Source organism: Pempheris klunzingeri, chromosome 14 (assembly GCF_042242105.1).
Source record: "Pempheris klunzingeri isolate RE-2024b chromosome 14, fPemKlu1.hap1, whole genome shotgun sequence".
NCBI classification, from domain to species: domain Eukaryota; kingdom Metazoa; phylum Chordata; class Actinopteri; order Acropomatiformes; family Pempheridae; genus Pempheris; species Pempheris klunzingeri.
The window spans coordinates 19,305,444-19,449,622 of record NC_092025.1 but is presented as its reverse complement, the minus strand read 5'-3'; the positions used below and the strand labels follow the sequence as shown (position 1 = coordinate 19,449,622).

Below are 144,179 nucleotides of genomic sequence, written 5' to 3'. Positions count from 1 at the left end.
ATATCCAACATGCTTCATTTTAGAGTCACACAATATTTACATCAGGCTCATGTTAGCTCTTTGACATTTAATTACTCAGGTGAAACAAAGAAAAGAGACTGTCTTCTTTTCTGAATGAACAGTAAGTGAGCTATTTGGCACAAATGATGTTGAGACATTTAGAGATGTTGACATTTAGTGTGCACTGCTGTTTTTTGGCAGGCTAACAGCAATTAGCAGCACGGTAAAATGCCTTAAACCCCTAGACAACATATTTTCTTTATAAATGATGTACGAGTTGGACCAAAACTTAAGGCTGTCAAAAACAAAAGACGAACTACGGCTCTCGAGGAATCAACAGGTGCATCTGTGGTTTCTGAGGTTTGCTGATTCGGACTGAACAACTCACATGATGATGAACTCAAGTGGCTTCATATTAATTCTTTAACTTTAAAACACATCCTGCATGTTTGTCTTCAAAGGTTCAAGTCTAGTCAGCAACGTTTTTCCCACAAACCACAAAGATTAAAACTGCAAATCATCCCATTCACACAACAGAAGAAGGAATTGCAAATCATATTGTGCTGTTTATACTGCTGTTAAAGTATTTTGCAGCCTCCCTCTCACTCCTGAAACTCCCCTCTATAGCGGCTGCTTCGATGACGTAAGAAGAAAAATAAGTTGAATTTTACATTTACGTCTTTACGTTTTTTTTCTCTCTGCTTCCCTTCCCTGCATCCTCTCCTTGCTTGCAGAGGAATTGCTTTTTCTTGCATGTGGGAGAAAAAAAAAGTTCTTAAAAGTCTTATGAGTGAAAAGGATGTTACCTCATTAAAGAAGAGGCCATAAATCTGTCTCCCTCCTCAGCAGCACCGCTCCACATCTGGCTGTTCACTCCAGCCACTCATTGTTGCTCATTCTCGCTAACCCCCGGATGGGATTTATGGTTCATTCTGCTCGTGTCACATGTTCAGCCCTGCAATCTCATCAGCAATCTCATGCTGGTACCATCCTGTCTGATGTTTGGGATTTCTGACAAAGTGTTATGCTGTCTGTGTCACTTGTGAAATGTGCTTACAGGGTGTTAACTGCTGCCGTTTTGGATAATTCTTGTTGTTTATCATTAATTTCTTTCTTCTTCTGACAGAAATAGCATTTTGTGCAAACTCACTGGATGCATCAGGTAATAATACCTCTCCATTTATGATATTGTTAATATGTGACTGTGGCTGTCGGTGCTTGTCGGATTGTTTCATTCTGAGGCTTTGTGCAACATTTTGCATTCAATCTCCGACACATACAATCTGACAATCATGCCCACTTCACACGGCGATCGGCCAGGTGTGTGGGGGTGTGAAAGCTGCATTTGAGCTTCTCTCCCAAGCTCTCGTTTTTAATTTCGTCACACCCATGTGGACGACTCTTTGCGTGGACACCCTGGATGCCCTCAAGGAGAGACTGTCCCAAAGTGCGCGCTGGTATTATTATGGTACAATTTAGGCTTTTGTGTAAAGAATACAAAGAGTTCTTGGTTGGAGATCGGGGATTTGAGATTCATAACATCCACATTTTGGATCAATGTGGGCTCTGTCCCCAAAAATCAGTTACCATCTGCCTTCGCTCACAGGAAAATCATCACTTCACTGAATAACTTTGTTTACGTTCAAGTGAAAAAGACCTCGAGCAGTCATAGGAACTCCCTCCCAACAGAGGTGGAAGTGACGTCTACAGAGGGGGGAGGTCAGGAGGCCAATAGTCAACAGTGGCTTCTATTAACCACAATCTTTTGACCACAATCCTTCCCTAACCTTAACCACATGGTTAATACCATAACCATGATGGAGAAGGTCTTCTAAACTTTATATTTTCAACCCAGCCCATCAAGATGTTTTTTGTTGTGTTTGTGCCCAAATCTGACCAAACCTTAACCATCATAAGCCAGATTTACGTTACGTAAAACAGTTTTGGAAAGCAAAGATAAATGATGTCATCCTTGCTGTCCTCGTCATGGACTTCAAATGAGAAAACGCTTCTGAGGGGTGTTCTGGATTTATGCATTGTCTTTTAATTTGTAGGATTTGAAGGAATGTGCAATATTTCATAAACACGATGAATGAAAATGGCATTTATTTTATTCAATCAGCTCAAATGTCTTTCTCTGTGATCCATTATCATGTATCATTGGCAAATATATTCAAACCATCAGACACGTACGTTTAAGTAAATACTCATTCCATCAAATGCTCGGTATTGTATTCCCAAAGATTCCCCTAATAAACCTTTACGAACTTTTCCCTCATACAAATATTATAATATTATAAACTTTATAATACCTGAAATGACACGAACTACAATGGCAGTGTTCCCCTTGATTTCATTTGGCTTCTGAAATATTTCTTTATCTTTTTTTTCTCCACCCTGTCTTACTACTTCATAACCAAATGTGGATGAGCCTTCTGGTCAGACCGGCTTCCACTCCCTTCTCCCACGGTCTCTCACAGCCAATAGATCAGTGTAAAAGCAAACCTGCGACGTCGGGTCATGATATACTGTGACTTGACTTTAAGTGTGTGTACAGGTCGGAATCTCTCTGTACGTGTAGACAGAAGCACTGAGGTTGTAGGCTGACACACAACGCCAGACGCTTCCAATTACATCTGTGTGTCTGTCAGGGGGCCTCAGAGCTTTGCCCTTTATGAAAACAACAAGCGGCACAAGAGCACGCGAGGCTGCTGCGGTCTGGACGGCACCGATCCGACCAGGGCAGCTTTTAACATTCGTCTTGGAGCTGATCTCAGATTCTTCTGACTTAAATTACACTGAGAGTTATTATGAAGCAGAATCTTTGAACTTTTAGTTTGTGATTTGTATTTGACCGGGGGGAAGAGACAGGCCTTGATTGTCTGTTCAATATGATGCAAGCTTTTCGTACAGTTCTCTCTAGTTTGTGTGTTATCGGTATCCCCATTCACGCAAAGTGGTGCTCACACAATGACTGCACGACCCCACACACAGATGCTGAATTAAAAAGGTTTGTATAAATGGTCAGAGACAACAGTGAGGACACCGTGTCTCTGCGTATTTGGGAGTTATAACTACCGGAGGAGGAATTTCTCTTTGTGTTGACTCGTTTAGGCCAAAATGGAAGTTAAAATAAAGTGATTTTGTACTTCACCATATTCTTACCATCATTATAGACAAAGCTTTAAAACTGCCTTTAGGACACTGAACAGGTACATAAAACTTACAAAACAGAATATGCAATCTAACAGTTAAATGTGAAAATAAAATCAATATAAAGGGGTTTTACTTTGCCAATTTTCAACCGGTTTTCTATAATTACAGTGTGGGGTGCAACAGAAAATTAACAATGTTTAACTTTCCCCTGTGTAGCCTGCGTCGTGAGCTCCCGTAGCTCACTGCTCTTGGTGTCCGAACAGGCTTGAGGGCTGTTGTTCGATCGAATGACTCACTTAAAAGTAAAATAACAGTAATGATTTTATTGGTAAATCAGTTATTTAATCAAGTGACAGCCACAGAGCCAGCAAATGTCTACCGGGTGATGTGAAAGGCAGAGTGGGGAGCTCTGAGTGCAGGCAACACAGGAATGTTAAGCATCACTCATTTGAATATACTACTGACATTGCGATGATACAAAGCTGGTTGAAAGCTGGCAAAGTATCAATTTAAGGAGGTTTTACAGACTTTTGTTTGGTGGATGGTCACATGTTCCTCGGGGACGGGTGGTGCTGGGGGAATCTGGACTTCGGTACTGTTAAAATCCTAAAAGTACATTTACTCAAATATTGTACTGAAGCACGAATTTGGGATACTTTACTTTACTCAAGTTTTTTTCTTTTCATGCTATGTAGCTATGTAGTTTTACTCTACTACGTCTCAGAGGGAATTATTGTACTTTTTACTCCACTAAACTGACAGTTTTAGTTTTTAGCAACTATTCTGATGAATAGTGTTGAGAGTGTTGGCTGGACACAAGAAACATTGTGAAGGAGTCACTTTGGCCTCTGGGTCATTGTGACGGCCTGTCTCACACTACACTTACACACTAAACAATCAGTGTCTTACATGATATCACACAACTTTGATTGCTGACATTTGTGCTGTAGTTTCCCATCTCTCATTGCAGCATCTTCTCATGATCACTGCCTCTGATTCTTACACATAGTGTTTTGGATTATATCATTATCATAAGTCATTAAAAGTGACATAAGCAGGACACTCCAGAAGTCCTTCTCCCAAGCTTTGCTTTCCAACTTCTCCTGATTCTGAGGCGTTCCCAGGCCAGATTAGATATATATATATATATAATCTCTCGAGCAACTTCTGGCTCTGCCCAGGGGTCTCCTCCCAGTTGGAGGCACCTGGGTGGCATCCTGACTAAATGTCCAAACCACCTCAACTGGCTCCTTTCAACACAAAGGAGCAGCGGCACTACTCCTCACCCTACCTCTAAGTCTGAGCCCAGACATCCTGCATCACCGAGAGTTTTGGTGTTAAATCTAACCAAAAACAACCATTTCACAATATTAACCACATGTTACTATTGTTACCTTGACAATAAGGGTCTGGTACACCTGTCGCTGGTGCTCTTGGTGGTACAGCGGTCATACATAACAGTTTCCATGGTGCCAGCATTTAATTTCAACACATAATGTGCCACCACGTAAAGCCATGATGAATAACTTTATTACCATTTTGCATCTACATTTGCACTACAGTGTTTACATTAACGTCACACTAGCTGCCTAGAATGAAGAAACACACACAGCGAGGTCAAACGTCATGCTGTGCTTGGAGCATGTAAAGCAGTGTTTCTTATCATGTTATTTTTCTCATCATTATTACTCATGCTAGTGGCGTGGCTCTGGTTGTCCAGTCCAGATTTGGTCCCTCGGGTCTCTCTTGGGTCCCTAGAGTTTGATAACAGACAGATCTTCCACCTGTTGAACAGGATACCTCTTAAACCAATCAGTGAAATCTTGTCAGTCAGCTGTGCTTTGTAACCATCCTGTGACCCTGAATGTCCTCAGTTTGAGTCCAGCTAAAGGAACATTGGTTCATCCCTTATCTCTCTCTCTCTCCCATTAGATCCAGCCTCTTTATTTCTCTGCTGTAAAATCTCTAATAAAGGTATACAGTACAACATAAACTCTGTTACTGTTAGAGACGCCTATCCAAACTTTTTATGCAGTATGCAATGATGAGTAGAATAACTGTCACTAGTAATAAATCTGAGAGCGAGCGATAAACTGAATTTAATGGTTTAAGGGTGGAGGCAGAGACGTGTCCATAGATCACATCACCATAATCCAGAACAGACAAGAAAATGGCCTCAATTATCTGTTTCCTACTGAACGCGGGAACATTGTTTCTGTACCCCAGCCGACCCAAGTCGTGTCGACTGTGGGATCCTCTCAATAATTTGTTTATTCAGAGTGGTATTCAGAGTGCAAATTATCGTCCACAATAGTTTGCATGCTACCAATGTATTGGTCCAGTAGTTGAAAGTATCTAATTTCAGGCCATCCAACATGTTTTCCGCTGTGGCTGCTAATGTGACTGTAGACTTGAGCTATTATTAGTAAATCAATAAAAGTGCATGAACTCTGGTGCAGCCCTTTAATCTTCTGCAATACAGCTCCGTTACCTCACTGCGCTAGAGGAACACACTCCTTGCTGGAGGTTTAATCACATCACAGCACCTCCAGTTCAAACAGCCCACACTCATCCTGTCAGCTGCACAGCTCTGCGACATCAGCTGAGCCTCAAGCCGCTGCAACGACTGCAGCTTCAAAGCTGCTGCTCGTCTGGACCACGCCAAAACCAGTTACAGTGGTGGAGAGCAGACCGCCGCCACACAAAGGAAGCTTTGCTTTAATGTTATCAGAGACTGATCCACGTCTGTACAGAGCTGTAATGATGCTGTATTTCCCTGCCTGTCTGACAATGGCCTTATGGCTTTTATAAGCGGGCCCTAATACAACTATACACCATTAGAGAGACGCTTTTATTACGTTTCCAGTTCTGCAGAAGCCCATTCATCTCCAGCGAGATGGATTGCTCTTGTTTTTTGAGATCATCAAGATGAATGAGTTTATGTTTCCCTCCAGCGATGGATGGGAGGGGGTTAGATCTCTGTGCAGAATCAAACAGGGCACAAAACACAAAATATATTTGATCAATTTGTTAAAAAATAGAACCAAAAACCACTTTAGCCCATTTACAAAGGAGTGCTTGATTTTTATCTGCTGTTGTTGGCTGTTTCTGAGGAGCTACATGAGGTGAACATGGCCTCTGGTCGAATGCTGTGTTCCTTACAAAGCTCTCCATATGAATTAATGTAAATCTCAAAACTTGTGACTTACTTCTTCGAACTTATTTGGCACATTGTGACTATTGTATGCAAATTCAATATGTCATATAAAACCCACTGAAGACAACAATGATAACAATAACTACGCCAACAGCAAGTTAATTGTGTAAACAGCAAGTACAAAAAGAATCAGGGGGAGATTGCTTTTGTTACACACAGCTCCAAAAAGAATAAGAATAAACTTCAAACACAAAAGTAAAAATATAAATATATAAAAGTATGTTTTAAAAATTTTGTATTAAGAATTATTATTACAAATTATTACACAGAGGTAAATTATTGCACCAGGTGAGTCCAGAGTCCAGGGTCCTCTCCTCTCTGGTGAAACAGTTCACGTACTGTGTGAAGTTGGGAAGTGCCTTTGTCATGGTGACATGGTTGAAGACAGAGATAGCAGTGAATGCACTCGGGTGTAGAGTCTGGCTATGGCAGAGTGGATGACGTCACACGCCGAAGTTGGGTTGGCAGAAGGAGGAATGTAAACAGTCACCATAACAACATGTGAAAACTCCCGTGGCAGGCAACGTGGACGAAGACCAACAGCAAACAGCTCAATCGTATGAGATATAAAAATTATAGTAATTATAGTAGTATAGTTATAGAAAAATGTTTGCACTCTGGAAACGTCTTTAGCTACAGTAGAATTTGACTTTTCCCACTACACAATTTAATCAATTTAATTGGAGACCATCAAAGATTAGGTCATTGTTAAGGTCCTTCCTTCTGTTCAGGAGACAATTATTAAAGACAAACACATGCTCATCTTCAGTCTGTGCTTTGATAGTGAAAGTGTTTCCAGCCTGTGTAGCGCTCCCTCGGACATCTGAGGACACACTGACAGTTATGGCATGTAGCTCTTTATCCACAGTAGTGAGTAACAGCTCCGTCTGCTCCGACTATAAACTCTTTATCAGTTTACGGTCCTCCTCTCTGTCCCTGTGTTGTTCACTGTGTTTTGTTTATTTGGAGCAGAGCTGTAAAGGATGGACCACTAAACCAGTCCCGGTGCAGGGTCAGACCGCTGACAAGGCTTTGATGAACTGTAACTGCAGAGCATGCCCCCCCCCAAATCCCCCCTCACCTCAGCCCGACCACCCCCCCATTCCCATCCATGCACCCCCCTCAACCGCCCCAAAACCCCAAATCTAAATGGGGGGCTTTGATGTGGCTGGATGGTGCCTGTTGTTATTGTTTGTATCAGGGCTTATCACTGCTGAACCCCCCCCCACCCCAACTTACCCCCATCCTGACCACAACCCCACACACACACACCTTCATAAAGGTCGTAAAAGGTTCGGCCTTGACGTCACATTTTGACTGTTGTTTCGTCCAGTGAAAATACAGTTTTGTTTTACTTCTTAAGCTGCATCTTTTCTTCTTCTTTTCTTTTCTTCTTCTTCTCTTTTCTCCCTCTTCCCCTCTCCTCAGTACAGCCAGGCTCCCCCTGATAAGGATGATGGATGGGGCAGAACTCTGGCTCCAGCCAAGCCCGGCAGCTTCCTGGGAGCTGAGAGATACTGAGGGGGAGGCGGCGAGGTGTGCTGTTGGGTGGGTGGGTGGGTGGGTGGGTGGGGGGGGTTTGTGCTGCCCACATAAACCACCAAATAAAATAATACTACAAAGGCCGTGTCACTCTTTGCTGTAGGTGAGGCCAAAGCCACCTCATTTCTAGTTTACCTTCGGTTTTTCCAGGAGAGGTTTCAGCAGGTTTTTATAAGCCAGTTGGTGGTGTGTAATCTTTTTTACGAAGCTGTTAAAGTAAATCTAATGATTTGAAGGAATACAAATATAACACTATTTAAACAAGATCAACTGGAGCAAAACACAGAAGACATCCTCAATAAATATGGATTAGAGGCTACTCTGTTTTAATAGAAAAAATAAAAATGGAAAAATGCAAAATATTTCTGAGGGTCTCCGGTTTCATTTAATTCCTGACTGCCAACACTTCTTTATACTTTCTGTCCTGCTGATTTTTTTCAGTGGTGAAAAGCAAATTTATCACTTTTAGTTACATTTTCTCATTGACATCTCTAAAACATTTTTCATGGCTGGTTTAACTCTCAGTAGCATAAACGTCCGTCCCTCAGTCACTTCCTCAGACATGCTGGAAGCACAATTACATGTAAATAATCCATCAGTTTTCATACAAGATGTTTTAATTTACAGCGTGTAAGGTGTTCTTACTTAACATGATGTGAGGTGACTGGTGTCTCCGTTTTTATATAGACTGCTGCCATTTAAGGCCTTTCTTTCTTCTCTGGTCAATCCACACAGGCATCATGAGGAATAGGTTTTGATATGCAGTTTCAAAAGGACACTTTGGTTCCCAAGACCATAAGGCCAGAGGAGATGACTCCTCGTCCCTTGTGCACATCACTGCACCTCATTAAAAACAACATGCTCTTCATGCTCTTCATGCTTTTAATGCTTTCCAGTGTGCAGAGCTGCATTACAATCTGCATAATTTTTTAATCTAATTACAACTTCCCCTCATTAAAGTGTGCAAATAGATTAAAGATTCCCTGACTGAATTTAGTCATTTGTGTTTATGTTTTTATCATTTCTATGTAAAAATGTATGAAGTTTGGTTAACTGTGACCCACAGAAACACCATCAGGTCACATCCCATGCTTGTGGAAACTTTTTTTACCTCCTACAGTAACCTCTCGGCCACACAGCGCCGTCCTGCTGGACAACTGCGATTACGTTAATGATTTGTTTGGGTTTCAGGAAGACAGAGGGAGAAAGCCAAGCAAATATACCGTTAAATAAAAGGCCTAATCCGTGTTTATATCCCAAGCAAACACAGGCATTCGCTTTCATTATGAATCAGACAAGATAGCGCGTTCCCACCAATTTCCTGCAGCTCTATCTGTGCTGCCAGGATTACGGGTGCAAAGTCTGTACGTTGAAAGATATATTGACCTACTGACGTATCTTAGTGCGATCAGAAACATCGACAGGGATGGCAGCCAGGAGGTTGGCAACTGCAACCTTAAACAAAATCTGTTTTGAAGAGTGTGTCCTCATGCCTCTGTCTTTGTCCGGGACTTAAATTCCCTCCATGTACACCTAAGCTCTGTCACGCATCTGATTCACCTAGAGATACAGCCAAGGGACAACTTTTATTTCCCAGAATGCCTCCATTCCCCCATAAGGTGTGCGCTCACAGCTCACGATGATGATTTAGGGCTGTTTATCCCCGCTCGCTTAAACATTTACTTTTCAGCACAAGGTGAAGCTGAGAGAAAAATGTCTCTCTGCGGGGCTTAACCTCTGGAGGATTTAACACTCTCTACACACCGCTGACGTTTACAAGACGAGCAACCCCAGGAATGATGGGATACATATTAGGGCTCGGCCGGCTGTCGCAGCATCCGAAGGCGTACGTGTATATTTCTGTAAGGTCTTTCACGGAAGTACATTGCGTTTCGGTGTGATTGCTACATCGCGCCTGGGAGGCATCTCCATTTTTCATCGCAACACATTGTTTTGATCCAGTTCCTCTTTTTAATGACCCATAATCCTTTACTGTAAAACGGCTGGAAGGAGATCCAAAGACCCCTGCTGGGTGACTTATTATCAGTTTATGCTTTATGATGGAGAATAAATAAATGAACATGTCTCTGCACGCCCTCAACCTTCACCTCTTTATGCTCTTCTTCTCTGGTTCTTCACTCCCTCGTGGCTGTTTTATTGCATCTTTTGTCTTTATTTAAAATTTTCTCGCTTAACTCCCCCACATATGTGCCCCCCCCCCTTCCCCTTTTCTTTCTATTCGCTCTCCTCCACCTCCTGTGTTAAGCCCTTATAATATGCAACACCTTGAGCTTTTTAAGAGGCTACATTTTCAGGGAAATTTAGTCCAGAGACGCTGCTGGATGTTAAGTGCAGAGGTATGTTTCGGGGTGAAGGACACCCAGCTTTCTTCGACTCCAGCGAGGACATGGGGTCGTTGGAGAGAGGATGGGGTCAAAAGTAGGGCCAAATTGTAATTATGTCTCACTGAGAATCCCTTTAAAGCACTTTGTTACCAGATTGTTTGGTTTAATCGAGTAAAAAGGAAAGTTTGATACATTTTCAGTCAAAGAAACCTAAAATAACTTTTTAATCCATGTTATGGGTGTAGGGGGAGGGTGCGTGTGTGTGTATGTGTATGCGTGTGCGCGCGCGTGTGTGTGTGTGTGTGTTTTGGGGGTGGGGGTTCCACTAATGGGGGTTTTCGCTGAGACACATTAAGACAAGTAGAGGAAAAAGGTTGAGCATGATTAGTGACTGCCTTAATGGTATAATTTCACCCCTATTTCAGTGTTCCTGGAGGGAAAGAGCAGGTTTGTCTGTGTCAGTGTGTGTGTGTGGGGGGGGCGTGGGTGTGGGTGTGTGTGTGTGTGTGTGTGTGGGTGTGTGTGTACGCTGAAAGTCTAAATCCATGCAGCTCTGTGAGGCTGTTATGCTCATTGTGAAGACAACACAATTCTAAGATGGATAGAAGTTGTGGTCCAAAGCTGTTTCTTAATTAGTAGCAGTCATGGAGAAGTAAATGCCAAATGCTGGCAGTTGTTTATACTAACACTGTCACAATTACTATCATCTATCACCATCATCTATCATCACTATTGTAATTATTACTATAATAATTTATCATTATCATATGAAGTTATTTATTAAGCCTGAGGGGAACAAGAATACAAGACTATGATAGAATTACAACTATTAACCGTGTGACGAGATATCAGGGTCTTTTCCCTGTCAGATAGTTTCAGAAATTCAAAAAATTACATGTATATACTGATTTTCAAGAGCAAAGATGTTTTTAAAGAAGCCTAGAAGCCACCTGGATTATATTTTTATCAACAAAAGGAAGAAAATATTTTCAATAAATTGATCTGCCTCATTGTAAGATGTTCGCAGTGACCCTATTTGCTAAATGTTCATTGACATCAATGTCAAAAGTCACTTGAGGCACAAGATTTTATCCAAAGTGCTAAAGCATAATCCAAGTGACATTATATTTCCCTGAAAGCGTAGGAGACAGCAGGGTGAGTTCAGTCAGTTTTTACTTCCATAAAGTGAGGGCATGATGACAGGGATGTCTGATATGTAGATATATATTTCAGGATGTGTTTCAGAATATGACATTCCAAAAATATGTGGTCTCTTGGCTTAACTTGCCCCTAATGAGGGGTAAGTTGAGCCTGAGGAAAGGGTATATTGGGCCACATAGGAGGAAATATCCAGTATCTTTTAATTATTTTAACCTCTTAAGACCCGAGCTCTTGTTTGATATGCATTTTTTATTTCTCCTTGCTATTTGGGCTTATTGGACCCTGATAAGTATAAAACCTAAGCATCATCTTTTTACATGGTGTAGTTTTAGAGAAAAAGTATGTCCACATATGTGGACAATCGGTCTTCATTTCCAGAAAACACAATAAAGTCACCTTTGATCAAAACTCTTTATTTCCACCCTGAACATAGCAGTTTTTTTCCTGACTGCTTTTGCATGTATTTATAACACATACAAAACATATTTTGAACATGTTTTGAAAATCACGGTGCAAAAAACAATATGAAATATCAACAATTTTGCCCACACACATGTCCATACGGCCCCAGCTAAGCAGAATTAACTACTATGGTAATATAACCCAAGATGTGATGTCCACGCATGTGTACGCCAGGTCTTTAGAGGTTAAAGTGGTTATCCAGACTTTGTGCTGAGCTGAGCAAACCGACTAATGGTGATGTAAACAGGAAGTGCAATGATGGCATGGAGCCACTAAATTAATGACTCGAGAGAAAAGGGTGGGGCAGGGATTTCTGACTCAACATGCATCAGTTGGATGTGGCTACAATGTAGAATTACAGTAAAATGATATTAAATAATAGTAGGGGCAAGTTGAGCCAGTAGCTCATCTTCCCCCTGGCATTTTAGCTCAAATTACCCCACCTCTCCCTTTTTTTACAAGCTTGTATCATCCAGCAGTTTGGAACTAATGTCATGTGTGGTAACATGACCAATTTTAGAAACACGGGGTGGCTCAGTGTCCTCACAGGTTTGAATCCCCCCCATTCTCCCCTACCTGGCAAAGCAAACTAGTTGTATATAATCATGACTTTTAGCACACATGGCTGCATGTAACCTGACTTTAAAATATCTTGTGAAAGACGTGGAAACATGTTGCTGATCTGAGCTGACTCTGCTTCCCAGTTGGACCAACTGGAGACACACTGAATTTACAGTTTGCAGCTAATGGGGTTTAGAGTGGTTCAGGCAACCTGACCATAGTCCTTGAGTTCTTTCTGAGTGCATCCTGAGGGCACATTCAGTCGTATTGGTAAAATATATCTGATTATACTCCAATCAAAAGATTATTGGGCCCATAGTTGATTAACTGATTTATTACTTCAACCATGCCTCCTGTCAGTGCCTGTGTGTGTGTGTGTGTGTGTGTGTGTGTGTGTGTGTGTGTGTGTGTGTGTGTGTGTGTGTGTGTGTGTGAACAGTGACAGACATGGCGTCCGCTGACAGCCCGACTCGGTCTTATCTGCACTGCAGGGGTGACGTTAGAGGACCAGGAGGGGGGAGGCTGGGGGGGAGAAAGGGACAGATAGTGAGGTGTGTGTGTGTGTGTGTGTGTGTGTGTTCGTGTCTTTTCAACACACACTTGTCACAGTGTTCCTCACTTTTATTTCTCTTCTTCTGATGCCCGGCCACTTTCTGACCGCTGACACAGCTCTTTATCGCTGGTTGAATGAGACGTTGGTGATCTCACGTACAGAACAAAGTCAATTTGATGCCAAGAATGGAGATTAAAAAAAATGCATTCATTCATTATGGTAGCACTGATGCTGCACATTAAATTGTTAAGAGAGGGCCTTCATGGGCTGGACTATAGCAAAGTGGCTGAGCAATAAAATCCTTCCCTGACTGACTCAGTGAGTGAGTGATGAAGTTACACCATTGGTCAGTCAATTGAAATTAACGATTCATACAACAAAATTCCGCCGATTAGCCATTGGACGGCACAAACATAGGAAAAATAACAAGCAAGCAACCTGTTGGTGGACAAACTATACACTGACGCCATCTCCTCATATGTACTTGTATATTTTTACACAATCTAATAGACATTCTCCAATATAGTTATAATACAGTGTATAATGTGCCATACTATAAGTCATGCTGATGCCCTTTACCGCACTGTAAATACTAATATACTAACCAGTTAATAAACCACGTTAGATTCGACCAGAAACAAACATGAAGGCCTTCGTCTCCTGTTCACCTGCTGCCCTCTGGTCAGTTCAACGTCACTCAGTTAAATCCAAAAAACTAAACGTCTTTCTGGTTTATGGGGAAAATAGTTAAAGGGAAGACAGAGCAGAGATGGTTGGAGAGGCTGAATGAGACGAACATTTGAGGAGGTGATTTGAGACGGAGAGATGACAAGAGTGGAGAGAGGAGGAGGAGGAGGAGGAGGAGGAAGAAGAAGAGGGAGCACTGCGAGGAGAGAAGACGTGGTAAGAGAGTCGTGGGAAAGAGATGAGAGTGAGTGATAGAGGGAGAGGAAAAGTGATGAGAGAAGGAGAGAAACTGGATGAATCTGTACACCTGTGACCTTTGTGAGCCTCTACAGGTGACCGGGTGGAATTACAATAACAATGCACATATGATATAAATAAGTTCTGGTTAAGTTAACTGCAAGATGCAAACTCCAGTCTCCTGCATGAAAGTCAGACATGCTACACATCTATCCACCACTCCGACCTCCACATAAATCCAGTATGTAACCAAGAGTATTTACTCAAGTGTTACACTTAAGTATGATTTTAAGGTGGTTTACACTTTACTGAAGTATTTCTATTTTATCCCACTACATTAATGTGACATCATCAGTTACTAGTTGCTGATAGTTGATGTATAAGTTAACCGGCCTAAACATTAAAGACACTTAATCTAATTCTGAAATGAGCCAATTTGCATAATAAGTTCTTTAACTAGTTAGGGCAAGACGTTTTAGATGAATGGGGTAAAAATGTTATCTTTCAATATGCAAATGATGCATCATGTAATTCAAATCTAATTTGAACAGAAAACTGAACACTGGATAAAGCCAGCTTCACAGTCCTTGTTTCATTTAGCTGACATATTAGAGCAAAAGGTTTTCACCGAGGAAATCGTTTCTTAATCACTTCATAAATCAGAAAATACTGTCACCAGATATATAAGCACAGTTTTCCTCATTTTTGTAGGAATAAAACAGTTAATGGTAAAACAATGAATGAACAAACCTGTCTGAGCATGAGAAAAAAAGATTTTTGAGAAAGTAGTTTTTAAAGATATGCATTTATAGAGAAATCTAATGATGCAAATAGACAAAGTGAAGTAAATGAAACTCCTAAATGTGGATTTTGGACATTTTCTTTACCCAAGTTGTAAAGGGGGCGTGTTATGGGAGCAAAATGTCCTAAAATCTCAAAACTGCCTGTAATGTCTTGTCATTGACGTTAGCATGCCGGTGAACATGATGAATACTATACTTGCTAAACATTGGCATGTTAGCATTGTCACCGCGAGCATGTTAGCATACTGATGTTAGCATTTATCAAGCACAGACTCACACAGCTGCCAGCATCTGCAGACTCTTTATCTTGTTCACTGTTTGATTCATTCATGTTCCATTAGCATCACTGAGCTGCTCCCAATTTCCCCACGTTCTGTCATAGTCATGGATTGGATCCACGATGATACCGTGTACTTGTTTGGAGGAAACGATTCGGAAATTTAGGGAGATATCAGAGAGTAAAGAATTGTGAGAGAATAAGAAAAACAGCAAGTCAAGAAAAGCTTCCAGAGCGATAAGTCAGCAGCAAGACAACACTGCTGTCATGGCTTCCAGCCATTTTCCAACAAAGTCGTCGGTGAAATAGGCTGAAAAAAGACAAAACATCTCCACAAGTGGTTTTTTTAATCTTCTTTGGTTGCAGAAATGTGAATTCACTGAAGAGACTGACATGAACATCTGAAAAATTCATTTTACAAGTTGACTACAAACAAAAAAAAATGAAACAAAGCTTAAATTTCCATGAAACACAGACAGCCAAATCAGTCAGAGCTCATATTTTCATGCCACACTGAGCTCATCAGAGCCTGTGGACAGGAGGAAGTCTGTTCATAGAAGGAGTTGAACCTGAGTGCAAACCGCCAAGAGCAGCAGCCGCCACTTGTTTCTGTTTATTTCAGCTTCATGCTGTTTGTCTGATGGGACGGACATCAAAGAGGAGACAGACAGATTGTTTTTGGTTTTTCTTCCATTTTTCGTTTTTCTTCCATTTTTTTTCTTCACTCTCTATCTCCGTAACTCGAGGGGAACATGGAAGCCGTGTGACCCTGGATGATTTATCAGGACATTTCTCTTTTTTTTCTCTCTCTCTCTCTCTCTCTCTCTCTGTCTCTCTCCAGTTAAAGTAAATGACTGGTATGTAGAGAGACTCTGGAGAGTCCACAGCCCCCCTCGCAGGCTATTAGGCCTCCCTCCGCCTCCCCCTGTGGAGAGAGGAAGATAAGGGAAAATTGAAAATGAAGAGGAAAGAGACGGAGGGAGAGAGACATCAGTGCATCCACAGGCAGACCTCTTGTTCTCCTCCACTATCTCTCTCTCTCTCCCTCCTTTGAGCTTGATTAGCCGCCAAGCTTAAGAGGCTTGTTATCAACCTTGGAGACGATGGAAGTTCATCGGCCACAGGACTTGACTGATGGAGATGGGGATGGAGACTTTTTCTAAGCGAGTGTGTGTGTGGAGGAAGTGGCGTATATCTTTTTGACTGATGTGGAGTCACGGTAGAATGCGGTCAGTTCCTTCGTGTCCGGGGCCGCGGGGACTCCAACATGTCTGCTGGCTGGTTCTCATTCAGTCTCTACACAAACCGGCTCTTTGCTCGGGGTCAGCCAGACCTGGAACCTCCTTTATAAAAATAAAAGAAGAGGTCGGTATTGAACAAGTGAGTCAGACGTGGCAAAGAAAGTTCACATCAGACACAAACTTTCTACTAAAACAGTCTACTTATTGAATTCTCCTTGGGGATCAATTAAGTGTTATTTTATCTTATCTCATCCATAGGAGGGTAGGAAAGCCATCCATTCTAAAGTGAATAGCCCAAATAACAAGTACTTACTGGTTAAAGTGGAATTCCACCCAGAAAACATTGTGGCTTTTCAAAAGGTTAATGTGTTGGCAGATCCCCCAGATACTGTGTGGTAGATCTGCCCCCAGTAGCTGAATTTAATGCCAACATTTAACCAGTAACATGTTGAATTTCTCATGTTTATAACAAACCACGTTTCATGAAAATCCGTTCAGAATCAAGCAAATTACAGTCAATTTTGAACGCCCCGATGTGGCAGACCCATAGATGCACCACGAACACAGTGGAATTTAAAAACATGATTTTTTCTAGTTCTGCTGACATTTTTTAATGTCCATCAGTAGACAAAAAATGTGTTGGTCAGACTAAATTCATTTTTAATATTAAAAATATTACAACAGACAGACTCTCATCCTTATGTTGATACTAGTGACACACATGGCTCTTTTACTGAGTAAATGAAGCTCTACACAAGTCTGTAATTCTAAGTTTCTTATTAGATAGTGATGTTTTACACTCCAGACTCCATCCTGATAGCCATTGGAAAGTTAATCCCTCCCAGAGTACATTTTTAGCACCAGGAAACTGGACTAAATTGAACAAAATGTAGACATTGGAAGACAGATTCTTGAGCTCCTGAATTGATTCCTGAGAAACAAGATATTCTAAAACCTCCTGTGTTGCTATTCAGAGATCCTCTGCGGACAAACCTGGATGAGGATGAGACCAGTTCAGGATTGCACACCAGGTGGAAATTAGTCAGAAAGCCTCTGAGCATCTGCCACCACTGCAGCATAAAACAGCAGCCAAAGTTAATAATGTCAGCTTTAGATCTGATTCATGGGCATTATATGGCACTCAGACATCACAAAAGTTACCCACAACAGGATTTTTGGGGACGCTCACGGTGTTCAGTTTGACAAGCAGTGACCAATGATGATTATTATCATCCACTTTAAGTTGATGTCTGGATGAAGGAAAGAGCTGTTAGACATGCACTGGATTGTGCAGACTCATTAATTTTAGATTTTCAGATTTTAAAAACTACTAGCTGGAACCCAGCACGCTGTACTTAAACCATTTAATGTTTTAATTACTTTGAGTTATAATTAGTTGCACATGAAGACTCTAACTGTAAAGTTCAGTGAATGGTGTTTTGTCCTTTGGATGTGTGGCGACAGAAAGCAAGTTACCTGTAACCATCCTGTGCGGCCTTCTTTAGATGAAACTGACTCAGGCAGTGCATCGATAGTTTTCTCTGCACAGTGAGCGAAAAGTCTGGGTTGGTCTGTGAAAATCTTCATGTTAACTACATCTTTTATTCTCTCTTTTTAATATGTGACTGCCTAAAATGGATATAAAACACTTTTTTTTTTACAGTTGGCTTGAAGACGATTAGGAGCACCTCCTCACAGCCTTATCAGACACTGTATCAGCTGCAGTTCATGACTTCATGAACATTGTCTCTTAGTGTTTCTCTCCTCTCTGTCTGAGTCCTCGTCGGCTCTGGTTGAGGCCTCAGAGGGCGACAGGACCGTATAAACATTCCCAGCCCTCAGAATCTGTCTGTCTGCCGGGGGTGATGCATCTCTCCGGCCCGTTTGTTTACTGGCCGAAGAATGTTAAGAATATAGGCTTCAGTCTGTGTGTGAGTGTGATTTCATGTCTATGTGACCGTGCACTTAAAATAGAGTGTGAGGAGGCCGGGTGGGGGGGGGGGCACGTGGGTTGGGCGGGGTCACAAGTTTTGTTTCCTTTTGTATCGTCTTAATGTTTGTAATGATCCAATGGGATGTGGATCTGGTGAATATTGCACGGTGTTTAGTCTACCAATCACCACGGTGACAAAGAGTCTAGGTCTCGGGGTGTGGAGGTGGAGGTGGAGGCAGGGGGTGGGGGTCAGAGTAGTTAGTGGCATTGTGGGTCAAGGAGGACTGCAGAGCAAAAGAAATCCATATATATATAAGAATACTCACAGTAATTTCTCTTCTAACTCTTCTAACCGTTCTGTCTTCTCCGCCCAAAGGAGGTGATAATATCAAATTACTGTTTTCTTGTCCGTGTGCTGCAAGCAGAGAGATCTGCACAGAGAAAGATATCTGAATACTGAAGTTCAGATATTTCTATGTGGGGCCAGCAGCATCTCTAGAGTCTTAATATCTTAACCTTTTAGGTTAAGACAGTAATATGTTTTCATTTTAAACTGACAACAATCTCTTTAGAACCATTTGAGGATTAATCTCCGTCCATGTTAATGCACGTGAAAACACAAATCACACGACCATTCATGTACACTGTGCATGTGCGTGTCAGTGTAGACAGGAAGCAGATTGTCCGCTCTGTGTGTTTGGCTGTTCAGAAAATACTACAAAGGTAGAACAGCAGTGACTGAAACTGTTACTTTCTCTAATCTCTGTTTCTGTGCCCCCCACACTAAAATGCCTCGCCAGAGTTTTTCAAACTAAAACAGGGATCAGAAATCAACTTTGTCAGAAGTCTCCGTTCTAGAGGTTTTGAAAATGCCGGAGTAGTATGGGGACTAGGCATATTAGTGCAGCCTTAGTCCTGCTATTATGATTATTGTATGGCCAATTCTCATAACTCAATTAAAGAAAATTAGGAAATATGTGATGTGATAAGTGATGCATAAGACTTTGTTGTGAACATTTGTATAACAAAAATGTGGTGTCTTGAATGTTTTGCTCAATGTGAGCATCACATAACTCATATCAGAGGTGTGGACTCAAGTCAAAAGAGTTTTTGCCCAGTGTTAACTCTGTAACTCTCTTTATGTGTGGCTCTTGTGCTCACACACCGGTTTCACACTGTTCCACTGATCAACAGGTGGCGGTAACATGAGAAACACGCTAATGCACCAAGAAAGGCAGTGAAGAAGAAAACTGCAAGCGAGTAAACATGGATGAAAATGAAAAAACTCCAGAGGGCAGGAATGAATCTGATCATTTTATGCTTGAATGAAAAGAGACCCACCTTTGACATTAACACCGCTGCCTTATGACTTCTGAACTTAAGCCATTTAACTTCAATAACTTGAACCCTCTCCGCTCCCAAAAGAAGACCAAAGAAACAGAAGAAAACTGAAAAAAATGACAGCAACACGCAAACATGTCGCAGGTAGAAAGAAATTTTACTTTTAAATATCTGACAGTTTAAAAATTTAGAATGGCAATAAATTTAGGAAGGATCCTTTATGGCTGGTTGAGGCATAAAGATCACAACCAAAGTTTGGAACTTGGTGGTCTTGACTTGGCAGCTGCACCTCTGGCTACAAGAGCTTTAACAATAAATAAATTCTGCCTGTAACAGAATTGAAAAATGCTTAAATTACCCTGAAACAAATCCAGAACGTTGAGAAAAGTATTTAAAAACTGGATTAGAATGGAAATAAGTTAAGTAAGAAACATTTGCGTGCTCCATTGTTTTACTGCGTGTGATGAATGTTCATGAAATGTTGTTTTCACACACACACACACACACACACACACACACTGCTGCTCTGGACAGTTTAAACTGCTGCTGACTGTGAAAGGTATTTCCAGTGAGGCTGCACTCTTACCGTAACACACATTAATTCTCAGCTGTCCGAGTTGCTGTGCGATGAAACGTATTTAGAGAATCCCTCGGGATGTTTAAAAGCTCAGGTTTGGTTTGATCGGCTACTTTTGATTTCCATTATGTTCATTTCCATCAAATGTGGCCTATATTTGTGTTACACACAGAGGAGGGACAAAGATGGCATCTTACAGGCAGTGGAGGACACTATAAATCAATCACTGACCATTATAGTTGGTAAATCATGCAAAACCTGAGCATTTCTTTATATCTATTAATTTCTAGTTGTTCCCTCTGACATATTTGCAGATGCTCATCTTTGTCTCAATACAAAATAGGGATTCATCCTGATATATTTCAGGATTATATCATTATACTGTTAGAGTCAGAACATAAGCTCTGCCTAAAGAATCAGATAAGGAGAGTTCAGATTTTTAGAAAAAAATTATAATTGCTTGCTCCGTAAAACATAAAAAACACATAAATTACAGATGTGTATCTCAAAGAGCAAAGGGCTGCTGCTGCTGCTGCTGCTACTGACAGTGTCATGTGCAGCTCATTAGATTTTAGAAAATGTGCTTATCACCTTTTTTAGGATAAATAAATGAAGCAACTTTTTTTTTTTTCTCCCTAAAACTAAACAAGTGTGTAGGGGTCGCTGTCCGACACAACAGAGGGAAAAAAAACGAATTCCACACAAGAGTTATAGATCTTATTCACCCTTTCAATGAACCTTGAGATGCACTTAGAGGTTGTTTCTAGCAGCCGTATATCAAGGCTAACAACGGTGGAGATCCTCTTCAGAAGGGCCTGGCGTGAGCTTCACCTCTGGTACTTCCCCCTAGTGGACAAAGGGTTTGGTACATAGAGAATCAAGTGGCAATAAAACCCCACCTATTAGATGAGAGATTTATAAATGTATTACTGCTTCTGTTAGGACCACCATTGCAACTATAACTACACCTCATAATTCTTATCGTGGCAGATTTTTTTCTGATGCTTTATTTGGCTGTGTTTTTCTATCAATTCATTCATTCTTTAGTCTACAAAATGCCAAAAAAAAAAAAAAACTCTGTCACAAGCTCTCAGAGCCAGAGGTAATCTCTTCCAGCAGTTTAGTTTTGTCACACCAAAACCCAAAGACATTCAATTTACAGCGATGTTAAACAGAGAAAGGCAGCAAATCCTCACATTTGAGTATCTACAGCCATTAAATGTTTGGTGTTTCGCTTGATAAATGACCTACTGATTCTTAACCAACTCATTATTTGATCATTTAATACCGACATATAACCTCTAATGAGACTCAGCATCTACATTCAGCTGCCAAGAAGAAATGCATCTAGTCTTATTGTGTCCAAGTGTTCGAGCCCTCCGCTATCTGAATGACGAGGTTCAGTAATCAAAGAATTTGCTGACCCTCCCTCCCCTTCACTCAGCTCTCCTCTGCTGCTGCGCCTCCCCTCCCTCTTTCCCCATTTGTGCGCCACAGACAAATGCACACACGTCCACGTACATGTGCACGCAGGCCATGTCCACACGGTTTCAAGTGGTAGCTTTCTTCTCTGTCTTTTTGATTGTTCCATCGGCCGCATATTTCTGTGCTTTCAGAAAATGCAGACGTGTAATTGTCAATAATATTAGTTTTTGACAGCTGCAAGGCAACAGAACTCACTTACATTCATCGGCAAGTGTTTACACCAAGTAATACAGTTAGAGGGGAAACTTAAAATAGCCAGCATTAGGGTTTTCTGTAGCCCTGGAATTATGTTTGGATATAACTAAAATGCAACAGCAAATGCATTTTGAGAGAAAAGTAATGCCGACTAGTTTTATTTCTTATGAACATAATGAGGAAATGTTAACTAAGTTACCTGGTCAGCGTGAAAACTGTTAATAGTATCAGAAAAATGTTCATTAACGACAAATTTCGTTTGTTGTTGTTATTTTTTGCTCACGTACGTGTGGATGTCACTAACTTTACTTGTTATGGCAGGTCTCCATCTGAGGACGCTGAAAACTCTCATGCGTGTCGTTTTGGGAGTCACTGCATATCGACTTATTCTACTGTTTTGATGTGAGGATGTGTTGATCAGACAGGTCATGCTGAATGTACTATTTCATAAAAATCTTCACTGCCAATGTTTTTTTTCTCCAATATTATCATCGGACGTGCAGTGATTTGGTGTCTGAAATATCCTCTGACTCATGGATTTGTTACTCAAACTTTCCCTCTGTATTGGCCACATTGTTTTGATGCAGTGCTTTCAGGCTGAACTCTGCCTGTTAAGGTAGCAGGTTTAGATGGATTTTTAGGCGTACAAGATCCCTTAAATACTGAAGACTGCTGAGACTCAAGGTTGGTTTCTTTCCTTCACACGAAGACGACCTCTCTTTGACTTTAACCAAGTAGGTTTAGTTGCCTAAACTTACCTGAAGTATAACCCAATAGGTGGCAGAGCAAAAAAAAAAAGTTTACAATGGGATGCTTGGGAGGGCACTGACTATTTTATGTTGTAGTTTGGTTCCATCATTCTCTTCATAAATCAAACACGCTTCAAAATCATTTGCCATGTTTGAAATAAGTTACATTTTGTGTTGTATGATTGCAAAAGCTCATTATTTCTGTTTATCTGCAAAACAAATATTTTTTCTGATAAACACTTCATTAAAAGATGTGTGCTTGGCAACTGGTGTGGTTAAAGTGGGCGAGTAAAACAAGTCGGTTAAGGTCAGGGAAGGATGGCGGTCATGGCTAAATGATGCCAATAGTTACTACTTGTAAAAGGAGGATTGTAGGAAATGTAGGAAAACATTCACACACTTACTTTTCATTGCACAGTATGTTCATCACAGTGCCGTATGCTGCACTGTTCTGGTGCACTGCACTGAAATAACATAAATTCAGCATAATCAGGACTTCTGGAAAGACGAGTCACTGTTTGTAGTTTTTCAAATGTAATTTTCAATACTTTACTCCAGGTATGGAAATGCTTTTATTTTTATTTGTATTGGTAATTTGAGTAAACTGAACCTTTAAGCACGTTGGAAAAGGGATTGACAGTGCTATTTTGATGCCAGATTGTGAAGATGTAAAGGATGTGGCTGCTAATGTAGATGTCAGCTCCCCCTCAGAGGAATTTTTAGAGCATCTTGGGACAGAAAAACTCTCCACTGAACCAGGAGTTTAAATTATTTTGGGGCTAACAGCTCTTTAAAACTACCCTTCACACACACACACACACACACGCACAACCTTCTGATTTTAATAGACACTGAGACACTAAGATCATTGACTGATCAGATAATTCTTGCCCCTTTGCCCCTGATCTTTGCCTCCCTTACACACACACACACACACACACACACACTGCGCCATCACCAACCTCTCCCTATCCGTCTCTCACTATCAGCTCCTCCCTGCTGCCGTTGTTTTCAGAGGTCAGAGCTGTTTGTTTGCTCGGAGCCCCGTCATCTGATAGCTTGTGTTGGACTACGCCTCATCTTAACCTGAGTCCGTTATCAGCCGACTCCCTGGCAACTCCAACCTTGTCTTTTAAAGGGAACACTTCCCCTGGAAATTATGGAGAGACTTGGGCAGATAGACGCTGTCTCTATCTGTCAAGGTGGAAACCTCAGGACAGACAGGATGACAGTCAGCAGCCTCAGGCAGATTCCTCGTACTCCAGGTTCAAATGCATCTCGTGACCTCTGATTTCCATGTCACCCATTAAGTACAACTGAAGTCCATCCTGTCCAACTTTTACCAATTCTCACTGTCAAATCAAGAGAGTAGACCGATCTAAGCTGATTCTCAGAAGGATTTCCTTTGTTTCCTGCTGCCAGAGGACGCGGTGTAGCTTATAGGAACATGGTTTTCTTGTGGTGAGGACAGATCTCTGCTGTATGAATAGCATGACTTTTTAAGGACATTTTGCGTGACATGTGTATGCGATGTTTTCTTTAGCGCATGTCATTTTACGCCATTTACTTTCCCCAGACTTATACTGTGCAGAGACAGTGTGTCAGTTTAGGCACATGGCATAAAGAAAAACATTTAAATGTAGCAACATAGCGCTCATAGGTCCGTGTAGGATGGACAAATAGGACAAACAGGACTTTCACATGGGAGACTCAGATTCAGTCAAGTTTGTGCAAGGCAAACAAAACAAAATGAAGAGGATGCAAAATGTGTACACATGATACACAAGATGTCCTTAAAAAGCTGTGTTTTTTTTATGCACCATGCAGGAGATCAGTTGGAAAAACCTTCCTCAGTAGAAAGTCAGGAGAAAAAAGGAGAGAGAACACAAATGATTATGCACCTGAATCCCTCTGTTGCTGGTAAACAGAACTACAGCCACGTTAGCCATGTGATGATGTTAGCATAAATTCATTCAACCTGTTTCCAGCAGAAATCCACTTGTTTACATGAACTTTGTAGAAATAACGTGAAATAAAAAAGATTCTCTAATAGCCACCATACAGGGGGTGGACAAAATAACAGAAGCATAGCATCAAAAAGGACAGACATGCGTCTGTGTCTAAATCTGTAGCACTTCATTTTATTGTTTCCATAATTTACAAATAATTACAACCCAAGTAGTAAATAAGACGAGAGAAAAGCTTAATTTGAACCAAACTATGTATTTATCTATTATTCATTCATTAATTAAAACTTTATTCTCTATATATATTGAATTATATGTTAGCCTGAAGACATATCACATTTTTGTGGTAAGAATCTGTTTCCTGCAGAAATCAACTTATTCTACATTTTTTTTAGAAATGAATGTCGATAAAAATGTGCAATGAAATATTAAAGATGGGGGTGCACAAGGCAAGACGAAAGTCAGAAAGATTCAAGAATAAAACCTGACATGAAGGTGGATTTAAAGCAAAATGAAAATAATTGTAACTTATGAAGAGGTAAAATATTTTCAAGTCTGACGGCTAAAACAAAAAAACACAACTTTCTTCAGTTGCATTTTAGTATTGTGCTCATTTATCTAATATTTTTTTCATTCACAAACGTCATCTGGCTCGTCGTGGCTGGAAGTGCAGCCGCCCGGGTGACCACAGGAGAGAGAAAGAAAAAAGAAAAAAGCAGTGATAAAATTACTCCCCCAACACTGGATCAAACCCAGCGGGGAGGGGAGTGCCAACCACCTGATTAAGCAACATGGAGGAAATGAGAGAAGAAAAGGGGTCCATTTTCTTCAGGAGTGGGAAGGAAAAACCCAGAAGAAAAGAATTGGAGGGGATGAGTGGGGGGTTGTAGGTGGGATAAGCTGCGTACATATGTGTGTGGGGACTTGGTGTGGGGGGGGTGTTGGAGGGTGTGCGGGGTTAAAGTCACAGATTTTAAATCAGTTCTTTGGCCTTTTTAACGGGCGCAACAGAAGCCCAGTATGAGAGAGCAGAACAAAGAGGGCAGCAGTGGCCTCGACCAATTAACATTCCTGCAGCCTTTATGAGCCGCCTGGACCCGCCCCTTCACTCACACCTCGTAAAAGTCACAAACATCAATTCTTGCAAACCATAACTGTCATTATAATCCCATTAAAAACAACCCACTGAGCAATTTACAGTGAACACCAGGGCCAAGTGTGCCAGCAGAGGGGAGGGATCGCCGCCGCCGGACCGCGAACTGGACTGAACAAATGGGAAAGTTTATTGGGGGTAATTTGACAAAATATGACATGATAGTGACTCCATACATTTGCAGGAACTTAACAACAGAAAACAAAGTTAAATCTCTTGTTCTCCACCCTTTTTTCAATTTAATGGGTCTCGGCAAACAATCAATCTGATCACACAGCACAGATGTGGTCATTTAAAGCTGCATTTGGTGGTTTTTGGCCACTAGAGGGCAGGAAAACACTCAAACAAGCAGACGCATGTAAAGCTGCCAAATGTAAAGTTGTTAAAACTGATGAAGTCCAACATTCACTCTCTGTTAGCTCTGGTTTTGTCTCCACCAACTCCACACAAAAATATCAGGTGCTTTAGCCGCTACTTTTCACCTAGCCGCTAACTTAGTCTGTCTCCCTACGGAGGCCAGTGGCTGAAACCAATGTGCTAGAAGTAGCTAAAAAGCTCAGAGAGGCTTCAGAGTTGTGAGATAATTATCTATGATTTCGGCACACGTGTAGCTCCTCACATTCGGGTCAAAGAACGGGTGAGTCTAAGTAGCTTTACACTACACAGAGCGACAAAATACAAAGTTATGACAACTCTACGTTTTTTATGTCTGCCAAACTCATGATAAGTAATTATGAAATACTTTAAATGTTTGATTACAATTTCATAACTTTGACTTAACATTATCATTTCTATGTTCAACAGGCATGACACCTACTCTTCTAAACGCCTTACAATATCATTTAATTTAATTGATTTATCTATTTATTAGACTTGATTCCACTCAAGGTGTGGACAAAATAACAGAAACACTGCATCTTAAGGACTTCAGCAGTTCATTTCTTGCAGTTCTATCATCTCCAAATAATTTTCCAAGGAAGTAATAACAAAGAGATTTTACTTAGCTTTTACAGAAAATAGGAATTTCCAAAAGAGAAAAGTTTTTTTTTTTCAATTTTAACAAAACTAAACATTCATTCCTCACGTGTTTTTAGAAATGTTATTCTTGATGAATTGTGTGCTTGCCTGTAGACAAATTTCACATTTTTCTGCACTGAGAAAGTGACTCGAGGTCAAATTTGAAATGTAACAGTTGAATGTATTTTCCTTATTATCATTACAAGGTTCCTTCAAGGACACTGTGTTACCACTAAATCATAAGTATTTGAGGGCCACTCAGCGGTGTGTGTCAGCTTTATTAGAGGTCTGAGTGTCCTCATTTTCATAAGTGAGGTTTCAAAGCAACATCGGGAAACTTGTAGAGGTAGAAAGAGGAGCGGCACATCCAACATGACCCCACATGATCTCAACCATCTGTTAAAGTATCGGCTCATTGTGAAGCGTGTGGCTCCCTCTAGCTCACGTGTTAGTGTCTCACATCAGTAAAGTTTTCACTGGAAGATGCCTTTTGTGTGTGTACATTTGTTAATTGATTTGTTGTTTACCCTCTCTTTACAACCTGCTGTGTGAATAAACAAAGAAATAACAGCATACTGTAAACAATTAAAGTATGTCATCAAATGTATACATTTATTTATAAATCAATAAGCAATGGAAGTCAGTATGTTAGGTTTTACGCTGACAGACATGAAATAAAACATTCTTTAAAAAGTGCATGCCAAAATAAAAAATCAGTAACACCATCATTTTAAATTGCTAAATGTCACTGTGATAAATTGTAACTTATTTCATACACAATATATATATATATTATATACATAGAAATACGACACATAAATGTCAGATATTAATAATAACAGTAATAAAGAATACATCATCATCTATAAAGCAGTTGCCAGATGTGGATGTGATTCCAAAAACAAAATTATTATTATTATTATTATTATTATTATTATTATTATTATTATTATTATTTAGTATTATGATTTGGTGGTATTTTATCTCAGTTTTACTAGGCAGTGATATGATATCCATGTTTTACTGTTTAGGTGTGAAAAGGGCCCTTTACCATATTAGGACAAATAATTAAACACATCAAATGACCCGAAAATCCTCGGTGTGATGACAAGTGAGCAGAGAGGTCATGCGTTCTTGGCGCTGACCAGAACGACCTGAATCTTCCTCTTCTTCATCTCTCTGGACATCTGACACCAGGCGCAGGCTGTGCAGAAGGTCGCGTACAGACAGTCTCTACACATGGTGCCCTGCAGACAAATAACAGAGTGACGTCAGGGGCAAAAGATGAGCGATCTGATCTACAGGCTGCATCTTACACACTTAGTGCACATATTCCCCCCCTCCATTTGTTTACACCTATCCTCTAAGGTAATTTGTAGCCCTAAAAACTTAGAATGACCCCCACATAGTTCCTTTAACCATGATAACAAAGATTCCCTTCACAGTAAGATAAGATAAGATAAGAGCAGCACAAGGGCAGAAATAAGCACAGATAAACAAAGAAAAACAAAAAAGAAATAATTATAAGTGTATGAAAAATGAAAAATTTAAAATGGAGACTACACACCACTTTGATTAGTAGCGAACTTTAGTCGCAAGGTAAATACAACATATAGGAGTTCTTTGATAACTTCTGCTGTAGCACCATACACCAAAATATCCTTATATGCTAATTGTGACTGTTAATTGTGACCATAACAAATGACTTTACTGTAAATAGATAATAAGTAACAGAGTTTTAAAGGACTACAAATGATTTTTGGTGAGTGAATTGTCCCCTCTGGTCTCCATGAAATTATACTTATTGTAAATACTGGTCAGAACATTACAATCTGGGGCTTTAAGGCGACTGACAATAACAACAGAGACTTGTGGCCCTACTTTGATGCCGTAGCGCTGCCTCATGGAGACCCTCATGGACATGGTGATGGGCGGGATGAAGCCGAAGCTGTCCAGCAGGGGGAGACAGAGACACTGGCCGTAGTCCTTGGTGGTTTTACAGGCGAAACAAGGAAAACACCAGAAACCAAAACAGCCTGTGACAGGAAACAAATCCACAGAAAACAGTCGGTTAAACAACTCAGATACAAAACACACAGAGAAGGAAACACTCAAGGTAATTTTTATTTATTATATATTATTACAGATTTTGTAAATCTGTATCATGATTTCGCTCAATATTTTTTAAGTACCTCGGTTTTCTTAATTAAATTACTGTAATTCCTGGATTTTTATGTGTGTTTTGAGCCAAGAGTGGTTTTAAGTTGTTGGAAGACTACAGAGAAACAAGGAACAAAGACTTGCTCTGAAAGCGAGCAAACAGCGTCCCTTTGTCCCAGAGGCATGACAGAAGAGATTGAAATCATCTGTGAGCTGGTCAGAGGTGAGACTTCACTTGACACACATATTAATCAGTTTGTCATCTATAGCACCGGTGTGAATATTGATCAGATTCTCACATCCAGGCAAGTCCTCACAGCAGTCACATATCCCAGATCCCCACTCATCAGACTCTCGGGCATCCATCACAGGCTGAGGCTGCCTGATGACCATCGTGGAAGACATGATGATGGTCTAAATGATGATGATGATGACGGCTTCTAAAGGAGGAACCAGCATGTAGAGTTTAATAATCTGGTTTGTTTGACTATAGTTTATATATAAAGAAACATAAATAATTTGATAATTACATTTTTCTATTATAAGCTTCAATTATATGTTGCTATATTGTGTTATTGTATTTCTCTAAAGACTTTAATTATTTGATCATCTTGTCTAATTCCTTGCCCTTAGAATGACACACACACTTGCACACACACACAAAAACAACATCAACACACACACACACTAACAACTTCAACACACACTTCCAGAGTATTTCACAAACAAACACTGAGCAAGTGTTTCTTGTTTTCTGACATTTCCTGTATTCTATAAATTGTACCCTTTCCTTTTTTTCTTTCTACACTGAGTTGAATATCATTTTAAACTTTGACAATATTGTCTTTGTTATGTTCATGCCAATAAAGCATTTCTTTATTGAAATGAATTAGTTAATGTCACACATGTAAGATTCACAAAGTGCCAAAAATGAATGCCTGGGAGTTGGTGATAGACGCTGAAACAAAAAAATACAAAATATTAACTATGCTTTGCAGTTTAATTGAGAAAACCTATGGAATGTAACACAATTGTACACCATGGGTTTGATGATTAGTCGTTCTTTATAAGGTTGCAGATATATCAATTCATAAGTGCACCTTTCTTGCATTTGGTCAAAGAAGCATATTGATCAAGCAAATAGGGCGTTTTTGGCTCAGGAGGTCGACTAATCACAGGGTTGGTGGATCGATCACCAGCTACACTTGCTGAGCAGGAAACTGAACTGTGAAACTGCAACTGATGGTCAGTTAGGTACCTGGTGGTACCTGGTGGTAGCTCGCTGTCATTGTTCTGTACAGTTAGCATCTAATTTACTATGGAAATGAGGTTTACAAGATTTTCCTCCCAAGAGCATCAGTTGTTTCAGCAAATGGCCAGAAACACCATATGTTTACATTGCAAAGACTTCCAGTGGCCATTGGGATTATGTCTCTTATGCGTAAAGAACACTGACAGTATATAAAGATGGACGACATGCAACTCCCCTAAAGTGAAGCCAAAACATCTGGATCACCCCCAAGCTGCTTATGATTTTAAGATTTCCTGGCAAACTATTCCTCAGATTTACTGCCTGATACAAAAAAGCCAGCGCAAGTTGGCAGCGGCCATATCCAGGGTATTTTGGCATCATTTTTGTACAGAGAGAGGAAGCAAAGACATGTTGTCCATCTTCACATACAGTCAATAGTAGTGATACTGTATGTGAAGTTGTTATGGAGGCATAGAGATCCCAGCAGGAGGTCAGGGTGAATGAATGGTGTTGATGGGATTTTAACTGCTATTCGCTTCTTGTTTCCTGACAACAGTCAACAAAGGTTTCTCTTAAGCATGACCACAATGTTTAGCCAAGTGGTTAATAATGTAACCATGACAAAGTAGTCATTTTAACCCACACCTTGTTTGTTCACTAACTAATCCTTTACTGACATGTTGCCACACCAGAAAACAGACAATGATGTGATCCTGCCAATAAGGCCACCTGATCAGAAAACCCTTATGCGTGTCGCTCTAGAAGGGAATTACAAACAACATTCATCCAATTTGCATACGTCAAGCCAACACTTTCCCGCGTGTCGAAGAATTTGTGTCACCGTGAAATCAGAAATAGCTTGAAGGCCCCTTCGCTGACTTCTTGAACCCTCTCTTCAAACATTCTTTGAATCTTCGATTCTGCAGATTCACTTTCAGGAATGTCTTTTGTGATTTTTATAACATTTTCAGAACATTTATGAAGTGCAACTCCAGTTTTGGGTCCTAAAACAAACCTACATACATTTACTTTCAAAATGAAAATTAAATATTACCGCCTTAATGACAAATACATACGTGAATAAACAGCAAAGTATCAAACCCAGAAATGTCCCCTTTGACATATGATTGAGAAAAGTAACATATGCAGCATTGGTAATACTTGTAGTAATATTTCATGGCACATTTTTTAAAGCAAAGTTTGGAAAAAAGCTTAAAATCCAGTGACACATATCTTAAATCTAGACAGGTAAAGAATAATAACAGCCAATATGTGTTTAGACCAGTATTTACGTATTATTAAAGCTAATGTCTCACCTGTGTCTTTGTGTGTTGAGAGAGCCCTGGGCCAGTCGTCCTGTCACAGCTGATGCCTGCACTCATTTCTCAGTCAGTTCAGAAATACCTGCAGACAACAGGACACCTGAGGGGACGAACCCAACAAACCAGTCCGTCCTGCACTTCTTTAACTAACTCTACCATTATTTATTGTAACCAGCGGGGGATTAAAACAAGGGCAGGGCAGCGGCATGAGAGCCAATGACCATGATGTGAACTTCCTGTTGCTACATTTATGTGAATGCAGGTCAACATGCATCCAGGTGGTTTTACTGGTTCAGTTTTTCATTACAAAATTGTAAAAAAAAAAAAAAAATGAGACGAACAATAGTGAAAATGTGCTCAGTCCAGCTGTAAGAACTCTGCTTCGGTCACTTCAACAGAATTTGTTTTCTGAGGCTCGAGGGCCCCAATTACACCTGCCCCATTCACACCTGCCACCGACATACATCTTGGTGATCCAATCACAAGTGGATAACTCCAGGGTCAGGTGTGAATGCAGCCCTGACACACTGAGGATGCACTGAGGTTCGATCCCTCAGACCAAGGAGTATGTATAAAAATGGACGAGATGACGGCTCCCCAAAAGTGAAGTCAGAACATATGAATCGCCCCGTGGTGGCGGGCTGCAGGATAGACCCGCCCCCTCTGTGTTAGCAGATGGGGCGTTGGCTGAAAAATCAAAGTTCACGTCAAATAAATGTTTCCAAAGATTGTTTCTGTCATTTTAGGAAGCTGATTTATGTTCACGTGTTCAGTTTGGTTTAAGTAAGTTAATGCTATAAAAATGGGATGAAACATCATGATTGACAGCCAACTTTGACCCGTGACTGGGTCGCTCTGGTGGATTTGGGGCCTGGAGTCTTTGCAGTAGGGATTGTGGGTCCAGCCCCTGATCGCTACCAAAGCATAAATTCAAATTCATTCATAAAATCAATTTATCGCTCAGCTCTAAATGAAATATAGTGTAACAGAGCAAAAGAGTTTTTATTGACTTGTGCATCCTTAACTTGCCCTACATTTATATTCAGCCAACAAAGGAAGCTGAATGCCACAGTGATTACCTGTGTCACCCCATCATCTCAAAACCAGTGACACTGTTAATCACATTCCCTGGAACAGTCACAGCTACTGGAAATACCTGAATGCAACCTGATACTGTGGAAGATTGTGTTTCATTTTTCACTAGCAGATTCATTATCAGTGCTTCAGTTGTTCTTCAGCATTAGTGGCCCACTGATATGCCTGCTGATCAGAAACAACTGTGATTCATAGAGGTGCTCAGGTGCACCTCCTCCTCCACCAACGCCTCCTCCTCGTTTATAGCAGCTTTATCATTTGTCACAAGCTGTAGTGTTCATGTCAGAGCTGTCTTTAAGGGGAACATGTCTTCTTACAACATATCAAAATACCTTTTACACTGCAAACACTGTAGTTCAACCATTAATTATTTGTTGCCTACGTTGAGAGAGTCAGGTGGATAATCAGGAACTCATTTTTTTCCATTTCACTCTTCACTTTCTCTTAATAAAAGGTTTTCAGAGCATTCCTCACCACTGGATGACCTTGTTTATCATAAACTGTGTTCAGCTTCTTGCAGCAGGACGTACAACCTTTGAGCATGTGGAGCATGTGAAGATGCTTTTACCCAAAAAATTCAGTGTTCGTCTGTGAAAATCAGCTTAATTGACAATGACGTGGCCATCTCATTAATGTGTTAAAAGAGGTGTTTCAGTACAGAAAGTACAGACATAGATTCAGATTCATTGTTGGCATGATGCTCTGAAAGTTATCAGAGCCAGTAGAAACTCTTTGATGTTTGCCAGCCCTTTGACAGGCTCAAAGTGTTCTAAGTGTAGCGTAGGTAGCAATTATTTGTCTAGCCTGAAGGCAAACTTACACTTGTTTCACCAAATGTCAAATGTTCACGTCACAGGGAGAATGCAGGAAATATTAAAACAACATCGCACAGAATGACAATTGTATTCCAGGTTATATACAAATATGATCTGGAAATAATTTCTGTATTTTTAGTCCATTTGAATGGAGGAAAAATGCCTTTAAGTCTTACTGTAAAAAAAAAAATGTCCATGAATAAAACAAGACCTGCGTGTCTCTCAATACTGTCTGACTTCCCTGAAGGTGAATAACAAATACAGTTTCTCATTTTCAAAGGCTCTGTAATTTCCTAAAACACCTGTCACTGTAATTTTTAGCAAAGGTTGCTTAGACAGGAGTGTATGGTGTATTTGTTGGGGACTATTTTCAGCAGCGGATTAATAAACATTCAGCTGTATGTGGGGTGAACTAAAGAAGGAACGTATCACCCAGTGCAATGGTGTGACTCACTGTGTTTGAAATACATTCTGGACAAGAGTGGAGAGAAATAAAAGATTTGAGCGTGAGAATAAAAGATTATTTTATTCTTCCTCTTCTATTAATTCATGTTAGATTTGTTCTTATTGAGTTATTTGCTGGCAATAAGACGTCAGCTTTACCCTTTAACATGACAGTATAGAGAGGGCTGGACTGTATTGTCCTGTAAAGTGTTTCAGCAGCTTTCCCATTACCTCTGACCCAGATGGATTATACCATGAGCAAGCACATGCTGAGTAAACTGACCCCGTTGTGCTATGATACAGCTAACGCTCCCCCTCTGTGAACTTCAGTCCAGAGAGGATGTAGGCCAGAGTCACTAGTCAGCAAGTTCACACCACCAGCTGTATGATTCAGTCAGAGCAGTAAGGATTGCAATAACCACATGGTCTGTGACAATTCATTACTTTTAATGCACTGTAATTAAGTCATGACTTGCGTGAAGTCAAATCTTTATATTTAGCGTATACAGCCAATGATTTCCTGAACCCTGCACACACACATTAAACCCTGGTTTCCAATCATCCTGCTGAACTCAGGAAGTGATGAGCAAACAGACAGCAGAGCAGCAGCCCTGCAGACTGAGGTCACAGTCCATCCACAGTCAATGGAATCAAGCATTTCTGTACAAATTAACAAAAAGTCTCTTTGTCAGAGGTGGCTGGGTTCAGCAACAAGTCAAATGAGGGCAGTCAAAACTCATTTCTCTGATATGACCAAAATCAAAATAATACATGTAAATTCAATAAATAAATTCGAATACAGCATAATGATAGACTATATATAAAAAGTGGACATTGCCACCTTGACGTCACCCAGTGGTTTGTCGGCTGCCATTCTGAAGCCTCAAGTTTAGCTTTTTAAAAATCCTCATCTTAATTTTGGAGGCTGAAGTGATGCATGAGTTTTACTCTCCCACCTCAGATTGGTTAGGTTTAGGCATGACCTGCCTCTGACTTGTTAGTCACAAGACAGCCCAGCCCTAAAACATACCCTACTGTATCATAGGGTACTGTATTTTACCCTAAATGGGACTGTAATTTAGAAAAGCAACATCATGTTGTATTGAAGAAGACTCTTAATTTGCGACTGAGGCCATAACTTCATTAGCAAAGTGTTTACTCAGGTAAAAAGGGTCAGTGAGAGAGAGAGAGAGAGAAAGAGAGAGAGGAAAGAGAGAAAAGAGACAGGGTGAGAGTTAGTGAGAGAGAGAGGGATAGGGGGTGAGACAGAGGGAGAGAGAGCAGTGGTGCAGCAGTCTGTCCTGGCAGGAGGAAGAGGAGAGAAGAGAGAAACGAGGAGCTCCCACTGAAATCTGGTATGACCTGAATCTACACCTACAATGTACAAAGTCTGTATATTTATATGTACAATATGTATGTGTACTTACACACTAGAGCTGTTCGCACAGTCGCTACATGATTTTGATAAACATTTGCGGGTATGAATCCATCGAGACGACAGAGATGAAGAAACACCTCTGATGCTATTAGGTGGTGTGAGCAAATAAAGCAGCTCGGCTGGATATTTGTGCTGGTGATTATAACCTATATCAAGTCAAATATAATCATTCCCATCATCTTTGGGAGGGGGGGGGTTATTGCCAAGAACGTTTTCACATTACAAGGAGTTTGCCTCGGTATATTGACGCACAATCAAGAAACATAAATATGAAATATAAAGATTGAAAATGAAGCTATTTACAGTACAGAAAATGAGACAAAATACAATAAAAATTCACACTTTGTCTGTTTCATAAATGAAAGAGCTAAATAAGCAGTAAGAGGTGCCTCATTATGCAAAGTTGTGCTGAAAAACTGGTTTGAATTGTGTCGATTTGTAAAGAATTTGTAAGACAGCCAAACTACTGTGCTCTCTTCTTCTTCCTCTTATGATTTATCTTTTCTGTATCTACCACCAAGCACACTCCGCACGCACCCAACAGAACAGCTTCAGCAGTCACAGGCCAGTTTCACTTGGTTGATTTTCAAACACCGAAGAAAAATTCATCTTTCTACCAACTTTTGCTTTCACATTTCCTCTGCTTTGTACTTTAGATCAGATTTTTGTCTCCCCCTAGTGGAGACTTGCACAAAACACAGGGCCTGTCTCAGCCACCTTAAAGCAGGACAAATAGAAGAGAAGAAAGATGGACAAAGTGAAACACTGAGCACTTAAACAGCCTGATATTTTTCTCAGGAGTTGGTGGAGACCAAAGTAAGACTAAAACGAGAGTGAATATTGGACTTACATTCTTTGTGCTGACAGAAATTTGACTCTATGTAAATGCTAAACATCTGCGTTTGACAAATGCACAAAGAAGCAGCTGTTCACAGAAGTGACTATAACAGAGACAATATGGCAACGTTATCTCAGCTTTTTTCAGTTACCATGAATTCCTTCGATACCATACAGGATCTGAGACACATGGCTTCAGTGCTTTTCCCTGCATACTTTCCATTTTAATTTAAAAATGCATTGCGTTTTTTATGGATTCAATGAAGGAATCTGTCTCCTCTCGTCACAGATCACACAGGTTGTCTGTGAGCCTTCAGTGCCCCAATCTCCTGAGAGTGAGATTTGCTTCCCATAATGTTTAGTATTAACATTTGAAGACAGATAATATTTTAAAAAGTATAAAAAATAAATATCTCTTGAAGCAGAAATGTGCCTTCTTCCCTTTTCTGTCCCTACGACCCCCAATGTGTCCCCATGTTGGGAATGATTCATCTAATCCCATCTAATATCATGTCAAATCTAATGCTTTCAAAGTGTGATTTACAGGTGCTTTGGTACCTCAAACCAGGTGTTCCAGTACTACAGAGGCAGAGGTGGAGACAACAGTGGGGATGGAGGGCAGCAGTAAGCCAGAGACTGTGCCTCCTGGCCTGGGAAGGACGTCGGCCATGTCTGCTCCACTGCTCTCAGATCCCCTGGAGAGGCTCCACAGCCAGAGGGACTCTTTCCTCATTGCAGCTCGACTCGTCCGCAGAGGATGGACAGAGGAAGGGAAGAAGAAACAGTGGCACTTTTCCTGTTTCGACCGCTCAGCGCCGTCAGATGGACGCCGGGATCCAAAACATGCTGAAATTGGCCTGAAGGACCCCTGGAGCAGGCAGGTTCCCATCGTGACCAGCAGGAGGACGACTGAGGACAGAGAGACCTGCTCAGACAAAAAGGCAAATGAAGCAAAACAGACAACTGAAGGTGCATTCTCAGCTAACAGACACACAGAGACACAGATGGGTCTCTGCAGCCAGGCAAGGATTGTTTGTGTCTGGGCGCCCACATGCAGACAGTCCAGACGGTTTAAGGCCCCGATACTACCAGTCATTGCTGAGATGTAGGCCAGCTGCCATTTAATTCGGAAAAGACAATGGATTAAAGGCAAGATACATGAAAGAGATGTTTATTAGGGGTGTAATGGTACTCAAAATTCTTGGTTTGGTACGTACCTCGATTTTTTGGGTCACGATTCGGTAACATCATCGGTGTGGCTACAGCTGACACAAAAGAGAAAGTAATATTTTTCTTTTTATTCTTAATTTGAAAAATCCAACAATGGCTCATTGGTTGTAAATACTACTGAAACAGCTTGAGTGGAAAAAGAAAACTACCTTTCTGTTTCTTGCAGCTGCTGACAGCTGTTTAAGCTGATTTATGGTCTAACAATATATATAAAGTAGTTAAACTGTCTCCACTTCCAGCAGCTCCAACAGTAACATGTATATATGCTCTAACACTGACGTCTCAGTATTAATAATCTAATCATGTCTTATATTTTATATGTCACAAAGACCAAACCACTATCTAATCTAGACTTTAATCAAACCTTGTGTTACATGGAAGGCCTGAACACTCTCGCTGTGATTAAACAGACGGGTGTTTGTCTGCTACAGCGTGTTGATGCCGATTTTGTGTATTTGTGTGATTTCATGTAAAAACATAACACCACAGCTGCAGTAGAATCAATACTGAATCAAAATTGTGTTTGTTTTTTATTGTCTTATTTGTGCTGCCATTGCAAACCACACTGATCAAAGGACTGTGTTTAACCTGACGGATAGTCAGGTTAATCTGTATGAATGGTTTGGGTTATTACAGCTGAGGACTGACTGATGTGGTTCAACAGAAACAAAAATACAAAGCAAACACAGATGGAAAGAAATAATAAAAGAATAAAGTCAGTAATTCTACTTTTCAATCATTTAGTGACTGGCTGTTTAGGTCAGAGACAGCCATCTTAAGTGACCTGAACATGTATAGATATAATCTATCCTCTCAGACTTTGACTACTGTGACATACTGTACTGTACTTTATGTTAAAAAAAATCTATCCTATGTATACTGTTATCCTACAGCCTAGTTTCATTACTTAATGTATATACAAAATCTAACATTTTAAGCAGAAAGAAGCAAAAGGGGAGAACGCTAATATTGTGGGGACATGATCAAACATTAAAACACGAAAAGTTTCGCCTCCCCGTCGGGGAATCGAACCCCGGTCTCCCGCGTGACAGGCGGGGATACTCACCACTATACTAACGAGGAACGGCGATGTGAAAATAGGCTGCAATACCGATTTTGACCACAATGAACAGGTCTATGGGGTCGTGGCGCTGTTTTGATTCTTGTGTTCAAAACATTGCTGTCTGTCCGAAAACATGTGGTTTAAAAGGTTTATTCCACCTAAATACTGTCTTTCAATTCATTTACTTCTGCATGTGAAAAAGCCAAAACCGGAACTAAGGATGTTGGTAGTATAGAGTTAGATGGATGTGTCCATGTATGTTATATTGCCAACCTGAGAACTAAGTTGTTAATACAACTATGACGAAGTTAAACACAATCTGTAAATTAAACTTAACTTCTCCCCGTCGGGGAATCGAACCTTCGTCTCCCGCATGACAGGCGGAGCTACTCACCACTATACTAGCGAGAGGTGGCGCGTTGAGAATTGGCTGCAGTACCAGTTTCCACCACAATCAATAGGTCCATGGAGTTATGGCGCTGTTTCCACTCTGATATTTTAAACACTGTTGTCTGTCCAAACGCTTTTATTTATTTTAATTTGAAAGGATTACTCCACCAAAATAGTAATTTCTTGTCTTGTCTGTTTGATTTACTGGTGACCAGTCCAAAATCGTCTGGGATTGGCTCAGTATAAGGTTTACTGATTTCTGTCATGTGTCTTCACTCTCTTGATTATCCACACCTGCTCCTTGTTACTCACCTGTAAAGCTATTCCCCTAGGTAATCATTCTCCACTTATACTAGCCCACCTTCTTTGTTCTTTGTTCTTCCTTGTGTGTTCATCACTTTCCATAATGACACCAAGTGTTTGTTTATTTGTTTTTTTTAACATGACCTAGCTCTCTGTTTTAACAGATTGCTTATTTTAGGTAATTTAAACACACAAAGCTCTCGCTCCTCTTTGACTCTGGGTCAAACTGTTTTGACCTTTAATCATCCATTCTGTTATGGATGTACTTTACACAGATTAAAGTACATGATGATGTATGATATTGATTGGATAGCTCCAGGCTCCCCCCTGCTGGGCACTCAGCCAGAATCATCTCCAGACCACAGTGTGCACATAAACCTTTCTAGATAAATTATTGTGACTCGTTCACGAGATGTGAAGTGTGTCCTAGTTTAGTGATTGTCCTCTGCAGGTAAATATCAAAAACATCCTTCCTGTTCACTGATGTGTTATATACTGTAGAAAGAAACATATGAACAAACACAATGTTATGTAAGGCTATATTTATTATCTGTGAGTTAGAATTACATATTATGTGCAGACTTAACCAAATACGGAAAAGATTTGTGGTCTAAATTACAGGTACAGCATCATAGAGAGAGAGACTACAGGGTTTTTGTATCTTAAATCCATTGATTGTAATCTTTCAAATGTTCCAGTTTAAGTCAGTCAGGCAATGATCCAGTAGTCTGTTTAAGGCAAGGCAAATGTATTTGTATAGCACCTTTCAGACACAAGGCAGTTCAAAGTGCTTTGCAGGGACATGAAATACAATAAAAACAAGACAGAATTAAATTGATTCATTAAATTGCATGTACAAGATAGTAAAGTTTAATGTTTGTTTAATGGTGAAATGTCTGCGGACACACTTGTGCACATGAACTATAGTCAGCAAAAGCAATGATTACAATTTAGCATTAGTTAAACTACTTGCAAAATGAATAGAAATCAGTAGAAGATGTAACAAGCCTACAGCTTAGACCAGGGGTGTCCAAATTACGCAGGAAATTCTAAAAATGTATTGTAACACGGCCCACACATGGAACCTGCGCTGGACTGTATTGTACTTCTTAGTCTCACCGCTAGGTGGAGTAACTGTCTTGAACAAGGCAGCTTCTCTATAAAATGAATAATAGAAGAAGAAAAGTGCTACAGGTGACCCAAAATGGCAGAAAGTTTCAGACACGGTGTGCGATGAGAGCACAGCTAACTAATGACGATCACTTCTGCATTAAGGAGGAGCTGCTTGATGTTAGCAGTCTAAAAGCACCACGACGGGTGAGGATGTTTTTGAAGCTGTGCCAGGTGCAGTTGGCATGATGGGAGTTAAATGGGACGAGCTGTGTGGAGCTACGATGGATGGAGCGCCAGCTGGGACAGGTGAGCGCCAACGAATCTACGGTGTCCGCCGAGGGGCAAGAAAGTAGAGGTAAGGCTGTTAATTCGAGCACCAGAGCTCTAGCACAGACTATTTCAAGCTTCCCTCGCTGATGCTGATGCTGATGCTGATGCTGATGCTGATGCTGGTGCTGGTGCTGGCTAAGTCGTGGTTCTGTGCTGTAGCGGTTTTATTCCCAGAGATCAGAAATGGACCAGTTTTGAAGAGAGAAGGACCTCTTCATGAGCTCAGTGACCCTCTCTGGTTGGCATTTTTAGTGGATCTCACTGATCACCTGAACACACTGAACAAGAGCCTACAAGGCAAAGACCAGCTTGTACCACAACTAATAAATGAAAGTCCACTAATGGAAAGGCTGTTTTTTTCCCTTGAATCATATTCAGTTATCAAGCAGAATTTACCTACATTTGACTGATTTTGCCAACTTTAATCCACTAGAGGTGAGGCGATATACATCACCTCTAGTGGATTAAAGTTAGCATTAAAGCTCACTTCTAGTGAGTGGCCCAGCCCTTGGTATGTTTTTCTGTATGTGTCCCTCAGTGAAAAAAGTCTGGACACCCCTGGCTTAGACCTTCCACATGGAAGAGCAGAGATTTTCTGATTTGCACAATAAAGCACTGAGAAACATTGAGGTCTTGGTTAGGGGATTCAGGGTTTGGCATTGTGTGATGGTGTTGTGGTTTGTCATTGTCAGGAGCTACTAGACAAACGAAGTAAAAGAAATATATTGATGTCCTCGTGGTAACACCAGCATGGCCTCTCCGGTCTTCGTCTCATCCGTCACCAGCTCGAGGACGCACTCTGCTACCTGAGACACACTGAAATAAGAAGACACAGCGACCTCAGTGAATATGCATGCGAAGTCTGCTGCAGAGCAAACACTAGAAAAGATTCAATGGAGCGCAGAACAAAACGTAGATAGCAGCAACTAGAACAAAAGGACACGAGCACAGACTCACGATAACGTCCCAAGCTTTTCTACTAATTGGTTGGTCGCATCAGCCAGGTGAGAGTATGGCCCCAGTTTGGCTGGAATGGTGGAGAAGAGTTCAGTTTGGACGAAACCTGGGCAAACGGCGTTGAACCGTATACCGTAGCCTGATGCGTTAGAGGCAGCCTAGTGAAAGACACGCACGCATTTAGGCATCAGCTGTTCAAAAGGCATAATGTATAAAACAAGTACTGAAAGGAAAAAAAAAAAAACACTGTGTCTCACTGCTTCTATATCTGCTGCAAATTCTTATACACACACATTTTCTTTGTCTTTCTGGACTTTATTGTAAAAGTTTCCTTACCGCCATGGCCCGAGTGAAGCCAATCACTCCGTGCTTAGTGGCTGTGTAGACAGGACAGCTGAAAAGTGGCCCGAGACCTGTAGGGTGTGGGTAACATCAGTCAACAGCAGTTTTCAAAGTACGGACCAGTACGAATTGACAAAATCCCTGTTTGTTTGTTTAAAGAGGATTTTTTGGCATTTTTTCACAGATACAGCTGAGAAATGAGGGATCGAGAGGGAGAAATGCAACAAAGGTTGCTGAGCTGTATTAGTGAAAAGAGTTTTTGTGTTCTTTAAAAAAGGACATAAACTATTAAAATCATGAATGGAGTGACTCCTGTGAGCTACTTCAGGCAGAAAATTTGAGCTGCTCCGCTGCACACATGACACACTTCACTCTACTACATACCGAACACAACCCTTCCAATTTCTATTTACAACGCAAAATTTCCCATCACTCCCTCTGCCTTGTCTTTGCTGCTGCTGCCTTGCACCAGTATTGCTCCCTGCTCTCGGCTCCACCACCCCGGCATCCACCTGTAGGCTTTGGCCGGGGGGGGGTAGTTAATCATCCTGAGGTCAGAGTCTAGACGCCAAACTCTGAATACGTTCTGCTTTTATAATAAACATTTCAACATGAGTTGTCTGACTTAACTAGAACTGCTGGTGCAACCTTCCAGATAGTGTCATCATAGATGTGTTCTCCATTGGAAGCCACAGTAGTTCAGAATCTGTGCAAAGACAAGCTCACGCTGCAGTATACTGTGGGCTTTACCTGCCATGGATGCCGTGTTGACGATAACCCCTCCCCGACCTCCACTCAACTTGCTCATATGCTCCAGAGCCAAGTAGGCCACCCTGATAACACCCACCTACGACACACAATAAGTTATAGTTGATTTTGGTGTTGACTGCAGAAATCTGTCAGAGGGTTACATAGGAACGCCTCAGGATCCCCCAGGAGGACCTGTAGAGCGTTGCCCAGAAGAAGGACCTCTGGAGCGCCCTGATTAACCTGCTGCCAACGCGACCTGGCTCCTGATAAGCAGAGGAAAATGGATGGATGCAGAAATCTTCTTTCCTGTCCATGAATACTTTGGCGGTGGCGGTGGCAGCAGTTGCAGGCCCTCCTTTGTGTTGTGAAATGAAACAGAGTGTGTGGTTGTGTGAAGTTGCCAAATTATTTCTTCACACTCTAACAGCAAACAGTAATTCACAAAACCCTGTATATATGATATGTTGTGGTGTAAGTTCCTAGTCGGAGTGGTGCAACCACTGTGCAAGTAACAGGCATAATCTCAACCACATGCAGTTTGTTGCTTTTTCTATTCCTTACGAGGTTTACGGAGACAGTTTTCTCCCACGTGGTCTCATTCAAGATGCCAGCGTTGTTGAACAGGATGTCTATTCCTCCAAAGGTTTCTGTGGTTTTCTGAAAAGCAGCTTGAGAGACAAGAAAAACAGTTGGTAGTTGGCATTTTATTTCATTACAAAGCTGAGCCCCTTATATGGCCTTAGACATCTACGAAGACAGTTGCACAAGCTTTGTTTTTGTGTGGCAGATTTTTCTTTAGATTAATCACCAGGACATCTGCAACAACTTTGATAATCCACAAATCATTTAAATCAGTTTTAAGAAGATGTTGGGTTTTTTTCCATTCTTCTGACAGTAACCTGAATATCTTTGGGTTTCAGACGGTTCATTAGATAAACTAAACATACAAACTCAAATGGTTTGCAATTTAGTCTGATTAACGCAATATTGTCACAAGTAAGTGATCGACTCAAAACAGTGCTTCCCACGCACATAATCCCACCGTGAACTGTTTTTCTGAAGCCCAGAGAAAAACAACCTCATTGTTAAGTACATTAAGGACTTCTTCCTTTTGTTGACAGGATCATTTAAAATCTCAGCAAATGATTCCTCCTACTTTAACTGTAATTACTGTAACCGCAGACCTCATATTGGTCTGGGCTGCAGTTCTCAACCTGGAAAACAACTAACTAAAGAGAAACTTTTCACCTGGAGTTCCTGGTGTCTGACTACCATCCACTGACAGGAATTGTGAATCACAAAATACTCTGCAGGCTCTTCGCAGGATTAATTAGTTCCATGGCATGTTTATGTCAGTAAATGAGAGTCCAGCTGTTTTGCTCTCTTCAGTACCTCCCCCCCCACTTCCGTACTTAGTTTGGTAAGTATGTGTGTGTTCTTATACTTGCTACATAGTGAGGACATTTTGACCGGTCCTCTAAACTTCAAATGTCTAGTGGAAGGTTAAGACTTGGTATTAAGGTTAAGGTTAGGTTTAGTTTAGGGTTAGGGTAAAGGTCAGGGTTAGGCCGTTACTTGTTATGGTTAGTGTGAGGGGCTCGGGAATGCATCATGCCCATGAGTGTGTGTGTGTGTGTGTGTGTCTGTGTGTGCTCCTATACTTGCTACATCGGGAGGACCAGAACAGTTTTTTAGCCAACAGGGTGAAGACATTTTTGGGGAGAGAGGACCGGTCCTCTAAACCTTTATATGTTTGCAAGGTACAAAAATATGTGTGTGTTTGTGTTTGTGTTACCTTTGATCTGCTCCTCTGATTCCACATTACAGGTGAGGAACAAAATTTTCTCCCGTTCGTACTGTTTCTCGAGGCTTTCCATTAAAGTCTTTCCTGCAGTTTCATTCATGTCCAGGAGGGCGACCTGTACAGGTGTCAGATATCAGGTAGACATCATCACATGAACCCCCAGTTTATTGGGTACACCTACTTACTGTAAAACATGTGGAGTTTAGTGCAGCAGTTCTGCAATAATCCTGCCTTCATGCATGTTATACTGTTCAGTTTTCATTGAAGTTGTTGTCTTGACTCAGCGTTGTGGTCAGTTTACTCTTGAATACTTGCCCTGCTTCACTCTTCAGAAGTGACAGTCCATGAAGATATGGGCTCTATATCTTTATTTTGCAATTCTGCAGTGTTTTCAGCACTTACAAGTATTCTCCTTGACTAATTATAGACCCCTGTATCTTGCTTATGACACTGTAACTGTAAAGCCCCTTTGTCATCTGAGCTTTTATTATAGCTTTATTTCAAAATAAACAGTACCTATGCATGGGGCTGTTTATATGGTTTTTGTCCATTGTATATACTGTCGCAATTATTCATGCAGATTGTGTAGATCAATGTTGTGCAGAGCCCTTTGTTACTGTTATCGCTGCGTGTTTATAGATTTTGAATCTGTAACCTGTACCCTGTAAACCCCGAGCTTGCCTGTCTATTGGACTTTGATTTTTGCGCGCTTGTTACTGTATTACTTGCCCTGTTCTGAACTCTCACTGGTTTTGCCTGCTGTTGTCTCTTTCTTTCTGATTATCATTTTGATTTTCGGAGTAGTTTGTTTGGTTTTCGTGTCCCTGATTATCTTTTGTGGTCTTGTGCAGTCATTGTTTCCTGTTTTATTTTGTAGCGGTCTATCTTATTACTTGCCCTGATCCTTTTGTTCTTTGTCAGTTTGTCGTCAGTGTATAGTTGGTTTTTGTCCAACCATAGCTTAGCTCCTGTGACTTTTGGTACTCATTCTTGGATTTTCACCTGCACCTACCTACTTTATTTTGACTTTGGTTTTTTTGCATTAAAAATGTCTCTTTTCCCTCCATCCCTGGCTACCAACCCACTTTACAGGGACAGCTACACAGTAATGTGATCAAAGTATTCAAACTCAGTCTGCCCTCTCATCTGTATTTGGATCCTCACCCCTGCTGCCTCATACACAAGGATGACAAAATGATTATCTTTATCAGATCTTTCTCATCTTATTGTATATTTACTCTACCCATACAGATATAAATCAGGCAGACACACCATGCCAGGTCCTGGGCAAAGAAGCTAGTTTCATATTCACATAACCAGCCGGCAGGGAGTGAATAATTGAGGCAAGAAATTGCAGCCAAACAAACCTTAATAGAAGGAAAATCCTCCCCCTTGTCGCAGTACCCCTCCTATTTGGCACTACACTTCTAAAGAGTTGGGGGACTCACAAAAGACTGGTTTTGAAATAGGCAGATGTCCAGACTGGTCAAAAAACACTCATGCCGTCTACAAGAAAGGTCAGAGCCGACTGTACTTCCTCAGCCTGTTGCTGACACTAACAGACTCAACCAGCTCATCAGGAGAGCTGGTTCTGTCCTGGGAGTCGAGTTGGAGCCTGTGGTGGAGGTGTCCGAGAGGAGGATGCTGAGGAAGCTGCTCAGCATCATGGGCAACACCTCTCACCCCCCTGCATGCCACACTGATGTCCTGTCAGAGCACCTTCAGCCGTAGACTGAGAACACCGAGGTGCACCACAGGAGGTCTTTACTACCTGTGGCAATCAAACTGTATAATTCCTCCTCCTTCTGCAGGAGGGATACTTAAGGACTCAATCAATCATGTGCAATATCATCACTTAGAGACACTTTATACACACTTAGAGACACTTTATACACACTTAGTTCTTTGTATTTTGTATTTAACTTTTGTATTGTTGTGTCAACTTTGTACTGTACTCTGGCAAAGTAATTTCCTTCGGGATCAATAAAGTTGATCTTCTCTTATCTTAGATATCCTGACTTTTAATCTCTCGGGGGAGGGGTCTAGCTCCCAAAACACTAGATCCTACGATTGCCATTAGGCAACACAATTCATTAGATGTCCCTCTGCTTTGAAACCACACTTGTCCAGTTTGTAATGCAGGCAATTCTTTTTAAAAAAATTTTTTTAAAGGTTTTATAAGTCCTCCTTTTAGAACTAGATTATGGAAATCCTTGAAAAGAGACTTTGCTTTAAGTAAAGTTTTTAATGTATCTATTTAATTTTGTTTTTGAAGTATAAGAAAATATACATTTGTTTTAAAGGACTTCAGATCAAATGACCTTATATAAGATTTAGAAGCTGAGAAATACTTTGCAAAATGTGGAAAAACAACAAACTAAAGCTGTTAAACAAATATAGTTGAGTACAAAGTACATTTCCCTCTAAAAGTGGAATTACAGGTAGAAAGGAGCATAAAATCAGTACCGGTGTACAGTATGTACCTCAAGTGTTAATTTGAGTAAATGTACTTGTGTTATGTTTCACCACTGAATACAGACAGTTATTAACCATCTACTCTAGCTCTTGTATTCTGCAAGGATTAACGATGAGCCTATTCTGTGACACAGTAAAAGAAACATAAGACTTTTCTCCAAACTACCTTGGCACCGTTTTTCAGGAGGATCTCCGTTATCGCTCTTCCAATCCCCATTGCAGCTCCAGTCACCACTGCCACTTTACCATCTAATGCCATTTCAGCTGTTCAGTGAGATGAGACGGGTTACAGTATCCCTGTTTGGAAATATAATGTCTAAAGTTGAACCGACAGACGTCGAAGTGGTTTTGTTCAGTGACGCCGCCCACATACCGATCGTGACAAATCATGCGGGAAGGTTAAATTACCCTCAGGTTAAACTTTTAGACGAATCTGGTTTTAAAATGTTTAGGGTTTGCAAATCTCAGAAATAAAACAAATGCAGTTTGGTTTGTTTTGTAGGAAGTGTTCTTTTTTTTCTCATTTAAAAAAAACCGTACTACATGCCCAGCATGGCATGACACGAATTCCGGTCAAAACCTTGCGATTTAATGGATTTGTCCTCAACATCACATGTAGGTATACGCTGGAAAATGGCCGAGTACATTTTCTTCTTAGCTGACACACTCTTTTCAATTCGGCATACGAACCTTTAGTCAGGTATTTAAAATGAATCACCTTTTGTGGCCTAACATTGTCTACAAAAAGTCTCCCTCTGTGGGCGGTATGTGGGAGTTTGTTGGTGTGTTACATGTGCGCCGAACTTCAGTGTCTCCTTTAAATCTCTGTTCACAACTTGGTCATGACTTTATTTTTTGTGTGTCTTTGCCAGCATGTAAAGTAGCATAAAAGTGGCTACTTCTGTAATGGAGTTTGGAATGACTGAACAGAGAAACACGTTTCCTGAGCACATTGTATATATATATGGCCACTAGGTGGAGGTACAGTGCTGTGTGTCTGGTTATCTCATCCACTCGTTCAGAGATACACTGTCATCAGTAGGTCAAAGGCTGATCAGTAAGGTTTAGCTGTTAGTTACTTTTTCCAACCCACAGCTGATTAACTTTTTGAATAGAAAGTCATTTTGTGTGTGTGTGTGTGGATCCATTCAGTATGTACACTATGCAGTCATCATGTGGTTTCTATTTTCTGTGGCGTTGGGAGTTGAGGTTCACTAACTTGAAATTAGTGGATAGAGATGAATCTGAATACTCCAGTTACAAAAAATATTGAATATGTATTTAAAAGCCTAGTAGACCGTGTACATGATGGTGAGGCCATGGTGATGCAGCAGAGTTTTGACCTGATTATAATTGTGTCAGTTTCCAGGACGGGATAGACAGGATAGTTCTGCTGCAGCAGAAACAAGCTGTAAACTTAACACTGACATCTTATCCCCTTTTTGTTATGAAGGCATTGTTGGTATACTCATCCAGCACCGTTTAGCATTCATTTGGCATTCCGGCCACCGAAGGGAATGTAATTCCAATATTTAGTACCCTTTTAAGCTCCGTTTGTGGTCTCCACCAACTCACATGGGAAATATGTGGCTCTAAGTGCTGTACTGTGTTCACCAGCTAGTCACCAACTATGTCCACCTGCTGTCTGGTGCTGGGCAGGAGGGGTGCCATGGGTTCATCACAGCCTTTTTCCACTTTATGTCCAAAAATTTGCAAGAGGCAAATATATATAAGAGGCAGAACAACAAGAGACTGTTCACTGTCAGTTTGTTATTACGAGTGACCCCTCTCACATACATGTATGCATCCATCTTTATTAGATTAGTCATTACAGTCCCTAAACCGTGATCAATAAGATGAGATGCCCCTCTAATACCTTTGATTTTAGGTATCTGCATATCTTATAATTCACATAAGAAATGCATACATCTGATGAAGAATTTTATTTCTCATTTACACACAATTTGAGGTTTGGCTTTGAAATTGTTTGGTTTGAGACCTAAACCATTTAAAGAGAGGTCGATAACTAACTTTTTTACTTGAATGTAGTTGATTTAGCAGGAACATTTTTTTTCAGTTTTGTCTCTTCTAGTCCATTTTTACACATCAGAAAAAAAATCAGATCATATAGAAAAAAAATGTATGTAAGGGGGAAGACAGTAACAAAATATATTTCATATTTTGCTCCAAAGTAATACATAAGCATGAAAAGTTGTCTGAGCTGTTTGATTTAGAGTTAATCAGGGACAGCAGCAGGATCATCTGTGTTCACTCAGTCCGGCAGCACTTTGACAACACACACAGTAAATTATATACACAGTACATTTACAGTGTATGAGTCACTGTTTTAGGGTCTATAGTATGTATACTTGTGTAAAAGGTTAACAAGTACATCACTCCCCCTTTTACTTTTGAAGAGGCGACCTACATTTTAGATTTTCCACCCATAATGTGTGTATGTTTTCAGAACACCTGTCGCTTAAAGGCTTTTGATAAGCGCACTTGGCAAGACTGTGCACGCTGCTCTGGCAGGAGAGCTCCCTGAAGGAAACCCTGCGTGGGACTCCACAGAGCTGACGCCGTTTTTGTTCAGCCCTGTTCGAGGTCAGATGTCAGCAGGCTGTGATGCAGTTCTGCACATTATAATAGGATTTTTGTTTGATGTAACAAGAGCCGCAACTGCCTTTTATTGCAGCAAACGGGATCGGCCAAAATAAACCAATTACGGTTTTGTGGGAAGGTGAGGCTATCGCATTGACCCTGGAGCTTAAAAACACACAGACTTACTTAAATATAGCCATAGTAGGATGTGACTCTATTATTATCATTATTGTTAGTAGTATTAATATTATCATTATTTTTAGTATTATCCACATGTCAAAATATCCTTGGGGAAAATACTGAGCCCAAAAATTTCTCCTGCAAAAGTGTGTGAATAAATACTGACTGATGGTAGCATGGTATGAGTATGAGTGAATGAGTGAATGTATAGTTCCAGGGCTTTGAGTGGTAAAAGACTAGAAAGGCGCTATTTACCTACTGCAAGCTTAAAGTGATGAAAACATTCATGCATCAATAATTATAATCCAATAACATATGTATGATTCTGAAATGGGCCACTGAGCTTAATGAGTGTTTTTGGTACTCCATTACTAGTATTAGCCGACACTTTGATGCTAATACTTTTGCACTTTTACTTGAGTAAGATCTTGAATGCAGGACTTGTAAGTACGTTTACACTCTTGGAAATTGTTCTTCTACTGTTGCACTCACCAGGAGTCACTCTGAATAAGAATAAGTGACTACAACACTGTGTTTTACTCTGCTGTGGAGGGTCAGACCTGATGTGCCACTAGGTGGAGCGTAGAGCTGCCACATGGTGACTTATTACATCATTACATCATAGTTTCTCAGAGCAAGTTTTAACACATAGACACTGAAACAGAAAGGCATCTCTTTCACTATGTGACTGTGTTATTTCCCGCGTTATTAACAGAAGGACTGATGTGTTTAATGGAGCACTTAATCTTAATCCTTTTTAGAGATTAGTTGGGTTTTTCCTTTTGGAAGGACATGCTTTTGACCACTTATGATTGTGATGCTGTTGCCTCCATGTTGTATTCGATGATGACCAGAGAACATTTGCATTATCTGCGTATGTTTCCTTGAAATTACTCAAGTTTTTAGTGAATAATGATGAAAGGTGTGCATTATCGTGTGTGTTACCTTTTTCACAATGTGTATGAAAACTTTCCTAGTCTTTCATTAATATAGAGTCCAAAAGTCTGAGTCCACACTGAAAATCTCTAATATTTTCACATAAACCTGGAAATAATGCGTTTTAGGTCTCAGAAACATTTAAAAACAAAAAAGATTCTACCGTATTATTAGCAAACAAGTTTAAGCAAATTAGTGGCACTGACCAACTTTACTCCTTTGTACAAAAACACAAGTAAATTAAATCCATCTGAGTGTCGTCTGAACACCTCAATGGAATCTTAAAGAAATCTGGCCTTTTGTACAAAGGAGCAATGCCACAAATGTGCTTACATTTGATAGCTAGGAATATGGAAGAATGTTAAATATTTCTTCTTCATTTCACACTTCATTATGTCTTGTGTTTTTAAATGTGTTTTCCTTTTGAAAACACTGATCCAGATAGATGCAACAAATACAACTAACCCAGCAGCTTTGAACCAATCCCAGTATAAAATCACAACTCAAAATCACATTGTACTTAATTTTGGCAGAATAGTCGGCTCACGTCCAATCATTGTAATCGAAATCTATTTTAAAATCAGTTTTTTTTTTCCTAATAAGATTTTAGATACACTTTGAACCAATTCTGAAACTCTGTGGGGTCTCACAACGTGTGTGTCTGACATTCACTACAAATTTCAAGGTTTTAATCCAGTGAAATCCACCGGTGTTGAAGCTATACTGTGAAAAAGAAGGCCTTTTTGTACAAGTTATGAATCTACCGAATGTATAAATGGTTATGAAAAAAAGTCCTTCCTTCCAACTCTGAACACTCACAAACCAGCTCCACAAAAGGCCCCCCGAGGCCGTCTTGCTTACAGGGCAAATCCACCATTTAACGGCTTTCAACTGTGATTTGCTGACCAGCTGCTGACTTGTGTTTTCATCCCAGTGGCCCATTGCCATTTCACTGGTGATTACACTGCTAAAGAGCTCCAGAGAGCTGGACAATGCCAGAGAGCTTTACATGTCACCAGTGTCATCGCCCTCAAAGAATAGGACGTCGCCATTGAACGAAATATCAGCCTGTTTACAGTGAGGGGCCACGATTGGGGAGACAGGGGGGCAGAGGGCGAGTGTGAGTGTGTGTGTCTGCATGTCAATACCTACAGGAGACAGTGACTGTGAATGCAAAGGCTTTGGTGAGTGTATGTATGGAGATTATGTGGTCTGAGGGTGTGTGACGGGAACTTAGACAGAGGACAGTGTTTGTTGGTTGTCGACAGTGACATTCAGACATGTTTGTGTATCTCTGAGAGAGAGAGAGAGAGAGATGGAGGAAGGAAGGAGTGATGGGAGGAAGGAGGGAAAGAAAGCAAGAAAGAGAGAGAGTTTCATTCAGTTTCCTTCCAAACAAACTGTGGTCTGTTAAAACCACTGTTGTGCTATTCAGGTGCTTCTGCGACACACACACACACACACACACACACACACACAGTACATTCACGTCTGTTTAAGAGCAGGTCTTAACAGGGGTCACTTAGGTCCTGTCCATGGCTGGCTATGTATCACTCAAGAATAACAGATCTGCCATTAAAAATCATTCTCATAAAATGGCTTTAATGCAACCAAATACAAATCATACGTTTGTTTTTTAATTACTTTCTATTATCATCTTTTTATCGGTTCTTTTTTGTTATATTTGTTGTTTGTTGTTTGGCTTCACTGTTTGACTTTCTGTTGTTATGTTACTCCCTGAGTATCCTGTTTTGCTTTTGTCTGTCAAAACACTTTGTAAACTCTGGTTTTAGAGATGCTATATTATCATTATTATTATTACATCTTTTCACGTCGGAGCCTCCCGCAAGGGAGTCTAAAGTAGGTAATCAGATTTAATGAATTCATCAAAATATAGTTTCTCGGCATGTCTTTATGTTTTTGCAACCTGATTTATCATTTTTATGTTTTTCAGTTTTAGACATCAAGCTGAGAAACCTTAGAAATCTGTTCAATGCATTTGCCATTAACCTTTAATGGGAATAGTTCAATAGTTCCATTTTGAGAAACATGCTTATTCGTTTTCTTGCTGAGAGTTACATGAGAAGGTGGACACGACTCTCAAATCACAACAATAAATAAAACCAGCAGCAAGTGAGGGAAGTTTAGTTTAGTTTAGTTTTAGGGACGATTTTTGGCCATTTTATGATTTGATTTGACAGCGACTGTGGAGAGAGAGTGGGGAATTGTGGTAATCATCTGATCTGGCCAGTTGGGAATGGAAGTGGGGACTTGCTGCTCAGGCCATTTGTACCCACCCTGCATGCACTCTAATCACTCACTCAACCACCTCGCTGAGGGATTGCTGTTGAGTTCAGCATTAAGATCGCTAACAGGGACACAGCTATCCTGGTTCTATCCAAAGGCAAAGAAAATCCACCTCTAAGCTCACTAATTAACCTGTGTTTTGTTTGTTTGATCCGACAAACGGTAAAGTGGAAAAATGAGTCATTGTGGTTTTACAGCAGCAGCTTGTGAGCACGGCCGGATTAATCCTTGAGTGAGGAAACTGACCCAGTGTGGGATCGCCTTGAGGTGACACAGACAATTGCCCCACGGTGTGCCTGTGTGTGTCTGTTTGTGTATACATCTCCTAAGCTGCATGCTGTGTTGGTGTGGTTTTACGAACATGAGAGTAGCCTGACGGGGACAAAAGAGAGAGCTTAGAAGTTCTGTCACCACAGGTCTGACACTGATGTGTCATTGCTTGTTTTTCAGACACCACTCCATGACAAAACCCATTTTCTGCAGTTCACTGTCAAAACCTGACTTCTAAAACTGGGAAATACTTTAACAGAATAATAATGAAATAACAGCAAAGAAAGTAACAATCTTTTAACAGATAAAGGCATTAGAACTTAAAATATTGCATACTTTATACTTATCTTAAAATCAAATCAAAATGCACTTTTTAGTGTCTTTTCAATTTAAATGTGTCTCTAGAACTAAAACTATGAGAAAAGACCATCCTCTCGCTTCTTTTGCTGCCACCTTTCAGTAAATGTGTGTGAAATCACAGCGCATTCGGTCCGTGCATGTGACGTCACACATGGATCTATTGACCATGTGACCTCCTTCAGCTCTTCACCAGGCTGATAGTTTTGTTGAGTTTTATGTTGTTTTGCTATTTATTTGGCAGGCCGGTCTCTTGAACTTGATGTTAGCATGTTGCTCAACTAATGTGTTTCCCTTTTGCAGGTGGCACAGCTGATGCGGGAGTTGGTGGCTGGTTGGTCAGGTCTGCGGGAGCTGACCGATCAGACCAGACTGGAGCTAAAACTGAGTCAGAATGGCATGACAAGGAGCACCTCAAGGATCTGTTCTTGATCCTCTTCTCCTCTCAGTAAACAACACCACCTTCAGTACAACTAACTACTCACAATCCTTTCTTGTTCAATTGCTATGCTGATGATGTGCTGCTCTATCCATGGATGGATTGCTGAACGGGCCCACTGGGAACAGGCCAAGGGATCCACAGGTCCAGAGTCCCTGTTTGAAGTGGCTGCCAAAGTACCTTAGTTAAAGTAGGAATAACTTGATCATGTTTTTTTGTTTGTTTTGTTACTGTCAGAGTCTTTTACAGTCACATTTAGTCAATAACAATGTTCTTATAGGCAGTGCCAGCACGACTGAAAGTTGGCCTTACTTCTTATTGGACTAATGAATCAGCACCACCCATCCAAGCAGCACAGGTATGAGGAAGAGTTGTAAAATGCTGTTTTCTCCTCCACTGCCTCGGACACGCCCGTCATTGAAACACAGAAGAATGGGAACCAACACTCCCTTCATGATAATGCAACCATTTACATAGTGAGAAACTGCATACATGCCATGATCAGTACAGGCGGACAGCATATTTTAGGCCTTAGTCATAATTACACAAGGAGCTCCAGAGAAGCTCCTGTGCTGTTTAACATGGGACACACACAGGGAATTTCCTCTCGGGGATCAATAAAGTATTTCTATCTATCTATGTATCTATATTTTTTATACGTCAGGATAGTGACAGGTTTGAAATATGGTTAATTTTAAATGCCAGAGTACTGATCACAGGTTGATGCTGATCTGTTTTTAAATGTCACTAACGTTAACAATCTGGAGTTAGATTAGCCAGCCCTTAACAATTTCTGATCATTTTGTTACTTGCTGTTGCTGTTTTAGTGTCACTTTGTGTAGTGTATTATTCAGTTGAACAGCACTTTGCTGTGTGGTGAATTTCAAATTCCTCCCCTTCCTCCCCTCCGCCACTTTGCTCTGCTTTTCCTTTATTTTGTGTGTTGATGTTTGGTGATACACTGGTTGTTTTTGTTTCATTTTTCATTCAATCTTTATTTCATCTTAGAAATACATTGATGGAGAGACCTTGTTTACAATACAGCCAAGGATTACGTACCCACCAACATACAATATAACTTAATATGGATATATATATAACATTCCTCTTTACCTGAACAGTAATATGTTCATACCCTTTCATACCCTAGCTGAACAGTGTTGGACAAATCTGGCTCAGGAGCATGTTGATCTAGTTACACTAACAGAATACTAGTTTTTCCAGGGCTGCTGCCAGTGTAATAAAATTAATAGACACGTCATCTGAATTATGACACTTTGGCTTTATTTCTAAAACAACTGAGGAAATTGCATGTATAGAGAACATGGGATATGGTTGTGAAGAGTGCTTTTTATTGGTGCTGTGATAGCTCTGGGCTGTGTGACCATGTTTTAGCTTGCCTCTGATTCCCCTCCTTCAGGCTCTGCCTCATTGACCAGCTCCTCCCACCTCATTGAGGGATTTCTGTTACCTGCTTGGAGCCTTCATAAGATGGGTGTCTCCAAGATGGCTGTCTCTCCCTCTCTCTCTCCTGGAGGGCTGGTGTCATTCAGGCCCTAAGCCTGGTTGTGGGTTGGTTTTTTGGTTGTGTGTAGTTTGTCCTTGGTTTACGGTACAATGGTTTAGGAGTAGCATTCATGGTTCCATAGGACCCAGCACCCACCCTTCACTAGTGATTACTGACTTTACTCCTAACTTTATTATGTTACGTTACCTTTAAAAATATATATTCTTTTTAGTTAAAGCTGTTACAGTGTGGACCTTTCTCCTTTGTTATGCTCCTGAAGTGAATCCCATCCTATGTCGCTGGAAGTCCACACTGCCTGGAAATAATTTAAAGGCCTCAGTGTGCTTCATCCCGTCCACTCACACCTTTGCAATGGATAACAATTTTTGATATTTACCATAACCGACAATCACATCCATATCATGCAGCAATTGAACGAGTGTGTTGAACTTTTCCTTACTTTTTTTTCATTCTTTACACAACTATTTCTGTCACTTTTCATGTGTTCACTTGGGTGCAATACCATGAATAACCTTAAGGAGAAACTATCCAGATTCATCACGTCTCACTCTTCTCCATCACAGCAGGCTTTTTACACTATCAAGAACAGGCAATAATACTTTTGCCTTAAAGAATATCACATCTGGCACTTTAAATTTTGGCTATTTTTTACATATTTGGGTTCAAAACGACTGGCAGGCACAAAACCTTTTGTAATTGGTCCACTACATACCCCACATCCAGCTACATTGGCTGTAATTTAGTCCTTTTGGTCAATAGCGCTAGATCAAAGTACGCAGACTAAAAGTGGACTCCTTTCTGTAATGCTGTCGGACACTTCAAATAACAATCTGAGCCTGTCAGTGGCAAAGCCAAGCACTTACAGTGGACATACTTTGATCATGTGCAATTCCCCCAAGGGACTACATTACAGCTGATTTGCCGTCTGCTCTTGGCTGCCAGCAGAGGTGGTGTACTGGACCAATTCTAAAACTTTGTTTTTATATTGAGCCCAAAATATGTAAAATAGGGCCCAGTTTTAAAACTGTGCAAACTAGCTTGTTTGAAGCATACTGAACTCTTAACAGCCCTTACGAAGAGCCGCCCTGAGGCCGCACCACCTCTTGAAGGAGCCAATCCTCCAATCAGGCAAGTACAAGTAAGAAGCTACTGTGCATGTACAAACACGATTTCTCTTGAATTCAAGGCTGTAATGGATTTGAAATAAAATACCAACTCAGTAATCAATTTAAAAGCCAAACTGCACAGTTATTTATCAAATGAATGTATATGGTTCTCTTCCTGGGGAAACAAACTGTGAGTGAAAATGTTTTCTCCAGAAGCAAGCTGGTTTCATCAGTAGAGTAGCAGCAGTGTGGGCGTCTGTCCGCCTGTAGCTCTCTGTTCACACATGTAGGCATGCAATTTGCAAGCGACATGGACACATGACGAATGGATGAATGGGTTAAAAACCTTCTATTACACCACTATCATATGTTGTTTTTAACAGTTTGTGTTGTACGTTTAGTCATTTATTTCATGCATCTACATGCACTTTCTAGTTTGAAGCTAAACTGTACTCGACATTAAACTTCAAACTAATCCAGTGGTGGAAAGTAACTAAGTTAATTTACTCAGGTACTCCACAACATTATGTTGTACTTTACTGGACTATTTCCAGTTTATTCTACTTTATACCTACTTTAGGACATTTCAGAGAGAAATATTGTACCACACTACATTTAGTTAACGGTGACTTCGCAGATTTTGAATAAAAAAAAAAAACACATGATGAACAAATGATGAGTTCCGGTAAGCAAGTGCACGGTATTTAACACTTTTGAGCAGTGGAGGAAAGCGCTGTACTCTGCTCTACTACTTGAGTATTTTTATTTTCTGCTACATTACAGGCTACTTCAGGCAAATACTGTAGCCTATGAGTTACTTTTGAAATTAATTATTCTGAAATGGACAGTTTTGCATAATCAGTGTTTTTACTTTTGGTATCTGTGGCATATTGTGATACTAATACCTTTGTATTTCTATTCTGTGGTATCGCTGCTTTTACTTCAGTAAAGGATCTGAAAACTTCCTCTTCCCCTGATCTAAATATTATTTTATTACTGCATGAGTTGGTGGAAGTCACCACATCAGGACAGAAGAAGTCACTTTTGTTTCAAAATATAAATACATGTTCATTATTTCCCATACTCCTCACACACACACACACACACACACACACACACACACAGTTTAATAAGCACATGTTAAGTCTAACTGTTATGTTTATTACATAATGACCCACACAGACTAAAAAAGGCCCTTTAATGTTGAGCCATGCATTGGTTGTCACTATTAACACACACACACACACACACACACACACACACACACATCCCATTCGTATGTTATGGTTAAATAATAAAGGTTCAGAAAAAAATTTCTACATTTCTGTGGAAAAGTGGACTGGGAGCGTGAGCGCACACGTGCAGCCCCTGTGTGGACACGTGTGTAGCAGTGAAGGGGGCTTTTGGTGCGTTTTTCCCTCCTTCGTTTACAGATTTTGTCGAACATAAAAACATAAATTACGCGAGTGGGGGAAGAACTAATGTCACATCATCACCAGGAGGCTTCTTGTGCCGCTGGTTACGGTACAGACCTCGTGTTTTGGACAGATGTTCAGTGATGTTTCGGTGATTTGCGGACGCGGCCAGAGGACGAGACTGACGTCACATGAAGGGGTCCGTGCAGCGTTCATGTCTGTCGAAATTATAAAATATCACATTAGTAGTAGAAACAGACCTACAAAATGTGAACAAGTAGCTTGAGTAAAAGTAAAATAAAGGAAAAGATGAACATACTTTGATGAATATACTTTTTACTCCACAGTATTTGTCTGACAGCTGTCCTTTGCAGATTCAGATTAACAATACAAGATATAGGCTAAACAATAAATAAATGATTACTGGTCTGCAGGGGGAGATTTACAATCTTTTATTTTTTGTACTTTCAGTATTCTTGATGGTAATACTTATACTGTACTGTAATTAATACTGTAATGTACTTGACAGTAACATTTTCAATGCAGGACTTTTACGTGTAAGAGTATTTCTAAAGTGTGAAATTACTACTTTTTCCAAGAAAAAAAATATGAGTATGTATGTAATTATGCAATCAACCTATAGATATGATACTCTGTTATAACTACACGACTGTTAAATAGATAATACTACTAATACTACTACTACTTTACTTTTACTTGAGTGAAGTTTTGAATGTACTTGAGTATTTTTATATTGTGGTAGTTCAACTTTTACTTTAGCAAATTATTATTTTTTTTAAAAAGTACTCTATCCTTAATACATTTCGTTACTGAACGCGCTCAACAAATTGGCACTTTACGACTTCCGAAATTGGACATTTAAGAAATTTTACGACGAGGAAGCACCTGAAAGCACCATCTCGACCTGACCCAAAAGCGCGCTCCCGGCTTTACGTGGCTACTCCCCCTCTACGGCGTACGTGCGCGCACCCCAGTATCGCGTGGTGGGGATCATCCATATTGCTGCTAGTGTTGGAGTTAAGGTTGTAATCCTGAGAGGCCTCCTCGGACACGTTTCTTTCTTTTTCTACATGTTTTAATCCAGCGCGGACCACTCTGCGTCTTAGACTGAAGCTCTTTTGGTCTAGGAGCGACAGAGGAGCGGCAGACCCCGCGGAGCAACTTCACATTTCCCTGAAATTGAAGGCGATTTCGGGCCGGGGGGAGGACTGGTAATCCTGAGGGGGGAAGAAAGACGGTGGTGGGAAATGGCCACTCAGGTGGAGACTCTCCTGCCCGGCAATCCGCTCGCCAAAGCGGAGGAGCACGGCAAAGTGGTCCGCGGTGAGCCGGAGGAAGAGGAGGGCGGCCGGGGCGACGGGGCCAAGCGGCAGACGGGTGTCGCCGACCAGGGGAGCAGCAGCGGCGGCAGCAGCCCCGGGCAGGGAGGGACCCCCGGCACGGAGGGGCAAACCTCCAAGGAGGCGAGCAAAGGGGGATGTGACAGCGAAGACAAGCAAAACGAGGAAGGTGTTAAAAGCAGAAAGGAGTTTACTGAAGCTCCCCCGCCCAAGGTGAACCCGTGGACTAGGAAAATGAATGCGGTGACCGTGGTCAGCGTGAATGGACAAGCACACCACGGTTTGTACCCCCCCCCCCCACCCTCCTACATGATTGATTTACTTGCTGTCAGTGTTGTGTCGGTGTCTGTGCGTGCAGGTGTGGTCACAGGAGGTGACGGAGCAGCTGTCACGGGGCTCAGGTATCATCTATTTGAACCAAAAAGGGCCAAGTGAGTGGCCATAAACAAGCTCGTGGCTGTGGTCGCCCTCTTGTTGCTCCCTGCAAGCTGGTTATATTTGGAGTGATAGCCCCCCCCCTCCTCCTCCTCCTCCTCCTCCTCCTCCTCCTGGTGGAGGCTATTCTTGGTGGCAGAGTGGACCCATGGGTGGCTGATTGCACAGGGGATCACACCCTAAAATGCGGATAAAATACTCCACAGTGCCTCATAGCTTCTATAAAACTTGTTTTTTTGACTTTTGATGTGCCAGGATAGGACCCAGTCAGTGCTGAAGCCCTTTTAATCACACTCTCAGCAACATTAACTTGACTTTTGGTATTTTTGTGATGAAATTCTGTCCCTGCTTCCCCTTAATCATACTTTAAAGAGTTTAAGGTGTAGCTGAGGGATTCTGTCCCCCTAAATAGACTAAATAAAAGCCCTGCTGGTAGCTCGCTCTGCACAATAATGGTCACGCTGCATTGTCCTGCAATATGCTTGTAAAGTTGCTGCGCCTGTTTCGTCACTCCAAAGTGCATTCACTGTAGTAGATGAAGTTTTGGTGTCAGTGGGTGTATGTTTCCAGCATATTTTTGGCAGTGGGGTGGAGGAGGCATCTCGATTTCAGCAGTGTCATCGTGCATGCTCGCTGCAGCGACTTTGAAGCCCTCAAGTTGGGAGACGGAGCGACTCGGATGTGCTCATGTTTTAGCCTGCTTCATCACCGTGCTCTCCCTCCCCCCTGTGCGCCTCACTCCCTGCCACCCAGCCAGTCAAACATTAGCTGACACACTCCCCTGTCTGCGCTTGCCAAATGTTGAAACCGGTGGTTACTACTGTTTACGCGTTTGTTACGGGGCAGGTTTCGGCGCACAGCCACGCCAGACATTAATGTGACATCCGCCCATGTCTCTCGTTGCATCAATCGGATGAAAAGCCGCTAGCCTGGATGGCTGTGTGGCTGCTGTGCCCTGCTAACAATAGCACACTGACTCTCTTTTTGGCCTAGCGCGTCGCCAAGCCCTCCCCACTCAGATGTTAGCTTAGCTTCCAGGCTGCTGCTGCTAACCGTTTCAGCTTTGAGCTTTAGTCAAACACGTCAGCTTTTAGTCTCTTTAAGATCGTCTCTCTACACAGAGACGCGGTCCAACACGATACATCTGCTCGTTTAAAGTCTAAAAAATGAGCAGGTTTGTTATGAGACATCACGTGTTCACTCCACGTGTTTCCCGAGAGAAAGGCATGGGTGCTAGCTAGTGAGCTAACTAGCTCGCTGGCTAGCCGCGTCGAACCGGTGTAAACTCAGAGACCTGATATAATTTGAGGTTGCCCCATGTGATGGAGGGTAGGTTGTTCCGTGGTTGATAACCCGGTTGTCACTTCACGTGTTTGTTGTCAGCACAAACCCTGCCCCTGTCTGCTCGTCCACCCAGCTAGCTGCATTAGCATGCTAGCTAACAGGCTGGTGAGAGTCATCATGGCTTCTGTTTGATCAGACACTGATCTGGGTTTAAATGAGCAGCTTCTGTGTTTTTCAGAAGTGCACACAGGGCTGTTCTGTCCTTGTGGGCTGATTGTCAGAGTCAGATCCACATTAAGTGATTATGTGTGCTGATTCATGGCGATGTGCATGAAGACAGCTTCCTCCTCTGCTCTGTATCAAGGCAACGTGGTGTCATGCCTCACAGCCATGTGTGCTTTTTTCTTCTCTCCTGGATGCTGCCTGTTTTTGCAGTTTGCACAGCCAGGTCATCACAGTTCTGACAGAGGCCTGTCCGTTGTCTTTTTGTTTGCCGGCTGGTTTGTTTGCCCTGCTGTAACTAATGTAGACTTTAGGTTCAGGGTACAGCCTGTACCCTGAACCTGGAGCTGTCTGGGTGGACTGGAATGGATGTGCTCCAAAAGCTGTCACATCAGCAAGTTAAGGTGGCTGGGAGCCAGAGGCTCGGATAACCAGGCAGTAGTGCCCCCTTTTTTTGTGTTGCATTCAAAGACCCAAGGCTGGATTGTTGATAGTGTTTTTTCTGTAACCACATACATACAGAGCCATGTCTACCTCTGAGTTGTTGACACAAGTTTTGACTTTTGAGCAGTTCAATCAAGGGGCGAATTAGCCCCCTCAGATTGGTTAATTTGTAGAGACATGAAGTAAAACAAGATGCAGAGCAAATATGTGTGACTGAATCAACATCCAGATCTGTTTGAGCTCTTAGTGTGAGTTTAGTTTCAAATATAACGATGCTCAAATGTTTTACTGTTATTTCCAAAGCTGTTATCAGAGGATGGTGGCAAATAAGAAATTGAGTCTTTTTAGCAGGTAAATGTATACTCATCTCATACTACTCGTTCAGAGTACATCTACTCCGTTATGTGTACTCTGTGTGTCCTTGAGCAAGATCCTGGACTCCTGTCCTGGATAAGGACAGCAGCTGAAAGGCTGAAAATGCATTTCCACAGTTCAGGCAGCTTGTTTTAGGATCACAGTAGGAGTTTGTTACTGTAACTTAAATTTGTGGCAAGTGGAGGGTAGATTTGGATGGTGAATAAGCTGCACATTTTCACAGTCGCCTCAGACATGCAGCTAATGACTGTTTACTGTTCATTGTTGGGGAAACAATTATTTTAGCCAAAAGGAAACATTGGCAAGCATGTCACCAGCTTAGCTTAGTTTGTGATGAATTTGCGGCCAAGTGAAACCTGGACAAATGTACAGACTTGAATGTGAATTAGATATAAATACACACACAGTACAGACGGTATGAATATGTATGTATATGTACAAGTGTGTGTGTATGCAAAGTAACAGCATAACAAAACTTGTAGTACATCCACCCTAATCATTATTTCCCCTCACTAATTTATTATGTGGAAGGCTGATCATCAGCTGACTCATCAGAGGCATTTAACAGTTTAAGTCATGGGATAAAATACATTTCACCCCATTTGACCTTTGATACTCTGAATCTCTGTCTAGAAGGGAGAAACTCAAACTCCATGTGGAGGTCAGGGAGGGACATTGTTATCATCCAAGCGAGACATATCAGGGAGTTTAAAAGCAGTAATCATAAAGGGCACTGAAAAAATGTGATGCCACCTGATTGTGGGCTCACCACTGTTGATACTACTAGTAAACATGAGTGTGACTACTGTCTGATCTACAGGGTGTGTGGCTGCATTCTTCATACTGTCACCAAAAACCATTACTGAGACTCTGGCATGCAACAACGGGCTGGTCTGTAAAAAGTACTGACCACAGACTTAAAGGTGCCCTCTGGAGTTTTCAGGTGAACTATAAAGTGATGTTTACATTCAGCGTCACCAACCAAAATATAAGATGTGTGTCCTTGAGGCCAGATAGACGTGTTGAATGCTTTACCCCCATAAAACATTTGATTTAAAAAAATAAAGAGTTTTTGCATAGTTTACATCCATAGCTATGCTTCCACCTTAAACTTTTAGTTCAAGGATTTTTTGTTTTTTGAGGAACTTAAAGGTTCCTTCAGCACATTGTCCATTCCAAAGTGGTCTAAAGACCAATGACAATTAGAAAAATTAGTCCGCTTACATACAAAAAGCAACGTGTTGATGTGTCAAAGCTAAAGTGTACTTTACTGTACTGATGCACTGATTGTAGGCCATCAGTGGGTCAGGTCCTAAAAATGAGCATTCTGATTAATAGTGGATAGACTGCAGGTGGTTAAAATAGTACATCATTATTTAGGCACTGTAGCGGTTTGCCAAACAGTCATATCTAATTTAATATCTCTGTAACAGGTATTTGAAGTGACTTCATTTTAGCAGCTCATCTTTGCGTTGTAGCAGCCCTCTTCTTCACTGAAGCTGCTTGGCTGCAAAGAGGACTCGGAAAGTGAGAGGGCTAATGACAGTAAAATGTTTGATTGGAAACTGTATAATTTACGGCGTGATGGATTGCCATTGTTGGCCCTGTTTGCCTCGCTAGCTACCGCAGCTTAAGCTTGCGACCCTTCCCACGCTTCTTCCTGAACCGTCTGCCTTTCGCCACACCACGTTACTAGATTTCAACATGCGAAATCTGGTCTGACCACACCATTGTTGGTGCTGCTCGGACTGTAGTGTTGAAGCTGGTCTGACATTTAAGCTTCTGGCATTTAGCTGAATCACCACTCAGTTTGTGATAGGTCACATGATACTGTTTGTGAATATGTGTTTGTTCACAGCATCTACTGTGTGTTTTGTATGGTTTCCTGAATGCTGGTATTTGTTGCAGAAATGGAACCAAAGGCAAAGTAGAGCAGATCAACAGTAAGGCAGTAGGGCAAACGTAAATGGGTTCCACACGCTGACCTGACGCAGTCAGGGCCCTTAATTCTTCTGACTGTCACGTGTTTAGGTTTTCAGTGTATTTAAAGGTATATGGTTCATATATTTCCCAATCAAATAGGCTTAGTTCCCCAGAAACATTTTAATATCTTCATTCATCACTGTGTGTATGTGTTGGGCCCTGAGGGGGTTCATGGTGAATTAGTGATAAATGCAGTGCCTGCCTTCTCTATGGGTCACTACAGAACAAAAGTACCACTGTCTTTTTATGAGCAGACCCTCTCTGCTTATATTTTCAGGTTCTTGAAAATGATGTTTAATTCGTTTTAGTTTGTAGAACTTGGGAAATGTCCAGGTTGCACAGAAGAGTGATGCAAACATCGGTTTTCAGCTGCAACAGGAGCTTCGGTGCCAGCAAAATCCAGTTAGCTGCAAATGAGAACAAACAGAGCAAAACATGGTACAAACCTGATCAGGAATGAAATTATCTCTTAACTGCCAGCAAAATGCATGCTGGTCAGGTGCCAAGACATTTTACAGCATTTTACACTCCAGGATCTGCTGAGTTATCATGGCTGCAATAATCTGTTAATCTGACAGTTCACCAACACCAGCAATGTAAACAGTAGAATGAATGAAATAATTTTCTTTGTAGTTATCTGGGGCATAGGGACACACTGATCGATATTTTCCAAATTTTTTTTTGACATTTTATTGACCAAACAACAAAATTGAGAAAGTGGTTAGTTGCAGTCCTGTGTCCAAATTTCATTCCTGAACCCAACCTGAGACCCAAATGTGTACTGTATTTTTTTCCTCTTTTTCCATTCATCACTGAACATTGGCTTTCTGTCTTACCTCTGCTTACAGCACATGACACACATGGGCTCAGATTATTAGCACAGTCAGAGAGAGATGTCGCGATAAATTACATTTGAAAATAACCAAAGTGGAGCCAAACCCCAGCCTGACAGTTTGTCTAGTCAGATTTGGGCAGCAGAACTCAATTGTAATTTAACGGTAATATTCTCTCTGAAACTTCTGCCTAGTTTTCATTGTCTGTGACAGTTGTCTGCACCACAATGTTACTGGAAAGACGCTGCTGAATGAAATGTTTATTTTGTTCTGAGCTCCTTCTCGCTATGTGGATGTTGAGCACACAGGCTTCTAGTTTGTTGATGTTTGTATGACTCGACTGGGATACTTGGTGAACAAGTGCACGTGGTGTTTCCTTTTTGTGTAGCTTGATGTGTTCTGTTGCCATAGATAGTCACAGTCTCTGCATTTTACTAAGAGGGGAACATGTAGATATAGACGTAGGGTGGTAACGGTATTTAGCAGGTCAGTATTTTGGCTTTGGTCTCAATCAGTATCATTTTTGTACAGGAAGGCAGCTGGCTGTGGTCCGATTTCAGTGAGATATGCAAATAATTCATACAAATGTTTAAGACATAATGAACAGTTTGAGGTATCAGATGTGACACCCAGTCAAAGTACAGCCTTGCTTGAAGTCTGTTTTCCTTTTGCTGTTGTGCAGAATGCCGGCTGACATGTAACGCTCTCCTGTAGCTGACGTGTGACCCCCAGAGGTCAAGGAGTCTGGGATGACTGGCAGGTCTGCCTGATGAATAAATGCAAACGTTGGTTCGACTTAAAGTATTAGCATTCCTTTAGCATGTACAGGATCCTTAATTAACACTTGCAAATGAAGCCCTCTGTGTTTGAAACAATGGGCAGGAAGGTGATATTGAATGAAACCTACGCAACGTAACTTGACACTAGTTTACGAATTAAAACAGCTTTAAGTCTGTAAATGGCGACTTCAATTTAAAATAATAATAAATAAAATTAGATACTTATATTTTTAATGCAAGGATTTGTGAGATGTTTAATTTTTAAATTAATAAACTGAAGTATTACCTTGATTTCCTTGTTTTTATGACATAACGTGTGTGGCCTTCATGTCAGCTCTAAAGTAAGTTGTGAATATGAAAGAGCGAAGTGTGTGATGTGTTTTAGCTCGCTTCTACGGGGGGTGGGTTGGTTGGTTTTTCAGAATCAACATGGACGCCTCACTTGTCTCCCACATTTGTCCATGCCCTGTGAATCTTATCGTCTTTGTTGTGGCCGTGAAGAGGCTGATCCCCACCTTCCGCCGTCCGACACCTTGGGGGCTGTTTGTAGCGGGGTTTTATGAGGTGTCAGGAAAGGTCACAAACCTGGAAGGAGTGCTGGTGCGTGAAGGGCTAAAGTGGAACTTCTGTTTCAGACACTGCTACGTTTGAAGTGATGTTTACTGTTTTAGTCTGAGCTCAGCTGATTGGTCAGCCTGTGGAAATGATGTCTTCATGTTGCAGGTTAAGGGGGAGCAAATGACATCTATTTGACCCACAGCTGAAGCCTTAATTTAGTAACTTATTCATATACTTTTACACAGCTTGAGCAGCATTAAAACCTTCCACAGACTTGGATATGACTACAGCTGAAACAGTTACTTGATTAATTGATTATTTATATGACAGAAAATTAATCAACACCCATTTTGCAAATAGTTGTCAATTGCAGCCTTAGATATGACAGAATCTCTATGAAAATATGCAGAAATCATGAAGCGTATAATGATAATAATGATATGGGTCATTTGTGAAAAACTGATGCATGTGTTACTTTTACAGCACTAACGTTTGACTTGACGCTGCGCTCTGTGTCAGATACTGAGGGTCACAACCTCGGAGCAGATCATCTCGGTGTGGAAATGCTAAGCTAGGAAGCAGCCCACTGTCTATGGTGCCCGACTCTACTCCACCTTCCCAGTTATCTGCCTCAGACTTGTGTCTGGACTCGGCGATAGCGGCACATCCCGCCGCGGAGGCTTGGCAGGGCAGGCAGTCGGTCAGGGTGTGGACCGTTTGCATCAAGGAGGTGGTCTGTAAACATGTGACAAAGCTCCTGTAGCCACAGGCCTCAGATCGTTGGTCCACAGGGAGTGAATTTAAAAGCATTTCTAAGGAAACAAGTTTATGTAAATATGTGTTACTGAGCAGGTTTGGCCATGAGAGAAACGCATTTTAATGTGCTTAGTATCTACTATTACTACAAACCAAGCCACTGGGCATATTTGCTCACTGCTACTTGGGGTTTTGTAGGTTTAATGAGCTGTTCATTGAATTGAGTAGTAAATGAGTCATTGTCAATGTGTAAGAAAAACATGCTGCAGCTACTTCATATATTCATTCTCAGGATATCTGAGAATGAAGTGAATTCAGAATAATAGAAAATCTAAAAAACATCTCATATGAGTTAATAAACCTTAACAGGAACAAACTATGATCTATGTTTTGTTACAACAAAACTTGTATGTGATCTGTGCTGTTTGTGTGAGTTTATGCATTCACTCCAAACCAGCTGTTCCTGCTCTGATGGGATGTTTTTTAATCTGTGTGAGCAGCAGAAAGCAGTCATGTCACCGACGAGGGTGTCGCTGGCTGTTGTTGCGGCTCAGCTCCAAGCGTGAACACATGGGGTTCCACTGGGGCCACACTAGGGCTGGGTTAACAAATTTTCAGTACTGCTACCAAAACCTTGACCTCCGGCCGGTATATGAACAGTAGTTTTTATTCTATAACTATTCTATAAAACCCATTATAACAAAAAGAAAATTACCTTACATTATGGTACAAATCTTTATTTTTTTTAACTTTTCAGCTCTTTGCCATTTTTACACACTCAAGGCAGTTTCAGAACATGAAAAAATAAACTATAATATGGTTTAACTGAAGTTCTTGGCCTTGGCCTTCACAACCATTTTAAAACATAACAAAGTAAACCTATTTATCACAACTTTGAGTTATCTGTTAATGTGATACCAATACATCAAAATGTATAAAAAACTAATTGAATTGGGAACCTTCAGATTATCAGACGACTGCTCTACCTCCTGAGCCAGAGCCTCTGCCACGCCACCCCATCAAAAACATCTCTCTGCTAACAGGGATTAGCGGCTCAACCTCCAGCCGCTTACTCACCAGGGTGACCTGGGTGGGAGTCGGAGGGTGGGCGCCATGGTCCTGCAACAGCGTTAAAAGCAATAACTACTGAATGAGCGGCACTGATCGCCAGCACACACCTGGCACCAGGGTAGTGCACAGCAGCGGTGATATGAATAACTTTGTTTTTCCTGCATGCCTCTGTGACGTGTAAGGTTAGACAGCCAATCATCAGCATCATTAGATCTGGGCACAAGCATGTTGCATGCTTATTGACTCACTGATGATGAAATGTACTCCTTAGGTATTGAAATTTGCTACTGAATGATGAGGCATTTTTTCAATACCCTGTAGTTTAGGAAGTAGTTCACTCAGTGCCATGAAAGTATTGAAGTTCGGCACCCGGCCCGGTGCTGGGCGCTGTGCTTTGGTAGATTGCAACTGAATCTTTGTGGTGTGGAGTTCAGTTTCAATCCCACAGTTTTATTTTTACTGTCTGTTAGTAGCTTTTACTTTCTACCAGCAAACCAACGGAAGGCTTTTATTGTGAAGAAGCTGAAGCAAATGTGATGTATTTTAAATAGAATTGACAGAACGAAGTCCAAAGTCCGGTCAGATTTGTCACTCTTGTTGCATGACATGGCCTTAACGTGTGTGTTTCTGAGTGGATTGTCACTGCAGCCAGTGTAGGGAGACGCCTCCCGGCCCTCTTCTGTCTGAGCTTTTTACTCTGCAAGAGGTGATGTCACCACACCGATCATGTGACGCCGGGGAGAGTCTTTGACGAGTGTGTGTGTGTGCGCGCAACATGCAGGTCGTCTGCCGGCTTACACTCTGTCGTTTCCTCCATATTTGGTTCTTGCAGAAAGGCTTCCCTCCTGTGACGTTGCTGTGCTCTGCATGTAATACCGTCAGACTACCAGCAAGTTTCACACTGAGTAACTGTTACTTTAGATTCACGAGAAATTACCATTATGAGGGGGCTATCTGAACTCCTCGCTCTGTTCCTGTTTCTGGCTTTTGTGGATGTTTTGTAGAAGATGTCAGAGTAGTGCTTTTTCCCCAGATAACTTTCCACAGTAACTGGGAAATTCCAGAGAACACTTGCCTCAAATAAGTAAATCTTTCAAATATATTATGACCTCAGAATGATGATACAATACATGTGGGAGAAAACCCACTCGCCCATAGCCAACAAAAAGGCCCAACATGTGGCTGTGGACTGGGCCTGTTTCCCAACCCCACCACTGTGTTTATCTAAGACTGCAGAGCCGACGTGGCATAACGTTTATTTATAGGACTTGCCAGCGATCCCCTGTGGGCTTTGGCGCAGGTATTGTCACTGGTGTGCGCTGATATGGTACCCATGGGAATTTCTCCCTGGACTCCACCTGTTTAGAGTTCCCGAGAAAAAGAGAGGGGAGCTGTGTCTGTTGGGGGGTGGAGAAATTGGAGATACAGTGAATGGAGAGACATAAGATACCTGAGAGCTGCTGTTTTAATGTAAATAAAAGAAGGCAGTGAAGCATTTTGACTGTACAAAATGGCACTGGAGAGACAGAGGGAGAGATAATGCTAAATGGGAATTGGTGGGGGTTGGCTGTGTTGCTAATGTTAATGGTTGCCTCTGGCAGTCGGGCATGCACAACAGGCTGCAACTACTGTCTCTGAGTGCTTTGAAGATGTGGGGAATAAACAGAGGAGAGGGGAAGGAGAGTGAGTTGTAAGAGGAGGTCAGGAACTGACAGAGGCTGATGATAGACTTGAGTGTAAGAGGATTCACTACATACTAATGTGTGTTGGGTAAACTGATAAGAGAAAAGATGTTAAAGGATGAATGCACTGTTTTCTCGGTCAGCAGGAGCCCCTTTTTAGACATCATGGCACAATAAATGTGATTGCAGTTTTACATTTTATTATGTCGAGGCTAGCAGTCTCCCTTTTATTAAGCTAGGCCAAACACATCCTGCTCTTTAGCGTTCACCAGTTTGCTTGTGGTGCGTACGCTTTAAGTTTAACCCCCATCTGATCTCATGATTTCTCATTTGGTGAAGCAAATACAACATGCAGCTGCACATAAATGACTCAAAAATATAATGTAGACCGTAAACACAATCAACATACATTTAATTATGGTCAAGTTAAGTAATCCCAACACATTTTCAGCGATTGATTGCTTTAAATTATTTGAATTTCATTTGAAATTCAGTCATAAAGTTGCTTCTAAGCTGGTGCTGCGCAGTTGGAGAGTTTGTACACTGCTGTGAGTGTGTGTGAGAGAGAGAGGTCGTATTTTAGGTCCAGCTGATCCAGGTCGATCCTACCATTGGTTTTGTTTTGTTTGTTCAAAATTACACTACTGTGATATGGTTAAAGGTCAGACAAGTTAGTCACACTTGTTAGTTATTTGCAAACTTGCAAACAGCATACGTGAGCCGGGGGTGTGTATGTTTTTGCCCTTTTTTAAAGCCACGTTGAAATAGAGAGTTTCTTTCAGCACTATATGATTCTGGATCATGTTCTTTCTCAGAAGTGATTTCTTTTACTTCTCAGAAGTACTCTTCTTTTGACAGTTTTAGGAAAACTGTCTATATTAGAATGAATTTCCCCTCCTCTCTCATTTAGTGATGTTCTGTTTCATGCTCATTTTATGGATGCTGTGTTGTCAGGCTGCTGGGATTTTCTGGTAATTATTCTCAGCCATAAACGCTTCACCATATTTTATTTTGTTTTGACATTTCAGGTGCTTGAATACATCCATGGTGTGTGTCCATGGGGTGTGTGTGTCCTTATAGGCACAGCGTTTTGTCAGAATGATTAATGTATTTCTTCTTCTTTGAATCATTTTGGTCTCATTTCCTGAGGCAACTTTGAGGAGAAAACTGAAACAAGAAAAACTGAAACTGATCTCCCTACTGTAAAATCCTCCTTCTCCTCCTCCTGTGTGTATGTCTTCATTCAGCCTTTTTCCTCTATGGTTTTATGATATTTAGCTATATACTGTATCTGTAACACACACACACACACACACACACCTGACCTGCCCTTGATTTTGAGAGATATAAAACTCTTATCAGCACTCTGGTACAGTTGAGCACATAACACATAGATAAAACCCAGCCTTCTCTCCTACCTGGTGAGACTGGTCTCAAGGTGCTTTCACACTTGTGGCACAAATTTGAGCAAATAATCCCTTGAAGCTAAGGTCCATAAAAAAGTTTTGACTTAAAGTATTTACTGTATTTTATATGTAATCTGAACAATCTTGTCTCATCAAGATTAGACTGATTTAAAAAAAAAGCAGCAGTTTGGTTTGATACTTAATTTACTTTGTAGCTGACTTGATATGTGACTGATATTTGAATGTCTGCAAAAAAAAAAAAGGTTTGTTACATAACATTGTGCAACGGAGGAAATTTCCCATAAAAGCATCTGTCATTAGAAATGGTCAAAGTGTATTGGGTTTGTCACCAGCTCAGCATTTCCTGGATGGAAGTTGAACCCAGAGAGAAGTGAGTTTTTTTTTGTTTGAAATTAAGACTCCTGTGGTTAAAATGCAGGTTTATTTAATTATACGCTGGCATTTATTAGCCGCTATAGGAGCAAATTATACCAGCACTTGGTTGTAAGACATTCAGTGAATCACTGTTTTCCTTAAAAATGTGAAATGAAAGGAGTCATAAACCAAAATGCTAAATAAAACAAAAAAGTTGAGGGATAATGGTTGCATCACAGAGTTGAAGACACAAATGTTGTCTGAAGGCAGTGCAGACTGTGTGACTGCCTGAGGAGCTGCAGCGAATAGTTTGACACACGCGCTGGCCCTGGGAGGCGCTGCTCTGACCTTTTAACTATCATCTGATATCATCTGATATTCGCTGTACACTGAGGAGCCCAGTGAGTGACGCCCACATGCCCTTAGTGGGGGAGTCGTAGTTTGTCCAGTAGTTGGAGTAATTACATCCGACACAGTTTTAGGTAGCAAAAGCCCATCAAGTTTGATTGCTGGCCAGTTGTGTCCGTTATTATTTCTCACGAGTGTGAAATCATTAACACGTTGAGGGAATTTATTAAGTCTCCAGGATGAACTGATTAGATTTTGGTGGTCAAAGTCACTGTCACCCCACAAAACACGTTTTTGCCCATGAGAATTTATACACAAATGACGTGCCAGTAGACACCGTCGCTGTTGTTACATGCCGTGCCCATCCTGCCTGTAGTGAAGCCGGCTTGGTGGCGAGCCTTTATTCGATATTACATGATCTGTGCGTAATGACGGCTCCGGAGTTCTATCATAGGCAGAGAGACTTGGTGAAACCTGAGTTAGTGTTTAATCAGTTGTCCCACTTTCTTTGATAGGTACTGAAAGGGCTTCAGAGCAAACCAGAACAGAGTGGGCTGGGGCATTTCACTGCCGGAAAGGTCTGATGTACACACTGTAAATCTGCCACCCTGTCTGTGTGTGTGTTTGCCTGTTAAACATGGCCTGTCATGCACTGTAAGCAGCAGTGTGACATTTCTGAAACATTCACACTTCTGTTGTTCACACTTTTGTCCAAACTAATCAGATAAGAGCGGATAAATCCTTGAGGAATTCAGGCTGATTCTTTGACTGAATTTAGCACAAAGTTGTTGCCCAAGCCAAAGTTTCTACACGAGGTTTCTTAGGGGAGAAAAAGAGTTTTTGCTGCTATGAAATGTGTGTTGACATGGCCCAGCTGTGGCTGTATGTTCACACTAATATTGTAATCTCATTGTAAAGAAGGTGAAAAGTTGCTGAACAAATGCTGGATCAGCTTTTGCCTGACTTGCTATTGGCCAGATTTACTTCACCCACATGATCGACTCCGCTACTCGCAGCCATTTCACTTCAATTTGTTTTTGTTTGTTTCAAAGAATTTTGAATTTTGTTGGGTTCTCTCATGGTTGTCAATTGAAAAAACGATTGACTAATTGCAGAATTTGCAATTTGCAAAGTTTGACAATAATTTTTTTCATGCACTAAAGCAACATCTCTACAGTGTGTTGCATCTAATGTGCAAAAAGAGACTGAGACTAACCACTGTAAGATATATAAATGCAGTTCTATCTCTTATTTTCCGTGTTGAACAATAATGTACACAGATTTAAGTCAGTTTACAGGTCTTTGGGATTGCTACCAATGGCCGCCACAGCAAAAAGGAAACAAAAGGTTGCATGATCAATCTTCTATAGAGCCGTTGCTGAAAAGAGCGGAGAAGGAGAAATGTGATGGCTGCTAAAATAACTCCTACAGCATTTTCCAATGTCCTCAGTTGAACTCAAAATGCCTCTGAATCGGCTAAGGAGCTAGTCAATGTATCCAGCTTGAATAAAAACAAATGTCACTCGAGAGAATATAAAATAGACCCGATTTTTGTTTCTTTTCATGCTTAAATGATATGACAAGAGTCCAAGCTGAGGTTCAAGAAGAAGCAGGACTGAGGCTGCGCAGCCCTCGGCCCTATCCATTCATCAGCTGACCTCTAGTCTCTCTTGTCACTGTCCAGGAGACAGTTCTGTGTTTTAAGTTGACTGGTCACTCTGTGCTCACTGTGAAGAACATTTCCATCTGGAGACTGTAACTGCTACCTTAGTGAGCCTTATTATATATTATATTATAGCTTCTGTAAAGAGCTTCTTCCTGTCTGACCGACCCCTCAGGGTGGTAGCACAGTCATGATCTCTGCAAATGAGACCTCCAGTTGGTCACTTGTTACATGAAGATCTGCAAGTATGAAAATGTACAGTATAGATGCTGGGTTTGCTCTAATCTGAGTCACTGCATTCTTCCTTTGGGCTTCTCAACTGGGCTCAATGATGGAGGCAGTGATTTTTCTGGACATAAAAGGTGAAAGATTCAGAGCTATGTTACCCCAGTACAGCTCAGACTTCACTTCTCATATCGCTGAATTTTATTTCACATTGTAATGTGTGTCGAGTTAATATTCTGCTGGTTTGAAGTAATTATGGAATCCAGTCAAGAAATTTAGGTCCTCCGTCAGTTTATGTCCAGTGATAGCAGCGTTTTTTCCCAGTCTGAGCTTTGCTATTTATGATTTTCTTTCTCAGTGTCTAGTCTGAGGAATGTGAAGGATTATTGCGCCCCAACATAAGCTGATGAAGAAACTCCGACATGTGAATATGCTGTAGTCGAGGTCTGCTCCGCGTTCTGAAGTTGTGTGTTGTGCAAACACAGGAACACACAATAAAAACAGTTACCTCACTAACTGTTTTCACATATTTGTGCAGGATATTTCCTTTCATTTGGCTCTCTTCTCTGATGACTGATCAGTTTATGGTTCAGGATGTGGATATATATGGTTGGTAAATATGTTTTCCACGAATAATTAGTTTAACTGTTGTTTTGCGATTAATCAAAGAGATTCAGTTTGCAAGAAATATAAAAATAAATAACCTAAACGATTATTAGGCTCGTTGCAGATTCATGTTCAGTCTGGAATTTATTGGATAAACTGCAAATTAAATTTTCAGAACAAAGAAAAAATGGAATATTAAAGTGAATGTCTTTGGGTGTTGGGCTATTGGTCAGACAAAGCAAAACACCTGTGAAGAAATTGAGCATTTTTCACAGCTTTCTGACACTTAATAGATAAAGCCGTTAATAAAATGAGATAATAATCATAGCTGTATTTCAGCGTTATTTCAATTGATTGATTATTTCAGCCCCAGTTGGTTGAATTTGTGGTTCATTGTTGTAGTTTTTCTCAGTTTAATTCTACCTAGTACACAAGGTTTCTCTATTGGATATTAAAATTTGTGTAAATTAAGTTTTGTAAGAGATTCATATTGTCTATTATTTGCTATGTGTGTATTTTGTAGCCCTAGATGTACACATGTGCATAAACAGTGCACACGTCTGTCATGAGTGCCTGGCGTGCTGATGCTCTCGGTGTTGTTGGTGATGTGGTCCACCAAAGGATTTTCTTCCCCTCACTCGTCCTCCTTCTGGCCTTGTCCCTCGATATGATCGTCCTTAAGGAGCTTACTGAGATTTCCTCTTTGGTGTAAGTCGCTGTGTGCCGCTTTCACTCCCTCGTAGTCGGACTGTGATGACACGACAGCCAGAGACGGTGAGACCTCTGACTTCAGAACACAAGCCAGATCTGGTCTGTTGGTATGTTTTACTGGAGAGCCGTGACCAGATCCGGCTAGTGCTGGTCACTTTACTAACCAAGTTTACCAATTTACAGTCATTATTGTGTGTTTTCATCAGGAAAACTTTAGGAATCTTTCAGCTTTACTGGAGCCCATTCAGTATGTGGATATGTGACAATTAGTCACCCATAAACCCCAGATTAAGCTTCAAAAACCTAACATGTGCAGTTCTTCTGTGGAACTGAACAATATTATTCTGTTTTTAATGCACTCGGTCTTGATTTTGTTTGTTCTATAAATGAGTTTGTTTTTCATTATTGACAGATGTGTGTTTGCTCCTCATTTGATTTTCTTGTATGAGGACCAGCTTTTTGTTTTTATCACATTTTTGTTTTATGTTGGCCAGGAAAAATTAGCAAATGCTACACTGAAAGCTAATCCAATAAAATAAACAGCAGAGCAGGCTGCATATTGTGAGAGTGCTGGAAGCACTGAGGAAAGATCATTTCAGTTTATTGTTATTATTTTAGCGCTGAAATGAATCAGCCAGTTCAGTTTAGCTAATTGTTTACTCATTTGTCATTTTAAAAGGAAAAACGTCATCTAAAATCTTAGAGTACTGCAAATAATTAATCAGTAAATCACTCTAAATAAGTTTTAGTGGATTTATATGATAAAGTATTTCCACATATCTCATCATTTTTCTTTCACCAAAGCGATTACTTCCTCTTGATGACAAGTTTCTGCTCTGAACATCTTTGAGTTTCCCAGTTCTTTCAGCATCGGTGATGCTGCTGGTGGACTTGCTCTTTGACCTGCTTTTACCATCATTACTGACTCAGTGTGCCCCGGGTCTGATCATGTGTTTTGATGTTTTTGCACTTTCTGAGTTTTGTCATGTTTTGCTCCGCTAAAGTGAGCAGCTGTTGTCGTTGTTGTTGGTCTTCGTGGTTACAAGAGTGACTGGGCAGAAAAATAATGGTATTGGTGTTTTGCTGCTGCTGTTTTAGTTTATCTGATGCCACAGCTGCATATTAAGCAAAGGAGACTTTGGGGAGAAGCATAAGAAAGCCAGAGGGTTTATTGAAAGCCTACCTGCCACAAGTAGATAAGACAAGTAATGGAAATATGAATGAAAAACAATAAAACTTATTTAACTGAGACAAGGGAGGCAGCACATGTGGGCTTTGTGTGTCTGATCCCCTTTTTTTTTTTTTTTAGATTAAACTCCAACAAATTTCTAACGGGAATCTATCTCCTGTTTCCTTCTCTATTCATCACTGTTATCACTTTTGTTTTTTGTTTTTAAGATGATCTGTGTTCATGTATGCAGAGCAGGTTTTTATGTCGACCATCTTGTGTTTCCACAGAGTCTACGGGCCCCGCCAAGGTGGTGAGAGCAGGGAACCCACCCAAAGCCAGACGTGGAGGAAAGGTAATGGCAAACATGGCTCATTTTAGTTGAGAGTAACTTTCGGGTTTGAATACTGAAGACCGAATTGACTAAGAGAACCAAAATGATGAACAAGGCAGAGAAAAGTTCCCTTAATTCAATGTTAGCCCAGTTTCAAAACTAATCTCATGCAACTTTTTATATTGTCTCTTCAGATTCAAACTTGGTGTTTTAATATGATCCCTGTCATCAAATTTCTAAATGCCTTCATGTGTATTAATATTACTTTAAAGGCAGCAGCACATGCATAACATTAAAATTTCTTTCATAATTTAGAATTACAATCAATTTCTCAACGCCTGTTTGGTGTTTCAGGCCTTAAAACGTATAACAAGTAATATTATCTTTAAATTGTAGTATTTCAGGAGAATGTTAACTGGGAATCAATGTGTTTTTTCTGAAAAGCTGCACTTTTATGTGCCACGTTGGTAATGTGTTCTTCTACAGTTGGCAAGGTCAATGACTTTGGACTTATTTCCATAGGTTTTAAAAGCACAAACTAAAAAAGGTGATCATGTTTTCTCTGTTACCGTGCTGGATTTGCAGACTCATTTTGTTAACTAAAGACCTCGTGAGTATATTGTTTTAATGCTGCTAAATGCCAATATATTATGATTAGAAACCAACAAAACGGCCATTATTTTATGTATTTATCGACAATAAGTGCAGGGCCAGTTCAAACAGAACATCTTTATTAGTTCAGGGCTTCCTCAGAGCTCAGGGAAGATATGTGTGGTCAGAGTGCTGGTACTTATCTGTCATGCCTCAAGCTCTGTTCACACTTCCTGGAATGCAAATGGGAGTTCCTGGTAAGCCAATGGCCCTGCAGATACAGCAGGCAAACTCTCCCCAAAGCGTTTCATTCACAACTTCCCACCTCTGCTGGCAGACGCTCTGCTGTTGTACTCCAGGGTTGTTAACCACCCCTTGACCACTAACTTTTGCAACACCTTTTGTGTTGATTGCAATGTTGTAGAAACAAAAGACAGAAACTGGAGGCAACTCGGGGCTAAAGATTTTAAAGTAGAGTAGGTTGGTAAATTAGAAAAACAAGGAAGATGAGAGAGCTTTTGTTGGATTTCTGCGCAGGATCTGACAGCTGTGACATGGGGTGACCCAACCTGTGCAAAGATGCTCAGTTGTTTGTGTATGTAAAGAAAAATGTAATTTTGTCTAGCTGTTCATTTAAAGGTTTTACTCAATATTTAACATATAAAAATGTTTTTGTCCTTTCACTCCATGAAGAAAATGTTTACACAGATAATTGAATTGGACATTTGAACTTGCTTATCTACCAGGATGTTTAGTTTGAAATGTGCACTGAAAATCTGAATGTGCAGCAGTCTACCACATACTTGGCAGATAACCCTGTTTTTTTGCACTCTGAATCCACATTGAAGGCAGATAATTTGCTTTATCATCTCAGTTTTCAGATACTTTTGACACTCCTGCTAATTCAGCTTTGTTTTTTGGGGTTTTTTTTTCGCTGCACAGGTCGGTGATTTCGGTGACGCCAACAGCTGGCCGACTCCAGGGGAGATCGCAACTAAAGACATGCAGGTAGGAGTTGCTGTTTGTTTGTGCTGAGTCACAGGAAGGTAGGTGTGTGGAGGACACACAGATGAGATGTGGGTGGTGTCTGTTGTCCAAAACTCTGTTAGGGACTTGGCCCACTGAACTCTTTGTAGTTTCTGCAGTGGAATCGGGCTGATCTCTACACATACATGCATGAACAGTAGATTCAGAAAGATTTTACTCCACCGATGCTCTAATATGCTCTAATATGACTTCCATTTTTGCCTTTCTGTCAGCTGATCAGGCCACAAAATCTCGCTCATTAATTGAATGTACAACAGTAGATTTTGGCTGCATAAAAAACGGCAGTGGTTTCATCATAACCAGACGCTGAGTTAGTTATTAAGTGGATGCTTTTAACCATAATAGTTGCATTAATTGGCTACAGGATATTCTTCTCTAGCAGAAAACATGTTTTCTCTGATTTTTGATCAAACTTCTAGCCACAAGTGACCACATTAGCTACTAATAGTGTCTCTGGAGTTGGTAGGAATTCATTGTTTTGCTTAAAATAAAGGTGGTCTGAGTGTGATTATAAATGACCACGCCTTTGTGATGAAAGCTTCTTTAAAAGTCCCAGTGAAAAGGAAGTAGGAGTGCCTTTATCTTCTTTAATGTGATAGGTTTCCAAGTGAAAGAGAGTGTATGGGCGAGGTTTAGCTACAAGAGAAAATTGAATAAGATCCTTTAGATTTGGTGGCATTGTAGTGAGATACTGAGCGGCGGCAAACTAAATGCATCCCTCACACCTCCCTCACTGGTGTTGTTAAATCAGGAGGCGGAGGATGAGAGAAATGAATAAATTAGCCCTCAGAATGGATTGAAAATGAACAGTTACAGCAGCTAACAACCAAACACACACAGATGACCCAAAATCCTTAATAATGACGGCCAGCAGGTAGAGGCAGACAGGAGTTTTATCTCAAACCATAAAATATAACATTCACTAACCGATCGGAGCGAGCAGCTCTGCGTGGCCTGCTACACTTTGCTGTAGTGGATGTGTGTAGTTTTCTACAATAAGCACTTTAGTAGTTGTGGGTGTAATTATACATCAGCTAAACAGCACATCCAGGCGGGACAGTGTGCTGCCCGACTTTGTGTCCTCAGGGCTGCATGTTTCTTTTTTTAAGGCGTGTGGTTAGTCCAGGCTCACCACCATGGCAGGACCTCTTGGACAGTTTGGAGACAAAACAAAGATGGCTGACCTCAGCGCAGGGATGAGTCAAAATGTTCCCCATCTCAGACCAGAGGGATTATAACAAAAAAAATCCTGTTAAATGGACAAAAATAAAGAAACTCGCTTGCTGCTGCCGTTTGTATTTATTTACTGGTATTTTTGCAGGTTTTCTGGGTGTATTATTGTTTTTTTTTTCCCCACAATTGTTGTTGTTTCAATTGTTGAACGAAACACTGAGCAAACGCACATACGGTCTTTCAAGTAATTATCTTCTAAAGGCCCATCTGATTAATTTGGTTGGTTGATTAATCTCAGGGTGTTTTATAAAATATTGTTATAGGCTGAATTTGGCTAGGAAGAGGCATCACTTGGTTTTGTTTGTCGTCTGCCAGCTTTTGTATTGAGTCTCGAACGGAGTCTTTTTGAGCTACTCCTATAGAGCTACTATAATTTGTGTACTTTCTTGTATTTGTTAGGGAGAGTTAAATGTTGGACCCTGTCTGTGTGTGTAGCAGGGTGCACCCCATTGTTAGTGGGCACTGGAGTCGGCGAGGTTGATGGATGGCGCATGGTGGGCCACCTGAGGTCTAGATCCTCTGTAATAAGCAAAAACTTGAACAGAAAAAAGGAAGAAATTAAAAGGAGTGGTCCGGTGTAGACCCACCCAGCTCTGGTGTCCGTAGCACCCTTCGCCATATATCCGCCATACTGACCCCCTCCCTTTTTGAGCTATTCTCTCGTTCCCTACAGGAATGCGTCTAATTTGTGTCGCCTTACAGTAGTCAATCACCCCTCAGGGAAGTTTTCTATTTCTGACCTCTGTGTCACCGGGTAACCACCCCAGTAACCTCCCCTATTTTAGGCAGCCAGGTCTGAGCGAACACGAGGGAGAGCGCGCGTAACCGAGCGGGGAAATGTGGGTCACATCATCAGTGCCAGGAATAACCCATGGGTCTGGTGGCAGAAAATCGTAGGTGGGAGGGGTGGAGTTTGGAGACAGTGGCCAAGGCCTAGGAAGGGATGTCCTTTTTAGGGATCCCCTTCAATAAACCACCCCTGGATGTGTGTTGCCGCTATTCTTAGGGGGCTGGGGTTCACAGTCCGTCACGTAACATTTAAACTGTAAATCAATCACTGACTGATGCACGCTGTGAAATGGACACTCAAAGGGATTTTGGATTGCAAGGTTGTGCTTTAGAGTTTGGTGCTGTGGATAAAGTTCAAGTTTAACCTGAGATTTCACGTAATTAAACTTTCTGTTGTCTACATTTGTCAATGCCTTAGAATAATTTTCACATGAGTGTGAAGTGGTGATTCTGAAGGTTTGTCTTTAGGCGATTGCAGATGTGACCCCCCCCCATGCCCAAATTTCTTAGAATACGATATTATCTCTCTCTTCACACAGCATAAACACACTCAGTTTTGTCTTTAAAGCATCAAGAACACATTGTCATTCACCCATATTGAGGTGACTGTGGAAAGTGCAGGATATACGGTTATTAGACTCAAATAATTTGGTCAAGTTAACTTCAACTTCTCAAATGTGAGGTTGTGTTGATTTTCTCTGTTTTATATAATGTTTGGATGAATATGTTCAAGTTTGAACTACTGGTCGAACAAAACAAGCATTTTGACGATATCTCCTCGGGCTAAAAAGAGTTGCAAAAGGGTTGCTGTGAGAAGTTTTCTTTGACATTTGGTGGTAAATTTAAGTTTGGGTTTTGGATGGGTACGTAACGGACATGTTTCACTATTAATACATTCACTGATATTGGGAAAAAAAACATGTATGTTCTTACTCCAATTGTAGTTTTGGTGAACTGACCCTTTTAACAATTTGGCCAGATTTTTATATCTTAAGTTTATCTTAATACAATGCTTTGTAGGAGGCAAAATCCACAGTCCTCATTCTGCGCAAGAACACATTGTAGTTCAGCCAAAGCTAATAATATATAATACAGCCTTTTTGATTTGAAATGACCTCTTTAACTCAACCTTAACATTTCTGTATCTTACCTCTCTTCTGTCACATTTTCTGCCTTTGCAATAAAACATTTGCCTTCTCTGCTAAATGGCAAGATCAAACAGCAGGTTTGAGTAGAAGGAAAAAAAACACACTTCCACAAGTACTGCATACAGGGATTAAAAATAATTGCCCCCTTTCCCCTTCAAATAAGAGCTCATTTAGTGCTAAGTCACCAGTGTGTGGCGCAGGACAGACTCGTGTGTGTTTGTTTGTTTACACTACTAATGGTAACAAAAACCAACTCTTTGTGTTTGTCTTATCAGTTGTCATCCCATTTTGTGTTCTGTTTGGTGTCCAGAGTGAAAAGATTGTCAGTGTATAGTGTTGATGTCATGTGTGTGTGTTTGGTTTATACAGTAACTGCAGCCATGTTCAGGATTCTTTTTATTTCTCGCTGTGAACACGACTAACCAGAAGCCTCATAAATACCTTCCTGGGGTGGAGGAAGAATGAATCGGCATCCCTCTGATCTCGGCGTCAGTTGACACTTTCTCAGCCGTTACGCCACACGTCTCCACTGATTCAGAAAACCGCTCACACCTGAGCTTTAAACCCAGTCATGAACCTTTACGATAGACGACTGTCATTTCATAACCGTTCAGCCATTGAGATGATGCGCGATGTTATAAAGCCCAGAGGGATCAGATAAGATGAGATATTCCTTTAATAGTCCCACAACGGGGAAATTTACAATCTCAGTAGACATAAGACACAGCAGATGCTTCTTATTATCCACAGCTTGTGCAACATCCACATGGCATTTTCACTGTGTGTTTGGCAACAGGAAGAAACGTAATACCCTCAGAAGAGCTTTTAAAGAGGCAATGATTACCCTTTTCACCCCCACATAACAAAAAGGAACAGATTGTAATTTCAGGTGCTCAGAAGGACTCCCTGATGTCTTGGTCAGGTGCTGAGACTTTGTAAATTCACTGCTGACATTGATTTTTTTTTCTTGATGTTTAGCAGCAGAGCTCTTACCTACAAGCAAGCTTGGTGTCACCCATGTGTACATATTCTGCATACAGTAAATGTGTGTGTGTGTGTGTGTGTGTGTGTGTGTGTTCATCATAGTCCACCTCATTGTCTTCTCTAAACTGCTCTTCCCTCCCTCTGTTCAGATTGAGGCAGTGACACGGACCGTGTCCTGTCCGCCGACTGTCAGGCAGGTCAGAGACTCATGGAGATCCACTGTAAGTCCAACCTGCAGCCTATGAAACCTGCAGCCTGCCTACCTGTTTCTGATACCTGTGACACATTAAACATCTAAAAATCCACACCACACACACAAAGTAATGTGATGGAGTCAGTTAAAGCCTGCTTTAGGTCAAACGGAGCTTTAAGCATGTGGGAGGAAGTTTTTGTTTCCACTCAGAAAATGGAAGCCAGTTAGCTCAGCTTGCAAAAGTTGGCATGCTCAGTCGTCTCCTGCACACTCCTCAATGCTGCCTTCATCCCAAATTAGTTGAAGGTGTTTAGTCTATTTGACACAGTGAGAAAAAGCACACCAGATATCACACGTCTACAAAATTTCAAGGATACCACAATAATGTCCGAGACGTATTTCTATTGTGGTCCTTAATGTGAGGATGGAATAGAAAGCCTTTATTGTCATTATGCACAGTGAGATTTGAGGTGCAGCTCCTTTAAAGTACAGTAGTACAGACTCAGTCAAACATGACATAATACCACCATTAAATCTAATATGACTTAATTTTTTTCAAGAATAAATTTTGATTTGAGTTTGACTTTAAAATAACAGTATATTCAACTTATATTAGAAGTTTTTTTTTGTTATACTCTGAAATTCTTTATACTTCTAATGATTGGACCAAAAGAAAAATCCAGTGTGTGTGTGTGTGGCTGTCACAGGCCTGCAATAAGCCTGTCTAATCATTTTGACAGCTGAGCGGCCGTCTACCTACGTACCTGCCTAACTGCAGGGGGCTGCTGTGACTTTGAAGGGCGGGGGAGGGGGAAGGGGGAGAGGTTGGATACTTTCATAATCAAGCTACTCTTGCTAGTGTCTCAAATGTTACAGACCCTGGCTTTGAATTACTGCGCTTGGGCAGGTTTCAATATGTTAGGTAGGTGTCTGTCAGCATTTCCATACCTTCTGCTTGGCTGATGTTTTTATAAACCAGTTAAGCTAGATTTGGGCTCCGTTCACGACCTGCTGAAATGTTTAAAGCTTCAAACCTATTTATAGCAGCTCAACTCGGATGAATTTCTTTGTCAAATTCTGGAGCCTGTTATCAAAAGCTTGAGTTCGTCGCTGTCCGTTTAATCACCCCCCTCTTTACCTCCTTTTAAATTTCAGAACACGCCTCATGAAGACTGAGAATTTAGAAAATGTCCCGTAGAATTTAAAAAACATCAACCTTTTGTGACAAGATTAAAGATTTGTCAGAACATTATTTACATATCTACTTTCTTTACATTTCACATTGTCACACTAAAAGTACACATTGACTCGACATTTAGACCACAGGTCACTAAACCTTCATCTACATTTAACATGTTTCTTTTGTGCTCTTGTGAAGAACACTAGCCTTCTCCTACGACTCGAAGCCCCTTTTTAGAGATGTGCCTAGTTACGTGAACATGATGGCAATTTTACACCAGTTTGCTCAACCAGGAAATGTGAATACGCCAATTTTAAATGAGAACAAAAATTCTCATTGCAAATCAGTCCCTAAAGAAGTAAGAAACTAAGAAATAAGAAATGCTTTTTCCCCTCAGTGTGTGACAGAAGAGATAAAAGCAATCACAAAAACCTCGTACAACAGTGGTAACAATTAGACCAGAACTTCCTGCATTTTATATCTGATTTCCATCGATAAAATTGAGATTGTCTGTGTTAGTTCACTGTCAGGCATTTTAAATATACAGCAGAATTCACCATCAAATGATGAAATTTTCTCTAGTGAGTATACTAATTTTATTAGTATACTCACTAGAGAAAAGCCAGGGCAAGTGTCCTTAATGCTCATGATGTCCATTAATTAAGGCTTCCACAAACAAGCTTTAAAATCCATGACTGATGCGCACATTTCCTTAATGGTCCTATCATACCCAAACACAACCATACCGAACGCTAACATAACTGACATCCGTTACTTTAGTAGATAAATGAAGCCAGCATTGTTATGTCATGAATATCTGAAAAGGGCTTCACTCACACTCAACTGAAAACATTTTGGGGATAACATAAATAAAGTGTATGAATTAAAATAAATGTAGTTTTAGCTTCCACGGGCAGTTTTATGTGTAGCCCAGGGTGAATTGTCCCTCGCGTTTTATTTATTTGAAAGTAATGGAGAGAATTAAATTAGAAGCTCAATTGTGTCATTACACACGGATTCATCAGTCGTAACCCCGCAAGCAACCAAAAGTTAAGAGGGCAGGGATGCTTACTAGTGGGTTAGATTTGAAATGTGTTCCTTCAGCTTTCCAAAGTCATCCCTCCATCAGTCTAATCACAATCATTTTTAAACCATACTTGCAAGGTTTGTAAGGTGCTTGTGCCTCCTTTTGTTTGATGTTTGAGAGCTACAGTGCATGTTTGCAGTGGGGTCTTTGAGTTCAGCGTGTTTTTAAATTAGTTTGCGATATGACACCTTGATGGCCGAGTGTGTCGAGGTGAGTGGGAGTGGACAGAACGGTTATGGGTTTGAAATGTCCCGCACCTCGAGTTACTAAATCCACTTGAGTCAAACGCTTTGCATGACTCCTATGCAAACCCCTCACTTCGCAGATATGCGTGTGGCTGATAGCTCCCGTCGCGTAGATGAGCGTCTGAACTCTGATTTGAATGAACTGCGATACCAGCTCTGTGAGCAAAGATAATCCACAATGTTTTGTTCTCTAGCCTGTGTCTGTTGCTATGTCTTAGCGTAGGCTTGGCTGGGGGAATGTGGTAGTACTCGTGTTGCTCTGGTAGTTATTATTGTATTAGAATAAGACTGAACTGAAGGCACGATGATGAAAATCCTAAAGTCTGTCATTTTTGTTCTGGTCCTGCGGAGGTAGAAAGTGTGACTTACATGCATCTTTCAAACAGTCTGAGGTGAATATAAAACCCCTCATTCTGAATGCAAAAAACATTTTTATCCTGATATTGGTTTATTCCACAAACTAGATCGTTTGGTTTGATAATCTAAAACAGTCCTTTTTCCAAATCTCTCTCATTTATGTTACACTTTCGTACAGATCAATGTTGAATTTATTCGTGTTGGTTGTACACCAGTAACTGTTAGACAAGGTTATATTTCCCACTTCTAACAATGTTGCCCAATTGCAGATTTATGATATTGCCCAAGATACATTGTAAATAATTAATAATTGTGCCAAAGTCGACTGTACGCTAAGCCCTGCCCATCCCCAAGTCACTTACCAGGCATGGGGTTCATACAAAGTCAAGAAAAATACTTAATTTTAAACCGTATGTTTTCAGCATTAGGAACATGTGTGAATTTGATTACATGCCTCGAACAATGTGTGGTTTTTAACATAATCCGGTGTTTTATCTATACAGTGGCTCATGTGAACCAGAAACCTTCTTGTCGTTATATTTGTTTTTTTGTCTAAAATAAAGCAAGTAACAATATATGTATATTGATTGCTGTGATTGTAAAGGAATTCAGTAAACTATATATTTCGCAGTTGCATTAATAGTAACAATTTAGATGTGACGATAACGGTTTTGATAGTCTGGCAAACCTGGGTTTAGAGACCTTGACAGTGCTTGAATTTACTCTTAAAAACCTGAAATTCCTACTAAGTCTTGACATAATTGTTCCTTAATTCCAAGCAGGTAACCAGAGCTTCTTTTTTCTAGCTGGCTGAAATTACGACAACAGCTTTTAGAAGCTACTTTCACATGCCAAATGACTGAAGCTAAAGCTACATGTTATAGGCAAAAAGTCAAAGTTTATGGTTTTGGAAAAGCTAAAAGTTAAGACTACGCCCTTAACTCTCTGCATACCAAGTATCTCTCCGATCAGAGCTCCATTCTTACCACTTTCACATACTTAGAAATCCAAAGCATGACAAACCAGCACAGACGTATGCTGACAGTGAGTTATGTTGCTAAGCTAGGATTGGACTATTACTGTTCAGTGGAGGGGTTAAGCTCTAATGCACTGGCACTAATTCCAGCTAATTTCATGTCCTGTAAAAATGTGTTACTCAAAATAGTTTTGTGCAAAGTCCCCTTTAATTCCTGTCTTGTTTGAATAAGTCTCCTTTGATGGATGTATAAATGTAAGGCTCCTCCCTAAATGTCGCTGAACCTGTTTCCCCTCCAGGCTCCCAAGAGGACGACGACGACGACGACGACGACAACGACAACGACGTCGACGAGGAAGGAGTCAAAAGAGAAGAGAGAGAGCATCGAAGAGAGCAAGGAGAACCTGAAGGCCAAATCGGACGACTCTGGAGAGGAGAAGAACGGCGACGACGACACCCAGAAGAATGGACCGAAGAAAAAAGGTGAATATGGATATGACAATCGGTGTGAGCCAGTGGCACAAATAGTCACCATGATAACACCTTACTTTGAGATGTCATGAAATAGCCGTCATATAGAGGATGTTTGATGAAGGTGACAAACGAGGCCTTTCTAGTGAGCAATAGACTCTTAACCACAAGATATAAACTTCAATTTGTTGAGTTTTTCTGTGATTATTTATTTCATACTTTTGTCCTCAATTTTTTTGCTCCTTTAAGCATTTCATAATACTAAAGAGATTATTGGAATTGGTTGTGCATTGATTCTGATCGATCATTAAAAGCTAAAACACTTTTTTTTTTTTTTTTTTAAAACAGTTTTCAGGTAAATACTCCATTCAAGACTTTTGGGGTTTTCCCCACTATTTTTGAAACCTTGTCATCTTTGCATGAGAGTTTTTCATAATCTGCTAAATTAGTCACAGAAAAGTCCACGTTTCTTATGTGGACCGGAGACGCATCAGTCAGATCTAACCTGCAGACGTGCTGTAGAGGTGATGAGCTCTTCATGTCTCTTCTCTGACTAAACATCAATGAAGAGAACTTAAACAACTCTGATCTCAGCATTGAAGCCCAAACAAGCAAAACAAAACAAAAAAAAATCACTCCCAGAACTCTCATGCAGGGCTGAGCAGATAAAGTCCAATTTAAACCTAAAATTGGTCACCGCGGGCCAATGTCAGAATTGGGATACTAGGTTATTGTTTGTGTGATAAATGAAGCTTGGACCTCCCTCAAATAATCAACAATACAGCTGTTGATTGTTGGCAAATGGATTTCCGGCAGGTCTGATCTTTTGGTCGATCATCTTGCTGTTTGAGCTGTTTCACAAACTGATTTCTCACATTGCTGCTGTCCAGATATCTAAAAATAACAATGTGTTGCTTTTCTCCCTTTATGCTGTCCCTCCTTCCCATACCTACTCAGCACATAGACGCAAGGCCACGTCGCTTAAAACTGGCCGTCATTTCCTCCCTCTCATTGCATGTGATATTGGTCACATTCACACACACACACAAATCCACACAACACCCCCACAGCCAGATGTTGTTTTACACAGCAGGTCGCTGGTGCACTCTGCTGGCCAGCTGCGGTACTGCAGAAGACTTGGTGCTATTTTACCATCAATAGCTGCACCACATTTACTACACTACTACATTGTCTATACCGTTCATCCTTTCGTCTGTCTGTAGCTGAAAGGTGTAAGTCATCTTTACCATCGAGTGTTGATAGTGGTTTCTCTCGAATCAGCATCAGGAAGGTTTTTGTTTTGTGACTTTTGATAAATCTGGGAAATTGCTCAAAATATACAAAAGTTGAAATGCATTTTAGGCAGAAAATAAACGTACGTTTAGCTAAAAATTAACCTTGCCCTGATAATTTATTTCCAATGCAAAACAAGGTTGTGAAGGAGCACAACAAGTCTGTGTGGTTCCTGCAGACACCGTTTAGAATTGGAATCTCAATTAAGGCTTTAAATGACTCAAACAAATGAATGTCTGCTTTTTCTAACCATGTTGCCTCTGCATGGTGCCACAAACAGGAAACAAGCAGAAGTGGGTTCCCCTGATGATCGAGGTGAAGTCCGAGGGTCCTAGGGAGCGCTCGGCCTCCAGGAACAACAGCAGACAGAATGAAAACCCCCGTCTGCCCCCCAACGCCAGGAACGACCTGAGAGGTAAGTCTGTGCCATCGCTGTGAGCCAAAGCGAGGCAGCATGTGTTACTCACTGTAGGCGACAGGTAGCGCCTGTCTGCTGTCTCACAGTTACAAGAAAAATATCTGAGAATGACATGAGGTGAAGAAATCCCACCTGGTAATTGGCTAATGCTGTTTGACTTGTGATAACATGTGGCAGCAGATTTTAATTAGTTGTGCAGGATGCGTCTGTATTACTGCTGAGACCGTGTGCATGACTCAGCAGCAGGATGTGGAGAGATCTGTGCTCCTACTATAATCTGCTACTTCTGCTTTGATAGTTCAGCTATTTAAACGTACACACAAAAAACTTGGTTTCTCATTTTCAAAGAGGAAACTAAGACATTTGATCTGTTTTGATCTGTTAGTTTGAAGAAGACGAAGTTAAAGGTAAACTAGTAATGATAACTTCTGCTCTATCCGAATCCCCTTCGTCATCAGTTTGGCTTTTACAACATTGTCTACGTCAACCTCTATTTGATATTCGTTTTGTTCTGCTGGTCTAATGTGGTGATGTGTTTGTCCTTTCCCTGCAGACTGGCACAGTCAAAAGTACGAGCGGGAGTGGCGTGACGACCACGACGAGGTGTCCAGTGTGAAGAGCGAGGGGGCGCCGTTCCGCGGAGGGTTCAGAGGTCGCGGACGCGGAAGAGGAAGAGGCCGGGGGCGAGGCAGAGGTGGCGCCAGAGGTATGTTGGTTTTTCTGGAAGTAAAGTTGTGTTTTTAGTGTCTTTAATCAAAGTCAGAAAAGTTTAGAAAATCAAGCTTTCTTTTCCTGGCCTTTTTTTATGTGGCACTGGTGAGGATCTCACCAGTGTACAACTTATGTGTCTGTCATCACAGAGACTGTTCTCGTATCAGTTTAGTTACTGTGTCTGTGCACATGCTGATACTCAAACATGAACAATGCACAGTGAGGGAGAGTACATGCAAACTGAAACACACAGGAAAAACAGGCCACCAGGTCATATGTGTACACTGTACTAAGGATTTATCAGTCAGATCTAACCTGCAGACGTGCTGTAGAGGTGATGAGCTCCTCATGTCTCTTCTCTGACTAAACATCAATGAAGAGAACTTAAACAACTCTGATCTCAGCATTGAAGCAAAACGGCAAACAAAACTACTCGTACACACACAGGCTGGTGGTACAAATAATATAATAACACTGATAGTGACTGATAGTAATAAGAAGCTGTACTCTATAAGTTGAATTGCTTAACAAAGTATTATGAGTAGTTAATCACACCACATTGCCAGTGTTTTTTGTCAAAAGTTGGATATTTGGATGGTAGAGATGAGCACTCTACACTCTAGTCACAGCAACCTTAAAGTTAAAAAGCTTTGGATAAAAGACAACAGTAACACAACATCAGTAATGTGGGAACAGTTTGGCTTCTTAAAGCCTCGTTTGGTCCCATAGTGGATCAGTCGGTCCCAAACAGGCCTCAGCTACTTGATGATCATGTATATTATCAGCTAAACCTAAAACCTGTGCTAATAAACATGGGAAATGCCACAAACTGAGTTTATCACCTGGAGCACCTTCATCCAATAAAGCAGACAAAGTGCGCTTTCAGCCTTACAAACAGGAACTTAGACTTATTCCCTGAACAAGCAGCACGTAAAATATAAATGGCGCTTTAATGGCAAAAGACATGTCAAAACAACGACTTGCAGTTTTAAGAGGAGTTACGTAATATGACTACTGTATTTCTCTGTAAACGGCCTCGGTGACTTCCCAGGGTTAGTCATCATATTTAGAGGCAGGTAGGCAGGTTTTTATAAACTTGGGACAGAGCCAGGCTCGCTGTTTCCCCTGCTGTCTGTCGTTATGATTGTTTACCTGTATGGACTGCTGGCTATAGCTTCTTATTTAGCGTGCAGACTTGAGAGCGATCCCAAGCGTGTCATCTAAAAATGAAAATAAGCATATTTTCCAAAATGTCAATATGCTCATTTGAATATTCTTCATCATCCTCTTGCTAAAAAGTAGAAAAGCACAACCATTGCGTGACCTAATCAAGCCAGGTTTATGTCCTGTGTGGTGTTGGTTGTGTGTGGGCTGACTCTGCTCTCACACTGGGTGGCTGGTGATCCTAAACTGGCCCCTCTGAGCCTAAAGTGAAAAAAGAAAAGTGCAATAACAACCAGAGAGTGTTGGAATGAGAGAAGGCCTTGGATTCAGCAGGAGAAGCAGGTTTCCCCCGAAAGCCTGTTGGTTTTGGCAGGATCCTCCCTCTCTCCTCCCTTGTTGTTCATTCTCCTCTCCTACACATTGTCTCCCCTTACCCTCTCCCCTCCGCACACTCCCCTCTTACTCAATCGCTCTCTGTTTGCTGACTCCTCCTTCCTCCTTCCTCACTTCCCTCCCCAGACAGTGGTAGAGAAAGCATGGGCACCTCGTGAAATTTGTAAGAGGGAAGAAAAGTGTGTGTGAGAAAACAAAGGGTGATTGTCCATTAGGTTCCAGTGTTACATCCCCCCCGTCTCCAAAGGACATGTTGACTTTCAGCAGCACTGAAGAAACGGTCAGAGTTAACGCTGAGCAGATGAACTTTGTCTTAGTGTGTTGTTTATTTGGCTCTGTGTGCTCATACTGGGCTACACACTCATTCTGTATCTGTCAGTGTTGAGATCTGCTGTCTGACATTTTTGGATATCTCTGTTTTTATACTGTCTGCACTAAAGTGGAACCACAAACACAGGAGCTGTAGGAGGCCTGTTCTGTAATTGTTATTTAATGCTTTTTCAAATACAGTTAAGACTTAATTTTAGTATACTTTTATATGCTTTATTAGCTATAAAAAGAGCAACATGCAGTTTTATTTCTAATGTAGTTTATTTCTAATGTTCAATGTTTTTAACACTAACTCCTAATTGTTGATTTTATACCGTTTTTTCTTCATACTATATAATATCACATATTGTTGTTGCACCATTGGTTTTGGCCCTGGTGCTCTACATTTTGGCTGCAACTCCCCAACAGATTTGTATTTATCAAAGGCCAAAGTGGCCTTGTCCTAAAAATTCGGCTTGATTTAGGAACACTGTGTTCACCAACCGTTAGATTTTAACCAACTGTGTAACTACAGAAGCTGCAAAACAAAGCACGTGTGGATGGCTTAGCAGAAAAAGATTCACCAGTGGAGAAAGAGGCACTCTGAAAACAAGAATCAGATAAGAAGGATCTGAGAACTGTCAAAATAAATGGTCTAAACGGCACTGAAATATTCAGAGGAATCAGGAAATGCAAACAGCTGTTGTCATGTGTTGTCTAAAATGCATTCTTAGTTTGTGCTTCATTTCACTTGACAAGATCTTATTCAGTGAAGCGTAAATAAGGTTTGAGGTTCTGATCTGAATCTGTCTGTCCCACCTCACTGTTTCTCTCCTTAAGGCCACTATGACTACCACTACGGCTACAAGTCCTACGATATGAAAGACGCTGCCTACGGCCAGAAGTTTGGCAACACAGTGACCTACTACTACGACAACATGAGCAGCAACGACCTTTACTCCGTCGATCAGGACCTGCTGAAGGACTACATCAAGAGGCAGATGTAAGTTTAGCTTCTGTCCCACATGGACCTGACAATGCAAAACGCAGAGCAGAATAACAAATAGAGCAGAGGTTTCTAGCAGTAGCTGTGGTTCCAGGTTTTGGTTGTAGTGCAGGCTGCAACATGCAGACGTGCTGTAGAGGTGATGAGCTTTTCATGTCTCTTCTCTGACTAAACAGTGGAGACAACTTTCACAACTCTGATCTCAGCATTGAAGCAAAAATGAATGAATACACATAGCCTTGTCTGATGGACAGACACAGCTGTGCGGACAGTACGTTCTAGGCAATATTCAGGTATTTAACTTCGTCAGTATCTCTTGGTCAAGTTGGATATTGATTAAATGATTGAATAATCGAATCACGTGTCCAGCTGTTAACTTTTGCCCAGAGAATAAGACGAAGAACTTCTTACCTGTCTACAATTCAGACTACAAGCCGGCCATTTGTGCAAGATTAGTGAATTCAATGGTTTTAGACTTTGAGAGAACCTTTACTCTAAAAATACCTTAAACGGTAATAAACCTTTCAGGATGGGTCAGTTGGATTGACCCATCTTAAACAAACAAATGTCACTTGAGCACAATTGAGACCTGTTTGGCAGATTAAGTCATTACGTGGTGAGATGAGATGTTTTCATTGTGTGCACCCAGTGCCCCCTTCAGTTTAAAATCTCTATCAAGGAACTTGGAGACTTCGAAACCCTTTCAAATATGCTGTTGTCTATTAGTGGTTCTTTTGAAGGTCTATGGTTACTTGTGACACTACCTTCCACTTCATCTCCCTCACTTTTGTCTTTTCCTTACGTCTTAGTCCCTCTCTGCCATTTTAGACGCAAGGGAGCAGCTGATGTGTTAGTGCCTACTGGATAATGCTGACCGTGTGTTTCCCCGTGTCTCTGCCCCCTGTAGTGAGTACTACTTTAGCCTGGACAACCTGGAGCGTGACTTCTTCCTGAGGAGGAAGATGGATCAGGAGGGCTTCCTGCCCGTCGGACTCATTGCCAGTTTCCACAGAGTTCAGGCCCTCACCACCGACGTCAGCCTCATTCTGGAAGTAAGCACATTTCTTTGGCTCTGTTTGTTCCTGATATGAAAATGTGTCTCCAGTGTGTGCTTGTGACCTGATCTCACTTTCCAGCTCTATATGCAAATAAGCATGTATGTCATTTGACCAATCATAATTATAGCATTTTATGTGTTAGCATTTTTTTGAAAATATTTAAACATTCAAAAAGTCTATTTAGTGTCAGCGTTTGCTATTCAAACAATGGCTCTTTAACAAAAGTCTGTGTGTGTCTGTGCCTGGTGTGCCAGTATCACAGGATTGTATTCAGTTCAACATTATTTTAATATCGTCATATGGTATATTCATATCATATCCATAATGTTAACTACTGTTATGGAGCACAGAGTAAAGTTTTGGTCAGCAGGCACATGGGAAACAGATGTGCGGTGTCAGATCTGTGCGTCTGTCCGTAACTCGTGCAGCTTAACGGGGCTCAGTGGGACATGCTGCTCGACCAGAAACATCTTTAAATGCGCCGCAGGTGCAGATTCTACAAATTACCTTATAATCTGTTTTAGTTCTGATAGTAAGTTGGTAAAATCGCCTTAATCTCTGCGTACCTTCTGCTCAGGCAGAGGACGTCAGTCTAGTAGGCAGTCCTTCAACGTGGCCAAGAACACACACACATACACACACTTCTAAAAGAACGTGGTCATATGCAGCCCAGACCACCTCTGAATGTGGTCTAAGTGACTGGATCTCTGTTCTTGGAGCTCTCCACTTGTGATCGGATCACCAAAGTTGCATGTTAATCCTGGTCTGATCTTCACTTTTGACTCACATTCATCTTTTAAAAGCTACTATTGATATAATGAGCTAAATGATTACTTAATTCATCTGCTGTCAAACAATCTCTGTAGTTATGCAGCATCATTTTGTAATCACAGTAACACGAGCAGCGACGGGGATTTCCTCTGATATTTCAGCAGGTCCAGTAGCAGCCTGCAGCAACAATGCCCATTATCAGTTTTTTTTTTTTTTTCTTCCCAGAGCTCTTTATCACTCTAGAGAAGATAAATAAACACAGCACGTACGCTGTCTGTCATCAGAATTTAACATTCCCCACGTGGGTCCATGTAGGGCTGCTGAGATAGAGCTGTGTTTTTGTTATTGCACAGACTAACTGCCCCATCACCTCTCCCATCAGGCTTTGAAGGACAGTAAGGAAGTGGAAGTGATCGACATGAAGATCCGTCGGAAGGTGGACCCAGAGAAGTGGCCCCTGCCAGGCCTGGCCATGCCTAACCACACCCACACCGATTTCTCTCAGCTAATCCACTGCGCTGAGTTTGTCCCGAGACAGATGACCGAGGAGCCCAAAGGTGAACACACTTGTCTAATGTTGCACTGAAATATGGGACAAAAAGTAAGAAAAAGAGTAATCTGCCTTATTTTCCATTCAAGATTACAGTCAAAATGCCTACAATTGTGTTTTTGACATAATTTTGCCGTTTTAAATCTCTCAGAAAAAGAATAATGCCTATGTAAGTAATCATAAAATATGTTCTCTGTGCCCCTCTCTGTCTGCTGCAGGGTCTCCCAGGGTTTCTACTCCCGTAAAGCAGACCAAGACTGAACCAGACATCTCCAACCTCAAGACGATGCCCAAGGGCCTCTCCGCCAGCCTCCCCGACCTGGACTCTGAGTCCTGGATTGAGGTCAAGAAGAGGCCCAGACCCTCCCCGGCCAGACCCAAGGTCAGCACAGAGAAGGTGAAATTCAGGACCACTCACTATGATCATGTTAAGTTTTCCATTCAGTGGTTTTACATGGACCATGATGCCTCGTGGTCACTTGCCAGCAGCAAATGTGTGTTGCTGGAAAGTCAAAGAAAAATATTCCAATAAAATACACACATTTATGCTTGCAAGCATCCATCAGGCATTCTTTATGTAGAACCAATGAGGTACATCTTCACAGCCACATGGATCCGTTTTTTTTAATTTACCTTATGTATTACCTTATTTAGTTCAGCACATCTGTCCTTTTTTATTTCATGTATTATTATTTTTTTGCAGTTTACCTTTTCCTCATCTTATTCTTTTCATTTCGGTGTCCATTCCTCCATCCATTACACTTCTGTTCGTACCCACTTCCTCCCCCTCCTCCTCCCCTGTCTTGTGTGGTTGGTGTTGGTGTGACTGATGAAGGCCCCCTCATTGCAGCAGCAGAAGGAAAAGGACGACACAAATCGCTCCCCGGTGCTCCAGCCCGGCCCCTCGCCCTCTCCTGCTACATCAGGAAATAATAAGGTGAGGAAGGCAGTGTGTCAAACTGCTATCATACTATATATTACACTAATTATTCTTCGAAGATCAAAACTTTGGACTTCTAAGTCTTTCTGTTGTTTTGAGAAGAACTGATTTTCATCTTTTTATTCTGTCAATTAATCATTTTAATTAATTAAATTGTCAGAAAATTTTAATTAATTTCTCATTTTATCTGACCAATCTAAAAACTCAGTTATTGAATTTAAAAGGATATGAAATGATCCTCACATCTGAGAAGCTGGAAGCAGGGAGTATTTTTGCCTGATGAATCGCTTTGAATTACTAATTCATTATCACTGTTCAGTTAATCGACCAGTCGTTACTATTTCTTGCACTTCTTAATAATTTCCCGAATTAAATTCAGGAAGTGTTCAAACATAAACACCTTCTAATCATTTCTTTTCTTGGTTTTGATTTTTTTTAACTCTGATCAGGACGGAGCGGAGCAGGACGAACCGGAGGAGCTCGACTTCATGTTCGACGAAGAGATGGAACAGATGGACGGGCGGCGCAACACCTTCACCGACTGGTCGGACGAAGAGACGGACGGCGAGATCGACGATCACGACGTCAACAAGATCTTGATTGTGACACAGACGCCGCCCTATCTGAGGAAGCATCCGGGGGGCGACCGCACGGGACACCACACATCGCGCTCCAAACTGTCCAACGAGCTGGTCAAGGTGATCAATGATGGGCTCTTCTACTACGAGCAGGACCTGTGGGACGACACGTACGAGCCCGAATACGCCACCATCAAGGTGAGGCTATTTTGACCTATGAATTATTTACAGCCAAGGTGCGAGTGTTTGAATCTACCATTACTGGTAAGGGAGGGAGGCTGGAGGGCCTGTCAATCAAGCTACCCCCCCCAACCAATATTAACTGCGTCCTTCGATATGTGACGTCTTCACAGTGGTATCAAATTAGAATTAAATTACAGATGAGGTTCAGTTTTTGGGATTTGTATGATTTTCACCAAATAAATACCACTTTCTAATTCTTTGTAAGTAGATCGGTGTTAAACCAATTCTTAATATAATATTATGTCACAACCCACTCAAAAGTAATGCGTTTGTACTACAAGTAGGCACTGACGACCACATTACCAGTAGATGAAGTCTCGTGGGGATGTTGGCACCTCACAAAATTCCTTTATTTAATTCTTTTTAATTATTAAGATAAATGCAGATAAATTGCAAATTTTGGTCATAAAAACTTCACCTCTGATTAAAAATGAGGACTCCACTCATACACAACTCAAGGCAGGCTCTTCTGACAGCTTCCGCGTTACGTCAGAGTCATATTGGAGGTGTTTCTGTCCAAGACCAGATGATGAGTAGATTTATTCTTCTTCAGTTAGAGCTGTTTCTGGACATATGAACAGAACACATGAACAGAAAGTTTGTTTTGTTTTGTCGTCATTGTCATCGCCGCCCATTGTTGCATTGTTGAGCGCAGTGTGGGACCTTCACGTGCTCGCCAGCACACGTCCAGCTGCGTGTGCAACAGAGGGCGCGTGTTTATAAATAAACCCCGAATACAAGGCCTCGGCCTGAGGGGTCGAGCTGCAGGGAGAACAAAGATGGACGCTCAAAGCTCTGAGGATGCTTGGTGGACTGAAGGGGCGAGTGTGAGTCGCACATGATCATCTTCAAATAATCAGAGCAGTAGATGAGATTTGTTGTGTGTTTGTATGAGATTTAAACTGAGTTTCCGCTGTAGGAGGAGCATTAACGGTTTTGTTATTGGGAGGTTTTCACACATGGAAAATTCAGGGTTTGTACGTTGATGTAACCCAGCGGGTAGGTGAACTCGTGTCAGAGCAGTAATAGGCATCAACATGAGGGTGAAAAGAGTGTTTTTGGCAGCCATGTTTTGCTGTTGCATCTCAATTTCCAGATTACTGCAGATAAGGTCTGTTGATGATCCAGTTAGTTTTGTTTCTTTGACTGATTTTTTTTTTTTTTTTTTTCCGCTCTTAATGTAATTACACACTGTGCTGAAACTCAAGACATTTACTAAAATATATATGATTATTTTTAATGCGTTTTTATTGAGAGATGTGTTGTCTGTATTTGCCAGCAAACTCTTTACATGCCTCTTTGTGAAAGAATCCTTTTAGCTGAAATGAACTGCCAATCTACAGATGTTTTACTGCTGGAGTTATAGCAAAGAGAAGACGTAATCACATCTATGCCTGTTTTCCTTCCTTTTACAGCAAGAGGTGGAGAATTTCAAGAAGGTTCATCTGATCAGCCGTGAAGAGTTTGACTGCCTGACCCCTGAACCCCCCGTCGACCCCAACCAGGAAGTCCCACCAGGCCCCCCTCGACCCCATCAGAGTAAGGACACGAAAACATACAAAACAGAAACGATGTAATACACTGACAGGATGAATCTGAAACTTTCAGGTTACAAGTTTCAAAGTTTTATCATCAAAAAAAAAAAAGATACTGAACAAAACGCATCTCTGCTACACAAAATACTGTTTTGTCTGTCCTCTCTGTAATCTTTGCTAGTTTCTTATGAAAAACTGGATACTTTTACCAATAAAAAAAATATTTAAATGACACATTTTGTTTTTAGAGAAATCGTAAAGTTAGTCAGAGTTTGTACACTGAGAAATAAATTAAGCTATTAGATCACTGCTGTTGTGACGTTAGATTGTCCCCTTTGATGTCTTTCCAGAGTTTTATTTCAGGATTTGTTAAGGTTAAAGTTGCTTTCAAAGTCTTAAGGCTGCTGGTTAGAAAATACTCCGGTGAAGGCGGCTCTGTTTTTTGCTGCTTTACAGCTAATCTCTTCCCTCGTGTCCTCAGTCCCCACAGACGCTTTGGCAAACAAACTCTTCGGTGCCCCTGAGCCCTCGTCAATCGCTCGCTCGCTCCCAACTACCGTGCCTGACTCACCCAACTACCGCAGTGCCCGGACGCCCCGCACGCCTCGCACACCTCATCGGAAGGACCAGACTATGACGCCGCGCTTCTACCCAGTGGTGAAGGAAAGTCGGCCAGTCGACGCCAAGGTAAGATGGCTGCCGTGTGACGGTGAAATCGAGCTTATTTTGGTGTTAATGCCTGGTTGTGGGGGATTTAACCCACACTCACTTAACATTTGGATTGACCCACCAACTTAATTAATTCTCCGTAACATTTCAGACGCCCAGGAAGAGGAAGACCCGACACAGCTCCAACCCACCCTTGGAGTGTCACGTCGGCTGGGTGATGGACTCCAGAGAGCATCGCTCCCGTACTGCCTCTGTCAGGTGAGACTCACTGCTCTGCACTCCTTCTTCGGATAGTACCAAGACTGATTTTAGTTGTAAAACATTAGAGTTCAGAAACAGATTTAGCCATTTATTCAAGCCAACTAATCAATAAATGAATATATACAGTAACAGCTGATTCTCCTAATTCTAAATCTCATTGGGAAAAATAAATGGACAAATCTTTCTAAACATTTTTTGATACATTTGATATTTATATATTCATATTTTCACATAAAAATTTGATATTACAATTGATGCCCCAGGTATAGTGTCAGACCCTCCAAAAGATAAATCATGCCGCTGATCCTGAATCTGTGCTGTGGACAAACTAACCCTAATGCTAAGGGCAGGGCAGCATTTTGTTTGACTAAGGCCAATAAATAGATTATCGTATAAATATCAGCATTTTTGTTGCAGACTATCATTAATAAGAAATAGCAGTACAGAAAAATACAAAAGAGATCATTTGGTCTCTTCAATACATAGTTTGTCCACCAGAAATCACTAACAAATTTATTTTCAACTATCAAACAACCTGCTCTGCACAGATCCTGCTCACAATGCTCTAAAACACATTCAAACATGTGTTTATGTAGTGCTGTTAAAATTCAGACATTTTCCAGTTTCAAAAATCCAGCTCAGTTCATTAGACAGTCAAAAAAAGCCAGACATTATACCGTAATTATCTCCACACACCCCTTTAAGACAAACACAGCATCCATTAAACCTCAGAATTTAATGCCAGAAATGTCGCTTACTGTGCCAGAGCGGGGCAACATTCAGGGTTTAGTTATTCAACAGTTACAGTTTCCCATTTCACCCTAATCTAAGTCTTCTTAACCAGGAGCTTCTTAAAAAACGTAAAGCTGCAGAAAATGAGCTCACACTCAGGTAGTTCTAACATTTGATGTGTTTCTCTCCCTCTCAGCTCTAACGCCAGCCCATCAGAGGGCACCCCTGTCCTGGGTAACGTCGGCTGCACACCCCAGTCCCTCCCTAAGTTCCAGCACCCATCACACGAGCTGCTCAAGGAGAACGGCTTCACGCAACACGTTTACCACAAGTACCGCCGGCGCTGCCTAAATGGTATGCACACGTTTTCTTCTTTCTCTTCTACTTTATCATTTCTTTGGGATTTCTTGTCCTCCTGTGGTTATTTTATTTTTTTTAAATCTCTCTCTACTCTCCACCAATCACAGAGCGAAAGCGGCTGGGAATCGGCCAATCACAGGAGATGAACACGCTCTTCCGCTTCTGGTCATTTTTCCTGCGAGATCACTTCAACAGGAAGATGTACGAGGAGTTCAGGCAGCTGGTGGTGGAGGACGGGATAGAAGGATACAGGTAGGAGCCCTGACCACTGATGGATGGATTTACAGTGTGACATTTAATTGGTTGCTTTGTCTTTTTTTTTGTGATCGTCAAACTTGAAGACCATCAGAGTGATTCCTAATGAGTGTGTGTGTTGCAGGTACGGTTTGGAGTGCCTGTTCAGGTACTACAGCTACGGTCTAGAGAGGAAGTTCAGGCCAGACATCTTTAAGGACTTCCAGGAGGAGACCATGAAAGACTACGAGGCTGGTGAGAAAACAAATAAAAAAAAATCACACAGTAAGCACAGATCAGAGGACACAGAATGCAGCCGGTGAAACAACACAAACAAACACGGCGTCAGCTGGGAGGCACCAATATGATTCCATGGTGTTCAAGATTTCATCTTTCAGCCTCGCCTTAATCCACTGGGACTAACTCTTCTGTCTCCTGTGCTCAGGCCAGCTTTATGGACTGGAGAAGTTCTGGGCTTTCCTTAAATACTCCAAAGCCAAGACCTTGGAGATTGACCCCAAGCTGCAGGAGTACTTGAGCAAGTTTAAACGTTTGGAGGATTTCAGAATTGATGTAAGTGAAATATTGTTTTTAAAGGCTGCTTTTAAAGTTTCTTTTTTTGTGTTGGTATTCTTAGATTATCTGTGTAACCTGCTCTCTCCGAGTAACTCGGTGACTTTAATGCATGTAAATGCACTGACCAAAAGTAGTTGTGCTTTGTAAAAAAAAAAACCCATCTAATTTCCACTCGGTTATTTCTGGTCCCAGCCGCCTATGGAGGAAGGACGCCGCAGAAGACACTCGTCCAGCGGGGACGGTCGGCGCCGGCACCCCTCTCAGCCCTCCAGCCGGCCCCAGAGCCAGGCCAGCTCAGGCCCCAGCCCCGCCCCCACCGCCAGGGATGATGCCAAACCCACCAACCAGAAGACCCCCGCCGCTGACCCCGCACCAGATGCCAAGACACTGAAGTAACTCCACAACCTCACTGGCCAACATGGATCAACACAACCTCGTCTGCAAGTCGCTGGTTCTCTCTGCGCCACAGGAGGGGGGAGGGGGGCATCGAGCTCTTCATTCAAGCATGAGAATAGTTTTTTTTTTTTCTTCCCCCACAACAACTTTGAGAGATAAGGAGGACAAATAATTAATATGGTTTATTAATTAGTTTTAAGTTTTTGGAAAACAAAATACCTTTTTTGTCTTAATGAGGCAAGGAATAGATGAGGTGTCAAACACTTTTTTTCTTTTTAACAAATCATTACCAGTCCACACGGTGGATGGCTTAGTGATGATTCAGTTTCCTTTTTTTTTTTTTTTTTTTTACAAATAAACACATTTTCATGTTGACCCTCCTCTCTGTCACTGGGACCCCTCTTTGATCGTCACTGTCCTGCTGGCTGAAAGATATTTGATTCCTCGCCCAGATCTCAGATTTATGATTATTATTTCTTCGGCATGTGGTGAGATTGGAGACTTGGAAATAGTTTGAACAACACTGAGCATCTGAAAGCCCTGCTAGCGGCCCGCTGGAGGCCGTGCTGCTCCGGACATCCAACTGGACCAAAGTGGTTTGAACCGAGCGACTGACATTTCCATCCGCAGAGCCCCCAGTACTCACAGTTGAGGGGCTGAAAATTAAAAAAAATATTTCATTTACTTTACCGCTGGACATTGAGGGGGGAAATATAAAAGAACCAAATGATAAAAATAGAGGAAAAAAAGACTTGAACGATCCCTCAGTATGGACATGATCATTGAAAGTTGCCTTATTTTAATGGTTTTACTGCTTCTAACTTGCCCGCCACCTTATTGTCGATTGTACAGCATTGAAATCACCCACGTATCCAGTCACCATTTCCAGCAGAGGCCACTAGGTGGTGCTCTGCCTGCCAAACTGTTCTCCACCCCCCCCCCCAGCCACCCTCACTCCCCTCCGTCACCCTTTCTGAACTGTCTTCCACGTGTCACTCAGTCTGTTACAAGTCCTGTAATTCTTCCTTGTGTTTGCAAGTCGTGGCTTTTTGTGCTGAAACGCGTCAACCTGGTGGACGTTCGTCACCCCTCCCCCCCCCCCCCCCCCCACCAAAAGAAAAAACAAACAAGTGGGGTGGAAAGTTGGGCCTAGATGGTCTCACTTTGGGCGCTTCCTGACTTCCTCTCTCTCCCCCTGCACCTCCCCGTCAGACGAGCTGCATCCATCCGTTCATCCATCCGTTTGACATCCATCCATCAGTTGACGATAGTGACGATCAGGACTGGAATCATCAATCCGGATTACTTGAAGAAGCGATGGTTACGAGGAGGGCCGTCGTGCTCTGTCGCAGGTGCTCTGGGTGGAGACGCCGATGAGGCTCAGACATTTTGGCCTCTGACTTCACTGTTAAACTGAAGTTTGCTCGGCCTAGGCTTGATGGGGCCTCGGGCGCTCACCACCTCTTCCCATTTCTCACACACACACACACACACACACACATCAGTTACAGGCATGAACACTGACGCACGCAGGTACAAATGTAGCAGCGTGAGCAAATGGAATATAAAACTCTCACACAGCCCGATGTCTTGCCTCGTGGAGAAAGTGGAGTTGTTTGTTCGTTCGCACTCTGTTCAGTTCAGTCGTCACACTTCCTACAGTCAGCTGTGTGGAGAACTTAAATCTTTATCCAACTCGAGTACTGATGATATCAAATAGAAGAGTGATTCTTTTTTCCTCCACTAATGTAAATGTGAATTTGACATGAAGAGAAATGATAACAGCTCCCTGCTACTTGTTTTGTTTATAGAACAGATTATATATTTGCCTTACACATGTATGTACTCTTGAACTTTTTTTTTTTTAAATTGTCTCATGATTATCTTTTAATGCTTTTTAATTTCAATTTGCAGTGTTTCTAGCGTCGTCGTCATGGTGGAGGAGGGGTTTGTGTCAGGCTGTTAAAACATCCGTGGATTTCAGAAACGGGAACATAATTCACAACACAAAAGGGAAAGTTGAAATCAGGGCGTCAACAGGTATTAAGTGCAAGAACTAAATCTGTAAACTTAAAGTATTTCACGTTGAAATCAGTTAATTTGCTCTTTTTTTTTCTTGACAGAGCAGCATTTCCAACACTTAACTGCTAACATGACTCAAGCAAATTTAAGTCTTCAGCCTCCAGGTTTCTACAAACACTAAGTCTGCAAAGTCTGAAAATGCACAGAAATGATTAGATTCTGGTGTTTAAATTGAACAAGAAGTTCATAAAATTCTGGATAAGTCTTAATACACACGTGGATATCCAGATGGTCTGTGAATTGATCTGCTTTCCGTTGACATACTGCAATTTTTGTTGCAAAGTTTTTGCTCCCGGTGGATGAGCTATCTACTGTGAAACACCACAGCCACGAGTTAATAGAAAAAGTGCATTTGAGGAATTAAGAGTTTGGAAGAAGGCTGACTATTTTTAGATGAAACTGTCTCTGGTTTTCATTAGTCTTGGTTTCTTTCCGTAAGGCTCATTCAGCCTGCTGGTTGACGTTCCAGCAAAGTGTCCCGTCAGTGTTTCTGTTCCTCGGTTTCTTCCTCTACATCCAGAATTGTTGGAAACATGAAAATGCAAAGCAAAGCTGTACTTGTTTTTTTTTCTCTTTGTTTTGTTGGTTTATCTTCAGGGAGATTTGGGTCAGTTTCAGAGGCTTACAGTTGATGCATTTAAGTGTTTACTGGAGGTTTAAAGACAGAAAAATAAGAGCTACATAATATTCAGACAAGGAAAACATGCATTTCCCAAAACCAGTGAAGCCTTTGAATGGGTGAGCTGGTGTGTGGCTGCAGACATGGCAGACTGCCGCTGGGGGGGTTCTTCCAGGACAGTCACACAATCCCTCTCTCTAATGTGATTATCACCTGCCACCGGACATTTTGGGGGTTTCAGGTGTCTGGGAGTTTTCAGCCTTCTCTATCAGCATAGAACTGCTGCTAGCTGTCCAAACAAACTACAGGGGGCGCTGCACCCTCAGCTCGTCAGTTTTACATGGACATGGCCAGCTGGCCGGACACTGGAGAGAGATGAGTGATGGACGTGGAAATGGAGGGAGGAGCATAAAACGAGAAATGGGGTTTGTGATGTCGCTCAGAGGAATATGGCTGGTTATGATGTCTGGAGACTGAAAAAAAAGGACAAAATTCCATAAAGCCATATGAATAAGATATAACTGTATATGAACCATTAAAATAGTTCATTACATTACAATATCCTAGGCTTGTCATGAGGAAAAAAAGATGAAAACAAGGAAAAAAGGAACAAAAAAATATATAAAATGGAAAAATGTAAAATACTTGAATGAGATCTTGTATTATAACATTTAATATTCATAATATCTGCTTTGTAGGCTGATGTGATTCGCTATTAGTGTTATTTGTAATTTGTAGTAATTATGCTTTTCCTTAATAAAGAAAAAAAACACAAAACGGACAAAAAAACCTCAAACATCGGCTCTGGAGTCGTCATTTCTGTCATGCATGAGAGTGTGAATGAATGAAGTGTACAGAGAAATTTTTAAATGCCAAAGTCAGATCTGTAGTTTATTTGGCTTTGTGTCAAGACATAGCATGTACAGGACTTGTAGGGGTGTTGGAAATATAGGAAAAAGCTTGAAATTCTAATTACAATAATGTAATCACTATCTGACCTTTAGATAGACATAAGAGCCAAATTGATTTGAGGATATGTTCTTCACGGTTTTAAGTTGCTGGAAAAGTTTGAAAACATTGAAAGTGCTTAAATTTCACTTTGGAAATGTGTCGGAAAGAATGCGTGTAAAAGTACTTTTAATGAAAGTACGCATGTCTCCTTAATATATTTTAATATTAAACAGTCCAGTTGAAACATTAACATCCGTTCCTTATTATACAACCATTTCCTCCTGTAATACATTTAGACTCATTTGACATTCAGGGAAGTGCCACAGAAATGAAAAGTGCGTATGTATCTTCAGTCTGAGCAGCTTTACGGGCTGAACTAAAGATTACTTAAAATATGAAATGTGCTCATAAGAATTAGTAAACATAACTGAAGATTAATGTTTATATGTTAATAATAGACTCAACTACTGATACAGCTAAGATTCATTAGTAAGAGCATGTCATTTAGTGGCTGTGGTCTGCTTCAATACAGTGAAAACAGCCCTAAAACACAAGGTTTTATGAGTAAAGACAGCTGAACGTTCGGGCCGGGCTGAGGGCGGCTCCTCCACCTGAGAGGGGAGGTTGTGGCAAAGAGACACAGAATTTAGCATGATGTGTCTTTACTGTGTAGTAAACAAGCTACTTGTGAGTCATTGCGACCTTTGATTAGCCTCTAATTTGAAATAAACTTGAAATAAATATCTATGGAAGGCCAAGTTAGTGTTGGAAACAAAAAACCTGACTTACTGTATTTATATTTTCATCCTGTACGACTTTTCATCTTTTCCTGATAGATACTGACTTCCATAAACCTGCTGTGGTGATTTGAATCAAAGGCCACATTTACACTTTTTTTAGGATGTTACCAGAAAATATCCCTAAGCTGCTGACTGTTCCGCTACATGACCATCCATGAACCGAATCATGAGCTACAAGAACAGCCTTCCCAGGTCACAGGAAGATGAAATCATGGGAGGAAACAGGTTAAAAATTACCACAGTGGCGGGCGACTCCACATTAACAGTCAACATGGAGGCCAAACTTAAAAACCTGCAGGAAATCTGCATCTGATAAAGTGCCACAACAACATTAGTACTTAATGAAAAGTAAAGTTGGTGACTGGCGAGTGTGGGCAGACTTTCACCATCAGAAACTGATCAACAAGGGTCTCTGGATTAAAATAATCAAGATCTAATAGTCATTTAAGACGGGAACTTAATCTCCCGATATAAAGATCCCAAACTGGGCTAGGCGGGGGGCCTGAGGTTAAAGGTCAGGGGTCACAGGTCTTCAGTGGCCCTTCTTGGGTGTGTCAGGGATGCTCTCGGTCAGCGGGGTGAGGCTGGTGAGCAGGGTGTGGCGTTCGTACTGCTTAGTGTCCCTGAATTTGGTGTCGGTGCCGTGGAGCCGGTCCAGCACGCCGAAGACCCCGAAACACTGGTTGAACCTGAAACCAGGATGGACGTGTGAGTACAGCTGGTACAATTATCCACAATTAACAATCAAAGTCCCAAGGAAAATGATAATAACATTAAAAAAAATATATGATATGACATGGGATCCGTCATTTCTTTGTAGTTATTTTTCAGTTTACTGTGATTCAGTCATCATTTTACAGATCTGACAAGTGCTGCCTGAGCTCCACTGATATCCAACAACTAATAAAAAACACATCATGTTGGCATTTTTCTGCACACACACACACTAATTTATTTTGAGTCAATCCCAAATGCTCATTGCAGCACCAAATGTGTATTAGTCTGCGGCTCAAAATAGTCCCCAACAAATACACAATTTCCTCCTGTTTATTTAGCCTTTTTTAAAAATCAATATATATATCTGTGTGCTGTTAAAGATTTACACACTCAGTAGAAGCTTGGGCTGTGAGCGCTTTTTGACTTCCTTACCCTGAGAGACTAACACATTGTTGGTTTTGGTCTTTTGAAAGTGATAAATGTATAGAAAATCCCACCTTTATCCATCAATTTTTAAAAAAAAATAAGCAGATTAGTTAAAACTGATGATTACATTAACATCACCCTAATTTATGGTAAACAAGGACCTTTATGACAAACACATCGCCCAGTAACAGAGACTCAAGAGAAAAATGCAAATTCACTGCTTACTATGCACAATGCTTTCATCAAGTTAATATTCAACACTTTTTGTTTTTTTTTAAAATAAAACAGATAAAGATGTTTTACTACATTAGATTTAAATGTTTTAGTTATTACATCTGATTAGAAATACTGGGTAGGAAAAGCGCAGACAGGTGGACTCACCTGAGATGGTGGAAGTCGTGGAACTCGGGGGAGGGCAGGAAGGGGAGGTGGTATCCGCAGTGGGAGATGGTGGTGCTGACCAGAGCCAGGCAGTACCACAGGGTGGTGGTGGACAGGTGGGAGCCCAGGATCATCGGCCCAACGACCACCGGCAGCATGTTGGAGATCTAACGGCAGAGAGAGGAGGAACAAACAGGCTTTAATGGCCAAGAAAAACCCAGCAAATTCATAGGGAGGAAACCAGGAACAACCAAGATTTAAACGCATCACGCTTTCAACAGCTGATTCAAGTCCAGATTCCAAAATTTCTCTATAAACTATTTAGTGTATTCTCACTTTGATGGTGAGGGATCTTCTACAATGAAGTCGAGAACATGACAGACAGACAGACAGACAGACAGACAGGAAATGAAAAGAAAAGAGGGAAGAGGATGATTCACCACATGCTCCAGAGGATGAGCGTAGATGGACACGACTCCAATGGGAGCGGTCCACTCATGGTGCTGCTTGTGGAAGTGCTTGTAGAGGCCGGGATGGTGGAACAGCCTGAGAGAAAAGAAGAAGAAAGAGGATGAGGATGATGTCCACTGGTGCATTTTTAACAGGACTAGAAGTCTACAGCCATGATTGGGGCTATGTTACTACTTTTACTTTTGTAATGTTGACGTGATGATTCTGCTCACTGGAAGGTCTTTTATTCATTTATTTTATGTTTATAGTTCATAATTTAGTATTACACAGTAAAACATATGTTTGATTTCTTTAGAATCCCAGCCTTCACTCTTACCACTAAATGGCAGAAATGTTGAAAGTTCAAATGACGACTGAATCTTAAACGACAAACTAGTAGACTACACAATAGTAGTCACTGACTGAATAGGTTTTCCTGTACCTGTGTGAATAGTAAAACATAACCTCCTCCATGATGGAAAAGAAAGCAAGCTCCATCAGGGCCCAGTGGAAGGTGGGCAGCTCGGGGCCGCACGGGTTCCCCCTGAAGCTCATCAGGTAGTACGCCGCCACCACCATCGGCCCAGAGATGAACACCTGGTTGAAGATGACACACCTCACCGCGTGGCGAAGCTTAGCTGGATCCACCTGGAGGACGAGGCAGAGAGAGGTCAGAACTGGGTACAATCTCACAAAGTATAGAAACTGTATTTCTTTTTTTTTTTTTTTTCGTGAGAAATATATTCAATTTATTACATTACATTACTTTCTGTGAGGCTGAGTGCAGCCTCAGACCTGGTTCTGGACTAAAGAGGACTCTGAGGTTTATTAATGCTGCTACCATTCTGTTTTATCTCCAACACGTCTTGTCTGTTTTACTGTCATTGTTGTTCTTCATTGTTGGGTATTTTATTCTTTTAATTTTGTATTTTTTGGTTCACCCTGAAACATTTTAATCCTCTTTTAACCATAAAAAACATTGTGCAACTATTCTTGTTTGATACATTGATCCATTTCCATTGAACACTTTGTATTGTTGTTTATTTTTTACATAAAATGTGTTAGAAAGATTACTGCAGTTAAAACGTAATTTAAATAATGATAATAAGACTCTTTATGGCGTTTGGTTAGTAGTTTTTACATGTGCGGAAAAAGAGACGTGTACGTTTACAAATCAGAAGCAATGTTAGACCTGAAAAAGTAGCAGTTTATTAATTATCACCTTCACTAAAAAGCTGTAAATAGATTAAAAAATATCTCTCCAGTTTTCGTGTGAATGACAGTCAACTTGACTTTCTCCCATTAAACTTTGGACCCTGGTTATAAACACAACATGATAACCTTTTGTGAGCACATGTATGTGTACACATATGAAGTTTTGCAAAAATGACAGGACTGACACGAGTTTACCAAAGTACAAAACAACAACCTAAAACGGACCTTTCTGATTTGTCACAGTAAAATCACAGCTTGTCTCGTTCTCGTCAATTGTTCCAGCATCTGGTGACAGTGAGCAGCACAAACAACACAGGACCCTAAAACTGTAAAAGTACTACAAGTAGATGTCCCGCATTCAAAACCTTACGTCAGTAAATATGTATTCTGAAATATAATAGAGTAAAAGGTAAAAAGCGGCATAAAATGGAAATACTCAAATAAAGTACAAGTGCATTTACTTGAGTAAATGTATGTGGTTACTGTGGAGAACCAAAACTGCCAAAATCAAAAAAAAAAAAAAAAGAAAAGTATTAATGACTTAATTAATATTCCATTACATGTGCATTAAATGGACCAAAAATAAATAATAAGTAACTAATTTATAAAATGTGACATACATTGATATTTGATGCATTCAAAGGCATATTGATGTATTAGTAGCTAATAAATTATCTATGTTTAATAGGCAGCTATAGTTGCGGTCCTTCGTACGTTACACTGTCACATTTGAAAAACATCTGTTGAGATAAGGTCTAATTTTAGGTTGGTTTTTTTTGTACTTTGGTAAACACACATGGTCAGGCAGTTAAAGTCACTTTGTGTTTGGTTGATTTTAGAAGAAACAAACATCTATATTTCAAAAACTGGCCATCTAAAGACTGACGAGGGCTCTCACGCAACTCAAATCACTGAATTTAAGACACATGCCGCAGATAGACTGCCCTCTAACCTACACAGCCTGTGTTGCCTTATAAATGCCTTGTACTGTTGCTACACAACAGCATGTCCTGGCTTTGGTAATGGCGTGTAGTTCAGACGGTTATCCTCGGTCACAGAGCTTCGGTATCTCTGCTCGGAGTGGCCGATCATAGAGACCCGACAGGAAACGCATGCTGACTCAGTAGATTGCCACAGATTAGCTCATCGTAGGTGATATAACGTTTTATGACTGACCTCATCTTATTACTACTCCCCGTGACAAAATAGAAATGTTATGAAAATGTGTGTCATCCCATTTTGGTTAAGGTGATAAACCAACTACATGTAGTGTAAATACGAGGTTGGCTCATAGGTTTCACCTGATCATAATGTTAGTCAGAGGCAGGACGTCTGGATTATCCACATAAACCAACCTGAAACTGACTCAAGATATTTTTATTCCATCAATTAGCTCAAGCTTCCTGTGCACTGTGTCCCCTGGTTGTAATCTTTGGAAGATTATCAATAATTGGATTACATTTTGGGAGTAACCTTCCAGCCCGGTTTATCAGTAATGTCTTTATCTCTGCATTGTCCATCAACAGCTGTTAATCAAACACAGCGAGAGGACTTTGGTCAGATGGACAGATCAGTGACACTGAGGGCCACTATTGTTACAGGTGTGTTCACTCACATACACACAGACTTTGATTTATTAGAATACGATTTCTTCATTTTAATTGAACACATCAAACTAGTAACAGTAGTAGAGGCACCAGTGGTAGTATTAGATGTGTTGGTACTAATAGGAAAAACATTTGCAGGTATTAACTTGGGGATAAGAAAGAAATAACTGAGACTTCAAATCTGAAACTGGAGGAGATGCTGTAGCGGACTTAATACGGGACATACCGGGTTATTCTTGTCCACCTGGATACGGTAGCGAGTGATGAAGGAGGGTTTACCGGTGGTGTCCACCAACAGCAGCAGACCATTGGACACCCAGAACGCCAGAGTGGGGAACAACATTGTGCCTGTTGAGAAAAGCAAGGCCACAGTCAGGGAGGGATGCCATGACAGCCCCCGAACCAGAGGATCAATACTCAAAGTAAACTTGAGTTGGTTAACATTGTGTTGTGATAACTCCTGCAGACAAACATAACTTAATCTTTGAGCTGACTAGAAGATCTTGCGATGATCAAGATTACAGGTATCTGGATTTCACCTTGTCAAGTGAATTTTACTACAGTCTGCATGACTTGAAGTTACCCTCAGCACATAACATCCTACATAGATAATATCTGATTGAGGAATAACTTCCAATGTGCAAAACAGTCACAACAGCATGATGGCTGCATCATAAAAGTGAGTAAGTCGACACCAGAGGTCAGGACTTGATTCTCAGAACGGGAGCGGTATTTCCAGCGTGGCTGATACTAAATAAGGTACTCTTTTATGCAGCTCCATTATTGTGAAAACAAAGTCCTGTTTGTGCCTCAGAAGGGATGAAATCATGTGTGTAACCTCATTTAAAATTACATTAGGAAATATTTCATAGTATTACTGTGAAAAGTTCCTCTGGCTCTGATATCCCAGAGTCTAAAAATGTTACAGCCGAAAGAAAGGGATGTTTTGAGTGCTATATAAATCCATGAAGCCACCTACTGTGCGTCCAAGAGTTTCACAGCAACACCAAGTGTGCATTGAAAAGAGCAGCGTCGTTCAGCTCCTTATCATGGAAGAAACAGGCTGTTGCGCTTGATTTGGCCCGACAAAGACCACTCTGTTAGAAACGGTCAATAACAGTCTGTTGGTCGCTACATGTTCCTGTACTAAACAGTTGTTACTTCTTACCAAAGAAGAACAAAGCAGCATCGTGACCCTCAAACGCCACGTACAGTTTGGTCCACAAATTCTGCCAGAAATCTCCCGAAGCTCCCCAGAATCTCTGAAGATGCCTGGAGGAGGGATTGTTGTCAAAAGTCAAGATCACAAGTATATTGACTCGAGTACTTTACTTAAATCTACCCAACTTTTTACCTCTGCTCCACTACGTTTCACAAGAAATTACTCTACATTTAACTGCTATAGTTACTAATTACATTGATTTTACATACAAAACTACTGTACACCAATAATCTAACATTATGCAGCCAACTGGCTGGGACAGAAGTGAACTATTTTTCGGGCAATTTTATATCTTATAAATCTATAAATTGCAATATGTAATTGTCATGTATCTGAGCATGCTCAGATCCATCCAATATTACACATGTTGACTCACAAACCCGAGACCTGCGGCTGTAAAACAAGACCAGACATGACCGAGTTACACTGAGTATAAGTTGTCTGTCCAGTCCTGCTCTGCTCTGCACTGTCCTGTGATAACCTGTGACGCCCCCACTCTCCACGTTCACCTCAGGTTCATTAGTTCTGTAGTTGTATTGTATCACTGCAACTTACCAGGTCAGTGAGTTTCCGAATGCAGCCAAGAATAAGATTCCAGATCCGATAACAAACGCAGCTTTCTTCACAGAGTCCCACAGTCCTCCAGGGCCCTCCTGCGCAGAGAAAAAGCAACAATTGTGTATGAAGCTCTCTGTTGCTCCGATGATGCTGTGCAACCTCATGATGCTGAGCAACATCCGCTTTTCCCACAGAAAATACTTATGGTGCATAAATGTCCCTAAAACAACAGCGAGCGTCTTTCCAAGAAGAGGACACCAGGGTGGCGTTTCAGACATATTCAGCTGGAGGTGAAACACTGATAAAGAACACTGTGAATGGCTTACGCCGTTATAACGGCGAGGCATATAACACCATGAGACCATAGTGGACAAAGTGAGACTGACCAAAAGCTCAATCTGTGATTTAAGGTATTATTGTGCTATTTCTGGAGAGTCCATATGGTCTGTATTGTGACTGCAGCGCTACGTATCTTAACTCTGAGTGCAACAGCGCTGACAAGACAATGAAATCGTCTCAGATTAAGGATTTTAATGTGCGCATTTGATATGTGTTCAGTGTGTAAAATATCTAATCTATTTTGTGTCATCTGCAATTCTATTAATTGCTGCGCGCGAAACATACACAAGTAGTATTTCCTTTATTTTGAATACTAAATGTACAACTGTGTCCAACCAATACAGAGGGCATCTGGTGAAAGCAAAGTCTGAGCCAGCCGCACTGAGAGAAAACTGGATCAGTTCACTCAGCGGGAATTAAGTCCAGGGATTGATGTCACATTCACCAGACCTTCTAAAATGCCAGCTTTTACCCCGGCTGCCCCTTGGCCCAGTCATGGCAACAGTGGGAACAATGTTACACAAATGTCGTGCTGGTCTCACAGTCAGTACTTTTTTTTTTTTTTAAAGCCACAAACATGTTCAGGAATTTTAGCAATCACATCTCACAGACACAAATACAATGATGCATCCTTTCACATAAATCCTTATTAGGACATTATATTATCATATATATTATTATACTACATTTATTTATTTTTCTTAATTAGGGTTTTCAATTATGGCAAACAGTATATATTAATAAATGGTGAGTCTGGTGAGGCAAATTCATCATACCATCAAATGAATAGGCATGTTAGAAAACTGGCCTAATAATAACAGAGGCGAATATACAGATGTTGCAGTAATTACAACGTACAAAAATCTTGAGGATCACATGGGCTACTCTACTTTATAATCTTATTCCAGTTTCTGCGCCCCCACCCCACAAGTTTTTGGCTTTATTGATATCTAATACATTTATTACCTACAATCTAATCACCAAGAAATTAAATCTCTCATTCTACTTTCCTCCCCGAGTCGTATCAGTTATATTCTTCAGTTTGCATCATCAAAGTCAAACTATCTCGTTAACAGTTTTCATGATTTTGGACTTGGCCCATCATTTGCTCTCTTCTCGTTGTCTCCTGCGGCGCTAAATTTGCACAGCAGGGGGGGAAAAAATGCAACTTGTCAGGTTGAGCTTGTCCCAAACAACAACAACACAGAAAACTCCCGGAGCCACGGTCACAACAAAGCAGCCAGATGGAAACTCTCTTTCTTAGACAAGTCACGTCAGATCTGCTTTATATATAAGAGATGATTTAAGTGCAAATCATACATACCACTAAGTACTTCACAGAACATACATATAAACAGAGAGGTACAGCTTATATGGGTAAATATGCAGAGACACTATAAAAAGAGTAAAGAGGTCTTTTTAAAAAGGCAAAAACTGGATTCAGATTCCACGACAGACGAGAGATTCTGGGATTTTTATAAACTTTGCCACTACAGATCAAAAGCCCATATGGCCGTGCAGGCAAAATACATAAAAGCATTAACCCTTACTCACAGATTTTCATTGAGATTTCTTTTTTTTTTTGGTAAAACCAGAATACCAGCAGTGTTTTGTGACTTTACATTGCAGACTGTCCCAGATTTAGAGAACAACACAAGAGGCCTGACCCCGTACATGTTTTCTGAAAACTTGAGCCAGTTTGTGTCAGTGTGTCGATTCTGTTTGTCAGTGAGGATTTCAGAGCCTCTGATTCAGCAAATTTAAGTTAGAATTAATGACATTTTTAGGAAGATTTGTAGCTCCTAGCGTGGCAGGTTTTACACACCTGGAGGTATTTTCACACGGTCATTCTGAAAGGCTAAAATCCATCAAGTGAAAAGTAAAATCTAGTTTCAAATACCCTATAATAACAACTTTTCAGGAGTTACCCTCCAGGAGCAGTAGCTCGATAAATCAAACCAGACAGCCAAGAAGAAAAACAAGAGAACACATAATAGGCCTTCTAAAGGGGTGTGTCTGCGTTGACCTTGTATCTGTACTATTCAATCATAGTAATAATAGAGAGTTGGGTGTAAATGTGTTGTGTTGTTACCTGTCTGCTGCTGCTCCTGCTGCTGGCAGCTCCCCTCGTGTCTGTTAATACAATACAACAATACAATTTGTTTTTGTTTCCCAGGCAGAGCTACAACAGGTTCATGACGACAGTAAATATTTTAAGGGTCAACCCTGTCATCTATTGTCACCAATAAAAACAGAGCTGAATTTCAGGAAAACAGATTCAAAAATAAAAAAAAAAAGACAATAAATTGGATGATTTTGGAAGCAAATGGGAGATCTGTGCTGTCCCAAAATGACTGAAGGATTACAGATTAAATGTTCTGCTGTTTAATTTAATGGGAAGGTCCCCTGATCCCTGCTGGCTTGAAAAATAAGAGCTGGATTTTGTGATGAAGATGAAGTTTTTGTTTTTGCAAAGTTGTGAAGAACTTCTATTTCTTACCTACAATGTGATCAAACCTACAGTGCTGTAACACACTTCAAATCCCGTCCATAGACCCATTCAAATCATGAATAATTCATGCGTGTGTGATACCATTAGTATCTCATACAGTGTGTACATAACACAAACAAGCCTCACACATCGAACCTCCTCTGGTTAAAAAGCTACTTTACCACAAAATGTGTACAAATTAAACATCTTAACATCTCTGGCTGTGTGTTTTTTTTTTATTATCATCTTTCCATGGTACAATAATCATCTGAGTGCTGTGTAGCCTGGTACAAAATTTACAGCTGGAGGATTATACATAAGCCTATTATAATCCAGCCCTGTTACAGTGAGCGCTTTTTCAGTCAAATTCTTAAGGATAATAACCTGCCCTACATTCACTGTCTTTGTAGTTCAGCAAGAAACAGAAAGTTTAGGGAAAGAAAATCGTCTTCAAGTCTAACACCTGAATTATGTTAAAGCCCCCCCCCCCCCCCACACACACACACACACTGATAAATGTGTTTTGCTTCTTGTTGCTTCACTTGGATGTTTGAGCTTCACTGTGCAGAACGATGTACGGAGAGTTTCTCTCGGTTTTCTTACCTTAAATCTGACTTTGTGACACAACGAGCTTTGAGGCCAATCAAGTTTTAATGCAATTTACAACAAAGAGTGATGTGGGGCCCACATACACTGGACATGGACTTCTCACTGACCTAGGCATCTTGTGTCCAGTGGTTACATTTCTCAAATGAATAACAATAATACTTTTACTTCTTTTGCAGAGTAGGACACAAATTACCAGTAAAAGCTGAATATATTTCATATGTCTTAAAACACTGATTTTAAGTATAACATCTTTTCAATAATATAGTTTATGCTCAGGCATAACTGACTAAAGAATATAGTGATTTTTGTCCATATGAATGTAAAATAAACACCCTGCTATCTATACATATTTACTATTAGCTGCTGATTAGGCTAAATAAGAACAAAAAACTGATATCAGAGTTGTGCTTTTGATAACCTGACATAGTCATTAATGTCTGAGATTTAATGACTAACTAATAACTAAAGTTACTGAGGGGGAAAAAAACACTATATTGAAAACAATGACTGCATGCAGCCAAATCATTGCCACGCATGCAGGAACATGGCTGCTTTGTTTTAGGATCCTCCTCTCCTGCAGCTCTAAACGTTTAAAACCGACTCCATACATCAGATAAATCAAATAAATCAGATAAATCCCGCACTCACCGCTGGCTCTCAGGTCCACCGTCATGTCTGTGTCTCCTGCTCGCTTGTCCGCACGCGTCCTGACCAGCCGAGTATTTACAACAGGCTGCGCCTCCTGATTGGCTGATTCTCGGTCAGCTGACTCAAGCTGTAACCAGAAGTAGGCGACTGTGTTGTTTTCCTTCCCTTGGTCCACATGTATCCAGGTGAAGGTTGAAACTCAGCATGGAGGCTGAAGGGAAAAGTACATTTGAGTAATAAATGATGATAGAATACAGTAAAGCACTAATAGAATATCAGCTGTTTATTCTCAGAGAGCAAACCTCCATCTTTAGCCGCTATCAATAAAACATGAGCTGGATCAATTGGACCATTAGCAAAAAGCAAAAGCACCAGACATTCACTGATGACATTCACTTCTTAAATGGGAGAGGTTTCCAACGCTTCTTTGTTTATCTGTTTTATAAACTGAGCGTCTTCAGGATAAACAAGCAGTTTACAGACTGTGATGGTCGTTCATCACTAATCTCACCCTCCGCTCTGCTGCACTTAGTGAGACGTGACGGCAACATTTTGGATATGTGACTTCATACAACCTGGTAGCAGAGAATGATTTAGAAATGACCACATTATACAATCATTTGTTGGAGACAGAGCAATGAGAAAGCATAGATAAATTACCTGAGAGGACAACGTGTCATGATTCTCATGGGGTCGGCAGGTCAATAAGCTGTCTAACAGGTTTTGCCGCTTTGTTGTTTTTAGTTAAAAGTTAAAAGTTTGTCTCTATCATTGAAATACTTTCACTAATTGAATGTAAACTTAACCGTGAATGTGTTATTCTGACTCTCAGTACTGTCTGACTTCCTCAACCTGTCAGTGGTAATCAGCTCCCTAAATAACTCCAATACTTTTCATAAAACAGCTGGACTGGCACACATTACTAAACCAGGAGTCAACAGTGATTTCATTGGGGACTATTTTCAGCTGCAGGCGAATACACATTTGGTTCCCTAGTGAGTATTTTACAGCAGCAGGACAATATATGTGGGAACTGACCCAAAACAAAGTTGTTTATAATAGTTTCTGGACAATAATGGAGCTCGATTACACAGATTGTTAGTAGAATCAAACCATTGGTGATTTTGGCCTTTTCATGGATAATAGGCTGGTAACTTTGTTTTTTTCTTCGTATATTTTCATGTGTGTAGCGTCCTCTTAGCCTTTCTACATGTCTTTACTGACTTTGACTGAACCAATGAGCTTATTTCTGGCTCCACATCGTGTTTTAACACAACTGTCAGGTGCTGTCCGCTGATATTTACAGTGCACTGTGCGTCCGGCCCTCTCCTCATCAGCTATCACTTAACACTCTCTGACCCGGATAACCTGCAGGCCTGTCTGCTGCTGCAGCATGTGGCCCCCGCTATCACTCGTTATTATCACACAGGGGTCAGTCCACCATAATCATTATGTAAAATTAATATGACTTTGAACACTAGTGTGTGTGTGGAAACCCAATATTTCTTACATCATTCAGGACCCTCCTTTATCTACTTCAGAGACTTCGGATGATATATACACTAAAGTCTTCCTTTATTGTCTGAACACTTCAGTTGTTATAATTAGTAGAGTTACAACACATTTCATGCAGCACACATTAAATCTGCTTGAGCAACTCGTCTCAAGTGACCTTTGGATAGTTTTTTTAATTTTTATTTTATGAAAGAGTCACGTCATACCAGCTACACATCACACTAATGTTGCAATGCTTTTATCTGTAACTACAATAGTCTGGCATGACAAGATATTGCTCAACAGATTGTGTTTTATTAATGCATGATTGAGACAGAGTGTGCTCAGTCACAGCAAAGTGTTACCTCATGTCATCACATGACACTCAATCCAATCTGTTCTCATATCATCCAGGAGGGGGCGCCAAGCTGGACACTATTTTGATGTTTACTGTACAGTTTGGTGATTCTGTTCTTCTTTTATACTCATTTACCACAATTATTCTGTTGGGTCTTTATGCTTCTTTTCTCTGTTATCTTTTATTATTTTCATGGCTGGCAGTGGCAGGGGTTTGTTGTATGCTTCTCTTTTTCTGTGTATGCACTGTAAAAACAAAGCTTTTGCCTTTAATTTAATGGTGATATATAGTTTTCAACATGCCAGAGGAATTAAACATGCTGTAAATTCCAGTTTCTCAAAAGTGGAGGCCTAAAAATTGTCACAATGTTTTACACATCAGTAAAACTCATGACATGGCAGGTGCATAGCTAGTATATCTTTCATATTCTCTATGAAATGTGTAACTAGTAAAACATCTACTTTGCACATCTTTTCAATGTAAACTTCAGCCCCAGAACCTTTATGTTGGCTTTCATTTTAATTACATTTTTACATTTGATAAAATCAATAAACTACAGCCAATAATTGGTGCAAACTGAGGATAACTGCATCTTTCCACACAGAGGTGAGTTGTTTTAATGCACAGCTCAGGTCTGACCTCTGATGTGGAGCTGGTGCCACTGCATCAGTGTGCTGATGGGTTCTGACACACATCTGTCACATGCGGTTCCCTTCACAGACTCACTGAGAGCCGTAAAACCTCGACTGCGTTTGGATTAAATTATATCATGACCCATTTTGTATTTGGGATGCTTGTGTGTGCAGTTCCAGGACTCGCACACATAGTAGTTTCATAAGGCAGATGTGACTCATCCAACCTGGCTTGGAATCAATTGCAGTTTCTAATTGATTCACTGAATGTGTGGGACATCTGGAGACTTAAAGGATAAGGTTGGTATTGATTTATATTTTTTATAATAATCAAAAAGTTATAATCAGCAATGCAACCGTATGGTTCTTTTATGTGTTTTTAATATTTTTGTCAACAATAAAGTTCTATGGCACAAGTTCTAACATTTAGCTTTTCGATCCTGGTATCGTGCATGTCACAGTGTCACACTGTCACAGTTCACTGGTACACTTTTAACACAACAGAGACATTGTTAATGTTATTAGTAACATATGTCCTTTTCCAGCCATCCATCTTGTGACTCTTGGCAAACACAGGAGCCATTTGAGAGTGAAATATGTCAGAACCAAAAAGGGGTACGACGTTTATCTTTGGTCAGGGTGTTTATAGATTTGATTATTTAGGATTAACCTGGGCTGATAAATAGAGTCTACTTTTGAATTAATTGATTTAGTTATTTTGAATAAGAGTTGACTTACTTCGGTCCACACTCCAGCTCAGTAGGTGGCGGTAATACAACATAACATTGGTTGCCACATGTCACTAAAGGGAAAAAAAAGTAGAAGGAGACCTTGCAGATACTCTGACCTATTAGAGTGAAAACAGCAGGGCCAGGTACAGATCTGACAGGTCAAACTGAAGCAGTTTACCCAGGTGAGATACAATCACAATAATCTATTTAAATCCATCCCACCCCTGCCCCCAGATTCACAGCTGCTGCTGCAGCTATTGATTAGAGAACACAGTGGACCAATGGCCGCCAATGACCGTATTAATCTCTGTATCATGATTACATTGAAAACTGTAAGAAGCACTAAGATCTCCACACTGACCAAACCACCCAGTACACTACTCTGCCTGTCAGCATGGGAAATGTGGCCGTGTGTGTTAGTCAGGATGAACAGCAGCAGTGACCCTGAGCTCCATGTGATGATGTAAGTGACACTTAGACAAGTGCTAATTAACAAAAGTTAGCATGCTGAACTAGAGTGATGATAAATGAACATTATACCAGTATGGCGCTGTGAGCATGTTCGCTCAGGAACCATTGTGCCACATGGCTGCAGACTCTTCAGGCATGTTCAGACTGAATGTAAAGCAAATTTTCCCCAGATTAAACTAAAAATTCAAAAGTAACGAACAAGTACATTTACGAATCAGATCATAAAGTCACAGGATACGTGCAAGTTGTTTGCTCAGGTTGAAACTATTTAAACTAGCGTGGTCACATTAATTCCCACCAGGTGTGAACACAGTGTTGTTACACCAATGTGCAACACTGACTACATTTACATTCACGAAATATTCCAGTTTGGGCCCTTATTCCAAAAGAGACCGTACTCCTACAAGACTGTTAATGAGCATATTCCTGTTTTCATGCTGCCATGCCATGTAATGGGACTAGAGGGGAAAGGCTGGAGCCATTTTGCTTCTTTGTGATAATATAGGACTTCAGATGTTTGCCAAAGGTGTCAGACTTGTTCAACTGTGCGAACACAGTATTCCTCTTTCATTTCTTCACCTTCCTCCTTGGAAAAGTTGGCACTGCGATATTTGCACGTATCCAGAAACCTATTGACATCCAAGTCTGTCAAAATGTTTAAAAGTAGGTGTGTTTATCCTTCCAACCAGAAATGTATTCTCTTCTTTTGGACATGTGCACCGGCCTTACAAACTGTTGGCTAGCTGATTTATTTTCAGTGCACAGGGCCGACCCCAAACAGGCAAGAGGCCATATGTTACAAACTGAGGCGTTTATTCCAAATGTCCTTTTATAAGTTTCCAAAGAATGCTCCTAAAATCTGAATATTATTGGCATATCCCGTGTGTCTCAAATGGAAAATGCTACACTCAGTACAATGACTAATTCAGATTCTCTAATTGGATAATGCTGTTTACATGAGCCCCACCAAATTCAGAATATCGTCATATTTGGAATAATCATGTTGCTCCTCTGGACTGGTTTTTGACTGATACATTATCAGAAGACTGTTGCTTTTTTAAAAAAATACACATTCACCTACTTGTATGTAGCCTTTACTAATTCTACATTTATGTTTACCCATCTTAATTCCTAATTCCATGTCTATTCCCGTCCTCCTCCCTATATCCTGTACATTATTCACTGTGTAACACCCAGACAGTCAAATTCCTCATATGTGTGCTCATACTTTGACAAAAAAAAGCTGATCCTGATCTTGTAAAAGGTAGTGGAGGCTGATCAAACTTGAGTCTTAGTGGGAGGGTGGGGACCGGAGAATATATTTCATAAAATGCCCAGAATTAGTGACACCACTGGTCAAGCGATTTGGTGCACCCCACGGTAAATAAAGCTGTTTATTATTGTGAGAGTTGGCATCGATCTGCTCAGGAAACAGTCAGCATTTCAGTGCAAACCACGTGTTTTCTTGCACAGAGTGAGAGGTGGAAAAAGGGTTAAAGATCATCTGAGCAGCAGCAGATTCACATTCAGCAGGTTTGCTCTCCAGCAGTTGCATCGCTCCGCGGGCAGCGCTGGCTCGCTCCGATATTTCAACTCGCTGTGGATTGTGGGAGTCGAGGACACTGCCCAGGCTTGTTCCCGGAGAGCCGAAGACGCTTTTCGCCGTGCCCTGTTTTGTAAGTACTCCCCCGGGTTTACGCACAGCGGTGCCGTGCCGTGCCGTGCGCCGTCGCTCCTTGCCGGCCGAGCCGCTCTCCTCTCGCCGAGCCGAGCCGTCAGCGTTGCCATTTCGTGCTTTTTCTGGCATGGAGGCCGAGAGCGGAGAGCGGCGGAGCTGCTGGAGCTGACGGGCGGGGAGGGGAGGGAAGGCGGAGCGGACAGCTGCCGCCGCTCCGCCGCGCTTATTTCCACCCAGAAAGCTCGCTGACCTGAGCAGGAAAATGTCCTCAGGTCGTCTGACGGCTCGATTCCAGCCTTTAGTTTAATCGCCCACGGTGTGGATTGTGGAAATGTAGCAGTGCGAGACCAGGCGGGCTGTTGGCATGCGGAAATCGTTGCCTTATCAGTGGGCAGCAGGGAGAAATGCCCAGTGTGGCGGATAAACCCACCTTCCCAGCGTTACACCTGACCGGAGCGCAGAAATGCCGCAGATGATGCGTCTGCTGTCTGCTGCTCAATAACGATGTAATTGTCACGGTCAGCCTGATATTTGATGTGAAATCCTCGCTTCACAGCAGGTTCAGGACACAGCCTGGCCTTTGGTGGGGCTAATTGACTCAGTAATTGATTCATTGTCTGCATCTGGTACAATAAAAAAAAAAAAAAAACGACCCTAATCACATTTATTTTTACATGTCATGATATTATCCACGGGGTTGGATTGTGCTGGTGGAGATTTTATTACAGTTTAACCGCGAAAATCATGGCCATGTTATTTACACTTAATAATTGACCATTCCCAGCACGCTGATAGATATTATTAATAAATGATCGCTTGCAGCAGTGATCAGATGGCAGCTCCTGTGATGATCCACGTCTTCCTACAGCCTGTGTGACATTTATGATGCTCTTTGGCCTGAGGGGGACCTAAACTGGGCACACAAACATCCTGATGTGGACCTTGGATAATTAATATATTCGTAAAAAAAAAAAAACCTTGGAAGGTGAAATTTGAAACTGACATGCCTCCAGGGGATTTGTAGTTTTTAAGGAGAACTAACTGCTGGAGTTGTTTTAATGAGGGGCTTGGTCTGATGTGCATAATAACAAATATATGTACATTTTATTTATTTTGTTTATTATATGTATCAAGGGCTGGATGTTGTGGTGTAAAACCTGTCCAGGATTGTATGTTTCATCAGTTTTAAGAGGTCAAAAGGTTTCAAATCTTCAATAATTAAACATTAAAAATAATGTTTTTTGCCTTATTCGGGAACTGCAACAGTTTGTAGAAAACAAACTCCATCCAGCATGGAAATACAATTTTAATATGTGTCGGTGTCAGAGTTGATGTTTTCAAGTTATTCAATGAGACCTTATTTCACTGTTATATTTTGATTTATCACTTCCTGTAGGGGAAGTGTCCCAACTTAACACTGTATCAAATCTTAGATCACCAGTTTGGGGGAGATTTCTTCTGCTGCAGCCTCAGTCTGTGATTGTAACCAGTAAGATGACTGTTTTTTAAGAAAGACGTCACCCTCAGTGTTCTCAGCACTGTATCACTGCTTGTTAGATATGTTACTTACCACAAAGAAGACCTGTCAGTCCTGTGAAGGTCTGTTTATGGATGTCGGTTGGTGTGTTTCTGCAGAGCCCAACACTGGTAGCGGTCTCAGCACCATGTCCAGCCGAGGAGGAAAGAAGAAGTTGACCAAGACGTCCCGGTCCACCAAGGCTGGGGTCATCTTCCCTGTGGGGCGCATGCTGCGCTACATCAAGAGGGGCCTGCCCAAATATCGCATCGGTGTGGGAGCACCCGTCTACCTGGCTGCTGTGCTCGAGTATCTAACCGGTGAGATGGAATATTAAAAATCAAAATTTATGACAGATGTTGTAGTAGTGACTTCATATTTACAAATGATTAATATCAAGTGATATCGACCGGGCAGAAACAGATTTATTTTGCCACTAGTGCTCTACAACATTCATTTATGAGCTCCACTGATGTTTTTTCTTACCCACGTAGCGGAGATCTTGGAGCTGGCGGGTAATGCAGCCAGAGACAACAAGAAGGGCCGCGTGACACCTCGACACATCCTGCTGGCCATCGCCAATGATGAGGAGTTGAACCAGGTCCGCTGCTGCACACATCACTCATACTGTAGCCAGTGGTCCTCAGCGTTTTTGGTGTCCAGGACCAGTGAACTGATACACATCAGGCTGCTGACCTGTATGTGATCAGATGTACTCTCAGGGAGCCCCGTCTGATCAGATTTAGTTATTCCACAACTGTCTTTACTGTCTAGATCAGCAGATTAATAGTGAAGAGTGTGAAACCTGTGAACAAAATACCCTTATGCATTTACTCATCAGGCTAACGTCTATTCAATGAAGTAATAGTGAAATTTAAATATTCCCCACTTTTCTTGGGCCCCTCTTAAAGACCCCCAGGGGGTCCCCGGGCACCAGGTTGAGAACTAGTGCTGCAGCCTACTTACAGAAAGACTTCTACAGCATTATTATATCATTTACAGCAACTTTCAGACACACAGCATGTTTTTACATTGATTTTTTTGTTTTTCTTCCCTTCCAGGGAGTGTGGGAGCCATGTGAACTCCAGGTTTTAACTTTGTCTTCCTGTCTCAGTTGCTGAAAGGTGTGACTATCGCAGCAGGTGGAGTCCTGCCCAACATCCACCCAGAGCTGCTGGCCAAGAAGAGAGGAGCAAAGGGAAAGCTGGAGACACCCGTCTCACCCGCCCCCGAGAAGAAACCCAAGCCGGCCAAGAAAACAGCGACCAAGAAGCTGAGTGGGAAAAAGGCAGGAGGGAAGGCTAAGGTACTGCCTCATGTGAATGTGGCTACTTTTGGTATGCTGATTGATTTATATGCGTGCCCTGTTCAAAATAACATCAAAACAACCATTTTTAAAGACATATGGACTTCATAAAACAATTTGCTATTGAACACAATCCCTGTACATCCTGAGCAGAAGACCAAAAAGGACTGTTTTAGTTAAGTTTACCTAAACTGTAGCTGGGACTAGAACAAGGCTGGGCATCATCTTACACATGAGCGCAGTTTCACTTATATTAGACGTGTCCATATTAGACATGTTACCACCACTTACGTCTTGAGCAGGCCGTTTTATCTTTTGAGCATTCAGCTGTGTAGTTTGAGTCATTTGGGTAACGGAGAGCGATGCTATTCAAACTCCACTGGGTGAGAACATGAGAAATGAAGAGACAGACGTTGACTTCTGATAGCTAGCATTTGAAAATATCAATTTAAGATAAGATCTGAATATATGTTCATGTTTAGGTGTTTCCTGATGCATGTTTTTAACTTTCTAACAGATAGTGGTGATGTCCAAAATGTAGAGCTTAAACTAAAGGGACTAGAATCAGGATTATTTTGATTTGGGATAGTTTATTCTGCCTGCATACGCACGTCCTTCACAGTACACATGATGTTAGAGGTTAAATGGTTCACATACATACTGTATGTTCTGTGTCCTCAACAGAAGCAGAGCGAGGTGAGCAAGGCGGCGTCGGCAGACAGCACCACAGAGGGATCTCCAGTTGACAGCTTCACTGTACTCTCCACCAAGAGCCTCTTCCTGGGTCAAAAGGTCTGTCTGTAGAAATATACTCACCGCAGACACATGTGTGGGCTAAATATATGAGAAGCTCCGGCTGAGTCTCTAATGAGTGATTGATGTCTGCGATGAACAGGCACCTAACTCATCCCAGGCTGTTATAAGGCCAATAAAAACATACGTTGAAATACATCAAAGGGCGGTCTGGTCCCAAAATGCAGTGCCGAGGCCAATCTTTTAATATTTCAGAAGTTAAAGGAATAAAACACCATTAGTCTTTCTGTCATGGAGGATCCTGTCTCTTTGGAGAAAACTTGATATCTCATTATTGACGAGTGACCAGATTAATCAGATCAGTCTATAAAACCAAAGATATGTTTTTTTTTATTTTTCTCAGCCACAGAGTTTATTGTAACTATAAGTACCCCTGCAGACTTGAGACTACTGAAGTGTTGTCGAGGATGATGTGAATTTTGTCCTATTAATGTTAGTTGTGTACTGCTTATACAGGCTTACAATGCCACACAGCAGAGCAGCGAGTGGAATAGCATCAACCATGAATGCTGTTTTTACTGTTTGTCTATCTCAGATCTCTCAGATCTGTTATCTCCTCTTGCTTTGGTCCTGCGGAACATAAAAGCGCATTTTTAACCTTTTTTTTTTTTTTTTATTTTTTTATTGAACTGAAACATGGAAGTAAATTTGCCTCATCTAAGTCTCATCTAAGACCTGTCCAAGTTTTTTAATGTTCAACTTTCGAGATCAGAAGATCATCGAGATCAGACGCTCGTAAGATTGGAGTAAGTTTGAAGAGCATAAAAGGACGGGGAACGACAGTGTCTGCAAGAAAATGAATGATTCAAGAATGATGCAAGAAGTGTCACTGATCCACTGTTCCCTATTTTTAAATCATGATAGTAAATCATACTGATAATATATTGATTTGGGACCAGTGCACACTCTTGTGTTAGAAAAAAAATATAGTTTTATATATAATGTGTTAACCAATCAGACATTTCAACAGTGTCCTCTGTGATTTTTTTTTTGTTGCCTGTCACTAAAGATTTGGGTTGGGTAGCCCAACATAATTGATTAAACACAATTTTGTAATGACAGAAGATCGTATTAACAACAGGAATCAAGTTCTTTATAATCTGCATCTTATTAAAATTCAATGCAAAAACATGAAATTCCCTCCGTAGAGGAGCAAATGTGGGAAATTTACTTCCAAAGCTCAACGTTTCAGCTCAGTTGGGACTTTAACTGCTGCTAGTGGCACTGCATGCTTTGGTCTAATGTGCATATGCTAGTAACTAATGCATTATCTGATTAACCAGACTTGATGCACACACATGTTGGTTCTGCTCGTATCATTTGGCAACATATTTTGTTTTTAATCACAACGACACTCCCTCTTTGCTTGTGTTTTTTTTGAGTAATCTTCAGAAGTTAACACATTCTCTCTGTTTTTCTTGATTTCACCATGAATCGATTGATCTTTTAGGAACCTTGGGTAAACATCACAGGCTGTAGAGTCAGAAAAATGTTTTAACATAAAAAAAAAGATGGCCCATCTCTAAAGCCTGAAATATTAGTTTAAAGGAATGCTGACTTGGCTCGTGGTCATCTTAATACGCACAACTAGATGTTTTGCATTTATTTGAAATGTAGCTTAAACACTCAGAAGTAGCAGCATTTGTCTCTGCTTTTGGTACGCTCTCTCCATCAGATTAAGATAATTAACTCATGAAAAGAAAAGCTATCCCGTTTCAGTTTTATAGACTTTATTATCATGACTGCACTTTTCCTGCCCAAGTGATCAGTCACTGTTCTGTTGTTACTGCGTTCACTCTCACTGCTTTGTTTTGGGGATTATTTGGGCCTTTTATGATCAAGTCTTAAGTTTAAATCCTTGGAGGTGATATGTGGTCTAACACAATGCGGCCTATGCTTTGAAAATTCTTAACATTTGAAGGGTACCTTGACATTTTGACTTTTCTGTTGTAGAATATTCCCTCGGCTCTGGAAAAATCCCTGACTGTGAAACTGAAACTATGAGCTAAAGTTAGCCTCGAAGACACAAAATATAAAAAAAATAACATATCGCACTACCTTGCACAGAGGATAGTAAGAAAACTAGTAGCAACGCAAAGACGTGTGATATGGCTGTATGCCATAGGCCTTTTTTCCCAGGTGTAACTAATCAAATTGATAATGGCTGAATTCCATTTAGCTGCTGCAGCTTTAGGGTCCTGGTGTTGCGCATGCTCGCTCATTGGGACATTCAAATAGAACGGAGCCATTGTTAATGTTATTAGGAACACCTGTGCTTTTCCTGCTGTTCAACAGTATTTTCAGCCTTCTACATACTGCGTCCATCTGTCTTGGTTGTGGCCATTTGTCTGTAGCTATTTCCATTGACATTATAAATAATTGAGCATTTTGTAATCAATGCACCCGCAGGCCTGCTGTCCTCTTTTGAATTCTTTTAGTTGTCACAATCTGCTTTGAAAACGTACATACAGCGTAGGCCGTCAGTCCACATTTAGACATTCAGTTGTACATGTCATTGCCCATGGATGCCTTTAGCATGCACTCGCTTTGCTGTCAGCTGTAGTTCAGATATGTTAAATCCAATCCAGTCTATATTTCATCAAAAAGTCAAGGTATCCCTTTAAGCAGTGGCGTGAATCTGGTTTTAATGGCTTTGCTTCCTCCCCTCCTCCTTGGCATGCCTCCCCATCCCTCGCCTACCCCCTCCGCAGCTCAACCTTATCCACAGCGAGGTCAGTAACTTGGCTGGCTTTGACGTGGAGGGGGTCATCAACCCCACCAATGCTGAACTTGACCTTAAAGATGATCTAGGTGAGCTCCCCCGCCCCGCCTCCCCCATCCTCTTTCATCCTGTTGGGGTTTCAGATTGAAAATCCTTGAATGTTCAACAGCTTGACAGATTCTCCCAAATTAAATTGTCAGTGAAGTAGGAAAGAATTTCAGACTGCTGCACTGATCTGAAGCACCTTCGTCCACCAGGTCTGTTCATCAACACGACTTGGTCCATGTTATGATCTTTAGGACAGATGTTGGGCAGTGGAAGAGATTGTGGTTAATACTTTGAAAATTATTTGTTGTACTTAAGCCATACAAAACCTTCTGCTCAACCATATGGTAGAGCACATTTTGACTCACTATATCTTATTGAAAACATGTTTTACTTACGACATCTCAACCGTTTGGTAGAGGCCAATATTTCAAAAAATGTGGGGTCTGTTCATAAAAAAACATCGATTTTTGTAATTAGTGCCCCAAGCAAATAAAATATATAAAGAATACATTTTTCCGTCACCATTTTCTTGGTGCGGACCTTAAAGGGTTAAGAATACTTCCATCATAATTTATTTTGAGTATTGAAAAACAGCACAAGAACTCTGTGCTTTAAACATTTATTGTTTTTCCTTTATGTGGACGAACTCATGTGGTTATTGGTGCTTTTCCTCTTCATTTTCTGTGTGATGTAGCCACACAACTTGCAATGGAAAATCATTTAAAAAAAAATCCAATTCCCACTAACAAGACATGACAATCTGTGAGGACATTCAAGGATTTTATCAGAGCTCCCCGGAGCAGTGATCCTGCTTGCCCCTGTCATGGTGTAGATGTGTTATGGTTCGGTCCAGGTTCTCCTCCTTTCAGATGGCTGTCAGACCTTTGCAATGCTTAATAATGACTGTAATAATGAGGACGGTTATTGGAATGAAATAGAGCACCAATATACAGAAGAAAGACTGACATGAACCTTGCTGCTCACTGCAGCCTGACTGGAAGGTCGATGGCCTCGAGTGCCACCATAAAACTCTTTGCTCATTTTCATGGGCCCAGAAATCAGGACGACACAGTTAATCAGAAAACTGATTCCAGTGTCTACAATTAAAACTCCAAAAATAAAAAATGATTCTTTTAAAATGCACTCTAATATGTAATGTATTGAGTGTAAGCTACAAAAATTGAGAACAATTAACTGTATTTCTGTGTTTCTTTAAGTAAATCTGTCTAACTGTGCAGTCCTGCTTCCTAATTACATGATGTGACTCACCGTATCCTCCTGGTTTCCTGTGATGTCTTCATCCAACAAGGAGCGTGCTCACTTCCCTGTCTCTTTTCTTCCAGTTCTTCTTTCATCCTTCCCCCCCCCCCCACTTGTTTTTCTCATCCTGTTGCTCCTCCTCGATCACTGTTTTTACCACCATGTTGTTTGCCTGTTGTTTGTCGTTGCTGTCGTCTGTAGTTGCAAGTTGTCCAAGCCGACATTTCCATCATGGAGAGCGACGCTGTCATTCACCCGACCAACTCCTCCCTCTATACAGGTGGTGAAGTAGGTAAAGGAACCATTGACATCCCAGAGACTGCGAGTGCCTGTCTGCTGTCTCTCTGCATATTCCAGATAGTCTGCATTGCAGTCTGTGGACAAACATCACAGCAGGAGCACAGTTTTTATTCTGCTTTTTCAGTTATTTAGCCATTGCCCTTTACTGAAGAAAACCTTCTCAGCAACACCAACTCCTTTCTGCCCTTAGTGTAAATGCATCACTGTAATTGATGATGAAACATTGACCCAAGGAACTATTACTGCATCATGAGTGAAAATTAACTTGCAGAGGCTTGAAATGTGCAAGCAGAGACTCTTTTTTTTATGCACTTAAGTGCTTGTGGGGAAAGTCCAGTTTCCAAGATTTGAAAGTTTGCTGCCAAAGGGTGTTGCAGCCACACGCAGTTTTCAATAAACCTAACCAGAAAACCAAACTAAATGTGGTCATTTGAATTTGGCTTGCTGCTTTAAAAACACTGTTAGTTGGCAAGACTCTCAGATGTCAGAGATTCCTTCATTTTAATGCACCAAAAATGAAATGTTTTCAAAAGAGGTCTGTCACTCCAAGCTGGACTGATGAAGTCTGAATCTGGAATATCTGGTACCCCCCCCCCTGCTCTGAAAGCCCATTAATTAAGTAATCCTGCTTAATGAGACAAGCCCATGCATTAGCTACTAAGCTACTACATGATCTGATTTTCTTCAAAACCTCAAACCAACCACAGAAAATAGTCATAGTCATAACTTTCAAGTCTTTGCAAGTTTACTGTCACATCACTCGGGCACAAGCTGCATCCAGTCTGCAAAATATGTAAAAGCTGGAACAAAGTCCTTTGACATGTGTGGCCCATGACACGTGCTTCACCTTTACAACTACTCTTAGTCTACTACTACTTTAGTCTGTTGCCCCTAGTAGTCATCAAATATCCAGGTGCTACTCAAAGCAGTTAAGTGCATCATCTTATATATACACACACGAATCTACTGTATATTTCCGTCAGTGTGATCCTGAAACCGCAGTGCTGCTTTTTGTTGCTTTGCTCCACTTGACTGAAATGTGGACAATCGCTTCATATCCTGTAACCTGTGTCCAGTTCAGCTGCATAGAAGAGAACACACCAAGTTCCTGATTGACAGATTAATTTCCTGAAAACTCCTGAGCGTTGATCACAAGTCAGATGAATTAAAGAGCGAATAAATGTTTAACTATTTATCCATTAATGACGATACAACAGGCTGCTAAACTACAGATATTATCTTTTATCTGCTTGCTTGTATTGGCTGTTAATTAGGAGCTTCCTCACTAACTTTTCTTTAAAAGGCTGACATTAACTTTGTTGGTTTTTTTCTCTCCTGCCTGTTGCAGCCAGAACAGTCATTTCTCTGGCTCTGATAGACATGAATCACCTCTCTCCTCTCTGGTTTCCTCTGTGGCTTCTCTCTTTAGCTCTGAGTACATCTGAAATAGTGCGATCAATGTAGAATGACTTCCTATAGCCATCAAAACAAAGTAGGAAAGAAACAGCTTGTTTTCCCAGTGGTCTAATAATTCTGTATACGTCTTCCTCTTCAGAGTTGAACTTAGATTTCTTTCTACACTGTTTTCCTGGAAATGTATGTGCAAACGTTTTATTTTCTTTTTAAACAAACCCTTCACTCTAATTTGCAAGTGAAAAGAGGAAAAAAAAGCTCAGTCCAAGCCAGTATGTGAGGACAGAGGGAAGTAATTAAGGACCGGGGCTTTAATACATTAACTTAAGTGACTCAGAATGAGTCATTTGGAAAACAGCAGCTTTGAATCTTTGCACTTAATTTGTGAGACTTTTCCTGAGTCTCCCAAACACAGTGAAAGAGACTCAAAGTGCTTCACGAGAGGTGAAAGCTCAGAGGTTCAGAAAGAAGCCAGGTGAAATGATCGACAGCATCGTTGTCTGCCTGCGCGCCTGTCTGTCTGCCTGTCTGTCTGTCTGTCTGCCTGTCTGTCTGCATGACATCCCCACTCCTCTTTCCTGCCTTCTGTCGGCCTGCCTGTCTGTCTATTAGCAGCGTGTGGGGACGTAACCACTCCAATCATCTCCTCCACTTCCAGGCTCCGCTCTGGAAAAGAAAGGAGGGAAGGAGTTCACTGAAGCGCTGCAGGAGCTGAAGAAGAAAAACGGCCCTCTGGAGGTGGCTGGCGGTAAGTGTGCAGAGCAAATAAAGGCAGGATCTGTCTGCCAGTACCTGCTGCTTAACTTGTGGATGCTAAAGAGATTTTTAAAAAATCCTTTAATACAAAAAGCAGAGTCTGTCATTTCTGCCTGAGGAGCCCAAAGGTGTTGCCAAGTCAGACTTGAGATGAGATGTTACAAACAGAACATCTCCTTTAGCCATTATTCAACAAGCTAAATGTTGCTGGTTATGTAGTTCTGGCTTTAAGTCAATGCAGCAACAGGCCTTAATCTCGACAAAGCATTTTCCAAACTATATCTCTCAGTGACTTAATTTGTTGGGCTTATTATTTAAGTGACTGCATAAATACAGGTGATTTAACAGTGATAGACAGTAGAAAACACAGTGAAACAATGACACAAACACTAGACTGTCAGTTACTCAAAGAGAAGGAGAGGGGCATGGGTAGGACTTTCTAAGTGGTGTGACTTTTAGTCTTTATCTTGTCTAGTAACAGCCAAAATTTGTGGTCATGATGAGTCTGATTTAAAAAAAAAAAAAAGTGAGCCCCAAATTGCTTCAGTGTGTGTGAATGATGAGTTTCCGTTGGCAGCCGGCCTGTATGAATGGTGTGTGAATGTGAATGTTGTGTTGACGCGCTCTGAGGAAGGCACTGTAAAAGTGCGGTCCATTTATGATTTAAGACAATGTAGATTACTCTGCTTCAGCTAAGCTTAGGAGCGACACTGATGAAGGTTTTCTGTGGATTTTCTGATCAGGGATAATGTCTTACTATGCTGAGTACAAGGTGAGAGGAGACATTCAGAGTTTCTACTTAAAGTTGCTTTGCTGCAATTATTAAACTGCCGTAACAACAGAAAACGTGCCGTCGCAAACTCTCATTTCCACCCCAAAGAACAATGCTGCAGTCATCGCTTCTGCTGCCACTCTGTTTTGCATTTCTGCTGCCTCTCGTTTGTTTATTTTTACGCTCTGCCACAGCAACACGAGCGTTTCATGACCGTCTTCCAGTGTCACCATTACAGGCATATTGATCTACTCAAGCACCACCCAGCTCCTATGGCAGTGATGTCAGTGTGTCCCATAAGACTTTATATATATACACACACACACACACAGAGCCAAGCTGGACCGGGCTGGGTGCTTTTGGCCTCTGCTTAAACATTCAGCAGGGATTAGCCCTTTGGACTCGGGCACACACACTTTGTCTCATTTATTCTCCCCTTTAAGGTAAATGTTGCCAGACTTTCCTTTGTCATTGAATTTATTAGAGACACACTGTATCACTTGAATATTTTTGTCATGCAGAGACATTCAGGATTGGCATGTAATGTCAGTTCTCAGCGACTTCGGTCTGAGACTACAGGCATCAGTCTTCAGAGAGTCGTATCGTTTGAGCCCTAACAGATTACTTTATCTTTCACTTCATTCGTCTCCATCTCTCTCTTATTCTGTCTCCATCTGTCTGTCTCGTTATCCATCACTAACACTCGCTTTTTTAAAAACACTCCCCACCTTCACCACCGCGCGCTCTCTCACATTCAGCCAAGTTAGCTCAGCATCATAATCCCGGTCTCTGTGTGGAGCTCATAAATAGATTACCAGGTGACTGAACACCGAGCCAGCAGAGCCTGTCAGGGATTCTGGGGATCTGGATCGGCCAAACGGTCATCCTGACCAGACCTGGTTCAGAACAGCCGTCAAACAAGTTCCTGAGGATGTTTAAAACAATCAGTATAGTCTGGATTTTGTGAGCAAACTTCCCAATATAAAAGCCAGGCAGGTACCAGAGTCATTCACGCAGAAGTTTAATACATTTTGTTCAATATTCCAAAAACAGGTAGAACTTAAGTGTGATGTTATTTTGTAGTGCATTCATAAGAGTTATCTCCTTTTTATATAGTTGAATAAAAATAATTTCTAGATGACAATGGGAGCTGAATAAGTTAAAGAGGAGCACTCATGGTGTTGTTTTGCTGTTATTTTACCACCTGTAATCAGCGGCATTGGAGTGGTAGGCAAAACAAAATGCTGACATGATGATTCAAGCATTGCAAACAAAACAATCTTAAGTTTTAGATAACTTTATTGTTAGTTCACTATATTGCGATTCCTGTTTTTAAGCCTGATTATGCCAGTAAGAATGCAGAGAATTTAATGAAAACGTGGCCTTTATGTAACTGGGAAGGACATTTGTCTCTGCTTTTATAACTTTTTAAAGAGCAGTTGATCGATTAATTGAGAGGATAAGTTATCAAAATGTGTGTATCAAAGTTGATCTTGATGTAAAAGCTCAGTGCACATTTACTTTCCCCTCCGTGAGCTAGTCCACTAATGAAATATCACTGTTATACATACTGGTGTTACTTTCCATGTACTTGTTTCTTTACAAGCAAAGTTATTCAGGACTTTGGCCTTGATGTGTGTTTTGCTTTTCTGATGTTGGAGGACTGCAGTGTGGTGAAAAGGTTGTGGGCATTAGATCAAGTAAACAGAACTTTGCAGTAATTAACATGAACAGATCTAGAAATACCAGTAAAACTAAACTGATTTTATAAAAAAAAACAACGACAAAAAGGCAGGAATGTTGGGCTGCTCCACCAGAGAGCACTGACAAGCTTACTTTCATCTCGCTTAGAACAAATCTCGCAATGGTAATTAGATTTAGATTAGATTAGATTAGAAGTCTCAAATGTTGGGATCAAAAAATTCTTTTTGGAAAATCTATCTTTAGGCTCAGAGCCACAAACAGGAAGTCAGGAAATATTCAGAGATGGACTAACACATTGTTGGTTTTGGTCTTATGTCTTATTGCAATTTATCAACAATAAAAAAAATATATATAGTTTTTGTTGTTATAGATTAAAATGAAAAAGTTGGTTGGCATGAGCTGCCACCCACAGAAGGTCATCATCAGAAATGCTGCAGGCCTGTCCACACACAGTCTGATTCACAGGGGACCCCCTGATGTTCAGTGCAGAGACGCCACCACCCATCGTTCCACCTTCCGAAATCATGAAACAAGTTGACTTTTGTCGGCAGTCATGGGCCCCGTAACCATCATTATCCGCACGCTTTACCTCAGGACCAGATCACACAGGCAGTGTAGCTGGCTCCCTCTCTGCTGTGTGAAGTCTCTCCATCCTGTCTGTGTGCCATCTGGAAATCAGCTCGTCCTCAGCTTTGACTCCAGTCCAGTCACACGTTCGCTGTGGGCTAATAAAATCTGACTGGAGGCTCTCTCACTTCAGAGTCGGGGGGGGCTTTGGCTGAGTTACGCTCTCTACAACTGTTGCTTTGACTCTTCTGCTCTCCTGTCTTCTCCTCTTCTCTTCTCTGTTCTGCCTCTTCCGTCCAGCAGTCTGGAGAAGTGATTCCTCCTGCCTACCTTACTGTAAGACCCTGGTCGAACCATTTAAAGCTCTTGGAGATTTGCTGCATACATTTTCCACAAAGCAAAGTGTTCTTTTAGCATCTCAGGTCTCCAAACTCGACTTTAGGGTTTTCACTTCTGACAAAGCTGGTTAATGAAGGTGATTTTGACTGCAGACAATGGATGTGATGTGAGGAAATCCAGCAGCAGTCAGAGGGGAACGAGTTCACTCATTGTCTGACTAGCAACAATTTGTCTCAGTAAAAGTAGGTTTAAGGCACTGTTTTCACTTATCAATGCAGGTGGCAGCTGTGGGTGACTACATTGTTCTTTCATTTAGTTTCATTATGTTTTTACTGTCATAAGCACCTTGGCCTCTTGGATGTTATGATTTTTCACTATTTTACATTCTTAAAGGTTCAGTTTGTAGGATTTAGGCCAATTTATTGGCAGAAACAGAATAGAACATTCATAAATACATTTTAGTTCAGGTGATTGTACACTACTGAAGAGTTGTTGTGTTTTCATTAGCTTAGATTAAGTCCTTTTAGTTCTATATTGAGAGCAGATTCTCTATCACGGAGTATCGCCATATTTCTGCAGTAGCCCAGAGTAGACAAACTACCTTTCGTGTTTTTACGCTGAAGTGGCAGCTTCAGTTTAGTGGCATAGAAGACAAAGAAGAACAAAAGAACTGGGATACTATTTTGAAAAGTTTGAGAACCCAAATTTTGGCAAATGGAGCGTCATACGTATTATTTGAAAAGAAAAGAAAAGGCAAAGACACGTGAATCCATGTCAGCCACTTATAGCTTATCCTACAAACTTGGAAAGTGAACAGAAGGGTGTTCAGTTGGTTGCAGTCTGCAAATTTACCGCTAGATGCCACTAAATCCTGCACACTGCACCTTTAATAAAGAGTTAATTAATTTGTAATCCAAAATAATGATTCTACACACACAGTCACAGTCTCAGTGATTCAGCATAGGTCCTAAAAATATTCTGATTTCAGGAATGTGCAAACAACGGACAAGTTTGTGCAACAACACATCTCTTTTCCACTAACCAAACATTTCTACCTGAATATGCTTCCTTTCTGCTCCCCCTCTTCCTCTGCTTCGTGTCCGTCTTTATTTCCTCTCCTCTTCCCTTCTCACTTTACTGATCTTTACCGATATCTCATCTCTTCTCTCTGTCCCTCAGCTGTGTTGACCGGCGGCTACGGTCTACCTGCTAAGTACGTCATCCACTGTAACAGTCCAGGCTGGGGCTCCGACAAGTGTGAGGATTTGCTGGACAAGACGGTAAAGAACTGCCTGGCTCTGGCCGACGAGAAGAAACTCAAGTCTGTGGCTTTCCCCTCTATTGGCAGCGGGAGGTAAGAAAGCGCACACGGACAGACACACACCTGACAAACGATGCATCAAGCAATCACTTATTTTCAGGTGTTTTTGTCCTCATCTGACGACTGCAAGTCACTTTCCTGGTACTTGTAAGTAGAGCTGCAACGATTAATCGATTAGTTGTGGACTATTAAATTAATCTGCAACTATCAGTTTGAGTATTCAATTGACTTTGAGTAAGTCAATTCTCTGATTTCCTTAAAGACACTTTAAGGTCGTCATCATTCGCTTTGGGAGCACTGATCGACATTTTTCAGCATTTTTTGACATTTTATAGACCAAACATTAACCAATTAATACTCAATTAATCCATTGAATACATTGGCAGATTAATTGACAATGAAAATTAGTTGCAGCCTTACTTGTGAAAGCAAGATGCTGTTAGAAAATGTAATACTATCTTTACTGCCTGTCTCCATTAACAATAAGACTACTACACACCCTGCAGATCACCATTGTATAACAGCGTGAGGGTGTTTCCGCTCTGGCTTTGGTTTAATCAGAAGCTGGAGGTGGTTTGCCAAGAAGTTTGGTAACATTAACACTTTTTTCACCTGAGCAAGGCGATCCACTGTCCAGCTGTAAGAAAAGCCTTCTCACAGGTCTCCATAACGCTAAGTTGTTCTCATGTGTCTCTGCCCGCTCGTACATTTTTCTCCATTTTCTTTGTGTAAATATTTCCTGATCACAGACTAACACAAACACGCCATGTAGTGGAACAACAGTAAGAAAGTGTGAAAGCTAACATGGAGGTCAGAGCTGTGTTTCCTGACGTTTTTGGCTCGTGACACAACATAACATTTACTTGTGAACCCTTGTCATGGGTTTAATACTGTATTACTGTATTTGCAGCAGTTCCACCAGAGTGTGATATTCTCTTCTCAGTTTGTTTCATTTGAATAGTTTTAGGGGCAGGAAAAGGTCAAACTTGCCAGAATTTAACTCTCCAGAATGAAATAAAAGCAAAAATTAGTTTGGGAGAAATCTATCTATGGGCAGACTTGATCCTGGGCTGAAACAGGTAAAAAAGCTAAAGGTTCCTTGTGTTTGTGCTCCTCTCTCTCAGGAATGGTTTCCCGAAGCAGACGGCGGCCCAGCTGATCCTCAAGGCCATCTCCAGCTACTTTGTGGCCACCATGTCTTCCACCATCAAGACCGTCTACTTTGTGCTGTTTGACAGCGAGAGCATCGGGATCTACGTGCAGGAAATGGCCAAGCTGGAGACGAGCTAAAAGAGTTTGGAGAATTCGCCTCCTTGTCCCTTTTTCCCCCCACTCTGTTTTTCCTGCAAGGAAATAGGCAGGTGTTTACTAGTGATTGGTTAAATATGAAGAGACAAAGAAAAAGAAGAATCTTTCTATAGGCCGGGAACTTGTTTTTGCATTATGTTTGTATTTTTCCTATATTGGTTTAAATTTCTTATTTACTTGTCACCTCTGGCGTTTAAATGTAAAAGTGCACTGTCCATTCTGCGGTCTTTTAATACAAACAGTGCCACACAAAACAGATTCAACAAGTGAAAAGACTCACTTTAAGATTTACTTTTCGTGGTATATAGATGGTTTAAAAGATGTTATGAGAGATCGCTACACCTCAATTACCAGACTTCCAGAGAAGTCTGATGAATACGGGTTAACGCATGTAATGGCAGTAAAGGAAGTAAAAACAGCTGTTCTTTTGATCTCAAAAACACACGACACTCAATTCTGCATTTTGGAACATCTCTGTTGTTAATAGTACTGTATAATGAAAAGGTGAAGCATAAAGAAAAGTTCAGTTTGCTCTGCTTTGGTCTTTAGGAGACTGGAGAACTCTGAGTTTTTGTTTTTGTGTTGTGTGTTGCAAATTCCTGTGTTTGCCTTTGTTTAAACGGGCAAGACATCATTTTCCTTGTGTGCTGCAGAGACCTTTAATTTCCTAAAAAAAAAACAAAAAAAAAAACAATCGGCTGGAAAAAAAAAAAAAGTTAATTGTCATGGTCAATTGTCATGTAAATGCCCGTATATTGTAAATTCATCCTGGTATTAGCATCACGCGCCTATTGGTCATCACTTACAGTAGAAACAAATGGATTCATGACATGTTACAATTGGAGGTTTTTGCAGGACACTAATGGTTTATATTGTGTGTTCCTATGAGTGTTTATATAGATGGAGTATTTGTGAAATGTTATAGTAAAATATTGGACTGTAACAGATTTTTATTTTCTATCTTAATTTTAACACTGATTCTAAAAGGTGCAGATAGTTTGGACGAAAAAAAAAAGTGAGATATAGGTTTTTTTTTTGTGTGTTTTGTCTTTGTTAAGCCATAAAACAAACGTACTCACTTTTGCTGGAAATGGAGGCTCTCTGCTGTTGCTTTTGGTTTGCTCTTTCCTCCAGCTGCCACTAGATGGCTCCCTGTAATCAAGAATTGGATTTTTCATCTCAGCCATTTTCTATGCAGCAGCAGGCCTCTTCACACAGACACTGGTCGATTTGAGTTGGATCTGAATTGGGGCTGACGGACGTATATCAGGAACCCGACTGCTCTGCTGCATTTGGACTTTTCAAAAGCCTAACTTTCTTATGAAAAAAAAAAAAAAAACTAAATGTAAAATGCTTTCTAAAGAATTGCTACAATTGATGATTCTACAAAAAGTCTGTACACACTCCGGTAATAAAATACCTTTTAAAAAAAAACATCATTTTGTTCCTTTTGAAATCATGAGATAATTTTGTGTCGCATGCCGACCTTGAGGATGCTGCCAGAAACTGTAATGAAAAAAGTGTGAGTGAAACTTAACTGTAAGAGAAAAGTTTATCGACCTCCGTGGAATCAAGCGTGTGTCTTGAATGTAATATTAAATCCATATCCACTGGATTAAAGGGAGCGTAATTCAAAATGTTGCCAAACAAATGACAGGAGGATGACATGCTACATTCATTTGATTTGACTGAAAGCCACTTTAAAGCCTCAGGATCTCGAGCTCAACCTCCAGCTCTACAAACGTGTGTGTTTCTTCTCATTGTGAGACCATTTTGTCCTCATAAGTATAGCACAGAGAGGGAGATTATCCATGTGAGGATATTCTGATGAGCTATAATTTCTGATAAATTTCAAGGTCACAAGTTTAGGATTGGTGAAAGCTGAGTATGGAGCAGAGAGGCTTATGGGGGCTTGATTTTTGTTTGACACTATTGTTTGAGATGAGCACCATTTTCTGGGCTCTCGTGGCCATTTCATCTTCTGCAAAGTGTCTCATCCCTTACAGTCAGTCGTAGTTTCTTTTGAACATTTAGACCATCCTTCCCTAACCTTAAACCTGCAACAACTGATTTTTGGCCACTTGGGGGCAGCGGAAATTAGCTACACACACATTTTCATTATTCAAATTGATATGGCAAACGTGCTAGCAAACCATGTTGCCAATACCTAGCAACATTATCATTCTTCGGACTTGTGTTTAAAGTGATCTGGTGGATGCAAGTCACCCTATTGTTACCTCTATTTTTGGTCTCCACCAACTCCTGAGAGAAATATCTTGCTCTTCAGGTGCTAAAAGCTTGTCTACAGTATCAGTCTGTCTGGTGCTGCATCTGTAACATTCACTGAATTTATCTTAGCTATTTAGCTGAAAACCACTGGCTGTAAATGATGCTGATGAGGGCCGTGAGAGCTAAACAAAACGAGCTAAAGGACGCTAAGCCTTATGAGCTGAGGGGAACTGTTGGGTGAGGGTCCTCTGAGTTCACCACTGTAAGCGACTGTTTGGTATTCAACAAGATAAACACCCACAAAAAACTATTTATGAACCATGAGAAAATTGCTACTCCTGAAGTTGGCTCAACTCGAAGGACGAAGGACTCTGGTCCTTTACAGTTTCAGTTGTTTAATTCTGGTTAATTTAACCTGGTTATGATAACTAAGATATGTTCAGGGAACATGGTGGCATCTCTACAAGAAAGTAAGATGGAGCCAGTGATGTATCCAGGTAAAACCAAAATGGAAAGCACCTGAAACAGTGGTAATAATCCAAACACGACTTCAGTTAAGTGTCTCTTACAAATAAGTTTTGGTGTCTGACTGCTCAAGTTTCTTGCACCATGTTCCCAGATCTCAGTAATCAACTTGGTGATTGTAATGTCATTATTATTGATAGAAATGATGATTAAAACTTAAAAAAAAGTTATACAACACTGGAATTGTCCTTTAAAGAACAAATGTAGAAACAAATGTGACAGGTTCAGTCTGCCATGCAGGCAGCGGTTATGGGACAGAGCCCAGGCCTTGGTCCTGTCCTGGGGCTACATGCTGGCAGGGCACAAAGAAGACCAGGGAGTCAGATGGGGGTCAGTTTCCCAGCCATCCAGGGAGGCCGGGACCTGAGACCTCCTCTGAGGGCGCCCATCTGACGCCTAATCCCCAGGAAATACAGGCAGGTTTCACCCCCCTTCGACCCCTCCCATCTCTTTCCTTCCACCCCACGATCTATCCCTCCATCCCTCCCTGCTTCTCCTCGCAGGCAGAAAAGCCCCGTAAATTCAAAGCATCTGTACGGGCAAGGGCCAATCCGAGGGCCGCCTTTCCCAGAGCCCGCGCAGATGAAATTTTATTCTTTGCACGAAAAAATTACAGGGGGAGGGGGAGAAAAAACAGAAAATAAAGTAAAGCAAACAGTGGGGGAAGATCAAGGAGGAGTGGAGATGAGGGGTAAGGAGCTGGTCATCAGAGAGCTGCCCCGCTTTCCAGTGTGTTCATAAGAAGAAAGTAATATTATGTTCTTTATGATCGAGAGTCCTGACTGGAGCCTGATAGCAACAACAGTCTGCTTGCAACTGCTACTGATTTCCGGACATTTACTCTTCCAGCGCAAGTCCTGGCATTAAGCTTGTAAGAGAGACCGTCAGTTGAGTGGATTATGTGGGTTCAGTTCAGCTTCAAACAGACATCGAAATTAAAAGAGTGACATTTTAATTTTCATCAATCAATTCTAATATTCAAAAATACTTTTAAAAGGGCCCTAAGACATCTGCAGCTTCCTGTCCGTTCTTGCTGACCATCACCACTGTCTGTCCTCCCCATGTCTCCACCTGACCCCTCCCTCAGCACATGAACGTGCAGTGAGGTTCCCCTTCAGCATCTTACTGCATCAGGCACAGCAGCGTTACAGAGCATCGGGCCTCCTACCTCTAACAAGTCCAAAACTGGCAATAAATGTAGCTTACTAGCCATCTGTAGTCTGAACAGGGTGTCTGAAAATATTAGCTAGTGTCCATAAAACACTCAGATAAATCTGAGTTCCAACAACATAATTTGCAAACTGTTCATTGTGTTTTTAAAAACCAATAAATTTGCTGATAGATTGCGAGTAAGTTATTTGAATTGTCAACCACTCAGGAAGACCGACCAAGAGGATGGGGCCGGGGAGGAGGGAGAGCTATGGTCATTATCTCGAAATGTATATAATATGTTAATCTTATTTTGACGTATTCCTTTGGACACTGTGATCAGCTGGATGAAGCAGGAACTCAGTGCTGAAATGTCAAAATGCTCGATAACGATGGTGGGGAGCTGCAGAGCTAAAAACAAGCTAAAGTCCACCACAAATGACGCGTGTTTATGAAAAAAAAACAACTACAGACCTGGCTGGCTAACAAATGTCTGCATAGCTACTGCAAAGTAAAATATAGCTGAGCTGTTCAGAAGAAGTACGGCTAGCTGGACATCAGTTCTCAACCCCTACACAACTTCTTCAAAGGCCACAGTGTTATAAATCTGGACAGCAACCTAAATTCTACAGAAATCATCTAAATACACGAGAATTAAAAACAAGAACACTGATATTTAAAAAAAAATGAACTCAATTTCAATTCTTTATGATTTTACTCACAGGAAAAGCAAATTGCATAACATATCTGTTCATTTTCATGACAGACTGTTTTTGCAGTTATACAAGCTACTGTATACAAGAAACCAGCATATTTTGGTTTGTAGGCTGCTAACATGAAATGATGCAGTAAATGTGCCGATAATCAAACTGTGTCCCAGGAGTGCCACTGACAATTAATCGATTAATATTTGAGTTTCTGCTTCCCAAGATGTTCCTGGTGTTTCACCACCATGCATTCACAGCTTGATTTAATCCCCTCCAGCTGTGAGTAGCTCCTAATTTTACTTTGTGCACTGCATAAAGTGTTTGTTGGGTGCATCCTGAATTTTTGGTCACCATTTTAAAGTGAACATATTGTTATGTGGAATTAGGACACAGGTTATGTGTCTTCTGAATTCCACAGTGATCCCTGAGGGTCCCTGAACCTCACTTTGAGAAACCAGTGCACCAAACTGCTCCTTATGTTAGAATAAGTTAATAAAAACCTCCTAAACCCTTCTGCGGTGAAGCTGGTTTTCAAGTTGAGCAGGAAGTAAAGCCTCTGTGAAGTGTATTTGTGACCGTGGTTGACGTTTCGAGCTTCTCAGCGACGGCTAAACAGTAGCCTTTGGTTGTTATTGGTCAGAACTGCGTTTCATGTGGTCGAAGACAGAGTCGCAACGAGTAACTCGATAATTTCCCAGAACTCAAGAGGTGGATTTACACATGAGCAAAAAAAAAATGGACCTGACCTTGTGTGACATTTATTTTGAGAAACTGTGGAATCTGGGCTCAAAGCTTACCTGATTCAGCTAGAATGTGTTATTTATGAATGTGGCATGAGCCAGTTTACCCAGCTGAGGACAGTTCATATTGTGTCAAATGTTTAAACTGAGAAAAACTGTTTTGCCCTGCGAGCAAAAGTCTCCTCCTCTCTCATATTTAATTTTGCTCCTCTCCACAGCTGCCTGCCAACATGGCACCACGTGTAACTCTAACTCTCAGAGGAAGCTGTAGTTATAGCAAAAAAAAAAAAAAAAAGTCTCTTTTTTCCCCAGGACCTGATTTGTAGCATTTTTATAACACAGGAATACATACTCCAACCATGCTTTGTTCAATAAGTTCACCAGTTGAATCCCTCTGCAACATTAAATTTAAATTTGAGGTCAAGGTTATAAGAGAACACAGAATGTTTATTTTGGCTGATTTTGCAAAGCCACAATCCCGTTCCAGTGTTTCACTTGCAATGCCAATGCAAGTTATGCATTTTAAGGGCCTTTAAAGCCTACGCACCATTCATTCCAATTTTGGTTAATTTACACATGAGAGATTTTGGTATCTATTTTCTGACTTTGCTCTTTTCATCTGCTTGAAATGGGCAAAGCTCGGATGGAAAAGGTCTGATGTTGGTAATAGTGTATGTTGTCAAGAGGATGCAGTTGTCAATCCAGTCTGATCAACACTGATTACACCGTTTCTCACTGTTAAACTTCAACACCCTCTTTAGAAACACACACGACTGCTGCAATATCTCAGTATGTCCTCTCTCTCTCGAAGTCTCTTAAAACTCAATTTCTTTTCGTGTTTCATATTCTGTTAATTCTGCTCTGCAGTGTTTTTTTTCTTACCTTGCTTTTTCTGTAATGCGTCTTTGAGCATCAAAGTGCTGTGTGAATTTGGACTGGAAACCAGGCGAATCTGCAAGCTCATGTTTTATTTGCTCTGGCAGATGCGTCTGGTCCGCCCATATTCAGACAGATTCCCAGCTGACCTGGACCTGGTTGGGCCAATTACAACCATTTATCTAGTGTGGGCTAAGTTTGATATAATAAGCCATTTGGGCTTTTTTTTTAATAAACAACCAACATGTCACTGTTAAACATATATTTTATCTGAAAGAAGAAAAAACAACTGCA

The 144,179-nt window shown here is 41.0% G+C and overlaps 5 protein-coding genes and 1 non-coding gene across 10 annotated transcripts; 2 read left to right on the top strand and 4 right to left on the bottom strand.

Annotated features, from left to right (window-relative positions):
* Positions 1–27,661: 27,661 nt before the first annotated feature.
* LOC139213395 (cornifelin homolog B-like) lies at positions 27,662–31,430 on the bottom strand. Its single transcript, XM_070844074.1, has 4 exons — positions 31,388–31,430; positions 29,119–29,259; positions 28,541–28,695; positions 27,662–27,906 (listed from the first exon to the last, which is right to left on the bottom strand). The coding sequence occupies exons 2-4, from the start codon at positions 29,222–29,224 to the stop codon at positions 27,784–27,786; spliced, it is 384 nt and encodes a 127-aa protein (XP_070700175.1). The 5' UTR covers positions 29,225–29,259; positions 31,388–31,430; the 3' UTR covers positions 27,662–27,783.
* A 6,833-nt stretch (positions 31,431–38,263) lies between these two features.
* On the bottom strand, positions 38,264–38,335 carry trnad-guc (transfer RNA aspartic acid (anticodon GUC)). The gene has a single exon. It is a non-coding gene; the product is annotated as a tRNA-Asp (tRNA).
* A 1,537-nt stretch (positions 38,336–39,872) lies between these two features.
* On the bottom strand, positions 39,873–47,055 carry LOC139213046 (15-hydroxyprostaglandin dehydrogenase [NAD(+)]-like). The gene is made up of 7 exons (XM_070843655.1): positions 46,946–47,055; positions 44,296–44,419; positions 43,062–43,168; positions 42,501–42,597; positions 41,745–41,821; positions 41,409–41,566; positions 39,873–41,267 (listed from the first exon to the last, which is right to left on the bottom strand). Exons 1-7 carry the CDS (start codon positions 47,036–47,038, stop codon positions 41,150–41,152), a joined length of 774 nt encoding a protein of 257 aa, XP_070699756.1. The 5' UTR covers positions 47,039–47,055; the 3' UTR covers positions 39,873–41,149.
* Positions 47,056–58,937: 11,882 nt separating this feature from the next.
* larp1 (La ribonucleoprotein 1, translational regulator) lies at positions 58,938–104,532 on the top strand. Of its 3 annotated transcripts, none has more exons than XM_070843157.1 (21): positions 58,938–59,559; positions 76,494–76,558; positions 78,071–78,136; positions 82,479–82,550; positions 86,667–86,850; positions 88,412–88,546; positions 89,103–89,255; positions 91,967–92,129; positions 93,040–93,184; positions 94,344–94,518; positions 94,730–94,893; positions 95,347–95,448; positions 95,901–96,227; positions 97,688–97,811; positions 98,289–98,494; positions 98,628–98,734; positions 99,666–99,823; positions 99,937–100,081; positions 100,209–100,318; positions 100,509–100,636; positions 100,832–104,532. In XM_070843157.1, the coding sequence occupies exons 1-21, from the start codon at positions 59,187–59,189 to the stop codon at positions 101,033–101,035; spliced, it is 3,306 nt and encodes a 1,101-aa protein (XP_070699258.1). In that variant the 5' UTR covers positions 58,938–59,186; the 3' UTR covers positions 101,036–104,532. The 3 variants fall into 3 exon arrangements, with proteins under 3 accessions (XP_070699258.1, XP_070699257.1, XP_070699259.1); XM_070843156.1 differs by having other exon boundaries at positions 94,730–94,908; XM_070843158.1 differs by lacking the exon at positions 82,479–82,550 and having other exon boundaries at positions 94,730–94,908.
* A 364-nt stretch (positions 104,533–104,896) lies between these two features.
* Positions 104,897–116,175, bottom strand: faxdc2 (fatty acid hydroxylase domain containing 2). Of its 2 annotated transcripts, XM_070843096.1 has the most exons (9): positions 116,151–116,175; positions 114,495–114,535; positions 112,061–112,158; positions 111,452–111,555; positions 110,510–110,631; positions 107,904–108,109; positions 107,452–107,557; positions 107,012–107,178; positions 104,897–106,176 (listed from the first exon to the last, which is right to left on the bottom strand). In XM_070843096.1, exons 1-9 carry the CDS (start codon positions 116,173–116,175, stop codon positions 106,020–106,022), a joined length of 1,026 nt encoding a protein of 341 aa, XP_070699197.1. In that variant the 3' UTR covers positions 104,897–106,019. The 2 variants fall into 2 exon arrangements, with proteins under 2 accessions (XP_070699197.1, XP_070699196.1); XM_070843095.1 differs by lacking the exons at positions 114,495–114,535; positions 116,151–116,175 and having other exon boundaries at positions 112,061–112,242.
* Positions 116,176–121,225: 5,050 nt separating this feature from the next.
* On the top strand, positions 121,226–138,075 carry macroh2a1 (macroH2A.1 histone). Of its 2 annotated transcripts, none has more exons than XM_070843246.1 (9): positions 121,226–121,512; positions 123,150–123,350; positions 123,525–123,631; positions 124,145–124,336; positions 125,021–125,128; positions 127,861–127,960; positions 131,551–131,640; positions 136,210–136,384; positions 137,476–138,075. In XM_070843246.1, exons 2-9 carry the CDS (start codon positions 123,179–123,181, stop codon positions 137,639–137,641), a joined length of 1,110 nt encoding a protein of 369 aa, XP_070699347.1. In that variant the 5' UTR covers positions 121,226–121,512; positions 123,150–123,178; the 3' UTR covers positions 137,642–138,075. The 2 variants fall into 2 exon arrangements, with proteins under 2 accessions (XP_070699347.1, XP_070699348.1); XM_070843247.1 differs by lacking the exon at positions 127,861–127,960 and adding an exon at positions 129,381–129,471 and having other exon boundaries at positions 121,227–121,512.
* Positions 138,076–144,179: the final 6,104 nt, after the last annotated feature.

Excerpts from the sequence above, each read along its gene's own strand:
- LOC139213046 (XM_070843655.1), bottom strand. The coding sequence starts at position 47,038 with ATGGCATTAGATGGTAAAGTGGCAGTGGTGACTGGAGCTGCAATGGGG. Across the intron at positions 42,598-43,061 it reads AAACTGTCTCCGTAAACCTC|GTGGGTGTTATCAGGGTGGC; the intron begins GTAAGGAATAGA and ends TGTGTGTCGTAG. Across the intron at positions 41,822-42,500 it reads CAACACGGCATCCATGGCAG|GTCTCGGGCCACTTTTCAGC; the intron begins GTAAAGCCCACA and ends CACACCCTACAG.
- LOC139213395 (XM_070844074.1), bottom strand. The coding sequence starts at position 29,224 with ATGTCTTCCACGATGGTCATCAGGCAGCCTCAGCCTGTGATGGATGCC. Across the intron at positions 28,696-29,118 it reads CTGTGAGGACTTGCCTGGAT|GCTGTTTTGGTTTCTGGTGT; the intron begins GTGAGAATCTGA and ends TTCCTGTCACAG. Across the intron at positions 27,907-28,540 it reads GGCAGCGCTACGGCATCAAA|GGCACCATGTGTAGAGACTG; the intron begins GTAGGGCCACAA and ends ATTTGTCTGCAG.
- macroh2a1 (XM_070843246.1), top strand. The coding sequence starts at position 123,179 with ATGTCCAGCCGAGGAGGAAAGAAGAAGTTGACCAAGACGTCCCGGTCC. Across the intron at positions 127,961-131,550 it reads TGACCTTAAAGATGATCTAG|GCTCCGCTCTGGAAAAGAAA; the intron begins GTGAGCTCCCCC and ends CTCCACTTCCAG. Across the intron at positions 131,641-136,209 it reads CCCTCTGGAGGTGGCTGGCG|CTGTGTTGACCGGCGGCTAC; the intron begins GTAAGTGTGCAG and ends TCTGTCCCTCAG.
- larp1 (XM_070843156.1), top strand. The coding sequence starts at position 59,187 with ATGGCCACTCAGGTGGAGACTCTCCTGCCCGGCAATCCGCTCGCCAAA. Across the intron at positions 88,547-89,102 it reads CGCCAGGAACGACCTGAGAG|ACTGGCACAGTCAAAAGTAC; the intron begins GTAAGTCTGTGC and ends CTTTCCCTGCAG. Across the intron at positions 99,824-99,936 it reads CCGCCGGCGCTGCCTAAATG|AGCGAAAGCGGCTGGGAATC; the intron begins GTATGCACACGT and ends CACCAATCACAG.
- faxdc2 (XM_070843095.1), bottom strand. The coding sequence starts at position 112,242 with ATGTTGCTCAGCATCATGAGGTTGCACAGCATCATCGGAGCAACAGAG. Across the intron at positions 110,632-111,451 it reads TGCTGCTTTGTTCTTCTTTG|GCACAATGTTGTTCCCCACT; the intron begins GTAAGAAGTAAC and ends TTTTCTCAACAG. Across the intron at positions 107,558-107,903 it reads ATGTTTTACTATTCACACAG|GCTGTTCCACCATCCCGGCC; the intron begins GTACAGGAAAAC and ends CTTTTCTCTCAG.